Here is a 141064-nt window from a genome sequence, read left to right on the forward strand (position 1 = left end):
TTCCAACTCTTTCTATTGCTTCTCCTTCAAAGAACTTGTCTCATTCAACTTAGCAGCCATTGCAGCTTCAGCAGAAGCTGCTGTGCCTGAAATAGTCAACCACAGCCTTCACCACAGCCTGTCAAAGCAACTAAAACTAATCAGCTGTTGGGATTAGCAACCTCGATGACAAGTGTTCTTGTTTTACCTGCAAGCTCAAAGCTTGTCCCCTTTCACCTCCTCTGGGTTTGTTCACCTTTATGGTCAATGGATGACTCTTATTTCAGCAAGATACAAACTGCATCCAGGGAAAAACAGAAGCACCGAGGTGATGTGTTGTTGTGATTGGCTGCTGGTTTTACCACCAGCGAGGCAAATCAAAGGACCTTGGGACAGTAAGTTGATCTGGAAAATATTTCACAGCCTGCAGTTGTTCCTCCAGGAAAATGGAAGTCCCAAGGCATTAAAGTGACTCTGAAGCTTGAATCTGGAGGATTTTCCTCCTTTCACCATGTGCTCATAAAAGCATGCTTATTCATAAGATAGAGGAACAATCTTGGTTGTGCTTTGATTCCATGAACAGGTTGGTTTTTATAAAAACTAATCCATGCTATGACTTTTGTAAAGGCAAGTTTTTTAGGAGGATGAAATATCCATATTTATTAAGGCAACATTTTTATTACTTCACCTTTGTCTTGTCTTCCTAGAAGACTGCCATATATATGAACTCCCAGACCCTGTTAAGACTTGGGTGGTCTGAACCCACCTTTAGATATGCTACAAAGTTGGTCTTTGGCCTGGAGCACATGTTTTAGGAAAGGAGGTCAAGGGTCCTTATTTGTTGAGTTTGGCAAACAGGAATCTAAAAGGTCCCAATAGCTGCCTGCAAATATTCAAAGGTTGGCTTCAAAGACAGGCAATGGAACCAAGTTTTTGTTTGTTTGTTTGTAAAAATGAAACAGAACACTAAAACAAACGTCAATGCAACAGACTGCAGCTTTGTAGGTACAGGATGGACAGGAGGATAAAAATGGTGATTGGAAGTATAGTTTTTTGGGAATGACAAGTGATGAAATGTGAAAATGTTTCAAGACTTAGCTGAATGAAACCATGGCTGAGCTTTATGAGAGCTGACAATGCTTCTTCAATCAGGAGACTGGATTAGAGCCTTCCAAAGGTCCTTTCTGCCTAACGTTTTATGTTCCTATGATAGACACATCCTCCACACCCAAAATCCTCCCACCTATATTATGGTCAATTAGGAACGGTCAATTCCATCATCTTGAAAGCTGCAAGTAAAGTCTTCCTACACCCAAAGCCACAAAAAACACATCACATACCTCAGAGAGCCAAGGGAGGGAATGATTTCGGATCCTGGACTCTGCTAAGGAATAGATGGCATCCCAAGCAAGATCCTGTCAACTCACTTCCAGCAACAAGGAGAGACTGAGGATCTCCAGTGGTCTCTGCACCAACCCATTTTCTTCTGCTAGCTGTACAAAATCACCAGACCATGAGAATTGCTCAGCTGCTCAGGACTCCCAGGTTTGCCATCTCTGCAATAAACACAGAGCATGCTATTGCTCATTAATTATGTTGAGGGTAATTAGCAGTTATGTTGACAGGAAGGTTTCCAGCAAAGCTGTTGGCTCATTCTGTATGGAAATTAGGTTGCTAACTGTGAGTGGAAATACGTCAGACTGGACAAACTCCAGAGGAAGAGTCTCGTGACTATTTAGAAAGCTGCACCTTAGCTCAGCAGTTGGACTTTGAGCGGACCTGGCATCTTCGGACGTTTGTGAATGCAGAATGGCAGGAAAAGGCTGCAGTGGGCAACCTTGATCTTTACTTCTCCTCTGATCTGAAGACATCAGCCCTAGCAGCTCAGTGATCAGACCAGAAAAGATATGATATTGCTTACATCTCTTATAATGGAGCATAATGTGGAGCATTAGCCAACCACTTAAACTGGGTGCAGTTTAAGTCAGTGTAAAACCCTTTACATTTTGATTGTCTGTGCTATGCAATATTAATGTTTCCCAAGTGCATTTCAAGGATATGCATGTTAAATCCTGTGACTATGCCAAATAACCACACAATTTGCTCTTTACTTATTGCTACTTTAAACCTGAGTCCGGAATACAAGCTGATGACCAGTGGGAATATGGAGTCAGTGTTCACATACAAAGGCCTGGAATGGCCTTGTGATGTGTAGATGAAGAAAGTATTCAGAGCTCAAATCTTGGCCAGGAACATTTCCTCGTCATGCTATATTCCCAATGAACTGGGCCTTGAAGCCAGACGATCCTAGACAAGCAATTGCAACAATCCCCTCCAATCTCACCTGGTCTATGCGGTTCAGACTCGTATTGTTGCTTCCAGCGGTTTTCCGGAGCTCTGTTGATTAAAGGGCAGGACTCATCCTGTTGAAGAGCTAGTCTCCAGCACTCCCTTTAGAGTCAATAAAAGATGAATGTGCGTTTCCAGGGCACAGTTCATGCCAGGCAGGTGAAGTGAATTGTATCATAAAAGTTCTTATTTCTCTCCAGTGACTATAATGGATTCAAGTGTGACGAACTCTCATTTATACCTGTAAGATTACACAAGATGAGTCCCATATTATGTCGACACCTTTGTATGTGTGATGTCTATTTTGCATTACTTACCTAGTCAAAGCATGACTTAAAAATACAAGGCTATCTTATTTACAAAGCCCTTTACTCACAGACAGGCCTCTGATGACAAAGAGTCACTCCTCATTCATTCTCATTACCTTGCCATGTCAATTCATCAGGATGTTTGGGGGAACCAGGAAGTCAGTAGTTTCATAACCATCCAGTGCTTTACCTGGGTATTAGGACCATATCTTGAGAACACAACAGAAAAAAAAAAAAAAACAACTGTGTAGCAAGGAGTAGGAAGGAAAGACGCATTTCATGCAATTCAGTCTTCAAGTCCTCATCTCCATAACTGATGTGGTTGGAAAGGCTGACAGGGTGAGGGCCAGGAGATTTTTTAGTGTTTAGCGTAATGCTCTGCATATTACTGATGCTGTTAGCAGTAGAAAATCATCTAGCACATGGATGAGCTTCTGCTAAAGCTGGGCTTTAGGATGGGCTGGATGTAAATTTGAGATGCTTGAAAAGTTAACTTGGGAGCCCTCTGTGCAGATGACCTGTGCCACTCCTCTGCACCTGATCTGCAGCAAGACGTGATAGCAGCGGGAGGAAATGGGATGAATCAAGAGAATTGGTGTCTGTTTTCAGTCTGCCACTTCCCCTTGCAACAGTCACAGCTTGTAACACTCCTCATTCCATCAACTAGATGACCTCCAACGCTGAGCATTACCTGGATAAAACCACTAGAACTTCCTTTGTGGTCCAGCTTTCTGCTAGAGACGCTGCATCTCCAAACACCACTGTTGCCCACAAAAGCATGAGAAAATCCTTTTAGACTACGGATGCAGAATTCAATGCTAATTTTCAGCATACACACACCAAGAGCAAGTTTACCATAAAAATATACCTGTGTTCATAAAAAGCAAGTGGGGAAATTTGAAATGGGTATTTCCGGGCTTATGTCAACAAGATATTGTGAGTCATGGACTGTGGTAAGCTAAACTCAGCATTTCCTTTGTTTTGTGAGTTTCTGAGCCAACATGGTTTTTAAAACGTTTTATGTGAGCAGCATACCCCTTTCCAAGTAGGAGAGAGGAGTAGGAATACCAAGGACTGGCAAATCTACAGGTCTAACTCAAACTGGTGGAGAAAATGAGCTGCACTGACAGCCAAATTCTTCAGCGATGAACAAAGATTTTCTCTCAACGGAGGTAGACATGAACCCAGAAGCAAAATACAAAAACGTGCACGCAGCCATTTCAGTTGGCTTTTTGATGCCTTTCCCAAAATGAAGGAGGTTTCTTAGAATATGAAATTCCACAGCTAGGCCTCGCTGCCAGGACCCATCTTGAAGCAGAGGTATTTGCTGGGACAGAGGAGGTATCTAATGTGGGTTAGAGAGCTCTGGGTGGGAGCAGACTTGTGTCGAGGCAGGGTGGAACAGCAATCAACCTGCTGTCCACTGTGTGTGTCTAAACAGAGGTCGTTGGGCTCTTGAAAAGAGAAGGCATAAACAATGTCTGCTAACATGAGCAGGGAAATCAGAAAAGCAAAGCTTTTTTTTTTATAGGAGTTGCATCTAAATCACAGACTGGCTGATAAGAGGGAGATCTCAATGGTAATTATGTCTGGAGATTTTGTAGGTGTTTCTGCATGTTCAACCTTTCAGGCTTGGACCACATCTTGTTGCCCTCCCTGGGTCACCATGTTGCCTCAGTTGAAAAGTTCTGATTCACCAGATCGTTGTTCTAAGCCTAGATCCTCACTTCTGTGCAAAACAAGAGCAAATGCCACTAGCAGAATTTTGGGGTGGGGATCTCTATATCAAAAGTACCAACTCCATGGTGTAAGCATTAGATGCAAAGTATTGGGCTTGTTCAAACTGTCAATACTTGAAGATCCCATAAAATTCAGGCCAGAGAAGACCTTCAGCAGTCTGATTTGTCGCTGGTGTCGACGTGTTTTGAGCAGAAGTCTGTCCTCTCCAATCCAAGATTTCTTTCAAACTCAGTGTTCCTAAGATTGCTATGTGTTAGCCTTGGCTTAAGAAGACATGAAATGTAAGCTTGAGCAGGAGCCAAATTTGTTGCATCTCATGCTCTGTGGTGAATGGCCCCAGAGGAGCAATGAATAAAGAGGATAATCTAGGATGTGACACTTAGATCACCTCTTTTTTTTTTTTTTCTCTCTCACACATCTGTTTGAAAAAAAAACCAAAAGACCAAAAAAGCAAAAATAGAAGCCTTTGTTCATAAAACTGAATAAATAAATAAAAATATGGCTACAGCATCCAGACACAGACTGGGTGTGGAGTCAGTCCAGCCTCATATATCAACAGTGGACTCCTTATAAATCTATAGCTGTTACGGAAAAGATCTGGAGAGCTATTTAAAACATGACCAAGAATCAGGGCAATGCAAGTGGGCAGAGACAAAGCAATAGGAAGGCAGAAAATGCTGGGTCTAGAGTTTGGTTTCTATGGCCTGATTCGTGTTTTTAAGTTAGCCACAGACCAAGATCGCACAAGTCAGCACAAAATACATCTACTGACACTTTCGAGTTCTCTCGGTGGTAAGAAAGGTTTCTGATAAGCGCAGAGCTGTTACCATCAGCCCCAACACTGTATCCTGGGAGGTGTACTACAGGAAACACAACACTGAGAAGGTGACTCACTCCTTTTATACCACTTTTACATTTATTCCTGAATATTCTCTGTGGACACAGATGGATGCTTTGCTTGGAAAACATTGTGGGGACATTGACACGACCTTGCTTTTAAAATCTATCCAGTCATTCAATACAAACCTTTCAAAACACAATTCTTCCACATGATCAAAACAGGTAACACCCCTCTCATGTAACCTAGGGCAACTGCTCAGCCAGATTATTCCATTAGAGCTGATCTCTCCAAAAGATCACAGATGCCCTCTAGTCTAGTATTAATTGCCAGTGCTTATAACACAAAATCTTCTGTTTGCCTGAGATTCTTTCTCTGCGTGTCATGCTGTATGCTCAACTTTTATTTTTGTTCTTGGAAATCACTCAAACATTCAGAAAAGAAAACACAGGAATGACTTTTATTTGCTCTCAATCTATTCCTTCATGCTTCAAATTATTTCCATTTAGCATCCACTCAGGCAGGTCATCTAGGTAGCCTTTAAAAGGCTACATGTTGTTTAGTCTCTTCAATTCAAATAAATTGGCCTGCAGGAACAATCTGTCTCTCAAGATACATAAATAACATTTATTAATGGCAGGAAAAAAAACTCTGTTTTACCATTTCTTGAGCAGTCATGGACTGATGTTCTAGTGGAACATGGCTTTCGGTACAGTTAACATTGCAAACATTGCAATTAGTATTTTTAGACTGCATTATTGTAATTAAGAGCAGTAAGGTTAGATATCATTACTGGTTAAATGGAAAAAAAGAAAACAATAGTAAGAGGAGTCTGTACCAAGCCAGCATACATAAAGCATAACTGCTTTATTTGCCTTCTGCAAAGTGATGTTCAAGGAGAAAAAAACACACGGACACAAGGTCTTGAATATTCTGATTTTTTTTTCTCCTGACAATGTTATTTGAACAAAAGTAGTGCTCAAAGTCCTTAAAGACCCTTCCTATCTTAAAAACTATCTGCAATCTATGTCAGCAGGTATCCAAACAAGAGGTAAATGAGTTTTATTTAAAAAAAAAAAAAAAAAGGTCAACTATTTTTAATACGTGTATTTCTCTCCAAACCATCCAAAGGTGACTCTGAAGACATCATGATGGTGAAGGAAAATGCCTGTGCTCAGCACAGCTCCCCAGGGGACACGGGGGTTCCCCTGGGAGCCACGACTTTCCCCTGCTGCTTTGCAAAAAGGGAAAGCAACGCCGGGACACTTCAGTGGAGGGCCAGTCAATTTTTTAGGAGAAGCAAAGCTGCCCCGCTCGCTGCCAGCAACCCCGGCACAGGAAATGGGGTTATTTTCAGCGTGTGCTAGATAAAGTTCAGCTACCGTGTGTAGGAAGTGGTGCGACACTTCCACGTACGCAGCACTTACTGGTACCGCAGCACCTTGGTTTCAGCTAGGGATGTACACAGGTGCAAAAAGGCAGAAGTCCTGGATCCTCACCCCAAAGCAGAAAAGTTCTTTATCTTTGAAGTTATCTGCCGAAGTTATCAAGAGATGTATTGAATCTGGGTTTTGCTGGAAAAAAAAAAGAAAAAAAGAGTCCCACATTGTGAATATAGGTGAAATTCTTTACAAGAAAAGTCAGACCTGTTCCTCCTCTGACATGTTTCTGTAGTTACAGAAAGCACCGTGCTGTCTGCAGGAACCAGCTCAGGATTTCCTGCACTCTTATCTCATTTTTGAGGGTGATTTGCTGAAGGATCATTGCAAACACCTAAATCCTCTGCCTGAGCCTCCCTACCTGGGTACGGCTGACCTAAAGCTCTAGCAAGGTGGACCTGGAGCACACACTGAGCCCAACTCCTGGTCTCTAGAGAGCTTCACACAAAGCTGTATCATTCCTGGCAACCACTTGGCCCATCTGTCTATGATATCTACAGATCATAGACTCCAGTGAATGCCTGGACAGTTCATTCCTATCCTCTGTTACCTAACTGCATTGGCTGCCCTTGTTGCTGGAATTTTTTCCTACTATAAATCCAAGATATATTTTGCTACTGAAAAAGCTCTAAAACTGATTTAATGTTATGTGGATCTGTGTTTTCAAAGAAGAGATGGTCAAGCTATAATTCAAGACATCTGCACAGTTTCCTAATCAAAGAGTTCTTTCATGAGCAGACCTACAACAGAGGAAATGCACAAATTCACTTTTTGTTTTAGGTCCAAATCTGTTAAAATTCAGGAATAAACATCATTTTTGTTCATTAAAAACTTTTGTTTTGGAAGAGTTTTGAACCTCAGATTTTCTCTAATTGAGAACAGTTTAATATTTTATCTAACTGCTTTTTCAATTTCAAATAAATAACAATGTGATCACAAGTACCAAGTGTCCCAAAGGGATGGAAGAAAGTATTGTACAAGGTAGGGTAAATCACAAGGTCTTGGTTGACCTCAGTCTCAGGAGCTGGCATGCAAAGAGTAGAAACTAGGTCAGCTAGCAAGTCTAGGAAAATAAAAGGAGTTTGCTGGGACTAAATCAGAAAGGCCAAAGCATACAACAAAAGGGATCTGGAACAACAGCAAATCACATCACACATGCTCTAATTGTCAGCAGATGATGAGGAGAAATATTGATCTATTTCTTGAGCTATTGAGCAGATAGGAAGATGCTCTTAGATTGCTAAAGAGTGACAGTCAGATCTATCTTTTATATATATATATAATAGAAAGATAAAGAAGGATTGTAGAAATCATAAACCAGTAGGATGAATTTGTTAATAGAATATCTGATTGGATCAACTCTCTGCAAGCTCCTGGAAGGTAAGAGGAGACAGTGAAGACTAGGCTTTCTCAAACCAATCTGTTTTTCTTCTACGGCATAATAACTGGCCTTGAAGGTGAGGGCTTCTCCTGACTCATTTCACATAGAGCCCATAGAGCTCCATCTAAGAAGAGGAACAGATTAGTTAGAGAGAGAGGTACCATGGGGTCAGACCTAGGCAGGTTTTCAAGAGCAGAGCACAAGCCTGGTATTGTGGATACCATCACTACTCTGAAAATTTTAGTGCCTAATGCTGTTGGTATCAGACGGTGATGTGATGCTAGCTGAGATGTTGGTGAATCCTGTATTTCAGCTCTGTGCAATACGTGATGGCTTCATGACATAATATTTTGGTATGAGCTTCTTCAAAGATTCAAATGCCAACTTAGGTCACAGCGTGCCAGGCTGAGTTTTGGATGCCTGGCATCTATAAAGTGCATGTTAACAGTGATGGGACTTGAGGAGAGAAATCTCAGTTCTGGAAAATAAAACTCATGATAAGCAACTGAAAAAACATCCAACACCTACTTCATTTTTGAAAAAAAGGATGATAGGGATCTGGATAGAGGCCTTCAGATTTACACACAGCTTCTGCAAAACAGAAGGCAAAGATTTAGTTTCCAGTTGAGAATCATAGGTTAAATACAGCAAGCTTCAGTGCCGTTTTGGTTAGATTTTTGGATGGCATTTAACTGGTGCTAGGACAGACTGTCTGAGGAGGTGGTGGGTTCTCCGTCACGGCTCACCTTTCAGGTAAACTGCAAGCAAAACTGCTTCTGTTTTTCAGCTGGGAGGCAGATGGCATGACCTCTGAAGTTGGTAACATGTCTCTGTGTCTAATCTTATGACTATTTAAGCTTGTTGCACATGTACCGCGTGCCTGAGATTAAATGACTCAGTTTTGGAGATGCTCTCCTTCCACTGCAAAGCTATAAAACTGAATCTTGCTCAGTTAACCTGATAATTAGTGATTATCAAAACTATGCCCTGAAGCTCTGAAGGGCTCTGCAACTGCTGGTTTTACAACATACAGTACGCTTCTGATCAAAGTCTTTCCAAAATATTGAAAAGGGGGCAGTTAATCCCTGACAGTGGTGTTTGATTTTTTATTTTGTTTTGTTTTGTTTTCCAGCTGCATGTTTTTGTGGTTGCCGTTGTGTCCCTGTAGATCTGGTCTATAGCTGAGGGAAATGAAGACTAGTCTTCCCTGAAATCCTTTAGCTTGTCTGTATCTCTCCAATCAGCTATGATAAAGTAATTTCTTGCTGTCTCTGAGCCGTATGGAGAACACTCAGCAACAAATGTTCTGGGCAGCTCTCCTTTCTTCTTTCATTTTACCCAGTCTTGAACCTTTCTGGATCTACCAGAGATACCAGTCCTTGGTGCCACTTTCCCTTCATTTTAATTTGAACAGGAATGGATGTAAGCCATGGTAGGTGAGCAGGAAGCTCCCACTTGCAGGCAACTTCCTCCCATTAAAGTGCTTCTTTTGAATTTTCAGTGTAGTCACCATCCCAGTTCAACAAGGCCATCGAAAAAGGATGCACCTGTAGCTAGAAGCAGTAGAAATCTCAGGCATACATATTTGATAGGGAAAACAAAATAAAATATCCCTTCCGAACAGCTGTTTGTCTGTCCTGCATCTCTGCAAAAAAAACGGTCCCCCTCCAGCCCAGAGCTGGAGCAAACAGCACTTCAGGTGAGACTCAATTTCTGTAAAATCTGTGAATCTGAAATGGCTATCTTGAAAGATCAGCAGGATTTATTCTCACTTTGTTTTCCTTTGAGTCCTAACATTCAGAGGTGAAAAGTCTAAGAGACAAGCAGATCATGACTGCCCGTGTTTGTAGCTGAGCAGCATGAAGAGATTTGGGCTCCAACTTCCCTGAAGTGAATCCAGATCCAGAAAATTAAGACAAATTTGTCTGCATCTATCCCAATCAGACTGGGAGACTGCTAGGTCAGTTCTAACCCTTTTCCAAGTGCTTGCTTCAGTTCAAGTTCATTTAAACAGGGCAACAAGTAGGGCAAAGATCAAGAGTTCAGAGAGTGCAAGTATGGGAAAGTAGATGGTTGCGATTTTGGGACATTTTGTGAAGAACAAGGGAAGTGGTTGCACTTTGTCAGCATTTTGAGGAAAGAAAGCAGCAGCATGGATGGTGCAATGAAACAGGGAAGGCCTGCAGAAAGCAGGTCTGAGAGAAGGAGAGAAGGTAGATGGCAGAGCAAAACTAAGGTCCTAAAGACGCTCATTAGATATGTTTGGGCCAACACTTCTCCTGCTCAGTTGGAAGCAGCAGGCTATGGCAGTAGTGAAGGGGTAGTATAAAATGAGGGCAAATTCACAGCTTGGGTGCCAAGGCAAGAAAACAGGCATACTCTGTATTACCTGAACTGCCCATGAGTCACTTGACTAAAAGACAACAAAACAGCACAGGGCATACTGGGCAGTTTTTGAGCATGTCCATACTCACACATTCATACTAACTTTAGCATTCACTACTAAAGGGACTGCAGGAAATGCTAGTTTCTGGACAGCAGTGCTGGTGGACACCTCTAGTCCTGGCAACTCCACGCCCTTTGTGTTGCCTAAAGCTCCCTGGGGTGAGGATGAGCACATGAGGGAGTTAGTATTTGGAAGCTGAAGTTGGACTAGTTGGACTAGTTGAAGACCAGTCCCATGGAGGAGCAGGAGGGAGGAAACCCACAAAGCTCTTCAGGGGCTGGAGGGTGTGAAACAACTGTCTGTGCTGGGTGGTTTCTCACTTAGAGGATGGAGAACCGTATGGTTGCCACTCACTTGTTAGGCAGAGGTGTAAGTGAGAGGGACAAAATCTTGTGTACAGCATCCAGCTTGTGGAACATGATACCCAGTTGTGCCTGGATTTTGGGATGCTGGGTTGTCCCCATCTATGGACAAAAGAAAATGGTCCATATTTTTTTCTGGCTCCTGGAGGCCATAAAAGGGAAAGAGGACTACATTTCCCACCTTGATTCAGGAGAGAAGACCCACACCTGTCTTGTTGAGGGGAGGATGCTCTTCTCCACATGCCCCACATCTTGCCAGGGTCAAAGGAGGACAGAGTTTGGCTGTGTCAAACATCTCTGACTCAGTAATGAAGGCAGAGATGGAAGAGATGCATGGGGCAAAAAGACTCCTCTGACAGAAGACGAGTAGAACTGTCACACTGAGAAGACCTCCTGGGCTGCACAGGACCACAGTGGCATGTCCATGGGCTCAGACACAGCTGCAAGGCATGGGGAGACCTCGGATACTAGACCATATGAAAAGAGCTCCTTCCTTGAAGTAGACTATAGTGCAGTAGTGCCTACAAATCACCAATATACTGCTGCAACAGACATATCAGTGAGTGACTGACATCCTCATATCACACCTCTCTACAACTCTGCATCCAGGGGGATTTTTAAAGACATTGTGCACTGCAGAAAAGGGCATATGCTTCTGTGGAAGTATTAAGACATGACTAACATCCTATATGCCACTTTACGGAGACATGAACTTTTCAATACTTTGAAAATGCCCATGCAGCTCTGCTTGCATTGCTCTGTAAAGACAAAAGGGGCTGAGATGCTGGGGCTTACTCAGCTGGCTCAGTTAGCATGCACATGGAAAGAAGATAACATTTTATGGGCAATAACTGTCAAACACATTGTCCTTTAAGCATTGCCTTGGAAGGACTTGTACTCTGCATGCTTGAAATGTTGATGTTCAACAGCCAACCTGTTCCCAAGAGAGAAAATATCTGCCACAGATGGGAAACAGAAGGAAGTTTCCTTTTTGTGTTTTCTAAGCTAGAAAGAGTTTTAGTCTTTCTAGCTTAGAAAACAGGAAATTTGCTGACTGGGAACAGGTGAGGTCACCAGCACAGACATGATGAGAAAGTGAAAAGAAGAAGCGAAGGTCACATAACGGTGACATTATATGCCACATAGGTCACATAGCCATTTCTCCCACTAAGTCTGAAAGAGCAGCAATTTCTTCATTTAAACAGACACTCTGTGCAGACAGGAGATGAAAGCAAGGTTCGGTGCTCTGGTGAATTGCTTTGATTTGCCCAGCACTGGCACCAATAGCATGAAGTGCGCAGCCTTTGGGCATCTCTGATGCTCCAGACCAGGCAGCACCCTGCCTGGCACAGGGAAAGGGCAGGACAATGCCAGGCTGCTGCAAAATCCCTAATCCCTCTCTGGAGGAATTAGAGTGCAATTCTGGCCATTTGAGAGGATGCCATCCCTGGGAGAATAAAGCAGCACTTGACTTTATTGGCATGTGAGATGAATGAAGTCATGCAGATACTGGAGACACCTCAGGGCACCAAATTAGGAGCTCTCCCTGGGGATGGCATGACAAGTGTTGTTTTTCATTGTGCTTTTTCTGAGTCTTTGTTACATCTACAGCAACTGAATTGCCAGATCTGCTGAGAAATCCAAAAGAGTGTTGTCTCATGTGCCCACTGCTACACCCCTCCAGTCCCTGTGGCAATCACAGGAGGTACCGAGCAGCATTCGGGGTTGCTGTGGCAGGGCTGGGTCTGCTTCTGGTTGTCTACGACCACTTGTTCTCGGATGTGGCTTGTCTGTGGGAATGACTCTGGAGTTTCTGTCAGGCTATACATAAATGTTTATATCTAGAGGACCTAAGTGCCATTATCAGCACAAACAAGCAGCTCTTTGTTAGAAAAATGGCCTGTTAGAAAAATGGGGCACAATGCTCCACCACCCTTGGCGTCCAAGTGGAGATGGTTAGGACTAGGTCAACCAGCACGGTCCCACCTGAGATACCCCACTTTCCCTTCAGATCACCACTTTTCCCTTCAATTCTTATCCTTGCAAGATCCTCCTGCTGTCTGCCAAGCCCTGAAGAGCAGGAGATGAGAACAGGAACAAGATCCAGGCATCCTGACAAAGAGCGGAGAATTAAAAAGCGTTTCTGCAGTCAGCTGGTACAGCTGTCTGTAGAAAGGAATCTCATTTACATTTCATTGCTTTCATTAAAGCATGCATGCACTTTAATTCAGAGCTGCTGTTGAAGTCAGGGTCCCAGCTTCTAAATAAAACATCAAAGCTGAACACGTGAAGGCAGGACATGTAGTTCTGCTACTAAAACGAGCCCAGAAACCTAGTTAGGAAACCGCACCCCCCCCCCAAAACAAAAAACAAACAAACAAACAAACAAAAAAAAAACCCAAAACCCAAACCAAAACAAAAAAAAAACAGCCAACCAAACAAGGTGAGCAATCGTGGCAGATAAAGAAGAAAGACTTAACCTGCTTGTATTCAGATAGTTCTTTATTCCTGGGTGGGATCTCTGCAAAGGAAATGTGAAAATGGAGAGCAGTCCCTGGACACAGCTAGCACGTGAAAAGGGCATGTTAAAATCAGATATCTTATTATGTCCCTAGACTAAATCCAAGCCAACTGGATCCAAGTCAACTTGTTCATCTCATTGCTGCTGGCCCAAGACAGGACCCATAATCCTGGAAAGCACAGGTGACAGTTGACAATGGACAATGCATGGGAAGAGGACTGGTGCACCCGGCTTATGGGATCTACTGCAGGTTGTGTTAAGTTTTATAGAGAACCTCAACTAGAGCATGATGAAGCCATCTGCATCTGTTGTCATGGTTTTCATATGACATTCACTTTCCAGGAACTTGGAAATTATCTGGGCTTACACTCACTGTTCTGATCTCTCCTCATGTAGCACTTGAACCATTTCCTCCACTCACCCTGGAGAAAGCTGCTTGGAGTGGGCACAGGCAGGACTAAAGCAGGTGAAGAGGAGGTGGTTTGGTTGATTTTTTTCCTGCTTGTTGTACAAAGGTGAATCTCAGAATAGATTTGGTTATGTTTTGTTATTTGTCTTCTACAAACATCATCACCATCATCTGCATGATACAAGGACTTCAAGACGATGAGAGAACAGGAGTAAAGAAAGTCTGGGCTGGGGAAAGTGAGTTGGAGGTGCTGTGAAAAGAGAGTTGACTGTTGGAAAGAAAATACATTTTCTTCCGAATAAGGGTATCAAGGGTGGGATTCAATTTGGAGATTAGGATCCCTAAATCTATTTGTTCTTATGCAGGAGTCTCCATGTGAGCTGAGTGTAGGAATTCCCACTAGAGCCTGGGATATCCAATTGCTGGATGAGATTCATCTCACAAAATGCAGAGACATAAGCTAGTTGACTACATGCAGGTGTCCAGAGTAATCTGAGGTGTCTTGGAAGGTATGAGATGCTCACAAAAGCATCTTGCTTTTGCAGTTGCAACACAAGATCTACAGGGGCTAATGATCTCAACTGGCAGATGGAGACCAGGGGATCTAAAAGGTCACTAGAAAACTGTATGTTAGGTAGCTAAATCATACACATATGGCCTTTCCAGAATTGGTGAGACATAGAACCATCTCTTCAGCGAGTCTTTGTCTTTCCTGTTATCTGCAGCAAATCCTTCCTGCATCAAAGAAGACGAAATGGGTCATACAGTGGAGAAGAAGGTGAAGTTATTCTCCTGTTGATGTTTGTGTCCTTAAATCTTCACTGGTGGCAGTCAACAGAGCACAGGTCTTTCTAAAAGCAGTCTTGCCTGTTCTCTCAGGACACTATGGGTTACAAAGCAGTGGCTCTGATACACCAAGGATGTGATTTTGCTGGTGACTCTGGTCTGCTAGTCATGGTAATGCAGCTTTTGCAACACGTTGATATGGAAGTCCTCAGGACCCATTTGCAATTTGTTCATTCTCAAAGAGTAAAGTGCTTCAGACGCTCTTTCTGATAAAAAAAATAGCAGCTGCACTTGTTTTCGCTGCAGGAAGTTCTCACTAATGGGGAGAAAAGAAAGTTCCTTTAAAAAATAACAAGGCATTCATTAGCAGTTGTTGTTCTTTGCTTTACAGACGCCATTGGAGCTATCTCAATATCACATCCGTTTTCATGCTGGTAATCTGGCCTGCTGCTGCTCTAGAAGACAATAATACCCCTCCAAGGTTACAGGGACCTCCAGTTCTCAGAAACAAAATATGAGACTATTTTCTGGCTGTCATATTTTCATCTTTCCTCCGTCCTCTGAGTCTTCTTGTGTAACTGTCTTTCTCTCCACTCAAATTATTACTGCTGTCAATAATGTTTAGCTGTTGAGCTTCAAATATTTTTCTCTTCTTCCATATTGACATTTAACAGAACTTTTAATTGATCCATACAAAAAACCCTATTTCTTCCTTGTAACAACGTTTGATGTTTCACAAACCTGTTATCATGCTGTTGCTCTTGTCTTTGCTGGTGATATCCTGACCCCTTCAACCTCATAGCTTTTTTGTTCCCTTATATTTGTTTGCTTCAGTTACACATTTGAAAGTGTTACCCAAAAGGATCAGTCCAGGTATTTCTGATCCCAACTGAGGACATGGGCTGAAGGTACTTGGGCTCTCTTTCAGCTCTTCCCACTTGTGTCATCACTCTTTTCAGCCCAGATTGCTTCAAGGAAATAACTAATAATAGCTCTCAGCCCCCATGTTGGCTCAGATTTCTTCTTTACCCCTAATAACCAGTTGAGTGAACATTGACGGTGCAGCTCTATGAGCAAGTTAAAGATCTGCAGGTACAAAACCCCAAAACACAATGATTTGTTTAAAGGTGTGACACAATTAAGGTTTCTGTTGGTGTAATATTTAATCCAACCACGTGGACACAGCACACGGGTAGCATCTTGCCTTTGGCTCCCCAACGAGACGCCTTCAGATGCTTTCTGGGTCCACAGCTCCTGCTAGGCCCATGGTGTCGGGACCAGCTGTCCTGTGTTACAACCGTGCCAAAAGTGATTGTACTTTGTGCTGGGCCAGAGGAAACGTGCTGCTTCCGTTACCTGAGAAACACCATTTCTGATCATTTCAGTTGATATCGAATGTCATCTTCTGCATTCGACTTCCCACCAACCCTAGACATGCATCCTTCTGCCCTGTCCCCTGGAAAGGGATGGGTGCAATTTCTGATGACTGAGACCCCCTGGCGTGGTCTAGCAAACACACTGCCATGAAATTTCTCAGCAAGAATGAAAGAATTGAGGAAAATAAAGTGAATTCACCTCTCTTCTGTTAGGCTGGCAGAGAGCTATCGTTTCACAGCCAGCCAAAGCAACAAGCCCTGGCATTTCACAGCTACATGACCTGCTACAAGAGAATTACAGTGACTAGGGCTTGTGCTGACATGGGCAGAGCTGCTGTAGCAAGGTTTGTTATTGAACTAAACTTCTGGCAGCTGCTAGTAAATAGGTTGGTTTTGTGTCAAAAACCACTCTGAAGCAGGAAAAACAATTGGAGAAATTCAGAGGATTAATTTGTTTCCAAAGACAGGGAGAAATTAGCCTCATCTAAGGCTGAAAAATTAGCCTCATCTAAGGCTGAAAAATAGGATCAGCCTTCTACAGAGATGTAGATGGGCTGAAAGACAGGCTTGGTCCAAGCCAGGCCGAAGGGAGAGCTCAGTGTTTGGCTGGGCTTTTCCTCCTATATTAGGAGACTCAAGGGAATCTTTTTTCAGGAGAGAAGATCATTTTACCAAGTAAATCTAACTCTGCAAGCACAGATCACTCTGAAGGCTTCAGATAACTGAGACCCAAAGCTTTCTTTGAGATGAGTTTTGACTCCACAACAACGTGTGCCTCTTTTCCATATGTGAAACTGTGGCTCTTCACAATTCCCTATGATACGAGTGTACCACTTGTCTTTCTCTTTTGAAGAATCCATGAGAAATATTGGAATTTAGTTTATTTCCCTAAGCTATGCTGAAGAAAGACTTGTGTATTCCCTTTTATAATGCCACAAGTCTCTCATGTTGCCTGTGGAGCTTCCCTGTCTTCAAGGGCTGGGGACATGACTCTTCCATCTGTCATCTAAGATCTCTGCCTGGACCTTGCTGAACTTTCTTCTCCTTCACATCAAGAAAAAAAAATGTTTTGCATAAAAGCACTCTCGTGGTTCTTTCAACAGTTCCTTTTCCTCTTCCTCCTCTTCGAATCTACTCGAGAAAAGACCATGAAGAAACCAAGTACAAAGGGAAAGGAGGTGAATGTGTTACATCTCCAAGACTAAAAGGGGGAAAAAAGACTTTTCTGATTGCTAATCCTCACAGAAAAGAACAACACCAGAGCCAAGAGCAACTCGTTTAAAGGTTTGTCTTCTCTATGAGCTTGCACTTGTGCTGCTTCTGTCAGTCAGCAAAATCTAAAAACATGTCTTGATCTAGTGGTGCTCTTTTATTCACATTTCTCTAAAGAAGGATATAGGGAGGGGAAGGACTTTGCTGATCCCCTGAGGAGTAGAAGGAGGCTGTGGATTGTAAAGTACTAAGCGATCTTCACATCTCTTCCTTGAATTGTAGAAGAATAAAACTGAACTGAGTTGTAGAAGAATAAAACCTCAGCCACCAGCTACTCTTGGAGATCACCACGTTGAATGTCCAGCAGTGGTCCAGGAATCCTGTCTTCTTCCCATGAGGTCAAATCTCCTCTTACCTGTACACATTCCCTACATTTTTAGGAGACCACAAAGGAGCAATAACAGGGCAGCCTGATCCAGCCTCCCTTTAGTCACCCTTTCACTGGAGCCCTGCCCAGTGCAGAGCGGAGGAGGTGTCCTCTCTCTCCAGGACAGAAAGGTGACTTAGGTAGGTGGTTCTACCCATCTTCTCCAGCGCCACCATCTCCAGAGCAGGCCTGCTGCCAGCAGTGCAGGACCAGCTCCATGAACACGGTTCTGCTTCCCTCTAGTGACAACATGGCCTCACGTCAGCAGAGGTGAGTGCTGCAGGCGCAGCTTCTCCATCCATAGAAAGGACTGCTCCTCAAGGGGCAGTAAGTGTGGCCCGTGAAAACATGGCCCCCTGGACTGAAATCACAACACTCTCATGCAAGGACATGAGATGCAAGTACCTCCATTCCAACTGTTCTGGAGATTTCCTACCTGGGAAATACTCTGGGGAAATACTCCCGCAGGTCAGGGCGAGTTTTTGCTCTGCAAGACAGGCAGCGGCACACCAGGTTATCCACATGTTAGCATCCCTTAGGAAGAAGCACTGGAGAAGGGAATGTTGCATCCTTGCTTTGTCAAATGAGTATTGAAGGTTGCCATGCATAAGAGCACAGAGGCAAGTGTTTCACAGCAACACCAATGGCAAACTCCAAGGAGATGGTGGCTGGGCAGCCTTGTGCTCTGATCAAGATGGGGATGTGGCTGAGATATAGGAACCATGGAGATGAGACTGAGCAGCTTTTGCATGATGACAGAAAGAGGTAAAAGTCTCTCCAAGCAGCATCTGTGGGTTTATGCCCCTTGTCAGGGTGAGCTCTAGGACCTGATAATGTGTCCACCCCAAGGATCACAAATCAGCTCCTCCGTCACTTTATGTGACGGACATAGTAGGCTAGGACACGTCTAGTAGATGGACTAGATGGACATACAAGACTAAGACACTTTATGTTCCAGTGAGGGTAGGCAGAGGCTCATGGCTCCCCCATGCCTTGTCCTTCAGGTCAGCATGGAGCTGAGAAGAGGACATCTCCTAAGATGTGCAGAGCCCAGTGCGAAGGATCCTGGGTGCCCATGAATGATTTTAATATCTCACTTAATCAAATGCCTGCTTATGGGGTTGTCTCTCCCCCAGCACAGAGCTGCAATGTCCATGTTCCTCAGGGAAGCTGAGTCAGGAAATCTGAATCCTAAGAGGAGCTGCGTGGAGGATAGTGAGAGATATGGCTCCTTCCTCCCTTGGAGCTTCCTTGGAGCTCCTGGTCTCCATACAAAGTCCTTCAGCCATTTATGTTCACAGTCCTTACATGTTCTTCCCAAAGCTGTATCACAGCATGGTGAGAAGGAATCAGGGCTTGGAGGAAGCAAGGAGGGAGCTGGACTCAGTCTAGTGGTTGGAGAACTCAGCTGGAAGGAATAAGTTGCCCAGTTCTTTCTGTGGGCAAAACATCCCAAATCTCACCTCCAAAACATGGGCCATTGTTCTTTTGACTTTTCTAGGTAGGGTCTCTCCTCAGGTTCCAAGAGCAGCCACATCTACTATAAGGACTAGCTCCCGACCATGCTTTCTCTTTGCAGCCCAGCTTTCTTTGCCAGAAACTCCTTCCCAACATTCAAGTGTCTCTTTCCAGCACTCTCCTCCACAAAGTAGCACCCAGCTTTGGATTTGGAGGGAGCATCTCCACCTCTTCCCACATCCCTGTGGCAGCCCCTCTGGTTGGGAAGACATCTACGAGTCCTTGCTTCCAAAGGGACGGCAGGGAGCACCAGGGTTGGCTCACCACAGATCTCCCTGTGTACTTGGATCATTCGCTGCCTCAGCTCCCCTTTGATCACCCACCTCCCTGCATATTTACTCAGCATTGGACAGCTTCCATTTGCTACATAATTGATCGTTTCTGCCTCCGTTTAATTTTCTGCTTCATCATCGCCTCGTTTCGGGAAAAGGGTCTTTTCGGGGAGGTGATTCATTGCTCTGTGGATTTTCCTGCGCATTCAGTCCCTCAGCTGCTCTCTCCTCTCCGCTCTGCTGTTGCTTTCTCTGATTTACTCATTCCTCCAAGCAAATTGATTCGCTGTTGAGGTTTATTTTTGGCTTCCAGCTGTCGGGCTCTGCACAGCTGCCTTGAGCTGCCTTGTTCCTCTCCGTTTCCCCAGGGCCATGGTGCCTCTCCCCTCCTCCTGCTCTTCCTTGTGGTCCTTCTTCGTCCTCCTTTCCCCTCCATGTGATGCTTGGCTATTTTTAATGCACCAAGTCTGCTCTGCTTATGTAAAACACAGGCCTGTGGGGGACAGCCTCCCTTCCCTTAATGCTGTTGCATTTATACACGGGCCCATTTGGCCTATTTGCCATGTTCTTCCATCACACCATCTCATTTCTTTGCAGGGCTGCAGTGCCTCCATTAGCCAGACATTGTTCCTTCCCCACCTCCTGGTGGCCACCATTGAATTTTCCTCCTGGATAACACACTGTGCTCAGGTATACCCTCTGAGGTGTGTTTTGTCCATCCTTTCCTCAGTGTGTGGGCTCTCCTTTGAAACCCTGCCAATATTTCAGCATCCTTGAAGGGCAGACACCAGACTTGTGCCCCTCTAGCACCACAGCAATGTCCCCTGCACCCTTCCTCCTGCTTCTTGGCTCCTTGGTTTGCTACGGTTGTGCTTGGCTCTCATTTGGGACCACTGCTGTCCCAAACAACATGAGTTTGGGGATTTACAGCCTCACAGGTGGCAGCGTTCCAGCTTCGGAGCAAGTCCCAGAAAAGCCCTGTTTTGCAGCACTGCAAAATGCATGCAGTTTTATGCACCAAACAATCTGTGTGCACCATTCCAATGATTTCTTTCCATTGAGCCCTGTGAACTTGCTCTATTATAATATCTGTACCTTTCAGGTCAATATTAAATATCAGCCAGTAAAGAGTTGATGACAATGGGACATTGATAGAACCGGACTCACTTGCAGTTACATTTGTGTTGCCTTAAGTGACCTTTTAAGTAGACCACAGATATTTACAGTCCTTTAATTGGAGCATCATTTAGGGTTAAGTCAAGCCCCTTTCAAAAATGTGACTATGTTACAGAAACATTCTAGTCTTTATCAGATTTAGGATCACAAAAAACACACTGCCTTGGTTTGACATGATCCAGTTGCTCCCAGCTTGGGCTAAAACACATAAATCACATCATTTTCCACATCCCAGAGAATTAGCTGTGCTGCTAGTCTGCACGGCTGTTTCTTCTCCACTAGGCTGCAGTATTAACTTTTATTTTTCTTTTTTTTTCTCTTTTTAGCACCAGGATCTCTCTGCAGCCTCCCATGTCCAGGCACCTTCTCACTGCTCCCCTTGCATGTCTGCTGGCCCTTCCTCTGGGGACCTCCGGGTGTTGCTAATGACTCACTTCTTGCACTGGGGGTTGTGAGAGTCTCCCCAGCGAACTCTGCAGAAGCGAAGCTGTCCCCAGTGACTTCCAGCTTTATAAATCATTTCTCATTGTGATACTTCTCAGTTCTCATAGGTTTTAAGGTTGCACCAAATGCTGTCAAAAAGAAAAAAAAAAAGAAAGTCAAAAGCGATACTGGAGATTTTATGATATGAGCATTGTCACCATCACGGTAGATATGAACAGATGGTGAATTAATTGTGGTCTGAGGCTGCTGGGCTGCAAATGAGTAGGCAGGTAGCATCAGGGCTGGGGTCTACCTGGCTCAGAGATATCCCCATATAACTACACATGAACAAAGTAGGACGGAGGGTGGTTTCTTGCAAGAGGAACCATGTGAGTCATGTCTGCATCCCCTTCCCCGGGCATCTTCGGACAAGTGTTCGGCAATGCACCGGAGGTCTCCTGGAGGCCCTGCTCCCTATTCACAGCTGGAGGGTGGAGGACACCTTGGCTACCCAGTGTGGGCAGAGCATCACGGATGGCGGGTGACGGGGAAGGCAGGTAGTGCCAAAGCGTCTGGGTTTCGTAGCCCCAGGGCTTGTCACCTCCGCAGCTGCTGCGCTGCCGGAAGCGCAGCCCATCACCCGGGGATTTTCCCATGCCGTTGTGTCACCCGCAGGGTCCCCCCCAGGCACATCCAGCGCCCCAGGGCAGGTGCGTGAGGGCAGCGCGTCTGGCGCAGCCCCGGGGCCGCCCCCTGCGCGCTCGGGAGCCGCGGCTCCCAGGGGTGCTGGCGCGGTCGCAACAGCTCCTCGCACGCACCTGGAGACCCCGGGAGACGCTCCTTCATCGCCCGACCCGCCGCTAACCACACGGAGCTGGTGCTGATGTAACGCAGACTTCCTGCTGCGGCCAAGCGCTGCTCCCTGCACCTGGCCACGCGGCACAGCATCCCCGATCCCGGCCACGATGGGGTAGGGTTGCTCCCAACGCCCTGGGATCTCTTCTGGGTGGAGCTGGATCTACCACGATAGCCCAGCTATCTCTGCCTGCTATGTGGCAAGACAAAGGCTTTATCTGGCTTCAGTGGACTGCAATTTTCTTATCATCTACTCTATGGCCTGGTCAAAGATGCTGTTTGGGTTCTCCAGGGTCAGCAGAAAGCAGTCAGCATGGAGATGAGGATGAGTCACACGGTGGGGATGCTCATGGTGACTCACTGCATGCAGGTGTGTCTGCACCGAGTGCAGGGGAAAGCCATGCAGGGTTGCTCGTAGAGGGCTGAAGTTGGGGTGGATAATCCTATGTATTCAGAAGATTTGCATTATATCAATCCCTCTAGTCCTACAAATTGTCCCCTCAACACATCCCAGGTACTCCAGCTGCAGCCAACTGTGAGTAGCTCCCATCCTTACATGGGATGGTGCATGGCTCCAATCATAAATACATAGGATGCTCCTCGAGCTCCAGAGAGATGAAGCAAGATAACACTGCAAGGAGACAGTGCTGCTGCCTAGTTTGTCACACAGATTAGCAAGATCTGATGGGCATCGTTTCCAAGAGTTCACACAAACACCTGTCCATGGGATTGGAGAAGATGGGTCTTTTAAGCACACAGAAAGATGGGGAGTGCTGAGCTTTGCAAGGAACTGGAAGACATCCATTTCAAATGGATCTCTTGGTGGATTCTCTTGCCATTGCTTTGCTTTTGGAAGATTAGAAAGGAGCTGCTGAGTGCCTTGGAGGGAACATAGACTGTTGTATGAGACCTGAAAGACCATGCTGGGCCACAACGTTAAGCCATGTTGGCTACAAACAGCTTGAAATAGATCTGCCCGCTGCTTTGTCTCCTTGTCCTGCTTCATCTGTTTACACTGTAGTTTTCCTGTTTTAGGGGAAAATGAGGCAAGGTGCACACCTAGAGTTGCACAGAGTGTCCACGGCGGTTTCGTAGCTTTGTGCAGAGTGGTCCTGGGAAAGATGGGTGGAGATCTCCATTATTCCATCTACTTCTGCTTCCATATGGAGAGGGCATCACTTGGTCAGTGTTCAGCGATCAGCAAGGTGCCGTCTGGACATGCATATGCTGTGGGTTACAAATTTCAGTGAATAAAAAGAGCTGAAAAGCAGACTTCTCGGAGGGCTGCATGGGTTTGACTCCTTAGACTTCATCTATCCTTTCCTGGATCCTAAAACTATCCATATGAAGGCTGGAGAGCTGCTATGCGGGCTTCTGCAGATAAAAACTCTTTTCCTTCACTTCAAATAATGAGATATTGCTATTGAGTGTTGGATGACGCTTTCATCCTGTCGGGACAGCAGCACTGCTGTGGCAGACACTGTCTGGGCAGCTCTGAGTGCTCAAAGCACAGATGACGAGAGAGTATGAAGGTCAGAGAGATGGAGTCTATCCAGATGTGTTCAGAACTGTATCAGCATCGAGGAACTGAGAAGGGTCAACTTGGTGGTGAATGGGTCACGGCAGTGAATTCTGCTTCTTCCGAACAGATGCTTCCACAGCACATACACAGCCTACGGGTTGGGCTCGAGGGAGCTTGGCTTGTTTAGTCTGGAGAAGGCCAATGGGTGATCTAATAGCTGGCTACAAATACTTGAAAGGTGTTTACAGAGGCAGAGTCAAACTCCTTGCCATGGTGCCAGAGTGTAACAAAAGGCAACTGCAAGTTGCGGCATGGGTGGCCCAAGTCAGGCTGCAGGAAGGTTTGCACCAAGAGGGAGCACAGCCCTGGTAGAGGCCCAGAGAGGTGGTGGACACTCCACCTCTGCAGGTTTTTAGGCCTTAGCTAGACAAAGCCAAGGCTGACAGCCTGGCTACAATCCTGCTGTGAGTGGGAGGCTGGATTAGAGATCTCCAAAGATCCTCTTCACCCAACATTACTATGAGAGCTTGATTAAAAATAGCTGTTTTCAGCTCCTGTAAATCCTTGATCTTCTTTCATATTGTCTGCGCAGAGTAGAGTCTTCCTTCAGTATTTCTGCTTCTAAAACAATGATGTTTCCAACAGCAACAGAGACACTATGGTTGAGGTGTGAAGCAAGCAGCAAAGAAGGGTGCAGAAGTCTCCTACAGGAGTGAGAGGCCTTGACAGATGTGCAAGGTCCCATCCTCTTGCACACTGATGAAATCCTCTCTCAACCTTGCCTCATACGGCAGGTGCTTCAGACTCTTAATCATCCTAGTAGTTCTCCACTTGTCTCACTGCAGTAGCTCCAGATCTCTCTTGTATTGGGGAGGCCAGGACAATACTCCAGATGTGGCCTCACCACACTTGAGCGGAGGAGGGGGATCACCTTCCCTGATCTGCTTGCAGTGCTCTTCCTAACGCAACGAGGAATATCATCTAACTTCTTAGCCCTGGAGGTCAAGAGAATTTCAAGGCACAGGACACACAATATGAGGCTGGCTGAAGCCTGCCTGGAGAGAGATCTCAAAGAGCAAAAAGAGACAGCAGATGCACGTTCAGGAAGCCCGAACAGATCAAGTGGATGAGTACTGCAATGCATGAGAGATCTTAGCGCACAGTGTTCAGTACTGTTTGGTCCCCATAACATCTTACAAGGACTCTGGTAGCCCTACCCCAACAGTTCCCCTGGAATTCAACCAAGTCCCACAAGAACAAGCTATTCCCAGCACAACAAATACATGACTGGTACAGTTGGCACTGCTCAGCCCTACTTCTCTCTCCCCCATGGGTCCAGTCTCTCCTTCTCCATCTGCAACCCCCCATCTGCCTTTATTCCCTAGGAATACCAGGAGATATGACTAGAGTAATCCAGCCGCCTCTTCCCAGCTGCTCCCCCTGTCTAAAATAAGTATTTCCTTGCCATTTGGAATCTGTATTTACAACCACTGTCAGAGATAGGACATCTGAAGTCATGTTGTAGACTTCTGTACTCCACCTTAGCTGCTGAGCTCATGGTGTGGCTGCTTCACAGTCTTTCCTAAATGGGTACTTGAATATGACACACAGAACAGACTCAAAGGTCTGGATGAGAAGTTGTCTACTTACACAGTATGGACATCTATTAGGTAGGTAAGATTAAATGTATGCAGCCATTGCTTTTCTGATATGGTCATCACACTGGGACATATATTTCTACCACACACACCTCCAGAGCACAAGTGACCTGTAGAGTGACCTGTATGTCCTCCCAGGATCTGGAAGGCAACTTATTGAAATCAAGGACTGATAGACCCCCAGCCCCAAGCAATGAAAGTATTGTGGAGGTAAAATATATATATATACATATATATGCATATATATGTATGTTTTCCAGTCAGTGAGAGGTTCTTTGTGCTGTTCCTGCTCAGTGATGAGATTTGTTGAAATCACACAGGGTATGAGAGCTGGAAGAAATCTCCCCACTTAAATGGTAAGTTCGTGTGTTCTTTGCTTTTAGCAATGTTATTTACTCGCAGATGTGCAGCTCTTTACCTTCAGTGACCTTCACTGACTCTCTGTTCACCTTGCAGGAAAAGCGAGCACTTATTGCACAGAGTGGAGCTCTGCTGTAGATTTTCAGCAATCAAAACACTTGAAGCCTAAGAGCAGCATTTGAATTTTAAAATCATAATTAGAGTGCCCAACAGGCAGAAGTTGGAAGAGGGCAATAAACGAAGCAGGGGGTTAGAAGAAAACAAAGAATGGCATGAAAGGAATCCTTGCTTTGAACAGAAAGTCCTAAATACCTCAAACTGACTGCTTCAAATTGGGAACCCAAAATTAATAGATTCTTTGACCTGATTTTTGTCTGCATTCCACTTCCTTACTTGTAAAGCAGAAATAACAGTAAAATCTCACCATTAACCAATGCACTGTGATACTACAGAGGTGAGTGTCACAAAAATGATGGGAAAAAGGTTATAAGGCTAGTAAAGGAAAGGAAAAAGGTTATTAAGCCCTAGTGAGTATGAGAGCCCTTGTGTGCAAGGAATGGGGCACGTAATTGCAGAGTGTGTCATGGTGCATGTGCCCTATGGATACATTATGTGGGCAACCTAAAGACAGACGTCTCCTAACTTTTAAATGCTTTTTCAACCTTGTCACTTTTAACATTAGCTTGGTATTTTTTATTTTATTGCTCTCCAACATTAAGAGCATGTGTATTCCTCTTGCGGGTAAGCAGCTCTTCTAACAGAAGAAAACCTGGCACGTATTCACAAATGAAGCAGTTGGGCCATGAGCTCTAGTGCAAGAATCTTCTCATTTCAGTGCTCATATTAACGTCAGTGACCACATCGTTGCTTGCGTGGACCTCACTACTTCTGTGGTACTGGATTTGTTATATTGTGGTCTCTGCAATAGCTTGCTGTTAAGTGAGAGGAACATTAAAATCCACATTAGAGTGGCATGCCCTATTTTTGGAGCCTCAAGGCGAGGGAGGACTGGTAAATCCTTGGGCAGTTTTCCGTCTTGCTTCCACAGGGCTGGGTTCCGGGCTTAGCCTGGTGTCTGGTCCCCTCTCAAGGATGCTGTTGTAATGATTCATCCATCTGGTTTTCTGGGAAAAGAAAATCAGCCAGGGAACCATTTTCTTTCATTTCTTTTTTGGCTGTACCTCTCCTTGAATGATTCCTCAGATGAAATGCTATTGTGACTTAGCATCTGCTGGAGTTGCTGGTTGGGAAGGAGACCAAACAAGGCTGAAAAGCCCTTTCTTTAAAGCAAGACCACAAAGGTGATATTCTTAACTTTGTGCTTCCAGGAGCAAAAAGTTTATGAGAAACATCCAGCCAAAGTTTCACACTGCCTTCAGTGGGAGCATTTACACTCACAAGCTCAATGCATTGGGTCTTCTCTGCTCTTGGCTGTTGGCCTGGCTGGCACAGGATGAATTGCAGTACGAATGCCTGGAAAAAAATCCATGCGGAAAATACTGTCACTGAGGGGTCTTTAAATCAGGATTAAACATCTGCTCTCATGAGTGACTTTTACTGTAGTTGTATTGTGGTAGAAAAAAAGTCTTATGAGACTTTGCACTTCATGATGTGCGAGAAGCCACAGCCATTTCTTTATGGGTTTGCATGGAGAGCAACAAAGCAGTGTAGGTGGTGAGAGCAAGCCCTTCCAGTCTGTCAGTAACAGGAAGACTTGTCCATAAGAAGAACAGCAATTGTCCCTTTCTTCAGCCCCTGCCTTTGCCAGTAGTCCTTAAATATGCTGGTTTGACCAAGCCAGCTCCAGAGAAGATCCCTTCACTCTTCCCTGTGCTCCGGGAACTCATCTTCCACATCACAGTGTGGTTAGTGGTCAGACTGGAAAAATAGGAGTTTGGGTGGTAGCAATCATCCCTTCCTTCAGACATGTACCAATAAATTCCCACCAACTGGGTCAAAGTATCTTGTACTGCTTTTCCATAAAGAAAATTTTCTGTGAAAAATTCTTCCTGTTATATAGCATGTTACAAGAACACCACGCTCCTGTGAAAACCAGGTCTTCCTTGAACCCACCAGTGTAGGAACTGCCCTCCTTGCTAGTCCAGTATCCTTCCACTTTCTTCTTTTTTAGATTTAACACCTTCTCTGTCTCGCCAGCTCTTACTCGGATTTGCCCACTCTATGATTTCATCCTAAGTGGGGGGCGAGCTCACTCTCCCCCACGAGCAGCCTCTTCGTAGCAGCTTCTGGGATCTCTGCCAGCTTCTCTCCACCCACAGGCTCTCCTGGTGAAGCAAACCACGCAGCTCCTGCTGCTTCCTGGGCTCATGGAGGCATTTCACATCTGGGAGTCTGGCTTAGGGAGAGAAAGGGGAGCCAAGAACCGCACTGAGGACGAGTTCCCATCAATTCCCTGGTTCTAAAACATTTCCTTTGTCCTAAACCATTTCCATACGCTGGTATTGCCACCATGCTAGGGGAAATCCTGGATTTCCTCATAGGCAACACTGACAGGTTATTCAGATCTTTGAAGGCTCAATGGACAAGGAGGCCCAAATTCAGAATCTAGAAAACAGCCTTGCAGACCCAAAACCAAATGAACACTGGCCATCTTTTGAACGCTTCTTCCAACTTAATAAGACTTTCGCTTGGAAGTTAGCATTCCTGATGCTTTTTGAAATTCAATCACTTTAGACTCCGCTGATCCATGACCAATGGTCAGAAAGTAGTCATCCAGTCCCACATGCTCAGAGAATGCAGAGCTAAAAAATACAGTGAAAAGGAGGTTTGATTCAGATTTTAAAATCTTGTTAACAGAAAACACTAAACTGAAAATAAATTAGAAGAAAAATCCTTAAAACACCTTACATCAACTATTTCTGATTTGCCATTGTTTTAATATAAATCATTTAACTATTACTCCCTGTTTCTGCTCATGCAGTCAACCCAGTTCTCAGCCTGGTGGTTCATACATGCTGCTCACAGGGCAGCACACAAGTGCTTTGCTTCTTAACTTGCTCCTTCCAAATATTTTCAAAGCCTACTTCCTCCGATCTGTTTCTCTTTGGGAAATTAGAAGCTAAGCAACAACTTTATAATGAACAAGCCCATCATAAAAACTCCATGGGTGCCAGAAAACACCTCAATACAGTGACAAATGTAGCCATCCGATGGCACTGCCACTCATTTGTGGGAAGGCTGGATTATGAATTATTTATGTGTCTTAAAATTTCCAGGCTAATCTTAACCAAAAACTTTTTTCTTCACTCAGAAATTCCTCTGACTGGACTTGCATGCTGACATCTTCAAAATTATTTGCACTGAAACTTTTTTTTCTAATTAATTAAAAACTCAAGTTATGATTTCAGTTTTAACACTGAAAATGTTATGGAGATTTTGAGATGCCAGCATGAAGTTAAATGGCAGCTTATTTGAAAGTCCGGGAATCTCTGATAATTTCCATGAATTTCCTGAGCAATTTGGAAGTATTCCCAGGCTGATTTTGATCAGATACTGATCTGCGTTTTTTTTTTCCCCAGTAGGAAATACCATTTGCCAAAGGTGTTTCTTGCAGTAAGACTTGGGAAGCGATCCAGTAATTTTTTTTCCCAGTTTGTCCCATAGAAAAGACTTGCAAGACTAAAGGTTAAATAATGGCAGTTTATGACAAGTGGCCACTGTAAAACCCCTCTCTGACACAGGGAGAAATTGGTTTTATGAACATCTAGGAGTCAAATCTTAAGTGATACGCCACCATATTAACGCTCTGTAGCAGAGGAACCTTTAAAGGACACAGTGGAGATGGCAGCTCAGAGACTGTACACACACATAAACGTATACGTGATTGGTAGTGAGATGTGTGACTGAAATCTGGCTGACTCTGGGTAAAATAATACCAGGGAGTAGCATATTACCCTTAACTCTTAGTGGAGGAGAAGTTTCATGCTTGGAACCCCAAATTCCCAACCTTTCATGCAGAAGATATGTCCTTGACATCTGATGGGCATCACTGAAGAACTTAAGCCATCAGTTTGAAGAACTGTTAGGTAACATGACAGCTCTCCACGAGAAGTACGTCTGTCTTGAATGGTACACATGGAGTGAAAGCCTCCCATGTATGTAGGCAGTCACATTGGAAGCTAGGCTTGCTTGGCTTGGCTATCCACTGTGGATCTCACTTACCAGAGGAATTGCCTAGAAATGTTAACATTTTGTGCACAGCTAGAAACAAGTAGGAATTTTCTCTTCTGGCATCTTCAAATTGCTCCGTGAGCTTTAATACTCTGTTATACGGTGTAGTGAAGCTCTGCCAAAATAAGCTTTGGCTGTTCCATACTTAGCAAAAGCCTCAGTTGGACTCCGACAGCCTGCAGTAAAACCTTGCTATCCAGCTTTACTCTCCTCCTACCACTGCTGGCCATTACTGCACTGTAAACGTGTGCTAAGGACACTTCAATTCCCCCCAGAAGCAGGTTATTTTTGGCTATTGATTCACACTGGTTTGAAGAAATTGGGAAATATCCAGTAGAGTATCACAATTTCCTGGATCATTACTCATGTGTTTTGACGCCTGCGTGCCTCACCAGCTAACACAAACATTAGGCTGCTGCAAACTGTAGTTCTGATCCTCTTTCTATCTGGTAGGAATGAAGACTAAATAATCCTTTAACATCATCCCAAGTTGTTACGCAACAAACTCAAGATACTTTCTCCTCCAATCCCAATTCTTAATATAGATCTCCTTTATGAAGAAGCTGGTACTTTCAGGATCACAAAAGAGCCAGATAAATTGAGGTGACAACTGAATGTTATTATCAATGTATTAAAGTGTTTTAATGTCTCCTTATGCAAAACCGATACAAGAAAAAAACCTTTTTAAGATTTTCCCAACATACAACTTCCTCTCTCTCAGTTCAGTTTCAAGCACTAGACATTGCATTTTACAATTGCTGCTGACTATCAAACAGTCAGATTGAGCCCATCTATAAGTAAATTAGATAAGTTATGTAGCAGTGCACAGTAAGCATTTAGATAGATACAATTTTTTTTTTTAAGTATTGTTCTACATCTAACTCTGGCTAACTGCAAAGACTATTTTCAATTTACTTCATTTTCCAAAAAACCAAGAGCCTAAATGAGATTAAAAAAATATGCTTTTCTTCCTCTTACAGAATACATAATATATACCTTTTCTTACAGTGAAATATTTCTGTATTCATGCATTTTTTTTTAAATCCTTTCCATGTTTTTTCAAGAGAAAACCAAGAAGCAACTGGATGCAATGCAGTGAGCATACAAGACACATGAACGTTACTCACGCCAGGAAAACCTTCCACATGTACGTGTTCAGCAGCTCAGTTCCCTCCCACGACACAGTGCAGAGAAAAGCAACTGCAGCTTGAAAACCTCTTACCTTTCAAAAAAAGCTTTAATAATTTCCTTTACTTACTTACTACTGCGATCACTTTACTTCATAACTGATCCTCGAGATAAGCTCTTGTGCTAACAAGTTTCCTTTAACTGTAGAGGGCCTAGATATCCTACATGGACAAGCACAGTACAATAACAGAACACCAAACATCTGCTCTTCCAAGGACTTTGTACAAGAAATCATCTTAACAGAGGTCTCGCTATATATTGGAGCTACAAGCTTAATCACAGTGATTAAAGTAACGTTTCAGCAGGGAAATACTTCATTCTGCAGAAAAATATCTGCCAAAACAACAACAAAAAATGTATGTGGGGAAGGTGTCAACCCTTGGCATCGTACTGCGAAAAATAAGCTGTTGCATGTTCTTTTTTTCAATATTTTAGTAATTATTCTTTAAGGCAAGAGAAGCGTAGTGTAACAGTCCCTTGCACTAACTGCAAGGGACTGCACTACACAGGCACCGTAGTAGGCACCATCCGCATCTGAAAGTTTAAACAAAACAAACAAAAACAATAAAAAAGAGACAAATCCTTAGAGCAGATTTAACACAGGGATCAAAGTGAGATTAGAAACAGGCCACATACTTTTCACATTTTGTTTAGTTACTTCGGGTTATTGTAGTTGCTTTTGGGCAGTGGTTAATTTTATCTCTTTTTAGGGATAAACTAAATAGTCCAAGAATATATCCCTAAAATATGGATAAATAAAAGCAAAAGGGAGGATATACAGTTGGAGAGATAGAAGAGCTGGAGGAAAAAGGCAAATCTGCTGTAGCCTTAGAAAGGGCTCTCAATGCTCTGAAGTTGCTACAATTGGTGCCGGTAGCAAATTTCTTTGTAGTTTTCCCTCTACAGATCAGTGGGGAAAGAAACTACGTCCTTGGCTTCCCCAAGATATCCAGGAAAATATCCACTGCTAGGGGGATCAACTGGGGCTATAGCCCAAGCCAGATTTCAATCTCTGGCCATTTCTGCTCTTTGAAGAGCTAATTCTGAGGAATAAGTTCCTAAGATATGATAACATCCTTGTGAAGATGACTCTATTTTGTGGCTTATGGTGCTAACAGTTAAGACAGGAGAATGCAAAAAACTCTTGAGGCTGACAATGAAATCTTTCACAATCTTTCAGCCCTATGGAGCAGAGTAATTGCAGATTGGAAGGCTTACTACTGATGACTTTTTATCACCTCACGCGTTTTGGTCAGATCATTAAGCCAACAGTGTATTTTTTTTCTTTACCTTAAAGTCCATACAGATTTTTCTCATGGGGAAATAATCTCCTTCTATCTTCACCCCACATTGTATAGTTTTCCAAACCATTCTGAGTACCTTTTTTACATAAAGGACCTGAATCAAAAAGCTAGTGTTACATATTTTACATATTCTGTCTAGAACTAGAGACTATCTCGCCTAGAAAAAAAAAACTTCAGCTATATAAAGACATCTAAAATACTACAGCTTAAATGTGTAACATTTCTGCATTCAGCAATTCCGTTCACTAACATTACAATCTTCCTTTTTTTTTTTTTTCAGTTCTAGATAATACTGTAAAAAATTCTCTTTGGAGCCTCTTGTATAAAATTCACAAGGAGCAATTCCCCAATCACTATAACCGATTTCAAATGGTGCTAGAAAATATTATTGACTCTGAACACCAAAAGAAATCAGTCATCCTCTAAAGGGGTTACTGAGATCTGCAAGGATGAAGAGTAACAGCTGGACTGTATTGGATAGTGTTTTACATTGGAGGATCCCAATACTTGATAACTAGCAATTACTTCTRTGTCAATATTCACTAGACAAACGTCGCACATGTAATTGCAATAACTAAATGAAAACAAAGACTTAGAAGGTGAAGACTTTCCAAAATCAATTATTAGCTAGATATTTCTTTGAAATTGCATCTTGAAATACTCAAAAATCTCTGAATTTAAGCACTCACGGCCAGTAAGACCTACAACGAGTGGTCTGATTTGCATGGGTGCTGATGTTGGTAATTTCCATTAACTGCAGTAGTGTATTGGCCTATTAACCTACAACCCCAATATTAAAACGTAACACAGAAGAAATAAGTGTATTAAAATCTACAAAGCATGCCACAATGAAAAAGGAAACACGTAACAGAAAGGAAAACAGCATCAACATTTCCCAGTGTTTAAATCTATCTCAAATTTATCATGTTCTGTAAGATACATGTACAAGGTATTTGCAAGAGCAGTAGGAAACTAATGAGCAAAACTGTATCTATACAGGGCTGAAACAAGCCTCAAACTGAAAATAAACTGGAGTATTCCCTTCCTCATGCCTCACTTTGGGGTATATACTGCATTATTTGGTGATATAATAGTGGGTGCATTAATACTTTCTTCACAATGACCTGTAAATTCTTTTTTTTTTTTTTTTTTTTTTTTTTGCACTGCTTACATGTAATAAGCACTTTCCTGTTTCAAAGCTTTGGTTTGCAATTGGAAAACAAAAACATGCCTGGCAGTATTGCTGGAATTTCTGCCTTGGGAATTGTACGCTCCAAGTTCTCCCAAGGGTCGCCCAAGGTATAGATTTGGCCATTTCAGCCTACGGAGGTCATTCCGGTAGTGGTGGAACCTAAGATTAACATCAGAAGCAGACAGTGGAGATCTCAAGCTGTTCTTCTCTTCCATGACGTTTCTGGGGATCCGTGTGACTGAAGAAGACAGGCATTCTTCCTCCAAGAACACTGATTTCAAATGGTGCTAGACAATAAATAGTTAAATCTAAACCACCATATGAAACCAGCTTCCTGAAGGAGCTTGTTTCTAGATGAGATGGTACTCCTGTAACAATAAACTTGAAATGGCACAGATAGGTCTTGTTTTTTTATCTTTTTTTTCTGTCTCTATTAAAGAACTGATGTTTTTTTTCCCCTCACTCTTACCTTTGATATTGGTTTCAGTCACCAGGGGATATTTCTGATATCTATAATACTGTTACCAATAGAAAGATAATTGCTTAGCAGTGTCATGCTGAAGAATTTCATTAGTCAGATTCAGACAACATATTCAAGGATTTAATCTGGAAAGAATGATCTTCATCCTACTACCATTTGTGTCTTCTCGTAATATACAATATCTGCTGGTATCTGTCCTCAGCACCAATACCATGAAGACTAGCATTGCTGCAAAGTCCCTCTAATTACTGGAAAAACATGTGTGAAGCGTCTCCAGCTAGATGCTAAGATATGTTATTTTTAACAGCAGCAAATGTGTTATAGAAGTTGCCTATTAATCATCAGATGCTGAAGATTCATTAAAAAAGTCACGCAGGTAAATCCCCAAACAGCACAATGGACACTGGTAGCTAAAGCAGAAATGGTTAGAGAGTAGATGTGTGCCTACATCTAATCTAAGAAATGTGTTATTTATGGAATATTAAGATCTGGCACTTAACAGCAGCCTCCAGTACTACTCAGATGTGTCACATAGTTTATTTTCTTGAAACTCTACTACAAAACTGTTTTATAGATGAATTATTCCTTTCAAAATGATGTATTTTTTATAACCTGTCTGCAATGCCTCATCTAAGCTGGCAGGAGAAATGTATCTGAATTACATCTGCACAATAGTGTCAAACAAGCGTGAGTGCTTGCATAGACTACAAGATTTCACCACGTTCACAGGGGCATGTCCTGAGGAACACGAGGTAAGGACATCACAGCATCTTAGAAAGGCACAAATTAATCAAAGTAGCAGCACTGCATCAGAGGCAGAGTGTATTTTGATGCACAGGATGACAGAAGGGATACACAATGAGAGAGCATGCCCCAAGTGGGTGTAAAATAACATTATTTTAAGGAAAACAAAGCAAATTAATTAGGCTGGGCTCTGAAAGTGGGTAGTTGCTCCAGTTACTGGAAGCATTATGGCTATGCCAAGGCCACTGCAGCACTAGATTTATTATGCAGCTCTGTCAAGAAAGTGTCTGCTTCGAGCAGACAGAAGTCATGGAACAACTTGGTTAGAAACAGCAGGACTGAGCTATGCTCATACAGAGATCCCAGGGTTCTGCCCCTGCAGCTCAACTACTTTTTTGGGCATCTCCCACGTAGGCACAAGAAATGCTAATACTCTTAGCACTTTAAATACAGCTGTACTCCAGTGTGGCCAGAACGGAACCACTTCCTTTAGGCGCTCAAATGCCTCAAACTTTGCCTTGCTGTAGCACAGCTGAAGACAACTTACCTGTTCCCTTCTGCAACGTAATGTCTGCATGTGCTGTATGTTCTGCAAGTTCTGTGAAAAAGTGACTTCAGCCAATTACGACCATGACCCAAGACGAACTCATCTCTGGTCTCCTGAGGACAGCCAAACGTCCTTAAAATCACTCTCTTCAGTGGGCAGGAAACCATGTCAAAAACCTAATTAATTGCATCTGTTTGTAAGATTTAATCACCTCCAGAGATACTTATCTCTCTTCACTTACCACAATGACAACCAAAACAACTAACTTAGACTAGAAACCCAACTTCTAGATGGCTTAAGATAGAAGAATCTCAAACTAGTGTGGACACTTCCCAACAGGGTATCTGTCAACAGTCTAGCTAACACATTCTCATCCAAGAAAATCTTCATGAGAAATTCCAAGAAATCGGAGATCTATCAGTAGAACAAGGAAAGCCATGTAGCTTAACAACCATTACCTTTCTTTGACAGAGGTAAAGCTGTATCATGCTATGGCCTGTCTTCTTGCATACCTCCATTTGTCATGTATGGGAAATTTGAAGGTGATGTCCGCTTTATGTGGCTGCATCTTTACTGTTATTCCTGGTATGTGTTCAGGCCACAGTATCTGGAACTGAGTATTCGGAGAGTATCTTCTTCTCTTTAATATATTTGCACATTTTGGAGTATCTTTTAAAACTTGTAATAACTCTGTATGTTTCTAGTGCAGAGATAATGAAAAACATTCTCACGTTAGGGCTGCAAGCTGTCATTTCTAAATTGGAAAAAAAATAACCGTCTGCAGACAGATATGATACTTCTCCATGAGGCCTCCTCATAATTAGGTCATTTAACTCCTGGGTTCCTGTAAGTTTTGAAGTTTTCCAATCCTGGACTATTCTGTCCTTCTTAGACTTAAAGTGAAAAGCTGAAAGCACTCCTGTTTAGCTGGAAAGAAGAAGAGGAATAAAGAGGACAGACATAATGCTTTTTAATTTACATACACACTTAGTAGAAAAGCAAGAACTTGGAAAAGGGAGCACAGAAGATTCACAGACTTAGATAAAAAACCTAGAATGGAAGAGCTTCTGATTACATTTTTCTTTCTGTAGTTATAAACTAACACTGTTCTTTAATCTTTCAGARAAAATTATGGGGGTGAAATGTTAGTGATTTAAGCCCTGATCTTAAATACTTGTGCACCCACAGGATTTTATTTGACATCAGTGGGATTACTCACAGGAGTAAAGCTGTGTCTGAGTTTAAGTCACTGCCAGTTGAGAGTTCCTGACAGCTTTGTTTTACTGCTAAATAATTCCAGCAATTTACATGTGGTTAAGCTGCATTCAAAGTCCTATCATGTAACCCTCTCTCCTCCAGTGTTGAATTCCTGTGGTTAAACACTCAGAAAAATATGTGAACTATGATTCCATCCTTGAATGAAAATGACAATTGTATGCACTTCATATATGATTCCAGGATTATTCAGAGAGAATTTCTACTAGGAATGACTTGGAAAGACTTCCAAACAGACTAATGTACAGGAAATTCCTAAAAAATTAGTCTTATTACTTCCTTTCCACGCTTTGCCATAACAGGAGCCGTGGAAATGAATTTTCTTAGAGCTTTACTTATGACAGCTTTATGATCCATGCACGACAATCTGAAAGAACGAGTCAGCCTGTAATTTGGAGACAATAGCCTGTGAGTACGTTATGTCTGACAAACTGTTCAACTTATTGTAGCTTCAAAATTCCTTTTTTTTTTTTTTAATGTAAGGCCAATGAAAGATGACAGATTGACAATTTTGCAGAAATCATCTGTTCACAGAACAGCTATAGCATGGGAAGTAATTGTGTGAACTTCCTACTTAATGCCTGGTCATGTATCTCATTTAAGAGCTGCTTTAGATACTCTTTGGCATTCAGACAACTGAGGAACCCTTGTGAAATTGTCCTTCAGCTGAAAAAACAATTACTACTAACTGCAGAAACTGAGACTGTAAAGTCAGTTACAAATGTCTTTGAAAGGTTTTTTTCCCAGTCGTTTTCAACTAGAATTTAAAATATTACTATTGGGAAAAGGCTGTTTCATTTTTTATTTCCCTGCGCCATCAATCCCCAGCATCTTCACCGCCAGACTGATGAATTCCAACTATCGAGAGAGCTCATCCACTGCATAATTTGTCTTTTTGTGCTCCTTTCACAAAACATGCAGGAAAAAACTGTTTTTAATTTACAAGGTTGAATAAGTACCTACTCTGTTTGCCAAGATTTTATTGATACTCATGGTGTTCCACATAGTTGACTTCCTTCTCACAAAGATGGTTGATCTTCTCAAGAAAAAACCTGCTCAAGCAAGGAGATGTTAATCAATCTAAAACAAAACAAAACAAGAGAAAGAGCAACAGTTCAATAGAAAATACTGTGGCTACTGAAACCCTTTCATCMAGGATACAGTCCCAGAGCACATCTGCCTGGTTAAGAGCACTGGGATGCTCTCCAAGACTTGCTGCTGTCTCTACTGCTCAGTTTGTGTCACCTGAGGCTGCACTGATGCAAGTGCCTGTGGGCCAGGCTGTAAATAAGATCAAATGATTCTAGTTCAAAAGAAAAAGTTTCTTTTCCTGAGTTATTACGGCAATCTGTTTTTCCACAGAGCTGGGGAAGAGATGGTACTGCATTGTGGATGAACTGGAAACACATGGCTGGGGATACGCGGGAACTCATTAAACCACCATTACGAAAGGACATGAATTGTGGAATTACACTTTGGATAAATATATATATATTTATATACATATGTGTGTGTGTGTGTGTGTGTATACATATACATATACATATATATATATATATACTATACATGCCTTCCTTCATTGGTCATGAAGAGTAGAGATGAGCGCTTCAGCTTGCAGTGAATCAGTTCTTGAACTTAAAAGAAAATCAATACTGAGCTGCTTATTCAAAATCTTACTAGGTTCTTCCACAAAACCCAGCTTCCACTGTTGTGCTGGTGCTCAGGTTTTGGTTGCTTATTTCTCTTGCTGAACATCTTCTTATCTTAAAATAAGCAATGTGCAAGAAATAACTGAAGTCTCCCCAGCTGGAATTTTGTGTGAGTGAGAAGCTCTGTGAATCAGTTTGACGTAAGTACCTAAAGAAGAAAAAGTGTCTGGGTCATTCTGGGGTGGAAATTCATCATGGCAGACTATTATCATTGAAATTTCCTACAGTTACGACAATATTGCATGTATCTCTCTTTGCTATCCTTTGTTTACTCATAGTTAAAACAGCTATCAATAAGGGGTCAGGAACATTCTTTCATAACAAGCCATAAGCAGCCCTCTAATATAGACTAATATTTCCTACTCCTTTTCTATTTAACTTCCATATTACATAATCACAATATATTTATCTTTATAATTTCAAAAGATTCGCAAAATTTCTAACATAGAAGATCCGATGGCTAATGCTGCTAGGCATTTATCAGCYGATACTCATGCTCAATGCCTCAGTAAAAGCAATCTCCACTATGTACAACTTTCTCCAAATGTTTCTGGAAAAATTCAGTATTGACAAAAATAGTTGTCTTCAGAATCTGGAGAGAAAATATCAGAAGCACTTTGAGCTAGTCTTCTTTTTCTGCTCTTCTCCAAAAAGATAAAATAAAATGATTTTTTTTTTCCTCAAAGTATCTTATGTCGGACTAAAGTCAAGCTTTAGTCAAACTGCTGTAAGCATGAACTTAGGTGAGGTATAAACATGCATCTAGAGAAAGTTTACCAATTCTGCTTTTTGRAGAATATACCTGTAAATAGGAGGTCCCAGCAAAATCACCTGCTATTTGGAGCCATATTCTTATTGTGCAATTTATCTCAGACTTATGCTGAATAATGCTCTTGGAAAGCTCTTCAGGTTGGCTTTGTGAGATTATTAGGAAAATAGATATCCTAAAAATACAAAAGCAGGCTTATCATGCTGAGGAAGAAAAAAAGAAAGTAAGATGTTCTTGTGACAAAGGCTTTACTATATGAATTATGCATTAGCGAAAAGCTATTAATATTCTGATGGGATGAAAAAAAAAATCCACCGATACACTCTAATTCAAATACAACATGCATAAGCTGTACTGCAATTATATGCAGTTGTATAGCAATATTATCAATCAGAGTATCTCACTTTTCTTCTTGCTTAAATAGTATTTTATGGTGGGGAGAATCTGAGGCAGAAAACAGTGAAATAACCTACTAACTCCTTGAAATAAGTCAGCACCAGCATCAGAAATGGCTTCTGAAATGATAATGAAGCTCCAGCCTCACTCCTCTCTATTCGTACCCGTATTTTCATATGGTTACTCTATTTGATGGTAACTTACTTTTTGTCACAGCAGTGGAGGAGGAGTACAAGGGTTTACTTTTTTTTTCTTTCCAGAAAGCACCGTGATTTGACAGACAAAAGTGACAAATAAAATACTATAAAAGTTGTACAAGACAATAATGAATAAGGTAATTCCCTATTGATCTTTAAGATGTATTAACCAAGTAACTACTTGTAGTGATGTTTCAAAAAGTGCCACTGCTTGTCCATGCTATATACCAGTATTTCTATAATTCTCACTCCGGACTTACATATGCAGAAATATCTCATTAGGAACTGGGAGGAAACGAAAGGAAAAAAAAATCTTCAGTTTAATATATTTTCTTTGGCTTAAAGCTTTTGGTATCTAAAGCGTGATGAGCAACATTTTTAGAAACCACCCTGGCAAAGTGTCTGTTATATAAGTTTCAAAAGAAGTGCTAATCCCAATGCTGAACAGAAATGCCCCTGTCATGAAGCACTCCAAAACTACACCTACCGTTTATATTCTTGTCCTGTGCATTGTATYGTGGCCACTTATGTCTCTACAAGGCACTTAAAATCAGGCACACTTAACTTTTTTGTCCCTCTGCTTATCTTCAGTGCTCACATCATTTACATCACTATATAAACAATCATGTTAATTTGTTTGTCCGGGGATGAGAGGTGACCTGAAAAGAAGTGCTCTTGGGTATCATTTAAAATAAAAATAAGCAAAGACAAACATGTTTATTTTCCATCATTCGCTACTTCTGAAAGACTCTACGATTACTGAAGAGTTGTAAAATGAAAATTATTGCATAGAAAAGAAGATGTACAGTTAAGAGGGACAGGAATTTTCAGACTGCTACAGGCGTAATTATTTTTAATCCCAAATGAATTCTCATGGCTGATAAACAGATTGCAGAGGACCTTTTAGCTGAAGATTCAAGCATGCTTTACGCTTCTCATCAGGTATGACATTGCAAAAAAATCCAAAAGCCACACCAAAAATACCTTCAGAGCAAAACAAACTACCTTTGAACCTTTTGCCATGTTGATGAAGCAAAAAACATGGTATCTGATTTTTAAATACACTTTGCAGCCTGGTGGCAACGGCAGATACATTCATTTATTCCTTAAACAGCATGTTCTTCACTTAGCATACGTGCAGCACTGTCACAAGATCAGCACCTGGAATTTATAAATCGGTTTATTTAAATGAATGCTTGYATTTTCATGTTATTTCTCCTCATAAAATAGAAAAAATCCACATTCCTATCATACTTTTTTACCAGTTATGTTTCATCTCCTACCACCTTATTACAAAATGAAAAGACACTATTACCCACCAAAACATCCTAGTGCCACATGGAGGCCACAGCAATCGTCCTCCCTTTGTATGGGTTAAATTCCCCTATCCAAGAGTGGCGCAGACCAKCCAGGAGCTGCAAAACTTCCCAACCAGCAGGACAAATCCTCTGGCTCTGAAGCAAGAGCGATGGCAGATTTACAAACAGATTTTAGGGTTAAATCCATGCTCCTGGAGCTGTGTTGGACCAGATGAGGTAGAAGATGAAAGTGTTTTTTCTTGAGTGTTAGCAAGGCTGGAAGCACATGGTCCCTTGTCACCTCGATCAATGGATGAGTGCCCTGAAGCCCTGGATCTGACTGCATCTACCTCACCAACCACAGCTTCAAAACCTACTGATCCTTATTCCTGAAGCTCTTTTATTGCTCAGTTCATACGCTTGACTAYTGTTACAGACCATTACTTATCACCGTGATAAAAACAGGCATTGTGTTTCAATACACACACTGATGTTACCATATGTTATGGAAATTATGGAACTAATTACATGACTGTGACTTAATACTCCACATATTAAACAACACACACATAATCAAATTAATGCCCGAATCACTGAGTTCCTCTACTTCATGGAACAGAATTCATGCAGTCTGATCTGTTAAACAAGCACAACTCCATGTTACTTTGCAAGGTTTGACAAACTCATTTCAATTTATCAGACATGATGAGAACTCAAAGGCAGAAAGTAAACCCGCAGTAAGCAAAGAGGCAAAGTCTGCTTAGGTAATGCCTAACATACAGAAGGTACTAAGGAAACAGCAGGTCTACAAAGTGTTAATTTAAGATATGCTAGACAAAACAGAAAAAAAAGAATTTGACACAACACATATTGGACCTTGGCAGCTGCCAGTCTGGGATGGAGAACAGTCTGAATCTACGGCCATTTTGCTATAACTGGACTGGGTTTTGCTACTGCACTTTCCTCTGCCCAGAAYTATTTTAGATTTGCTTGTGGTTTTAATACTGTACATGTATTGCCTACAAGTCGCTAATGTAGCAACTGTGCAGGTTTAACAGGTAGCATGGCCGAAGTAATGATTTGGACAACTAAGTTTGTGCTAGATAAAGCCAGCTTCAGAAGGGGGCTTGACAAAGTAAAATTGTAAGAAAAATATATATGCCTTTAARCGTAACCCTGATGGTAATTTGACAATAGCATGCACATATACAAGCATGTGAAAGTCCAAATGTAAAGGAGATTCTAAGGGAAAAGCTGTTAATGGACCGTGGCTGAGGGCAGCACATGCAGAACTGCACACAGATCAGTTAGAAGGTGGCAGTGGCAACCACTCTGAAAATATAACCTGCTCCTCGGCATTCCTGACAATTTTAACAGTTTCCTTCAGCACAAAAGGGACGCTCAACTAGCAAAGAAGGGAAATCAGCAGAGCCATGACAAGTTTAATGGACTGTACCCTCTTTTTGAGAAAATTAAGTTTTCTATCAGGCAGCATGAAGTCAAAACCCATTTCTTTTTTTCTTGGTGGYGAATATTCAGGGCTGGAGCTTCAGCAATCAGCCTGGGAGACTGCACGTTTTCAGAACACAGACCCTCAGTTTTCCACGAGCCTCCCAGCAGATGCTCCACAAATTCTCTCTTCTCCTTATTCTCATTCCAGCGTAAGCCGAGGAAGGGTATTTAAGGAGAGGGCCTCCTGCACAGTGTCACAGACAAGCACCAAGCAGAGCGGGCAAGTGCTGGATTGTCTTTTCTTCTGCCTAATTTCTGGCAGAAAAACCCCTGGATTCCAGAGCTATAAAACCATCTGTAGCTGCCTGGGCCTCAACGTATGTGATGGCAGAGCCTGATATTGCTGCTTCTTCAAGAGCAATGAAGAAGCTTCTGCTGCCATCTGCACTGAGGCCAAAACCACCTCAAAACCTTCTTCCTCCACTCAACAAGGGACCTGAAGGCAAGGGACCCTTGGTACTATTTTCACAGTAGCTGGGGCATTAGATCACGTGTCCAGAAAGTGCTAGAGCCATATTTCATGTCTTCTTGCCATATTTTGTATCTCCTTTCCATATCTGACATCTCAGCTGTAATTTCCACATTGGGTCCTCAATCAGCCCTGTATTACAGGAGTAGCACAGGTTCAATGCTCACGGCTGAACATCGCTCAAGCATTGCTAACTTCCTAATACATGAAGTTTACCCTGAACTCCTTTCAATCTCAGTTCAAAATCCCATGCCTATTCAGAGGAAAATTAAGCTTTTCCGGGATTCAACACTTTTTCAAAGTAGCTGTAGGAAATACTTCRTAATTCTGTCCAAGGCAGGCAGTTCCACACCCAAGGGCAAAAATCCAGCCCAAAGACATAAAGTGGCATCAGTATGTTTGGAAAAAAAAATAATACAAAGGCAGATTTCAAAGGATGGTATATACTGCATATTAGCACCTCTTTGATGCAAAGCTGAAAATCCACAAACTTTGCTGTACTACCTTGTTAAACTGTTAATATCCTGGATTAAAGTTGGGGTGTGGGAGAAAAGAAATAATAATTAAAATAATCTTTAAAGTAATTTGAAGGATAATAATCCCCACAGGAGAGACAAAATTGATGCACAAATCGATGGCACTGAAATTAAGTAATGAATTACCGTTAAGTTTGAGGCATTGTAATTTAAGACAAACTGTGGCATAGCTCTTACAGTGGCCTGCTAATTCCTACCTTTGTATTGCACTTCAGACATCCCTTAACATCCCCTGAATAAACCGTATTTTTTGTGAAATAATTTCACTAATTAATGCTCCTTGAGATTAACTGTCTTGGGCGGGGGGGGGAGCGGGAATTGGTGTTAAATATATTCACTTGCATTTGGGGACTGAAATATTCCTTTGCTTACAATACTCTGTAAAACATCAAACTGAAACTGCACTCATCCCACTTTCTACGGCCATAAAATTCACATTAGGCTTCCAGTTAAGAAGAGGATAATGTGGATCCTGAATGCTTATAAAAGGGATTAAAATAACCTTAAGCATCTAACGTAAACAAGCAAACTGTGCTGTGTACACCTTATAAAATAACCACAGCAAGCAGGAGGTCAGAGGTGTGAGGTCCATGGCAATATGGATTAAGAAGTAGTGCAGATTTAGTGCAAGCTGATGCAACCACGTATTTCTCTTTCTTCAGCTTAAGCACCTCTTCCTCAGAGTTTCAGTATTCCTATTATAATGTTTCGAATGCCTTCCACGAATAAGAGAACTTTTCTTTAAATGCCAGCAATTTAGAATGGGTCTATTTTTTTCTTTTTTTTTTTTTTTTTTTGCAGATTAAGGGAAGAGAGGGGAGACTATTTGCTACCACGTCCACGTCAAATCACTCTTTCTCTGCTGAAATCCATAGTACTGCACCCTCAAAGACACATTATCCTCAAAGACACATTATGAGACACATGCTGGGAATGTCCTCAACGTCAGTTCGATCTCTTCTCTGCAACACCCTATGGAGAAGATTTCCAACACACAGAGTCCTGAGCAAGTTAGACTCTGCCCCTTCCTGTTAAGGATTTCCAAGCAATGGGTTTTATCTATTTTTTTTTTAAAGGAAATGACATTTTCCTGCCAAATTTTAAACCCAGAGGAATATTCTAGATGTGCAGTGACAGCGCATGAGTAACAGCCTCCCTCATTAAGCTTCCAGGGAGTCATAAAACAAAACAAATTGTTAAGCTCTCCAGTGTTTTTCCRATTTGCTTTCCCTTTCCAGGCCCTGTAGTGCTCACAAACATCCCAACTATTTAAGCGACGTCATTTTTASTCAGAATCCTTAAAGGAAACAACATGTCCTTAGCATGTTGCTCAATTCTCTGGTACTCTTGCAGTCGTTTAGTTCTGCTCAAAGGTGGCTTAAGGGTTTTTTTTTTTTTTTCTAATCAAAAGGTAGTTCTGCCCATGTGAAATGTCTGTTTTTGAAGTCTGCCATTTGGCACTAGAAAAGGACTAAGGTACACTTTCTGCTGCCTGGAAATCCTAGGTACGTCTGCTGTCTTTATGCCAAATGCTCTACCATACCTAGGGGCGAAAAGATGTGAACAAAAGGCAAGAATAAGCCCTGCTCTCCCACGGCACCGCTCTGTGTCTGCTGCCACGATGTCTCCACACTCACCACTTCTCCCGCGGTTGAAAAAATAGAATACTGTTCCTCGGCAGGAAAACACGACATCCTGCCCAAACGCAGACCGCAGCTTGGCCTTGCGTCCTGCTTCAGGCAGCCGTGGATAAGAAATCTCGCGGTGCCTCCTGTGAACAGATCCAGGGAGCTTTGCTCCTGCACTGCCTTTCGTGTGTTTAGGTGCAACAGGTGATCCCTTCTGAGATCTGGGGGTGAAAAATGCACAAAAGAGGGTCTAATAATTTAAGATTTTTTTTGAAAAGATACAATTTCAATGACAGTTTGTGAGAAGCAAGATCAGAAGCTTTAAATATACAGCTAAAACAGAGGAAAAAGGTATTGATTAAAGCCAATAGTRGGCTCCTTGAGACACTAACAAGAGCAAAGATTCCAGCCTGAAAAGTCTAATTACTGAAGGGATGCTGAAGAATTTAATTCCTAGCGATTTCAATGTGAATTAAGAACTCAAACACCTTTAAAAGTTCACAGCATATGCCCCTTTACAATGCTATATAATTCATAAAAGCCACTGGAGTAACTTGCCAGTTTAGCTTGTTGCATCATCCTTATAGGTAGCATGAAAATACTGACCAATTTTTTTTTCAGTAGGACTGAGATATATAGCGAACATAGTGGCAAAAACACACTGTATGAATAGAAATGGAACTGAAAAGTCTGGGGTATTTCAGGGAAGCTGATGTAAGATCAAACAAGATTACAGAATAGAAAACAAGGAATAGTAAGGAAAACAGAAAAGTACTTCTATAGGGTGAATCCCCAGATGTACCCAGATGTTAAAATGATGAGAATTATTTTGATATTTATATTATGATCACAGCTGGATAAGTGGATATTAAGCCACAGTCCTGATGTGTTATGTCCTGTTCAAATACAGAGAAAATAACCAGGAACCGTCATGGTTTAATGATCCAAAGCCAAGGGGGAATGTTCTCTGATATATGCTTAAATGCAAAGAAATTTTAAATGTCTCAGGATTACCTCAAATCTGAACTCTTAGACAGATATGGAAATCAAGTTTTTGTGTAGAAGCAAAAGCATCCCAGATTGTTAAATTGGTTAGTATGAAAAAATAAGTACCTAAGCACTCAAATCTTTAATAATTGTACTTACTCCATCACCTTTCCTCAATGTATTTGAGACCGGTTGCTGCTAGAAACATATCAAGAGATGACAGACAAAAGATATAAGTTTCTGTGCCAGTCCTGCATTTCTTTGATGTAATTCAATTATGTAGCTGAAGGTGAAAATTCTAGAAAAAATAATAAAACATACTACTGAAACAGTATTTGGAAAGTGTTCCCAATGCAATATGGCCTATCAGGTCAGCTGACAGAAGCAAGCAAATGTGCAAGCAAACCCAAAAAAGCCCCTTTTGCAGTCAGTGAATGACACCAGCATGAGGTTGACAGTTTTCAGAATGAGGTCACCCCTGTGTCYCTTCGGAAATGAAGTTAGTGAGTACAACTAATAATTAAAAACTTTCACAAAAGGACACTGTACTTTTATTATCTCTGTTGAGTCTTATCAAAAGCAGCATAAAGGGCCTATTTGTGTTTTTTTTTTTTTTTAAACCAAGACAGGGTAGAAGACAGGAAAAAACTAGTAATTAGAAACATAAGCCCAATTTTCTTAGGTGCTATAGTATTTTTGGCACAAAATATATGTTTGCTCCTTGCTTCCCTGAAAGAACAGCTTACTGCTTAGCAATGGCAAAAAAACCCCCAWATTCTAATTTATGAAAATACATGCTTAATGAGTAAATAAACCTATTCTTGACATTGAAAGTTGTAAGAAAAGTGCAAGCAACAAGCTGTAATTCCTCTCTTAAAAAAATTACTGTGTATGTGCACTCCAATTTGCTATCATATATTCAATCGTGTTCACTGTCAGCATGAATGTGAAACTATGCTACTCTTTTATTATTATGCTTTTGTTTTCACTCATTGTTTTCACTCACTGTTAGTTTTCACTGTTTGCATTCATGTTTGTTTTACCTGATGTACCAGAGGGAAAAAAAAATCAGTATTCCAATACGTAGAGATCAAGTCACACAATCATAGAATGGTTGAGGTTGGAAGGGGCCTCTAGAGATCATGTAGTCCAATCCCCTGCTCCAGCAGGGACACTCAGAGCACAGGGCACCTGGGGTCGCATCTGGGGGACCTCCAGAGGAGACTCCACAACCTCCCTGGGCAGCCTGTTCCCTGGAACATTGTCACCCGCACAACAAAGAAGTTCTGCCTCACATAGAGATGGAACTTCCTGTGTTTCAACTTACACCCATTGCCCCTTGTCCTACCACTGGCCACCACTGGGAAGAGCTTGGCCCCATTCTCTTTATATCCTGCCCCCAGGTACTTACACATACTGATCACATTCACTCTCAATCTTCTCCATATATCCATACCTAAGTTCAAACATCCAGCAGCATGTGGAGAAAAATTCCACTCACCAAATAACTGGTGTCTATGGCTGGGTGAGCAGAATCGCTCTCCAGGCTCCAGCTACTCTTGGGCTCTTCAGAAACTCAATAGGTGTTTGGATATTGAGACTAAGACATAGTGGCCTGAACACAGCACTTACGCCTGCTGTCATTTTAGGTGCTTTATAGCACCCTGCTTACTCTGCAGCAGTGCATTTCTCCCATAAAACCTGCACAGTATCTGCCAGCCCCRTGCACGTGTCCCAAACAGCCTAGGGTTTCTCAAAAACATACATGTGAAAGCAACTGAATCCCCTCCTTGTGTTCTGTAGACATGTATACATATGCATGTAGGTCAAGTTATACGGTCTTTGTATCAGAATCAAATCCCACCCAGGTAGTCTGGACCTGAAAGGCTCCAYTGGTCTTTATCAGAAGTGCTTTCCTTCACAAACATCTCTATCCATAGGCAGTTACCATTGCCAAATTGGATCTGCCAGCAGAAATTTAAGGTGGTGATCTTAGCAACTGGCTTTTACCCAGAAGTGTGAGGGCTTACATCAATTCCCAAGTGTGATTTCTTTTGGAAGACTTACTAGTGTAATCCCAAAGTATCCCTCTCACTATGCGGTTTGCTGTGTCATCGCTCACAGTGTGGACAGTTCTCCCTCACCGAGCACAGTAACGTGAAGCAGCGTGCAAAGCCTAGGCTTGATTCTCACTTGTGCAATGCAAGTGCAATCTGCACAATTAAACACTCGCACAACAAAATGAGAAATCAGAAAAAAAGAAATCAGGTCAAACGYGTGCATAGACTATTCTGAGACTGCTAAATGTGCTTGAGTGTTGCCTACAGAGAATCGAGAAGCACTTCCCAGGGCTACTGATCTGCTGTGGTAGGGCTAGTGAATGCTTGAGACCAAGCAAAGAAGCCACTCTGAAACTTTAGGAGAGAAGGGTAAGGAAATGGCAGTCTCAGAGTTAAGTGGCAAGGCCAGGGGACAGGATTTCTAAGTGATGAGACTGGCGTGATTCAGCAGAAGATGACCTGCCCTTTGGCAGTGCATCACCCATCGGTCAGGACAACAGATGGCTTTTTGGACACAGGGAAGATGAGAAGAGCARTGGAGAAGGTGGAAGGAAACGAAACCAAGGTCTTATGTGAGAGGTCAATCCCACCTGAATTCACCACCACCTAACCTAGGATTTTCTGAGGAACTGAACTCCTGCCATCCCCAGTGGTGGAAAGGCACAGTTGGAAAGGCTGAGCACCACACACAGCTGGGATTTTGTGAAAGCAGAAGACAGCTTTTTACTATGACATGTAGGGCTGAGTGCAAGCAGGGAGGTCACATGGCTTCTGCAGTGTCACACAGTGGCTTCCTCAGTGTCACGCAGGCTCCAAGCATCCTCCGTGCCACCTAATAGCATGTAAGGTGGCTTTAAAAATGGAAATCGTTAAGCAACAAATGCTCAACAGCAACACCCACGTCAATCATCCCACATTACTCAGGAATCCACTTCGGGATGCTAGTGTGCATTTTCCCCTTCCCTTCCTCATAATATATACAACTGAAATGAATCTGAACGCTGACAGAGCGAGGAGCCTGATTGCAGTATTTTATTTTTTGGACTGCGTCCCAATTTCAGTCTGATCTGGTTCTCAGATAGGGGGTTGTACATTGTCACGTAGTTTGTAAAAGCAGTTGCTACACTGATTTCACTAGATATGCAAGGATGTGCATCTGCATATCAGAAAGGCAAACTGTGCACATAGAAGATGCATCAAATTTTATCAGAACAACCACCACCTCGAATTTTACTGAAGACACTATGCAAATAATTTTGTGGGCTTYTTCCACACACACAAATATAAAAACAGGTCAAATTTGAGGGTATTTTAGTGTTAAATTCTGGGTTTAAGAGCAATTTGAGGGGAAATATTTGTAACAGCTCAGAGTACAAGCCTGGGAGGCAGCAGATCTGCATCGTCTGCTTGTACTGCCATGCCACTGACCATGCTCTGGAGATAACTTGGCCTGGAATGGGTCACCTAATGGCAAGGGACCTTTTCCAAGTGCTCAGCATCCAGAAGATGTCACCATCAGCTGGAACTGAGCACATGGGTGCTGTGTGCTGCTGAGCACTTTGAAAATGTGGTCTTTAAAAGACGGTACTGTGCTTAAAATGGAAGTGTATTCACAAGTATGGTGGTACTACTAATAATGAGGTGTATCGGGAAGACTCGAGCAGCTTACCAGACCACTTTCCTACATCCTACATACTACAGAAGAGTAAATCGTGGTGCCCCTGCCAAAGAAGTAAAATAAAGAAAATAAAGTGCAGAAAATAAAGTGTTGTGGGTTTTTTTTTTTTTTTTTTTTTGTAATTTTTGCTTATGCAGTAATAGCTTAAAAATTTTTGAGACTGAAGAGGTTAATTTCTTATTATTACATATTCCATATAGCAGTTCCACTCTTTGACTCAATTTTACTAAACCGCCTCCCTTGGTCTTGCTAATATAAATGATCGTATTGCAATTTCTTGTAGGAATCTTCTAACTGACAAACTATTAAGTGATGATTTCTGACAGAAATTTGCATTATGTGATATGGTTATGACTGTGTCTGCACATATAATTTGAGACAACAAAACTTTTCAGGTATCTCCTGAAAAAGGTGGTACCCAGGTCTCTTACTRCTTGTTAGTGTGTTAATGATTCTTCTAACAAAGGAACCATAAATGTTYTAAACAAATAAATAGTTCTCTCATAAATGGATTGGTTCTACTGGACTGAGCAAGACAGAGGAAGACTGACTTTACTTTTGGCAATAAATAATAAACTGTTCTATGAATTTTTCCAATCAGAGCTAGAATTAAAACAAGTCCATGCACTGGAATCTCTATCCATAGAATAGAAGGAGAGGAAAAAAAAAAAAAGGTTGTCATGAGTTGTCATATGAAAGTGGGCAAAGTGCTAGAGATTCCCCCAGATGGAGAGCATTATGAAAGTATTATTATACATACATATTTTTGATATTAGGCAAATGAGACACACAGCTACAGTGACAGCAATCACAACTGAAACACATGGCTGATTGTARGGAGAAATAAAAAAGATGCAGACGAAACCACAGAATCACAAGGGAAGGGTGATGTATTTTTCACTGCCCTCCTCGCCCTCCCCCATTTTCAGCATTTGAACAGTTTCAGCATGCTAAAAATATTCTTACTTCTTCTTTAAACTGTCTGGTCATTTTCCTACAGACACTGTCTCAGCATTACACAGTCAATACGCCCTAACGTTAATTACTTTCTTTTTTTCTGAAATCAGATGAGTGTTTCCCTTCACTTTCTCCTGATCACAGCTCTTYTACAAACAAAACAGTCCAGCTAATGAAAGAAGTAGGAGATGTAGCCTCCAGAAACGAAATCTATTTTAAAAGAGTAMATAAACAAAAAGGGTAATATGTGGAGTTCAGTCAGTCTATTTCAATTTTGTATTTAAAATGACAATATGGGGTTAGAAATAAAGAGGCCTAGTCTAGGCAAAATACGCCAAGCAAAAGGCACATGTTTCTGAGCAACGCACCTTGCAACCACGTTGTTCTGAACTTCCTCCTTAGCTTCTAAAATACACTGCTCCGCTGTGTGATTCCAGGCCTTGGAACATGTTCGCAAATCTCCCTTCCTGGAGTAGCTTCCCAGCAGCCACCTGCCCCTACAGGTAATAAAGGATTAGAAAGATCAGAATTGCAATGTTTATGAAGCTTTTTTCCTCCTCCTCCCGCTCAGAAATAGACTCATTTCTTACTCTTAAAATGAAAGGAGCGACTGTGTTCAATATAAAAAAAAGAAAAAAAAAAAAAAGAAAAAGAAAAAAACAACCCAGCATAATGAAAAGGAAGCACACACCCATATGGAAAAAAATGCAAAAGATGAAGCATGCTTATTACAAATGCTCTGTAACCTTGTCACCAACAAAAACAAACAATTAATTAAACAGAAGGGAAATCTGAAGGTTTGCTTTCCGATCTAGTCTCTGCCTCTGATGATTATCCGTGTTTCTTTCAAAGGTGTGTGCTGCTCCTGAAGCTGTTGTGATAAGTTTGATCATGAAGCATAACAGAAAACAAGATTCTAGTCGAGGCTGCAATTGTAAATATTTTAAGTCTCCACGCGATCTCACTGACAGTAAGTAGGAACAGTAAGACCCAGCAATCCAAATCTTGCCACTCCAAGAACACAGACAAAGCATGTGTAAATACTAACTTGGTTTGTGCTCATGCAAATAATGCAAATTTGGGGTTTTGACAGATCTAAAACCCAGCAGGCTTATATTAAACATACCCACACATTCCTCTGCATCTTACTTGTCACAGTTACTATAGCATCTGAACACCAGCAAGATCTGAGCTGCTATAATGGCAAGGAACGGCTGCCTAAGTGCAGCAAATGATTTCTGGATTTGTCCCAGATAAAACGAATAAATACCGACTACCGTACAAGTTTCCTTGGTTACAGTTAGAAACTTTACAGAATTTTCTCTAGCGTGGTGACTATATTCCAGACCAGAGAGCTTTCCCTCTCTGCTTCGAGCTACTTTCAGAAATTAGCAATTCTCCGACAAATGTTCTGGACACCTGTATAATCCCATTTTATAGACTACTGTTTGGTAATGAAAAAATGTGTACTATGCAGAGCAAGAGCTATTAAACGTGCTGAGACATTTGCTCCCAGAATCTGCAACTCCTTCCACCGATTATGGAGAACACCATGTGTGGGTCCAACTGCTACAACTGGCCCTGGAAAACCTGGATATGGGAAGACACAGCACATGGATCCTTAGCACTGCCTGTACAGCTGATAGATGTGCTGCATCTTCACCTTGCTGTTAAAAGCCACAGGTAAAGCAAGAGAGTTTTCATCAAAAATGAAGTTCGGCAAGGGAAGATTCTTACCTTTGCCTGGGTAGCTTTAAGCTGGAAACTACAAGGTTTTGTCTCTAGCCAAATTTTACAGTGCCACACTGCCTATTAGTTATTCCTTAGTAAATACACTCCTTTTTGGCAGCCAAGATAAAGGCTGTAACTTCCTGCAGCAGCCATTCGCTTCTCTTTGGGCTTCAAAAGGACTTGCGTTATTACAATAAATATTGAAAATGTACCGCGCACAACTTAATCCAACTTAACAGGATAGTAGAGCAATTACCTTAAACAATAGCTCAACTGTACGGGCTTCGGAAAAGGTCACAGCTAGGGCTGTACCTTTGCCATAGTAAATTTTAAACCATTATGGATTAGTCACGGTGAACTATGTCCAGCTTTGCAACAGTTGTAGGAAAAGGAAAGTCCAGTCAATGGTGGTTCTATCATTATTTTATATTACTTAAACTTCCCATTTCATTTGTTAAACTTAAAGGATTTTGAGGTCTGGGAGATGCCTGTAAGCTGATGTTTTGTGCATTTTTATACACTTCTGTCTTTGCACATTTGATTTCATCAGTTGACTCATTCCATCTTCAGCTCCTGAGTAATTTAAACATTAGGGAATATTCAATATAAATTGCAATGCTCCAGAAAAACTTGACCAGGAGTCTYTGCTTTGCTTTACCTGGTTTATCGTTGACCTGGTTACAGCCAATAAAACCCAGCAAACAATAATTACAATTTTACGTATTTCTGCAGGATCGCTAGCAACAAAACACAAATGCCTGACCGAGGTGGAGATTAGCCTGCTTTATTAACAGCAAAACTAAAGTTCCAGGGTTGTCTCTTGCCTAAATTAAAACAAACTAGATGCAGAATGGGGGAGAGCATGCAGGTCTAAGCGCACTACGGTCCCTCAATGGAGACAGTCAAGCTGGTCCCCGTGCGTGTGCTTCGAGGGGCTTCATTTGCCCATTCCTTCGGTCTCGTGATGGTGCTGGCCCATAAAGCTGTTTCCACTTCTTACCATACCACATACCTACCCAGCTACTCACCCACACCTACCGCCTCTCTCACTTGCCAGTCTAATTACCCGCCCACTCACATACTCTATTACTCACTCTCTAACCCACCCATTTACATGTTTTTCATTCATTTTCCCAGTCACTTACACAACCTGATCCTCAAGTGCCTTCACTTCACTCACTAATAGTACTTTTACCTCCTACAGTGGCCTAATAGGCCTGTTCTCACCTCTCCCGTCATCAACATCCCTACCCTGCATTGAGCTCCTAGGTGGCTTCACCTCTCTCATCAACAACATGCCTACCATGTGCTGAGCTCCTAGGTGGCTTCATGGAATATGCTTACTCAGCGCTGTCATCGCAGCTCTTGTGAGCCCTGGCTTGCTCTCAACTTCACTATCAGCCCCTTCTCCACACCACATGAACGCGACTTCATTCCTGGGACCTCTTTGGAATGAGTCAAATGGTTCCTTCCGCTCACAGGAGGGCCACCCACAGCCAGCCTGGACAAAGGCCACACCACTTTTGGCTTCCTCCACTGGGACTGTCCTCTCTACTCTCTCAGCAAATTTGGGGGCATTCTAGGCCTCAAGTGTCCCCATACCAAGCTGGGGATGTGCAATGTAGGCACTACAAGACTCTTCCCTGGAGACTTGCAACACAACAAACCTCTCATTTATTTGGGACACTCTGAAATGAAAACTGGCAGTAATACTTTGAAAACCATAAGAGATTCGGGCTAAAGGCTATGGAGGATGAATTTGGCCAACTGTGTGAGCATGCTGGCTCAGGCAGAGCGGCCACAAGCCAGCTCACAGCAACTAGCCTCGCTCTGAAGGGTCAATGGAAGAAACAATGTGAGTTTGTCCTCTTTATGGCTAGGGGTTATTTATTTGGGGGTCATTATCCCAGCTCTTTGTGGTCAAGACTAGTGGTAGGAAACCAAGACAAGTGGTAGAAAACTTCAGACACGCCCTTGCTTGGATGGCCYAGGCATTTAAAAGCAAACAATCAACCAGACCTAAATTCCTGCTAAAACAAGGGAAATCGTAGAAAGATTTACTTTTTGAAGTAAGGCAACTTTTAGGAAGAGAAAAGATAATGGAAAGCTGGAAAGATTGAACATGCAAATATCTACACTGCAACTTTCACAATTTGGGCCTCTAAAGGAAAACTGCAGATTTTGTAACGCTTTCTACAAAATTGCCTGCGTAGGATCGTTTCCCTACAGTTTAACAGCAAYAGAGTTAAAAATTACTCCTCTCATACTGGTGTAACTCCTCCATATAAAAACATTTCTGTTTCAGAATATAATTGGCCTTCTTAGTTAATTTTTCAGAAAGTTCTCAAGTGACAGTAGAACACACCACTCACACTAAAATAAAAAAAAAAAAMAACCTACATCTAAGAAATGATACCATCAGTAGTTCTGCTTAAAACCTATCTGCATAATTTTCCCAAATCCTAAGGAAGTGAATATGCAGTACTTAAGTGATATATCCAAGATATAAGAGTATATAATACTATTCTGCTCATTTTTATAGGCTGTTAGCATCATAGCGAGAACAGTCAATGAAAGATGAGAACATAAGACTTGATATAGTGAAAGAGAGAAACGGAAAAAATTAGCCTGAACATCAGGCAAAGAAATTTTTTGCCATCAAAATTTGTGGAAAAGACTCCGGAAGATAGAAGTGGAAGGCCAAGTTCTTAAGAGTATCTGTAGCCATAAACCACAGAGAAAAAAAAAAAAAAAAAAAAAAAAAAAACCCTAGCAGAAAACATGTACTGGCAAGAAGATGGTCTGGATGATCTAATGCACTTTCCATCTCTAACATCTATGATTCTGTAATTCCATATGAGGATTAACAGAGGGCTGGCAAACCTCTGCGGCCACTCCACCTYCTGATGATAAGGGATAATCAAAGTRTTTAGTTCAGAGGATGCCGCTGTACCAGCAYATTGTAACTATGTCGCTCTTATCCAAGAATGTGCATTGGAAAACCTGATCTGAATGGCAGGTCTGTTATAATTACAGAGCTCTGTACAGCTCTCCTAAATTTTGCTTTGCCTATTTAAGTAATTAGAGAGACAATCATCATCTTTCTTACAAAATGCCTGGGGTCAATTTTTGACAGTAGATTTGATAATGCAGAGTTCAACTCTGTCAACACTTACGCATGCAAAGAGCTTTACTCATACAGGCAAATAAACGTGTGCAGGATTGCATCCACATTGCATGACATTTCTACCTGTTTACTCTTCATTTGTGCACTTAGAAAATCCTCCCTCGGGGTGAAATACCAGATTCTTTCTCAGWTCATGTGCTTTGTTTGCTGTTCTCATATTATTAGGTAATTGTACATGCAGAAAGACGGAAACACACATAGGCATATGGCATGAGCCCCCCTCATCTTCAAAGCACATGTAGCAGAAAGATGCATTATAATGATGGGAAGTTTAAGCAGCAYGAAGATTAAGAAAATATAAGAGAAAATAAAAAAAAATGAAGGGAAGGACAAAAAAGAATATAAAATGATAATCCTTTACAGCTTGAAGAACTCTACTGGTTTATATTGATAACTAACAATTTTAGTAAGGAATGGACTCTTTCTTGACAGACAGAGAACAGTGTCCATGTTATTAGTGATCRCTCTGAAGTACTTAGGCTGCAAACACAAAATGAAGATGTTGCATTACGTACATTGATACTGAAATGTAGCCACCTAAAATGTGGAGAGGGATGGATAATAGGGAAGACTGAAAACCAATAAATGCTTCTATTTTGGTTAACTAAAAAACCAAAGTAGTTTATACCAATACCACAGTGCAGTGGCACTGTTCACTTTCATGTGACAAAGACGGCACTTGGCTCTTGCCTGCAGTCCATGATCCAGAGACCAGGAAGGCTTCTTGATGAGGTTAAACTGAACTAAATGCAGGTGCCACTCAACGATATAACCCCATCTCCTAATWCTTCTCCTGGCCACGGCTGCCTTCTACTTCCCTGTTAGCACTAGCAATCATACAGCCACACAAGGAGTTGGATCAGTTCTTTTACACAGCCAAAACCAATTTTCTGTAAAGGAAGAAGAAAAGATCTATGTTTCAAGATTAGCAAGCTGATTCTGGCACCCCTTTGCTTCAGAGTCAGCACTGCTGACCTTGGAAGAAGCCAGCCTTGAATTTGTGCATGAAATCAGAGCAGCTCAATTACTCAGATAGGCTGAAACAGTCTTGACTGTAAGACACCATGTAACAGTCACCGTCATCCAAAAACCTCTCTACAAAAGGTAGCATTGTTGGCCTTTAAACAATAACCCTGTGCAAAGAGCTCAAAGTCCTCTAGCCACCAGACTTCAAGGAGAGCTGACAGGGAGGTTCCTTTCTACCCGTTGCACTCGAGCTGTGCGGGTTCAGAAAGGAATTCAAAATTCACAGAGCCATCCAAGGAAGCGCTGAAGGGCAAATATGACTCCATGAGAAAGATTCCCAAGGGATGGGGCAGAGCCCTATCTTCTGGTCCCTTCTCCAAGCATTGCTCATGCCTACTGCACTGCAGATTAGATAAAACGCACACATAGCTCTTTTTATACTAAASCTTGAAAATACATCCTAGGAACTACATAAGGATATTTAAGAGCCTATGAGAGTTCTGTCCTGACAGGAGAACAGAACATACCTATTTGTATTCTTGGATATAATTTTTTATTTTTTGGTGAATAAAAATAAATCAAAGGGCAAAGCTGGGATCTTGGCAGTTATGACTCACCTCTGCCAACCCAATGTTTTGGCAATAAAGCAGTATATGCATTTTCCCAGAAGCTTGTATTAACAGGTCATATGGGGAGTTTTGGTAGCCGCTTAGGTCCTTAAAGTTACAACTCAGGTACCCAAATATTAATTAAAAYTACCAACTACTGACTTGACTTCCAGTCCATTGTGCCATCTAAGCCCTAGATCCATAAGCACATCCAGCTAGCGTGGCTACGGGCACGTCAATTTGCCAGCAAAAGCATGGAGAGAAGCAAGGGAAGTGAGGACGCGGACACCAGAGCTCAGCAGAAAGCAACTCTGTCCTGAAAAAGTGCTGATAAAAATGTTTTTTATTCACTCTTTTCATTGCTGGTATATATGCATTTTTCTTTGGCTCGGTGAACCTGTTTTTCTCCAGTGTTGGCATTAAAAGCCCAGCAGAACTATAAAAGAGTACGCTCTGTTCTTTTCCAGATCAAATTTTTCCGCTTGCAATTATGTATGCAAACTTCAGCTGCAAAATCTGTATTTGGATAGCTAGGGGTCAGAAAGAACTGAATACAAAAAAATTACAAGAGTATTTGAAAAAAACAAGTGATTCCTCTATTGATTATGTGCAAAATACTGGTAGGATTTCCAAGAATCCCTTGGAAATAAGCGTAAATGAAATGTAATAAAGATATTGCRTAGACCTAAAATTTCAAGTGCTGTGTTGTTTTAGTAGAAGACATTACACATCTGTGTGTCTGATTTCAGATTATGTCATTTTTTTTCCTTGCATCCACAATTTATGGCTTGTGTTTCAAAACCTATGGTTTATGGAGCATTTTTTATATATAAAATCAGTTCATGATTGCAAAATGAGACAGCTTCTGTCAGAAAGATCAAGTGCTGTAAAAGCTGTCTCCACGTGCAGGATTTTTTTATTGTTGTCAAGCTAATCACAAATGACATGGAAAAAAGTAACCTCTCCACCAGGTATCTGAGAGTCTTTCCTATCATACGAAGAACTACCATGGAAATGGAGATAGTGGAAACACAGCCACAAATTTCATTGGGTTTCAAAATATAAAATGTTATTCTCAAATAATTCTCAAATATGTCAAAGATGCATACACASTCAAACAGTGTAAGAGCCTCCTCCCTGAAACAGATGATTTAGCACAGGAGAAATGTGGCTCTTCCAAGGATTGCAGGTGGGTAAACGACAATTAACTGAACCCCAGCAAATCCATTCCCTTAAACTGGGGCCTGCTCAAAATTTCTTAGTATTTGAAACCGCTCTAGTGTAAGCCTGAGGAAATGGGATCCCCTGCTCCTTTTCAGGTTTAGCAGTTAACAATTTAGGGGCAATAAAAATCCACAACTTCCTTTCTCTCTATCTGAAATGATAAGAAAACAATGATTTTTTTTCTTTTTTTTTAAATACAGCGCCTACTGAGAACGTTTCGATAAGCCCATAGTTAGATAAARGATTTTAGGAAGATAGGCAATGAATTCACAAAAATACTTGGCAAAATGCGAATCCAAATATCTAATTCATATAACATTCCCCTTTATTTGTTTAATTCAAGTCAAATATTTTCCTCCGCCCTTTCCTTTTCTTAGGCTTTTCACACCCACATAACAACCGAGTGACTTTGCTCTGACCCGGACGCCCACTCCTTTTGGTAAAACTGCTTCACTAGAAAGTCACCGGGCTCTTAACTTCTCATCCTAAGATCTGAAGGAAGTCTCTACCAAAGAAACACGGGGCAATGCTCCATCTTCCTCTTTTTTATGCGCTGGGTTTCTGCAGGGACGCTCGTTGCACTGCCTGCTTGGTTGCTGCTTCCAAAAAAAAAGAAGGGAGGAAAAAAAAAATTTCCAGCCCGCCTTGCCACCGCGGGAGGATGGGCTGGAGCGTGTTTGGAAACGYGAAGCTTCCGTGTGTCATCCACCCAGGAGGAGAAAAACAACCACTCCTAGTGAGCTCCCAGCGTCGCTTCGGAGCCGGCCGCTCGGCCTCAGCAATTCCGAGTATGGATGGGAACGTGTCACCCAGGAGGGTGCCTGAAATCATCGCTCCGGCACTCTCCCCATCCCGTAGGCATGTGGGCACGCAAAACAATTTTCTGGAAATCAGAGAGCTGCAGTGTCAGGAAAGCACCCTCCTCTCTAGAAGGAAAACACAGTGATAACCCTGGGAGAGCGTTTAATAGGGGAAGTTAACTATTGGGATCCTCCTTTTATTCAGCTGACAACCACGAATAATAAATGATTTGCCTATGATCTCCTGTGTCACCTCCAGTCCCCCCCAAAAGAAAACAAGAGCAGAGGCAATAAGAGAATTCTAGGCTTTCAGACCTAGCTCCATGAGCCCATAAGATATTGATTGTCTTTTTTTTTTTTTTAATGGTATACTAAGCAACTTAAACTCACTTATATTTTAGGCATATTTTAGAAAAAGGATCGTTAGATTTCATTCCAGACACAGACAGGAGATTTTGATGTGAAATCCAGGAAGACGGAAGCCCTTTCAGAGAAACGTAACAGCAAATTGAAAGGAGCAACAGTGACTCATGACGGCTGATCCCAACCCTCTGCCTATCATCAAGGGCAGGTGCAAATGGGAAAGGAGAGAAGAGCAATTCAGAGTTGCTTTTGCCCAAGATGAACCTGCTCTGCAAAGTTTGCCCCCTAATTTATTAATTCCTTACTTCAGGCTCAGCAGCCAGTGCTCTCTACAAAAGCTGCACCAGTAAAAAGCCCAACACAACTTGCCCTGTTCAAAGGGCACTTAGAGCTCCTCTTCCAATTGCAGCTGGCGAAGAGGATACCACAGCAGCCCTGGAAATCAGACGTACGTAAACTCACCAATGTGTTATCAGGAGAAGGGTCCCCACTAAAGCTGAGGTATTTTTCAGAAACGCGGCACAAAACAAATCCAAAATGCAGCAGGCACTGGAGCCACCTCCAGTCATACTCGTTCGATCGCAGACGTCCTCTGAATCTGCCGTCGACAAGAGAAACCACAGCAAGACCGTTTCCCTCGCTCTTCATAACTGAGTCAGTAGGTCAACAATTCCTGCAGTTTCGGAGCCAGACCAATTCCCTTAAACACTCCCCCCCTTTTCTTTTTTTTTCCTGACAGAAAAGCCAACTGCCTCCTGCTAGGGGCAACCCATCTGCTTTCAGAACAGACCCAAACTRCTTCAAATAACCATCGTGTTCTGCAGGAGGCAGGACGCAACTCCATTTTGTCTCTGATATCTGGGAGAATTAAAAAAAAAGCCGTGAGCAAATACTTACAATTAAAACACAGTCAGGCAAACTGCTCCTTATGCACCTTGCACCCTGCTCCTGCTATCCCTCGTCCTCGTGCTGGGTGCAGAAGCGGTGCGGCAGGAAGAAGTGCCCTTCACATAAAACCCGGTCCCTTCCAAATCTGCGGCGCTCCACGCCAGCTCTGAGCACGCTGCATGTGCACCACGAGTGCTCTGCTCAGACAAAGAGCACGCTCGGGAGCTGCTATCCCTCTTCCCGATACATGACTCAAAACGTCTGGTTGAAAATGGGTTTCGTAACAAGCCTTTAGTACCACCTACTCACATCACAGAGTGTTTCTTGCAGTGAACGCACAGGAAATCACCAACCAGTGCCAATGGATCTACTATTCCAAGAACTAGCTCTTTCAGTTATTCCTCCACCACTTGGAAACTGAGATGCTTTTACTTTCCCTATTGCACAGGCTATATATTTTTTTTTAAAAGAAGAGCCTTCAGCTGTGATTCTGTAAGATACTTCATCGATAAATCACCATCTGAAAACTTGCCTACTGTAAAAAAAAGAAAAAAAAAAAAAAAAAGAATTTCACAATACTCATTCCAGAAAATAGAGCAGTTCCTTTCTGGAAATAACTCACTGGACAAAAATCAAAAGGGCAGAGGGAGTTTTCAGAGGCAGCCTGCAGCCTGAGCAGCACACAGAGATGGAGATTTAGCCACGTGCCTTTCTGACCACCAGCAGCAGACCCCTGAATCACCCAACCACAGGATGACTCGCTATGAATGATTTCCTCTCGTTTCACTCTCCCCCGGCGTGCTCTGTGCCATCGGTATATCCTGAACCTAATCCCTGCTTTGATGGAAATTCCAAAAGTCATCTCGGAGGACTCTAGCCACAGCCTAACGCCGTAGCCATCTGCTGAGTTTTGCTTTGAGTCACCTGTCAGCAATACAAAAGGAAATTAGTCAGCTGCGAGCACATGGGAGCTCACTGGTAGCGAGTAGCTGCTAAAAAAGAGTCTCCCTGATCCCTTGCAGAAAAAAATAATTTAATTCTGGAGTGATCAAACCATCTGCAAGCAATATACGATAACCCACACGGCTGCAATGCAAAAAGGTGAAATCTGTGCAAACCGCCAAGACCCATCACCAGCGAGCGCTTGGGTTCAGTTTTCAGTGCCGGCATAATTGGAGCAGCAATGGAAGGGGGGACAAAAAAAGAAGACATTTCACAAACACTAGACCTTCGCCGTGCGTGACAAGAAAAATAATTAAAACAACTGAGAGAACTAATCTGCGGCCGCTTAGGAAGTTAACTCTTCGAAGGAAATGATTAAATAGGAGAACAAAAGCGAAGCGCGGTGTTTACTCAGAGAGGCAAACTTAGCAAAGGAGCGCGGTTCCTGCGCAAGCAAAGGTGCCCTACTGTCACCAGCTTCCCACCAGGCGTAATTAAGCTCGTGGTGCTGATAATCTTATTGATTAGTGTGCAACTGTAAAGGAGTAAGTATTTTAAAAACTGGGAAGTTTTTTGTTTTTTTTTTTTTTTTTTTTTTTTTTTTGGTCAAATGGACAACTACTGCGACAAACACCATTGAAATGTCTTGCACCTCTTTGCAAGATCCCCTTTACCTAATTCCTATTCAGGACCAATTTCACGTTGTGGAAAGGCTGATTAAATGCTAAGGTATTTAAGAATTCAGTCCAGCAATGTTCATTTTTTGTTTTATTGTGGAAATGCAGCTCACAAATCCAGCCCTCTGAAACAAGAATCTGACTTCTCGGAGGTGGGGGGAACACAACCACCACTACACACTGTGCCCAAAATTTTCARGGATTTCGCAAAAAGGAATTAATACTAAAGATGTAATTGTCTAACCTGCTTCTGCATGCAGAAAGAGCCAGACCTGATGCCTCTATAGTCGAGGAGGGAGGGACTTCTTGTTCCTGTTTCGTACTTGKTTTTTTTCCTGTGCAGGAGATGATCTAATTATTCAACATGTCAGTATCTTGCTTCACCCCTTCTCATGTGTCTACTTACATTAACATATTCTAACTATTCAGCTCATTAAGAGAGGGACGAGGAACAAAATGGCAAACTGGCCTTAAAAACAGAGAGCATAAAAGCACGAGTCTTCCYATGTTTTGTCCAGTCCTTATCCTAAGCTCTACAAGAACACACACAAAAAGGACGCAGAACATAAGGCAGCAACAAAGCTTAACAAAACCCATCCTGACATGGGTGAGATCGAAGCGTACCTGCTAGAGACACACGCCTGATCACTGAGCTCTGACAAGTAGCGATTTGGGGATCTGCCTGATTAGAAAGAAAAGAAACCAGTAAATCACGGTCCTTTGTTGTTCCCGAGCGCCRACATTCAACTCCTGGCCAAAAAAGGCTGCCAGGTCCCACGGAGAATATCCAGACACGGGTGATGAAAGAGAGGGATCAATCCACGTACGGCTGTTACAGGCTGCCTTGAAACGGATCTGAAAAAACATTGAAATCCCAATATAACCTGCTAGGCTAGGCTAGGGCACCTGCATTTGCATGTGTTGGATACCAGCTGAAGTTTCCGAGCCTTTTTATCAAATGTCTTCCTTTCAGCAACAGTGAGGGGCTGGTCAACGCTCATCCCTTTTTGTACACGTGGATCTAGGACATGTTACGGTCTGGGTATTTTAAAACTTGCCTCGCGTTACTACAACAGGGTTGCTCATGACTTGGATTGAAGAGAGTGTCATTAGCATAAATTATAACCACTAGTTGTTCTTATAAAATGGGATTTTTTCAGCAAGTTTTGTACATAATAACAGTGCCTATATATAAATTTGTTTATCACTATTTCTAAAAAAGAGCCAGTTCTGAAGCAGCTCTTTTATTGTGTGCAAAACACGCTTATATAAGGGTTTCAAGGAAGTACAAACTTATTTTGTAAGAAATCAAGCCAGTATAGTAATAGGTGCGACGGAATTACCCTGTTACACATTAAGTTCTCCTAATAAAAGCCTTTTTGCGTCGCAGTCATAAAGTCACATGTTGCATCTTACTAGTACAAACATTCCACCATTTCCTGTCATAAAATTAAAATCTACTCAGCAAGTGAAAAGTCAATGGGTAAAAAGCATGCGCTTTTCTGATATAAAAAATATTTGCTTAAAAGAAGAATTCCTTGGGAGTGAGAATGGTTTATCTTTAATCCTTGCCTAAGTCTGAGGGGGATATCACATAGAATTTATTAACAAGTATGTTTTAATGTTGGTTAAAGAAAAAAAGACATTTAAAAGATAAAACATTTGCAAACTTTCTCAATGCTGTCTTTTAGGTTTTTTTTAATTACAGACACAGTAGCACTGATGGGTGCTGCTCCCTCCCAAGCTGCGACCCATGGCTATTCACACACAGAATAAACTTTGAGATTTTAGGACTAAAATCTGGTCTTAAAAGGCATCTCTTCGCACYGCCAGGTCTTAAAACACAAGCTCGTACCGCTCTAGGTACAAAAACACTGATTTGGCATCATACTCGTTTTACTTCAGGTACTTTCTGTATTGAAACAGCACAGCACAAAACAGAAAGACTTTCAAGGTTTTGAATACTGTCCTATGATGTTCTTCACATAGTCCAGAGGAGATTCAACCTAAATGCTATGGCAGTGTCAAGACACAGAATTTCCTTAAGRAAAAAAAAGAAAAATGGAGGGATTTTTATCTTATGTGGGTTGAAGACTAAGCACTGCTCCCTGGAGTAGAGGATATCGTTGGTATATAAGCAGATATAGGCACAGCTGGTGAGACAAAAATCCCATCTCAAGGACATTTAGGTGTCTCCATGCAAACAGACACATCGTTCTCCACCTCACCTCTACGGGTGCAAGCCACAGCTCTTCACTGACAAGTGCTGGGGTTTCTCTCTCGGCTGTGTCCCTTGTGCTGGCAGCTATGGTTTGTGCAAGCATAAAGCAGCTGGTTCAAGAACTAAACCAGGGGCAATTTAAAACCTAACCTTGTTTAAGGTCAAATTGCGATGGGATGGGTCTTGTATGGATTCTTTCTATAAAAGGAAGTCTGGGCTAGAAACATCCCCGGTCCATAAAGATGTGCTGTCATCCGTATCCAGCAGCCAAGCTGGGCCAAACATTTTGGTGATTATTTTGCAGGTACCACATCCAAAATTCATGAACATGGCCTGACCTTTCAGACTGTTCTCCTGCATGCTCCAAACATGCCTAAAGCACCCAGATAGTACTTAAATCCAGCACAAAGCACTACACCAAACTTKCTAGAAGACAAGCTGCTCAACACTCGTGTATTCTCCTGTCGCTAAATCACTTACGGGAAGTGGGAGACCTGCATTCCCCGCAGCCTGACAACGTGCTGTGATTACGATATTCAACATTCAGGAGTTGAGTGGSATCTCTCTTACCCTCTACCGCACTGGCAGACGTACCCAATTCAGAGAGAGGACCTTGATTAAATCCTACAAAGACTCCTCTGGGCAGCCCAAAGTCTAGCTTTCGATTTCTGTTCTTACTGCCACTGCTGCATCTTATCCAAATTGAACAAGCAGACCTTAAGTTACAACAGATAAACGTACTTCGCTTTGACATCTAACACTGGCATACTCAGTTTTATTCCCATTTAGCCTGCTGGCCATTCTTAGATATTTAACTCTATTCACTCTAGTGCTAATTCAAATTTGTATTTCCAGTGTTGGAAATCATTTTTTTTTCCCCAGATTTATTCTCATATGCTTGCATTGAAACAGCATTATACATAGAAGTCCTGAGCAGCAGGAACTGAGAGAAAAGGCTGAACKATAATACTGATATAAAAAAAAAGATTTCAGGAGTAAGCACGGAAGTAGAGAATTGCTCTCCCTACTTATTCTTGTAGCTAGAACAGCCTGATCATACAATTTAGTTCAAACAGCAAGAAAGTTTCCTGGTAATAAGAGAAAAGGACACGATGACCTCTAGGTAAAAATCCTAGGCACAGCAAGCACATATAAACTTCAACCTGAGCAATGCTAACTCTGTGCCAGAATTTGAACCAAAGATAACAGCAAAGACAAACACTCAGGGTAGATTTAATTCAGACCATAATTCACCGCATATACATGCCAAATTGTGGTATAAAGCCCATGCCTTTTAACACTCCTCCCTGTAAGGCCTATTCTTATCTCAGTGATGAATGTAGGGTTTTTTGAAAGATTTTGGAAGCCTTTCACAATTCTGTTTAGCCATTCGGAGCAGCTTTCTTGAGCGGTGGGAAAGATGAAACGGAGCAGTTTGGTTTAGTAGCCAGTGCGGAGCATGTCCTAGCATTAACCTAGGATCGTGGGGTGTAGTGCCTCTATTCTTGACTCTGCTAAGGAATTACTGCATGAGGACAAGTTAGCTGTTGGCCCACTCTCCCCTTCCCTACACAGAGCTGTTGTAATTTTAGATTTATTGCATTTTCAAGGCCCATGCAGTTCCTAAAACCAAGGAAGCAGTAGCAACATAAAATTAGTGAACTGCGTTTTCTATGTCTTGAGGTACAGGCCTCTTAAGCTAGTATATATTTTATGTAATACACTAAAAACAACAACAACAAAAAAAGGAATTCTGTGCATTCTTCCAATTAAGATTTGATCTTTCAAAGCTCAGTGCCACAGCACCCGGGGAACAGAGGGAGGCACGGGGACCGGGAGCAGCCGCTGGTGCCCGAAGCAAGGGCATGTTGTGGCGTGCTGCAGTTGTAGCACGTTGTAGTTGAAGCGCGTTGTAGTTGTAGCGCGCTGCAATTGTAGTGTATTGTAGTGTTGCAGGGAGGAGGGTTTCGGGGTTCCCCTCCTCCCCTGTATTCACCGCTAGATGGCGGGGGAGAAACTCTTGACATCCCAGAGAGGTTCCAGCGCGAGAAGGCTTCGCTTCCCACCACCATGAGCCAACCGTAAACCTGTGTGCACCTCCACGTCACACCTGCGTTTTCAGGGCTTTCAAAACACCGAAGAGCCTTCAGCTGCCTGAGAATCAGCTGCTCTTAGCACAATTTCAGATATTTACACTCTGTTTTCTTGAGCACGATGGTGTCAGTCACTGTCAGAGAGCTCCCTCAGGGCTCGAACACGAAGCCAGCTAACATCCCACCCAATATGGGCAGGGTGGCAGGGATTCGATGGGAGTGAGGGCGCTTCACGTTTATCCAGCCCTCAGCCTGGTGTTTTTCCGTTCGGGAACCAGCTATCCCGAAAGGTCACGCACATCGCTGCCTACAGAGGCCAACCTCAGCACTTCACGGAAGTGAGGAAGCCGAAAAGCGGCCGTCCGGGACCCACTGAATCATCTTCTCGGGCAAGTCGTCTCCTGCATGGGACATGTTCCCAAAGGTGCCGTGCTGGGCCCTGGCCTTGGCAGGGATGGCAGCGTTTGGCAGCGGCTTTTCCTTTAGGCTCCTCACTCTTTCTTGTTGCCAGCTCCTTAATTTAACTCAGCCCTTTTTAAAAGCACCTTAGCATGAGCCTGTCTCTGCCCCAACTCACATTCCCTCAAAAAGGAACAAGTCGGTTCAGCACCAACGTAACCATCACCGGGCACTCGGAGACAGTACTTGTCGTGGCATCTCACCCCACATTCCCTGTGCGATTTTAATAGAAGAGGATTARAAAAGTTATCACTTCACCATCTGACTGAGTCCATGGAACTGCTGCCTACCGCCAATGAGAAAACAACTGTCAGTTCAGGCTGGAGCAGGGAAGAAGTTTTACTGATATTATGCCATGGGCGATGACAAGGAGTACTTCTTGTTGGGATAGAAGAGTAATTTTGTCTTCCGCCTTCCAAGACAAAACTGCAGAACCCCATCACTGCAGCAAGAAATTTCCCTCCTGTATGTAAGATTCATGTCCAGAAGGATGCCAAGCACTAAATGGTGCCCGAGTACTGAGGTACCCTCCTAAAATCCCAAACTCTACTCAGGAACTCTACACAAAAGCCTGAAGCAACATGGTCCATCCTGCACTTTTTCTTTGGGAATTTGCCTCATTCCAGATCTGTCAGTCTAGGAGTATTTTTATACTTCCATATTCATGAACCTGTTGGGCAAATATTCCCCCAAAAGCACAGCAGTGCCCTCCTTATGGACGTCTACAGGCCCTGCCAACACAGCTGCACACAGCAGTAGCATCTTGGCGAAATCAGTCTATTTCAAATACACAAAATAAAAAACAAGGAAAGTTAACTTCAAACATCAATTTAATCTTTCCAGTCCACTTTAAGTGCAGGACATGTTACTATGAGAACGTATCAGTGCTGTGAAGCCAATAATTTGGAGGGAATATGCCAATTAYGACAGCTTTTGCATTTCAAAAATGGTCTTTTGGACTTACCGAGATCTGTGCCTGCAGGTTTGCCTGGGTAACGTTGAACTTCTTTCAAACACACATCTACAATATATTCTGACTGCTTTGAAAGGAGAACTGCAAGATTTTGACAGGCGGATTGATTTGCAGCCTAACTGTAATCCCCACTGCAAAATTTGGCAGGAAAMGAAGAATCAACAGATATTTAGAAAGTAAAATTAAAACTTGTGGAAGTCCATTCCAGATTTTCTTTGTAAGCTGCGCAGAGCTCCTAATGTTCTGCCTCCCAACTTGGGGAGAGGAGGACTTAGCAAATGGGATTCGTCTCCCTTCGACAGCACGCGCTTACAGCGTCGATATTTGCATCCAAGTTAGCCACAAGGATTTCCTTTATAGCTAGTGAAAATAAACTGGCACTTCCATTACATGATTCACCTGGTTTATTTTAGACGGTTATCTTGGGATGCTTTCCCTCATAAAAGGGAAGCTGGGATCTTAACAGTCCTGCCAGATGAATAATGATGGAAGTAATTTTCAAACACTGCTTTAAAATACTTTAAAAGATGCATAAAATGGGCAATTTTTGATAATGGTTTATTGTACATAGTTTTCTCTATCGTTTTCAGATGGAAAAATGCAGGTAAGATGGTTTTCTCTTTCAGTTTCAYTTGAGAATTCTCCTGCTCACCTTCCCATATGAAATACTGAAGCACTGGCCTAGCATAGGTAACTGAAAAAATATGCAGGTAGCATGCGAACTGAAAGTGATTAATCTATTTTTAAGCTTAAATAATTTCAAAGCAAACAAAGCAATATAAAGAGCAGAAAGTCGATTTGATTATGCAATATCCTTCTGCTTTCATAAAAGGATGTTTGTGAGGAAGGAAGAATAGTCTTATGGTTAAGGGTAACACGTTCAAAGTGCACTACCAGACTTGGACTATATTTCCTACTTGGGCTAATCAGTAAGTGTCCAACCTCAATGACAAACAGATCGCAACTGATTTACACCAGACGCCCTGGGACTTACATTTCTGGAGAGGACATTGTCATGGAAGGAGAGCATTCGGGAAGGAAGATTAAGTGCAYGCTGATGAAGAGACTTCTCCGGAGAACCTCAGGGATTAAGCTCTCCCTGTGTGCAAAGCATATGGATCCCAAGGAAAAATAGGAAGCTGTGGCTGTTAATGCATAGAATTCCAACTCCTGCCATCGCTGTGRTCTCTGCAGTGCTGCAGTATCTCCTCTGGAAACTCCCTGCTCAGCCTGCCTTCTATCTCAGTAACTACAAGAAAAAGTTAGCAAGAAGAGTTTCCTTAACCTCATCACCCAAATTGATCTCAGCAGATAACAGCATTTATATAAACAGCCTTCTAAAGAAATGTGGGCAGACCACAGGGAACCACCTCTGCAGGAGGAGCCTGAAGAACACATCTGAGTGCYGAGAGCACAGCGTGAGCCTGCCTGTGCCAGCCGAAACACCAAATCAGCCTTCAAAAACTTAAAAAGAAATCACACGACTCCTTTAGTCGCCTTTAATCATTTATCTCCCACCTACTATATATATATACACAGACCAACTCCATTTCTGCTGATACTTTTAACTAAATTTCTGTTTTATATCAAATGAGCGGCTTCCTATACAACACTGGCTGCCAGGAAAAGCCAACATCCTTGGTTAAATTGCATCTAACAATTAATGCACTTCATTTAGCTGCCACCAATGATGTCACCAAGTGCAAAGAACAACAACAAAAGTGACAGCCGGGTGGGAGGGAGCTTTGCTGAAGTATTGTTGAAGCAACAGCTACACAAACCCATCACTGTATATCTGCCTGTGGAAATGAAAACCACACAAATAGCTACCTACGTGTTGCCCTACACACACTGGAGATGCTCGGGCAAAYTTATCATTGGGGGAGAAGAGGACGTACAGCAGACTGCAAGCTCAAACATGTAGATTTGGGGGAAAAGTCCCATTAAAGCAGCAAAATTAAAGCTGAGTGCATCAGATGAAAGACTGCATTTGTAAAGTCTGAGTCTGAACATAAACTCAAGCTACTTCGAAGATAAGTCGGGTTGTTCAGACAATTATGTGAAAACGGCAGGGAAAGATAGTCTGACGAACCACGTATAAGAAAAGGAACCAGAATCTGAATCATTAATAATAATAATGAACAGTTKTATCATCTGAAGATCTCAAAGCTGCTCCACAAAATGGATATGAATCCTTGGCACCAGCCTGTGGCTTCGCTGCTGTTGATGGGTATCACTCTGCTATACCAAGGAGGCCTTTGGAAACGATGATGCTTTCTAAATAGAAATCAATAATTACAGCTTTTGTCTTTTTATCTATCTATCTATCTATCTATCTATCTATCTACCTACCTACCTACCTACCTACCTACCTACCTACCTACCTACCTACCTTCCTACCTACCTTCCTACAATTCTAACTCCAACTTTCCCACTTCTCACAGCTACTGCAGTACATAATCATGTCCTGCATAAATACAGGGATAAGAAAAGTCTTCATTCAGATTTGTGACATCTCTAGCAAATCTTTTTGGACCACACTGTGCTCAAAAAGTGTCCTTCTTTGATCTCTAACAGATATGTAGACTGTGTGGGATCACTACCACCTCCTGTACCCAAGAGCAACCTTTCAACATACTTTTTTATTTAAGGAGAGCTCAGCCAACTGCAGCTTTCCATTTCCTGCATTTCTGGCTTACATTGTGTTTTCCTCTGCCACCGTTACAGGCTGAAGCTGTTAAGATTCACTTTGTAAAACAGAGACTAACACACACAAAAAAAATAATGTGGATAAATATCAAAGTGAATGTCAAATGTAATAGCAGGATCCACATCTCCAGAGTGCTGRTTTTCTACCTGATCCACTCAATTATGTGATATCCAGTTTGAACATTTGTTTTGACATTTCAGATGATTCCAACACGCTGTTTATGGGAACAGAGAGTTTCTATAAACTGCCTGTGCCACAGCTCCCTTCCTCGTGATGGCAATAGCTGTTTCACAACAGAAAGTGAAAGCCTCAAGGAATATTTTCTTTCTAATTGCAGAACATCTTGTTGACAGTCCTGCAGCAGCCTTATCCTTCAACACTCCTGCAGCTGCATGCTTAGAAATGTCAGCAGGGGACAGGTACCTGTTTCCACACCAGCCTAACAAAATCCCCTTCAGCAAGACTGATCTTTGCTGTATCCACGTGACAAATACCAAGAAGTATCAGGTATCCATGAAGTACTGGAAGTGCTGCATGTTGAAAACACAAGCAAATGCACACCCCAGTCTTCAGGAATTGAAATTCCAGGATATCCTACATTTCCCTGAACTGGAGTTTGCCAGACAGACACAATGGTGGAAGGAAAAAAGACAAGAAACAGAAAACGTCAAACCACAGCAGCAAATTTCTGCTGGCTACAGGGGTCTTGGACCCTACAGAGACTGCTAAGTCTCTTCTGCATTATTCACCTACCACTTGCTTTTGCTGCGTATTAGAGAWCCAACTGAAACCAACACAACTCCTGAGCCTGTCTTTTAATACAGGTCTGATTCATAGACCGTTTTTGCTGGCTAATGCTGCAATTTGGCTAAGAGTAAAACCTTACTGTTCTTCAGCTGCACYTCTTTACCTTCACTTGACCTCAAAACCAGGTCACATAATCCAGAGTTGGAGATATCTCCTCTCTTCGCTGCAGCAGAATGAAATGGCAGGATACGAGAAAATCCTTCACAGGCTGAACTTGAGTAYGGAGGGACAAAATCTTGAAGAATACTGCAAAATGACTAGGTTAACACAGGAAAACGCTGACTGAACCCTTCACAAATATGAGATTCTATCTCTCAAGTCTTGTTTTGGGATTAGGGTCCTCATTTTATGTGAAACTTTATTTCTCCTCCCCTCCACCTTTTCTATAACAGAAGTTGCCCTGTAAGTCTGGGTTTGACATACTTCTCCCAATAATGTAAACATCATATAACGAAGCTGCAAAGACTTCAAATGGAAGCGACTGTTCCGGGCAAAGTTGAAGAACTTTTATTGTCACCCAAACAATTTTTTATAAACCTTTCTCTAGCAAGAATCATTTTTTTAATTGTCTTTACCAGGCTTTGTGTTCAAAGTGAAGCGAAGCTGCCTCCCCTCCACGTTAATCTTGAGAGAAAACCATTTCCTGGTCAAGCTGAGCTCCAGTGCCAAGATATTACTCGGCCAAATATTAGTGCCAAGCGGTGCCGAGAACTACAACTCACAGCAAAGGCTGATTTTCACATGCACAACTTCCTGCTTTCCAGCGGGCTGATCTATATTCCTCTACTTCAAAATTTCCAGGATATCTCTACGATTTGTCATGAAATTCTTTCCTTCAGGCCAGCGTACTCTTGTCCCTCCACAGGCCTCAGCACACTACTCTCTTCTGTCCTCCTTAGCTCCACTAGGTACATGAAAARTTCAGTCTCCTGTTTATTTACCAAGTCTACTATTTGTGTCATATTATATGTAATTTCAAATATTACTCGAGTTCAGTAATAGCGTTCCTGTTTTCCTGGGAGTGCTGAAGACTTTCTGAAGTCCATTATACTTAAGTATGGATTTAGGAAATCCAATTTTAAAAATGATACTTCGGCACAAGAAACCTGGGTAATTATTTTTTTTTTTGTGGTTCCTACAGGAATTTCAAAAATAAATGTTATTGAACAGAAAGGTCCTAACAAACAAGATTTTAACTTATATGTGTGTACTCCTGATATACCTAAAATGTTCTAGACAGGGCCTAACAAGATGTCCAATGCCTCTGGCTATTCCAGACTGCTGTAATTGCACTTGAATGTCTTGGCAGAGAAACAGATTTAAAAAAAAAAAAAAAAAGAAAAACACAACAGCAACGACAACAAAAAGTAACTTTTCCAAGGCTCTCGGTATTTCTCTTCAAGTAGGTTTGTTAGGCTCTACCATGGTATAAAACTCTACAGTGAACTTAAAGTTCTCTGTATTCACTACTGGGTCACATCGATAGGATCTAAGCCCATATTTCTGCTGAAAGGAGCCTACTTTGATGTCTCCTGCCATCCTTTACTTTTGTGACAACTCCAGGGTTYTGTTTTTGGTTGAATCAGCTCCTGCTCCATCAGACTCCATGTCTGCGCAAATCCTACAGCCAGCACAAGGTACAAGTGTACAARGTACAAGGACAAAGATATCCCTTTCAGCATCAGTGGGGACTTGATGAAGACGGTAGTGAAGATGCAATCTAAGCAATGAAAAAGGGAACAGGCCTACAAAGTGAAGGGCCAGATCTAGATGCAAAGTGATCTGCAGCCTGTCCGGAAGATGGCAGTGGCACAAAGCCAGCCTTTCGTATAGCCACCAACCCATGCTAAAATACGCTACCTTGCCTAGAGGGTGAGGGTCCTTCACATTGCCACCACGTCACAAAGGAAAACCTCCAACTAAAAATATGTAGATATACTMATTTTTCAAATAAAGTTCAATATTTGAACTCACAAACAGCTAAGCCTAAAGCACTTGTCCAAAGGGCAGCAATCCTGTATCATCAGACTCTTTTAACTCAGTGAGCAGAGGCTGGAGCTCTAACAAGAGGCTCTGAAGGTGGTCAGAATCCTTGCCTGAAACAAGTTACAATCTAATTTAAGACATAATTTTGCAATGTAATTTAAGACATAATTTTGATGAGTGATAAAAATCAATGCTGGGCTGATCAGTCAAAATAAGTTCAGTATTTGTATGTCTGTTCTTTACYTTATCCTTTTTTGCTTGTATCGCTGAGAAGACACACCTGCTTTTGAAAAGTGTTTTTTATGACAAGTGTGTCTGAACAATTTCCCTATTAACTGCCTGAYGGTGTTATTCTGAATAACCACAACTACTTTTCAAAATTTATTTACGGCAACGTGGCCAGACAAAGCCTGAACAATCTGCTCTGCTTTCAGAGCTGACCCTCTGCTGAGCAGGAGGCTGAACAAGAGGCTCCCTGAGGTCCAACCTGAAATATCCTGGCATCCCCTGGTACAAGTACAATGAGTGCAGCAAAATACCTGCAGGCTCCTTCACGGTTTTTGTGTCTTGTAAAAAAAAAAATCCTCTCTCCTGACAAAAGGTACAGAAATAGGCGGCAGTGGAAACTGTCCTAGCAATTTATGGTTACAGTGGTAATGCTTCAAACTTGTCCATACTTCTCTGAATATTTTCACCTTGGGATTTGGAAATTCCCTATGCCCCACTAGTTCAATTTTGTAATACCATTTATGCCTATATGTGTATAAGCAATTTTAAACTGGCACAGACAGTGATAATCGTATTTCCCTGGGATTTCCTCTTTTTCTGAAAGGAATAAAAAGACKGATCAGACAGATGAGTGCTACTAAGGAAACGTCACCCCAGAAGACAGTGCTTTCTTTATTCACTATCCACAGTTATGTGCTTGAATATGAGGGAAAATCTGACTGTGCACTTCCTCCCAGACACACTGCTCTTAATAAGTCATTATATTCCCCAGAGTAACAGTTCAGATTCTGGGTTAGCCTAAATTGTGTTTTCACCCAACTTCAATTTAGCCTGTAATTCAGCCTGCTCTAACCCACACACTTACATGCACAGGGATGCAAGTTCTTTGCTCAGTTAATCTCCCTCTGGCCTCCTAAAGCTGACAATTCTCTTACATATAAAGCAAACAGACTTTAAACTCTTATATTAAATTTTGCCAAATGAGTCCAGCCTTTTTATTCCAAGTACTGTTAGCACATTAGCTATCTCATCTAGCACTTCACTCCTTTGCTGGATGTCAGCTCTTCTCCACTACTGGTAAATGTTAATGTTACAGAAGATCTCCCAAATGTCAACATACAGGTATTCAAGAATGAAGATTTGGAGTTTAGGAGTGCTGCACAAGTGAAGRGTAAGATTACTTAGCAGGAAATTAAAGACCATAATGTTAGGAACAAAAGTATCACACCCTGCAAAGACAGACAGAATTTCATGCCCGAAGAACTAACTGCAAAATGCATTTTCTGTCATTTCCTTCTGTCTTAGTCTTCTCCAGACTATTCAGAAGCCTTGACAGAGGAGGATTTGACAGGTATTCTGCATGGGAAACTTCCTGTTGGATTCAGGCTGGATCTTGTGGTTTAAAATCAGACAATATGTTAAAACTCAAACAAATCCCAATAAAGTGAGAAATTCATCTGTAATCAAATATGAATTTCTTGTACTAAATACTCATTGAAGGCTTTTCACTTCAGTATTGCATTAGCCGCATGTAAATGATGTTTATGCAGAGACCTTAATGATTTTATTGCAATGTGCCATTTAACACTTGCAAAGGATCCAATTATAAAACTTTTACTTCGTTTTCCATGAGTCACCCTCTGAATAACATGTTTTGATTTACCCAACAGCAAGAACTCTTGATCATGCAACCCTATGATCACAGGAGCATCAGATGCAAATCCTCTACATAAAAAGGAAATTTTGTTCAATGAACATTAACTTGTTTTTCACTCTCACCTAGTTTGGAAGAAGTAACGTGGTGGCTTCTGTCTTGGTTGCAGCTACACTAAAAGCTTTTCTATCAAAACAATCTTGCAAAGTTTGGACCCTGAAGGACCCAAAGCTCAAAATACCTTACTTGCAAAGAAGAAATTGAACTTTTAGACCATGAAGTAGGAGTAAGAACTCTAATATAGCGCAATAGTCAACTCTCAAATAGGTCTGATAACAGGAAGCGGGGGTAACCTAGTTAATGAAAAACTATCAATAACAATACTATTCTTTGCAAAGCCCGCTCCAGGAATTGCTGGGTGGTTTTATTGGCTTGGCCACAGCACTACAGAAACACGTAGCTCCGGCCCGGGTCCCAAAGCAGAATGGTCCCGTTCCTCCAAAACGGCACGTCAGCCCTGTGGGGTCGTGCACAGACACCATAGGTACCTGTGTATTTAATGTAATGATATAGTATCTATTATCTGAGTGTTCTTACATTCAGCCCTAGTAAACAGGCACCTAAATGGTCTGTGGACATCACAGAGCTGCCTGTATATGAGATGCCTGTATATGAGATGCCTTTAGCTCAAAGTGCAGAAAACATCTGCTGGGGTTGAGGGGTTGTTCTGTTTTTGCCTTTAGTGACATGAAGCGCAGATCCTTACGAGCACAGTGGTGTCGGAGGATCACCTCTGGAAGAAACACCTCCTGCAGTAAGAAATCCAATGCAGTAGGGAGGGAATAAGCAGGGGTGGGAGAGGCAGCACGGACCAGAACTACAAGTGGTAGAGAAGAAAGAAGCCACTTTCATCTTCAGTAGAGCAGTACAGTTCAGGGACTCCAGGTGCTCGCACACAATGCCATGCAAGTACAAAGTGCACAGTTTAAGCTAGGCCAGACAAACAGCAACAGCCCTGAAACAATCAGCACAGTCACTGCCCATGATCTTGTAGCCACAATACAGGAAAAACTTTCCCCTATTTCAGTTTCTTCTACAGGTAGCTCTGCTCCCAGTGGGAACTCCTTGCACAAAACAACAGCGCTTAATGCGAACCACGCGTGGTATACGAAACAGGCTGCTAATATAGGGGCCATATACATCAGTATACTGATACTGTGAAGTACGCACACGGGTGGAAAGTCAGTAAACAAAATAAAAATAAAATGCAGATGGCGTGTCACTAAAGCAAATGGTATGGTTCACTGCATCCCAAGCAGGCCAAGAAAGGAGGGAAATTCCTTCTCAGGCTCTACGTGAACAATGAGTTTCCCTGAAAACTCCAGGAGGCCGTTCCCAGCGCCTCTGCTGGCACCGGCAATAGGAAAAGCAAATGCTGGAAAGGTTGTTTCAGTTCATTACTGACCTCAGTGAAAATCTCAGTACTGGTGAACTCCGCTGGAGATCAATGTGACCTCTTGCTTCAGAGCCGTATTGTTGTTACAGCGTGTACAGCACGCAGTGCTGCTCGTTAAAAGAAAATACAGTTGTCAATATGTCACCGTGCTCAAATCGATGTCCCAGCAGCCGCATGGGGCTGATGAAACCCAGCTCCCGGGGCTGCAGCTCAATCCGGCACTTGGGATACGAGCCAATCTCACCTCAGTTTTAACATGCAGAGAAGACCCCAGGTTTAGCCACGTAAGTGGACATAAAGGGTAAATCCCTGGAGAGCAGCGACCCACATATTATACGCGGAGATCCACAAGTGCTGCGGCCACTCCTATAAATCAGAGCTGCAAACAAAATAAATGTTTGGGAATGTGTCTGTCACCCAATTTGCTAGCGTGCTTTTGGCAGCCTGGYGGGCTGTTACAAAGCAATCATGTGCCTCTGAGATGCTTCACAAAGATATGCCAAAAAATTCCATCGAGAAACAATTAAAATCTAAAAGCGGTGATAGAGAGCACCAGAGCATCTAATAGTAATTTTCAAAAAAAATGTGGTTCCTGAGCTGCATTGTTTCTACAACATTAAAATGCCAGTAATGGTTAAAATGTGAAAAATAGGAAAGTCTCACCAATTCAAACCAAACCACAAACCACTTTGTAAGATCATGGAATCCTACAAGTTAACAAAACAAATGAACAAACATGCCCAGCAATAAAAATGCACTACAAGAAAGATGCCAGTTTCTATTTATTTTTATTCTCTGTGTGTTCTGCAGGATAGAAAGGAGGGTTAGGGGAGTTTTATATAAGCTGGAGGTAAATTTTGGAAGACTTCATTAAAGAATTCAAAATAATTTTCTCCTTCAAAATGGCTTCAATTCAAAAGAGGGCTCTCAATGGAAAAAATTACAAMAGATTTCCAGAACCTGAAAATAGGGAAGACTGGAATAAACATGAAGTCATCTATGGATAATGCTCTCCAAATATGAATTCCTAGGCTCAAACTTTTGATAATACTTTGATGTGTGCTGTGGTTAAAGAGAGAGAGTTGAAAGAAAGGACAAAAAAGAGGTAGGTTCTTTATTTGCATGTATATGCAATTCGTTATTGCAAAATGTTAGTTCACGTGCGTAACCTGTTCTCAACTAATGCAGAAACACTGGCCCACATTTTTACAGAAGTTTCCACCTAATGTTTTTATAGGGGTTTAGAATCACTGAAGAATTTTGATCCTATGAGCAATTCCAAATATTAACCTGCTTTTACTGACAACAGAAGGGAAGCACATGAAGCTTCATGTATCAGACATGATCCAGCAGGTCGGGGAGAGACACTAGGTAGAAGTCTGTCTCGACGGCCTTCTTGGGTCCATTCATTTGCCATAAAAACAGGCTAATTTTTCCTCTCTTTTTAACTATGCGGAGATTGCCAGAAAAAAAAAATATATTTGAAAAATGATTCACTCAAGTACTGCTCACAAGAACAGCTAAAATAGAACGGCAGGTGACAAGATGACCTTGTTTACCTGCAGTACCTTAAATGCCTACTTGGTCAGTGTCYGACAACCTGTAGTAAATGACAACTTTGGGTCAAGCTGAATTATTTGTTGAGTCCTGAGAAAGTCATTAAAATAAATAAATATATATATGCATAGTCAATCATTAAACAGAACTGTGATGATGGTGAATTCATCTCTGAGATTTTTCATCTTGGGCTGGACCCTTAAAGTTTCAAATTCCTACTGAGGTCAGATCAATGGGTTGCTCAATTAACTGAGTGCTTCAATTAGCATAATGACAAGAATGTACAACAGAACAAACTGCATGGCTTTAAATTAAAAAAAGAATCTACCWATTTTAATGACTATAAAGCATGTAAATCTGTAAATGTCCCTGTTCTTCAATCAGCCTAATTCTATGTTCTAGTCTAACTGGAATTCAATGGAAGGAACTGAAAGATTAGCAAGTAACTGCTACAGAAATATAGCTTAAGCACTATTTGTCACTAATCATTATTTATCAAATCTTTGGTGTCATGTGAAAGAACTTCCAGCTCATAAAAATTCTCAATTCTTACGAAGTATTTTTAAGACAACACAGAAATAATCAATGAATTAAATTTAATTAGTGTGAAGACAGTGGGTAGAACTAAGTATTATTAATCTTCATTTTCCATATGGGAACCTGCATCATAGAAGAAYGTAATGATATGCCCAAAATCACAGGCAGAGAATTTTAATTTCATAAAATATGTTATTTTTTCCACGGTCARTACTGAGGATTGACAAATGCAACTTCCACAGAGCAATATACTCTAAAAATTCACATTTTCTAAAGGGCTTGGAGGCATACTGACTGATATTTCAACCACAAAAACTAATACAAATATTGGAAACTGTGTTTACAAATATTATTCAGCTCTTAGTAACATCTTCAAAGCAATGCAGCATAACTGGAGGGTCCTTCCTTCACCACGTCTCTTTGAGACTCACCACCCTGCCCTTTCCCATGAAGGCAGGGCTTCCTGCTTCCCACTGCGGATACCCATGACATCTCCAGAGACTCCAGGTGACCCCCTAGAACCTGCCCAGATCCCACCTGGAAGCCAGAACTGGAGCATCCTGCTGGGAGAAAATGCAAGAGCCATAATGCTGATTAGTTCTGGATATGCTGAAGACTTCCTAGCATTAAGCACAGAGAGGACTGGGAATCTTTCCCATGAAAAACGGAGAAATAAATCAAATTAAAGACTCCTGAACAAGTTCCAAGTGCGGCTATCTATGGTAAACTGAGGAGATCTAAAGGATTTACGTTTGTCTTTCCTCCCTCTCCCCCGTGCAAAAACCATGCAGAGGAGAATCAAGTGAACTTTGCAATATTTAAGAGACATTCTTMAGACTCCTACTGCAGACACCAACTTTCCTCTCGGGGTTAACACACCGCTCGTCGCATAAACCATAATGACCTGCGCTTGCAGCGAGGGACTAGAAACACATTTCACGCCTTGTGAGAACTATCCCCTCAGAACCGAATGCTGCCGATCCTGCGTTTTCAGTTTGCAGTGAATTGGCAAGAGAAGTATCAGGAAGCCTTGTGCTTCTGAAATTACCTACTAAAAATATCTCCTCTCTTCGGAGAAAACAGCGAGGAGAACTTGCTCATCAGTTTACAGTAATGTACTTTCCCAAAGACACAAAGTGCTGGCGATACTGGCGGACCTAGATGAACATTTCTGTGCTGTGTGGATGATTAAAACAAAAACCCACTCTAGATTAAAACCGTGCTTACAAATACGCTTATGTGTGCTGGCAGCAGCTTTGAAACCTTCTGTGGAGAGCGCTCCAATTTCCACCTCTGTATCCTGGATAAGAATCCAAAGCCCCATTTCCCTCCACTTAATCCAGGAGGGAAAAAAAAAAAAGGAATTGCTATTTTAAAAAGGATCTCACTGTTTTACAGCTAGATAAAAACATGTCCATCAGGCTGCTTCAGAGCTGCGTAAACACATCTGAGGTAGCTGCAAGAATACACTGGGATAAAAATATGAGCAGCGTTTCTGATGGGAATAAAGCGCTGTTAAAAAGAAAGAAACACACAAAGAGTTACCTCGGTCCTTGCTGGAAGATACGTAGTCAGAACCAGACCAACTGCACGCTTCGAGCCGTTAATAAAAAGAAGAGCAAGCAAATGAATAGCTTTCAGATGAATCCAAATAGTTTTTGTTTCTCTGCTGCAGTTTCACCACTCCCACAGGGTAATTTCTATGTTCACTTTAGAACGAAAGCAAAGTACAGGTCAAAATGAAAAAGGGAGGAGACCAAGAAACTCCACTAGGTTAAGCTAGGGCTGTCATTCTGGCTGTCTTGTTTTCGAAGAGGGGAAATGGGGCTGGTGGGACTGGCGAGGGGTTAGCAGGGGGTGTTCTGCTTCTGCATATGAACCAGGAGATCAGTTCATCTGCATTTTGTGTTATCTGATCGGTAAAAGCAGGAAGCAAGAAAACCTTTCAAGTGCATGATTTATGGAAAGATTATCTCGTGACTAAAAAGCACGGCATGTAAAGCGCCAAATTCAGCTTTTGCTTATGCTGGTGCAAATCTTGGGCAACTCCATTGACTTTGGAAGATTTATTCAGTTTAAAACAAAATAATCAGTCCAAGGAAAGACACAGAGCGATTTTAAAATCATGATGCAACCTCTGCTTTATGAGCAAAGCAACTGTCTGAACAGAGGTCAGTGCAGTGCAGAATTGCCACGCTGGACAAGAACCAGAGGATCTTTGTAAAGTATTTTTAAATACAGCTCTGCCATCTCTCCTCTAATAATTCCTTCYCCAAACAATCTAGCTGCCTCTTGCCAGTCTAAATAGGCTTGACTTCTATAAATGCTTTAAAATCTGTCCTAAGTATTTACAGGCAGGACAATTTGCAAGCACCTTGGAAACTATTTCTTCTGCTTTATGAAGTTACGTCCTTTCAGAATCCAATGAAGTCAGTATTTCATAATGGAAATATTCAAAAGGGTTCTGTGCACTAAAGCATGGCTGAGCTGCRTGTGTTTGTGTATATATACGCATACAGCAGCTAAATTAAATGAGTGGGACTGTCCATCCCACCCTGTTCTGGTGTCATGAGACTTGTGATCCTGTTTGCCCCACGCACTGGCCTTGGCTCCGTTTCTAGGTTCTGCTGTTGCAATATGGGCATCAGAACCACCCTGACAGCTAAAGACCATCTGCAGGAGTACAGCAAACACAGGAAAAGAGCAAGAAATTCCAATCTCAAGCAGATTTGTATCCTACTCCAGTAGCTTTAGAAGCCTGAGTCGAGGTTATTTTGTAAGTCTACAAAATAAAAGCATATCCTCTCTTTATTAGTGGGGGAACATTAAGATCCAGCTAGTACAGACTCCCATGGAAAGCAGGCAGATGAGGTAAGACCCAGTTTCTCTTTTCCTATCCCTTATCTATGGATTTCTGTGCTAAGAGGGGTAAAAGTGTGAGAGCTGAAAGGACAACCAAAGAGGGATGTTTATCAGGACACTACTTCAGTGCTAAGGAAAAATGGAAAGTAACAGAGGAGCGAGAAACTGGGAGGAAACAGAACTGAAAAAAATGAGAAAAAAGGACAGTACAAACCAAACCGAGACAGCACCAGCCCATCAAAGGCAGCAGGTTTTTTCAGCAACAGTTTAGAGAACCAAAGTCCCTAGAAAAGCGAGCTCAGACAGCAAGGGGTTAACAGCACCAAGGAAAATCTGAATCATCTGACCTAAAAAGGAAAAGGGAAGGTTGGGGGGGGAGCGGGAAAACAAAAAGCTTTGTGGCTTACTTTTAGTACCACGACCTCCCTTAAATTGCAAAGGATTTTGACATACATTTAATGAAATACCTAAGTATCTAAGTTACACATCCAGGTACTAAAACCACAAAAGATAATTCCTTTTATTAGTTCAGAGCCATAAGCAACTTTTTTAGTTGCTTAAAAATAAAAGTATTTTTAATGTTATTTAGCAGATTAGGAATCAGATGGAGTAGTTTTATACACAGGGCTCTCATATTAGCAAGTTTTGTGCTGATKGTGATGATGATGATCCAATAACTTAATATGGATATTTAAAATGACATGCAAACTATTACACTGGCACCCAGTGAGCAAGTAAAAGAAAAAAAGTTAAAAAGCAAATTATCATAAAACTGCATGGAGAGAGCTCAGTACTAAGGCACACACATTTCCTTCACTTGCACTAATATATACAGCATATAGGTAATATACACAGCTGGAAATGTAGCTGGCAGGGATTTTAGATTTCTTTCAAGATCATCAGGCATCCTCCTGTACTTCAAAGGTGTTAGAACTGTCTCCAATATACATGACCATAACCCCCAAACCCCAAGAAAGATTCAAAACCAGGCAAAAATAATCTCAAAAGTGCCTATGATACCATGCAGAGTGGTCTACATGAGGAGACTAAAGCAACAAGGGAGGCTTATTTATAAATCTACCTTCCTCTGGCGTAATTCAGGGATCCTTAACCACGTACAGGGAAGAGGGTAGAGCATTCGGACAYGTATGAATCACTTGCTGGGAGTCTCTGCATCTGTACAACAGTGACTGGTTCACTGGTGAGTTAGCTGCTATCAGGACTTTCTATCTTACTCAACCACAAGTGCCCCAAAATTAAGAGGCTAAATTTAAATGATGCTCTTAACTGCCACAAAGAGGCAACTGCCAATAGCAAATCTTGTTCAATTCCTTCAAAATACAAATTTACAGAAACGTCGAGAAGAGAAATAGCTTTGCAGGTCAGCATAGCTATGTTTTTAACTCCTCTAGGCCAAAGCACCTTTTCTGTGCTTGGAATGTATTGCTTTCCGGAAAGAATCCTGAGTTTGAAAAATCCCAAACTCGTTGCTCTCATAGTCTTTTGCTAATTCAGTTTTTATTTGGTGGAAGACTAGGAGATGCAGAAGGACAAYGGGGTCATGTATTTGTACAAAAGAAATTCAAGTGAGGAACTTGACAGAAAAGGAGCAGGATGTGTGGCCTATGTCAACCGTGGGACATCTTGTTTGGGGAGGACACAGGCAGCAGCAGCGCTGGCACCGTGCGCAGGAGAACTGACCATCTCATTTTGGGCACAGACACCCAGAGTTGTGGTTTACTAAAAGTGCTTTTTCTCATGCAGCGCCTTTTGAGCACTTTCAAAATACGTTTCACAAAATTCTGGTAGAAATTTACAACAGGTAAAAGAAGCAACTGAAATAACTTCTGTCCGACTCCTGAAACTCAGCCTTCAACAATCATCACTTGCTATAACACAAGCACTTTTAGAAAAGGTTATGAAAGACCTGAAAAATCTCATAAAAACTGCACATTTCTAAAAATGCTATGTCCTTCATTCAGAGAGAAGATAACCTAGAGCTGTTTGATTTACGGACAAAACTAAAAGTAGCCACAGCCCTGCTAGGGATCGTGCTCGATTCAGGCAACTGCATGATGCTGATCTTTGTACCATGGATAAGTAGAGGCAAATATATTCCTCGAACTGCTACATTTTAATTCCACCGTCATTTCCTCAGGATCCCCACCAAATGCTGGGGAACAAAAAAAAAATCTGCTAGTTCATTCCAATGTAAGCCAGACAGGAGGTTAGTCACTCTTCTGAACACAATATTAGGATGTCAACTGCAGCCAGTCTGAGCCAATGTTTAAGAATGGAGGCTTCAAATTAGTTTCCTGGTCTAAATTCACAGTCTGGAGAGATGGATTTATCAAAGCTGAGGTTAAACATGGGAGCAGAGAAGGGGAGGAGAAACTAAGGCTTGGAAGGTGACTGTGCCTCGAAGTTTGTCGTTTAATTCCTTTAGAGGAAAGGGAGGGTTCCTGCATGACACAGCCAGCTAAACATGCAAGAGTCACGTCCTGCAGCTCTGACAGATCTGGTGGAAGAGGACGGTTTTATGCACTGGGTGCAATAAAGGGAAGAAAAGCAAAGTCAGAGGAGATGGATTTATTTTAAAAATGGAGCTAGAAAGATAACTGTCCTTATTGGAGAGGATGGACATTTTGTCCCCCCAGTGCTTATCTTAAAGGACAGGTAGGCCTTGTGCGTTCAGCGTAGGTAAGAATTTTGGAGGCCCTGGCAATTCCCACAGCAGCACCGAAGAAGGGAAACTCTTTCTGCATCCTCCCCAGAAGGATGGAGGCTACTGCAAAAGGGCAGCTCAGTGCTTCTGAGGACTGAAGCACAAGTAAATTGCCATTTATCCATAGTTCCCTTTTACTTCTATGAGGGGATCCATTCAATTCCCTTCCCACTCACAGACAGTACTGTAAACTAAACTGGTTTAATTCTGTAAACTAAATTAGCTTAATAAGCCATTTCTATGCATAATACTGTTTCAAATTATATATCCATTACCATGTCTTCAAATGAATCTGAAGATAGATTTGACTCACTTTGCAAAATCTGACTCACACTTCTTGGGGATGGAAAAAAAGAGTTTGCAGAGCTGACTCCTGTAGGCTGTAACTCTTGAATCTTACTAGAGTTCTGTAAGTAATGGCTGTGGTACCTGACCCCTGACCTCTAGTCCTCTGTGCATTTTGAGCCTCAGAGCAGAAATTAGGGGAAAAAAAGGAAACAAAGAGTGAGGTTAAATGGTTATATTTTGGGGGAAAAAAAAAAGAAAAAGAAAAAAAAAGAAGATGGAAGTATTTTCTGTCCAAAAAGAACACTAAATGAAAAAAAAAGGATATGAAAAGAAAAAAGAAAAAGGATATGTTTCATTTTACTAGAGATAAGCTTCATACTCCAAGCCCAATCAAACTCAGCAATCAAATCAGCATTAAAAGTTTGCTTAAACTAATTTAGCTTTTGGATACAAAGGCTAAATTCTCCTATTGTGCAAGTTTTACAAGATTATGGCTCCTTTGATTTCTGGAGAATTACTTGCTCTGCTGTGAATCTGGATGGGCTCCAGTGAAGTTACATTAGGTATACACAAGAACCAYCAAACCTGTGCAAACTAATTACATGAAGGGTAAGTTCCCTTCTTTATTCTTTTTACTCTTGGCATTTTCTAGGTTTGCTTTCTTACAGCGACACTGCAAATACTGGAGTGCCAAGAGCCACAAAAGAAGCTCTAAAGTCTTTCGCATTTTCAAATACATACTTCCCTAATGAATGAAATGACATTTAAGACTGATTCATTTGGTGGATATTGATGAGGTGTTGAATTTGGGTGTAAACATAAGATTGGCTGCCTGGATGTATTCAAAGGCCACTTCAACRTGAGCTCTCCTGAGAAGCAACGCTGCATTAAGGTTTTTCCTGAAAACAGTACCTATCAAAGTAAACACGGTGTGATTTTACGTGAAATTATTTTCATGGAGCAGCTAAGTGGTGGATCACTGTCAATTCACCACCTCAAAATGCTTCAGAAAGCAAGGAACCTTCCCAGGTCTCCTAAGCTGTCTGATCAGGTGTGGGATACACAATTCAAATGCAACTGTGGATTTGAGGGGGTTTAGATAAGTAATCCAGTAAATGCTAAAGCTGTTCAATAATAATGCTTTACATGAAGACCGCCTCAGAAGCTCAAGTGTCCTCACAGGATTTAGCTCTGAATATTTAGTTGAATGGTGAGGCCATTTCTTCACCTAAAAACTRAGAAATGTGACAAGAGTAAACAGTGTTTACAGTTCAAAGTTTTGATTCTACCACCAAATGCTGACATTACTTCACGACAGGAGCTAATTGTCGTTAGACCCAATAAATTATTAGCAGTGGCGGGAGAGGAGAACAGCAAAAAGCAGATTGCAGCAGGCTCTCCTTTTGCTCCTGGGGCACTTATCTTCTTAAGAACACAAYCCTGTATCCCATGCTAGTTATTAAAATCGGTCAACAGTCATCCGAAAGTAGCAAGCTGCAACTCCAAAAATCCCAGAATCCCAGAACTGCACCAAAGAGTCTCCAAACGGGACACTTTTACACTGCAAAACAGTGATTGCAGGGAAATGTGCTGATTCCACCAAAATGTTCTATAAAAGGCAGCAAGATTGGCTGGCAGGCCAGTCTGTCTAGCTTCCTGCCAGGCCGCCAGCCAGCCCTAGGGTGGGTAGCCCGAGCTCCCTAATGGAAAACATGAAAGTCAGATATGAAACCTCTTCTACAGGACGGGAATTCTGCTTCCTGTAGCACTCTAAAATAAATCCTATGCTGCTGTGTCCATCAGGAAGGATAGGATGGGCAAGGATGACTCCGATATCATTCGGCAAGAACAGCTTCTTAACAACGTAAAAAGGTGCAATAAACTTAWCCGCATTTCAAAATACAGATGTTACTGTTAAGAGCAGAGCAGGGATTGATCCTAAAATAAGACACACCTCAGACAAATTACAACCATAAAGAAATCCATGTAGAGTAAGGATAAAACTAAAGGCAAGGAATCCCTATCCCACATGTTCTTCAGTATGCATTAAGCTTGAAATTTAACTAAAGTAAGTAACAGTTAGTTTAAATTTTGTTTAGATACTATAAGGCTTTCAGGACTCCTATATCAAAACACAGCAGTGCTCAGAAATCACTGTCCCAGAGCTCATTCACTTTGGATCACTAGAAACAGCATCCCCAGCCTAGGAATCTCTCTGATTACCGACAGACCAGCACAGAACAAAAAGCCCAAGGACTTTGCCTTTTCTATCATCTGCTTCCTCAGTTCCCTTTGTGGGATTCTGGCCAGGATGTTGATAAATGTTAATGGAGGATTCAGAGCTACAAATCAGTGCATCAGGCTGTGTCTAAGCAAGGATGCTTCACTGGACAGTCATTTCCTCTAAGTGCAGTGATTTAACTATATTGAACCAAACTGCTTCTGCACCACTTAGCTCTGCAAGATCAATGCATTTTCCTTCTCAAACACTGCATCCACACAGCTTAATGTGTGTTTGAATTAACTCCTGATATTCTGAGCACTATTTGAATGTTGCATTTCAGTCCAAAAACTTCTCTCTGCACACATTCATGCTTCCCAAGCCATATGACACATGTGGCAACCCTACCTGCTACTTCACAGTAGCAGTTTGGTGTTGGCAATCAAGTCTTCTCTCTTCAGAAGTKATCAGTTGTCTTAGGAGGATAAACTGTGTCATGGAACTTCTTGGTGCACAGGACATTCCTGACAGCCTTCCTTTCGGAGATACAGATGTTTTTTTCCTGATCATCAGGCTACAGGTGAGAGGCATCATGTTGATGGCCATCATGTTGATCTATGCATAAGACTAGCCAATATTAATGTAAAGCAGTCCACAATTCTGCAATTCCACTCATTTTGGTAAAATGAGTAAGATAATATTTTTGCAAGAACGTATAGAATAGAATTGAAAACACTGAACAACAGTTTTTTTGATTTGAAGCTTTCAATGGCTGCTTGGACAAAAGAAGCTACGAGTTAACTACTACTTCAGCTAGCTACAGATTATCAGTCCTATGTACCATTTGGAAATGAAAAGAAGCCTATTAGTTACTGTTTTTGTGAAGACCAGAGTGAGGAGGAACAGGGATTTATGCAAGCTTATAGAAGTCCATAACAATACTAATTTTTAGCTTTTAAGATAAATGGCTCTAGTCTGTCTATAAAGTGCTTTACAGAGAGTAAATAAAACATACATTTCTCCGACTGGAGAATTGAAGCAGGGAGATGCATAGCATCTCRCACAACTTAGAACTAGAATGCAGTCCTCTAAGTCTGTATCCTATTTGCCCTTTCAAACATTTTTGAAAGACATACTTTGAATTACAAGGTTTTCTGCGAGGTTAAGTGTTAATTGTGAGTTCCATCTCTATACATCTTTATCCAACTATAATGAGATTATCTGGCCCACTACCTTCCCCTCTACAAATACACAGTAGAAAAGAGATTTATTTTTTTGAAACCAAGAAATAAAAAAGGACAATTTTAAGATTATCACTTTAATAATAAATCTATCTTTCCTACATAGCCATTCTATAACATGCGCAGACTGCACTTCGGAGCAGAGCCCTGTGGCAGGACTGCAGTATTAACACAGCCTAATACAGTAGCATTCACAGACACATAAGGTAAATGAGTTCTCTCGGGTATCAGAAGCAGCACCTGCACCTCTGCACTGTGCTTTTCTCACACTAAAATATTTGGTTTTCCAGCAACGCTAGATGGACTGGTCAGAGCACCACACTGAACAGTATCTGATATAGTTTCTAATGTCTTTCTAATGTCTAATCTCCTGAATTTCTACAGGCAAACTTTATATTGGATAGGTGTTTGCAAGCAAGGCAACTTTAAGGACAAAAAACAATCTGGGCTATCTTAACCCGTATTTAACACTGAAGTTCCAAGGACATTTCTAAATCTGCAATACAGACAGAATATTTTGGTCATTAATTTGCTTGCTAAGGTGTGAAYTCCCTTTTTACATCCCATATTTCCTTTTATTTAACTCAGAGGCTGGYTCCATATTCATGTAACAACTTAACTAAGACAAGGTCAGTTTATTCTGAATCTTGTCCCATGCAGAAAGTGTATAAGGTATCATGGACAGAAATATCAGCTCAAGAGACCTCAAGAACTACAGACATTGACAGACTTAGTGATTGTCCTGCTTAAAGGGACAGTAGTTCCCCTCCTGTGAGACCTGGATCTAGTCTTAGTTCTCCAGTGTGAGCAGTTGTCTAGTCCTTGTGTTGTTTAGTTAAGAGGAGTCATTTCTGTCATCACAATATTGCAGCCTTAATGAGGGGGAAAAAGGCAAAAAAGTTATTCTCATCTGAAAGACCAGAGAGACTCCAGTATGGCAGAACGGGTAGAGAACACTAATAAGGAGTGTGTTTCAGTAGCGTGCATCATTTCATTYCCCTGTATCTGTAACAGGCTGCTATTTCAAATTTGTTTTCACTCCTGAGTTTCTTCTTGTCCTATAAAGGATCAGAAAGTCCAAAGAAAAATGAAACCCTGTGGGATATAAATACAGAGATAATCAGACCTGCAAGGTTGAGCCASTCATTTCAGAGCTCTCAGTAAATAGGTTGCACAGCCTCAACCCTCTACAGGGTAACGTTAGGAACAGAGACTTATTTCTACCCATACTGGCTGGCTCAGAAGCACTTGCTGTCCCGAGGGAAAATGGGTTGTGATTTAACAGTTCCGAGCAGGATTTTTTTTTTTCTAGCTAAGGGCTAAAGCTTTTAAAAGTAATTGGCAGGCCGTGTGTTAACAGACATGTTAGTACTACTCAGTATTAACATGGAAAGAAAATATGATAGTGGGCTATACGAAATAGTGGTGAGTCATATACAGCCTTCAGGACACAGGTTCCCATACCCTGAGCTATAGACACTAGCTTCAGAGAGGGGAGAACACAAGCTAAATAATGTCAAATGGTGATTTGTTAGCCTCTAGATTTCATGTTAAGTGTTATCCATGCAAAAATATGAACATAATAAAGAATATACATTTCCACCCTACATCACCACAGAAAGAGGTCTAAGATGAGTACCCAGCTGCTGCCTGRCGCTTTCTGCAGCATCAAGAGGCAACTGTCACTGCAGCCTGTGCAGGTGGAAGCAACAGCACATTTAAGACCCTGTTATTCTGTGTGTGTCCATGTAAAAACATTGCCTTGAGGATTAAGAGAGACATTTAGAGTGAGGACAACTATAAGCTATGAACGGCTGCCTGTCTGCTCTCCGAATTCAAATTTTCGGCTTGCAATTCAGGTGAAAAACAGTTTCCAGGTACATTTGCAACCTTTCAGAATAAAAAAAGGTTGAGTGGTCTGAAAACAAGTGCTTTTTGATACTGCCTCGTGTATCTTTTCCCCACTTGTAGAAAGCTTTGCTGTAACAGCTGCACTACTACAGAAAAGGGGCAAAAAGAAACAAGTTTCCTGGTCCCTGGGGCTTCCTGTAGTTTAGGATACAGGGACTAAAGCAATGCAGCTCGTGTTCATGTGACAAGGGAAGCACTCCTAAAAAGCATGCATAAAAACCCCCCAGGGCCACGGGTGTGYCAGAGTTTCATGTATGAAGCCACCAGGCACAGACTGGTTAATTATATACATATGTATAATTACATGGAAATTTAATAGCTACACTTATACACATATTCTTCTCTTTGCAAAGCACACGCTAAACTTACAGATACTTTCATATCTGACAAAAATTAAAAGTGCTCTTTATTAAAAGTAAGCTGTGGTTCTATCTTTGCAAGTCATCTAGAAGACACCACTGTCAAACGAAGAGTTTCTTTCTGAATAGCACTCAGCCCGTCTTGGTGGCTACTTCATATCCATCCAATAACAMTGACCTCTTGGTGGCTTGCCTCCTTTTGCACCATGTACTCTCACTTTACAAGTAACAGAGTGAGGAACAACAATGATTAAGTTGCCTTCCCACAGGCATAGAAGTTAGAACTTCATTTGCCAGTAAAAAGCTGCCCTTCATCTGCTGAGGGGTTTTTAGTCCACCACAGCTCTTCATATGATCAGCCAACAAATGATAGGTTTTTCATAGAGGAGATTCCCGTCAATTCTAAAAATGTCCGTGCTTTTACACATATGGACAGAATAACTCTCCAAATTACTGATTCTTTCCCAAGGCATTAGCAAGAATGAATATTTTGACATGATCCAACGTATTCSCATTATGAAATGCAAAATTAGGAAATGCAAAAGATAACCTCCGATCTTGTTTTAAGTGAAGGATTGGGGCCTGAAACATCTGCCCTATGAGCAAAGGCTGAGAGAGCTGGGCCTGTTCAGCCTGGAGAAGAGAAGGCTGAGGGGGRATCTGATCACGGTATACAAATGCCTCAAGGGAGGGAGTGAGGAGGATGGGGTGGCCTCTTTTCAGCGATGGCCACTGATAGAACYAGAGGAAAAGGCCACAAACTGAAGCTCCAAAAGTTCCACAGGAACTTAGGGAAAAAATTCTTAACAGTGAAGGTGACAGAGCCCTGGAACAGGCTGCCAAGAGAGGTTGTGGAGTCTCCTCTAGAGATCTTCAAAACCCACTTGGATGCAGCCCTGTGCCACGTGCTCTAGGTGACCCTGYGTGTGCAGGGGGGTTGGACTAGATGACCTCTGAGGTCCCTTCCAACCTTAAGCATTCTATGATTCTGTGATTTCTCTTCACTTTTGAAGTGAAGGAATTATGATTAGAAGCATCTAAAAACATAGCCAAAGCTTTTGGATAATTCGGGAGCACAAGACTTGAAACCACAAGGTTTATATCATGCAAGAAAAATACATGATTAAAATGTATGGCTTAAATAGAGTTCTCTCTGCATAGCCAGCACTACCAAGGTTCCCTTTTCCACAGCAAGGGTAGCACTCAGTTGCCTACAAGAATCTACTGCAAACCCTGGCAAGGACTGTAAAGCTTTCTATTCTATCCAGAGGAGCTGAAGGAGGATCAGGGATGCAGGTGCCCAAAGCCTGAATATTTTAAGAAAGCCCAGGTCCTCCTCCATGGAGGAAGGGCGATGGAATGAAGTTAATGCCAGAGCTACCTTGCCAATGCCAGAACAAAATAACTTGTTCTTCTCAGTGCAGAACGACCTGAAACGTTAYGTGCAATATGTGATGTCCAACTTAAAACACCAAGGAAAGAAAACAGCAGTATTTAACAAAGCTAGAAATCGTTAAGTCCAACGGTCATCAAGTAATTCTGTATCTCACAGCGTGTTTTTAATCACAGTTTCTCCACTTGTGCTGAAGGTTTTGGCAAATGCACAGCTCCCTTTTCTCTGCACATACCATATTCCAGACAAGCTATCTCACAGATTGCCTTTGGTAAATCCAATATTCAGTACTCAGTATGAACTGATGATTTCCTTTCTTATGCAACTGCCATTTAAAAAAGTCTGATTTGAACAGCCAGTTGTCATAATGCCACAGGGATTATGGAAGCTTTGGCCACCTTCCAGGAATGACAGGACAGATAATGCAATTTATTTGTCCTCGCATACTTAGCAAGTTATTAAATTTTAAGCTACACCAAAGACTGTGCCATTCATTTGGGAGTTTTTCTCCATATGGTCCTGTGGTTTCGGAACAAATCTCTGATGACAATCTCAAGGAAATACAAACTGGAAACACAGAATTCTGACGACATAACTGAAGTAACTAATTGTTGATACAATTTAAAAATTGACCAACATAGGCATCCTGAGAGCCCCGGAGCTACGACTAATCCTCACTGTACAAAAGGAAGATATTAAAAGCTGTTCAAGCTCCATCTTTTTATATTAGCACAAGAAAAAGCCCACAATGCACACCATCCAAGAGCCTCACAGGAATTCCCTTAATGCTTTCAGAATCAGCTTCAAGAAAAAGTTGCTCTCTCTTAAAAAACAAAAGCAAGGAGTTGTCTTGCTCTGTGCCTAGCTTTTGTTCCTTGCCTGACTAGGCACTAGTCACCACTAGTCAATATTTTGATATGGCATTTAGAAGTATATCTAACAGGACAGAATGCTGCTTTTAAATTAAAATAATAATAAAATAATAATAATAGTAATAATATACTACTATTATTAAAAATAATAATAAAAATAAATTACTAACATAGAGATCAGAAGAGAAAGGAGCACTGGAACTGGAAAAGGAACTGGAAAACAGTTGCTTGCCAGGACAAACATTAGCCATTTATTGATAATAATTTTCAAAACAARCTCGACCAGAGCTATAAAACTTGCAGCACAGAGAAGAAAACTGAACTGTATTTCTAATTATGCATTTCTAACGATTAACTCTCAGGGAATTTTCAAAAGAGACAGTCATCACACTGAATCATTTCAGSAATTTTACAGCAAAGAAGATTTATTGCCATGAAACAGGTCTTGGAAGTAAAGAATATTTGAAGAGACTCAAAAACTATTAAGACAGTGTGGAAAACATGATGATGAAGGAATTGCATATGCCTGACACATGTTTCAACAGTTTTTCTTTTTTTTTTTTTTCTTTTTATTTTTAATAGAAATCTTCCATTAAATAAAAGTGAATCTGCAAAATTATTTACTTTTTAGAAAAAGCAACACAGGTATCAATTAAAGTTGCAAATAAAAGAAAAAGGTTAGAAAAACGAAAAAAAGTCCCACATATCAAGGCTGGTTGACAAACAGGAGTAATCAATCATTTCAAAGCCCAGGCGCTAAATACACAATCATCCCTTAGTAGGTAAAGTAAATTAAGGAGTAATTTGGAGATTTATAGGAAATTTAAAGTTGACTCAACAATACAGAGAAAACTTCACATAATCTCCTAATAAGTCCATTTGTTAGCCAATGTGAAACTAAACTCAGATTTATTTTAGGTTTTGTTATTACAATTGTGATGTAAAAGTTGCCACCCATATGAAATGGTCTGTCCGAGACACTTCCAAGCCTATGTCTTCAAAATTTGCCAAGGTCTTACATAATTGATTCCAAAWGAGATGATTAGCTTCAAAGCTTGCTATCTAAAATACTACTGAAAAATATCTCCATATTTCTTGCCCAAAACAGAAGAAACTCAACTAAGCCATAAATGTACACAGTTCTCTGAATAACTGCTCTAAATATTCTCAAAAACACTCATCAGCCATTGCAAAAATTAAAGCTTTCCTTACACCATTGATAATACTGAGAATATAAACAAAGTCTGAGCCCAAAGGCCCTTTCCAGCCCTGCTTGTGTGGCTGTAGCTGGTCTGACTCTTCAGATTTTATCAGAGGCAGCATAAGAAGAGGTAAAGCTTTGCCCTACAAACTCATCGCTTCTCACATCCTCCAACCATCAAGGCTACAGCAACATTAATAAAGCAACTACAGGACACAGTCTGGAGCAAGTTTATGCATAGACAGAATGAGGAGAAAAGCAGACAATTATCCACCTTTGACAACGCGCCCTAAACCGTGTGGCTTGAAATCAGTTAATGTAAAACAGTTCTAGACTGCATAYGCTCCCTGTGCAATCAAAAAATGGGCTATTTGATTTCATAATTATATATAAGGAGGTGGACTATGGCCTGCAGAAGAGAGAATTGAGTAGTCATCTTCGACTTACTTTTTGGAGTGTCCTGGTTCTCCTGTTCAACTCAGTCGCCATTTTTGATTCTACAATACAAAGAAAAGAAATTCTGTTAAAAAAAAAGTGTATCTGAAGTTTCTCGTGATATTGCTAATTACAGCTTGATGCTTACTGTTTGCTTTTATTCAGCACTGAAAATGGCTACAGATATAGATGCCCAAGGCAACATAATGAGTGTTTAACACGGATGGGTCAGCAACTGAGTCCTGCTCTATGCTTTGGATTCACATCTACAAATTAGGAAAGTATATCCATATCCTACTGGGTATTCATTARCATTTGTAAATCATTTTGAAAGGAAACCAAACAAATACCCTACCAACCATCCCACTACAAGTGAAGTTATGAGAATACTGTCCTTTAAAATGACGCTCCAAGGCTACATGGTCTATTTAGTCACATAATTGGTAAACCTTTAGCAGAAGCTGCAAAACGATCCCCTTGTGTCTCCCATCCTATGCCAAGTACTGACCTGGGAGAACTATTCCAAGGGCTATAAAGCACTGGTATGTTCCACATAATGGAATAACTAAATAACAGGGGATGTAGTGGAAAATGAAGTTCAGAGACCTCTCTCACTCAAGGTTGGCACTGCTCTTACTCTGCTGAAACTGCCAATGTGCAAAAATAAGAGACATGGAAGCAGAAAGACAGCAGACTTTGGACAAAAAAGAAGTCTTATTTTATTCCCTCAGTGGGGAGGGAATATCAAAAAGACAATAAGTAAATGTCAACATGCATTTGTCCAAAACCAGTCTCACCAAGCTTGCTTAATTTCCCTTTCTGACAAGTTAAAAAGCCCTGAGATATGAAGAGGGTGCAGTTATCACATACACTTCAGCAAGTTAGGTTTTTCACTGTTTTTTTGTAACACCTTCTAAACCAACAAAGCAAGCATGGTCTGCATGGAGTTACTGTAGAATCAGTGAGCACTGKCGGGAAAGATATATTCAGTCAATAAAGTTATTACAGGTTTGCAACAGCAACTGCACATCGATCTTAGCTTATGGTACCCAACCTTTGACATGAGAGAAAAGCAACATATTCAGAAGAAAACAGAATAACTCATTAGTTCATCTGGAAACTATGCCTGAAAGAGAATGCTCTTGATTCTTGCCATAATCAACATTAGTTCTAAATCTCAACTGAAGTAAACAAAGATACGTATCATTAGCGTGTACTACGTCAYGTTGTGCAGTTCATTTCAAAGGAGGATCATTAAACATCAAGCTATTTAATTAAAAGAAAAGCCATTTCTTTCCTCAAAATGCTACTGTAGGGGAAGAAGAAAAATTCAGGAAAACTCAAGGTACAATCAAATATATGAAGTAAAAAGACAAGTAAAGATTTCATCATATTCCTCCAGATTTTAAACAGACTATGACACTAAGAGATGGCTGTGATTTTGTGCTAGCTAAGGGCCCTTTAAAATTGGCAACAATACTTAATTCAGTGGCTTCTTATGCCAAATTACAAGTTCCAGTTGAAAATATATCTCCCAATGAGGCCCTACAGCTGAATATACTCTAGGGGAAAAGTATTTCCTTTAATTTAGTCTAAATTAATTTGCATGAAAGTATGTAATCAGCATATACAAAAGCTGCATTATATAAACGGAGGAAAAATTCTGTGCTAATAGTTGATGAAACTCACACTGCATGACATAAAACCAGCATAAGATGAGTAGGAAATGTTCATAAACTGTGTGGGTTTTTTTTTTTTTTTTATTTTTAATTAACAGAACTTTAAATAGTCTGGAGATTGATCGAAAACATGAAACAACACAAATATGATTTCTTGAATAGCACAAAACTTCCAAGTAGCTGAAAACAAACTACATGGACAACCAAATGTAGACTAAAAATAACTCAATGTAAAACAATTCTAAGAAAAATGCTGTAGTATAAAGACAGCTCTTCCTACCTTACTGATTAATGACAAATAAAGGAAGTACGAAAAGAAACATATACTCACTCTATAACTCCATCATCAACCCTGTTGTACTGGAAACAATTCTTCTATAAAAGAAGCAGTACTCAACTACTGAAACATCTCCCTCTACTACTTATTTTTTCACTGCAGTGCTTTCAGTGTTTAATAAACATCAAGAAACAAATGTGTGAGCATCTTCTCATAAAATGGCATATAAATTGTACCTGTCGCTCTGAAAAGAAAATATATCATTCTACTAAAGTATGCAACACTTACAGGAACATTGGGTCTTTGTGCAGCCTTTGGAAAACATTATCATTTTTCTTCTTGGTAAAAGACTGAACATTTTACTTGGGCAATATACAAATTCCTGCCGCTATCAAATTCCTACTGGAATCAACCCCTTACTGCTTTTCCAAAYACTGCATGCTTCCTCAGATCTCACACAAATCAGTTTGAGTTTCACCGTTACTAGAAACTGAAAAATATTAATATTTTTTCTTATCAGTGGGAGAAATCACCTGGCCAGTAGGAGAGCTCATCCTACCTGCAGGGCAGAAATCCTGACCTTTGCCAACAGCCTTGCTAATTGGCAAGCATGATCTGCATTGAGAAATGAGGCTTTTTCTGCAACTCCACAAAGACCACAAAACAGACTGATTCCCAAAACAACAAAAARGATGAGTCCTTCTGCTGACTCTGCTAAGAGTGAGTACGAACCAGCAAACCTTTGGAGTGAGTCTGGTCAGCCTGACTCAGGTGCTCAACTTCAGCACTAAGGGCACATCTCTCAAATCCCTGTTGCATCAGTGGAGAGAAGCAATGTGTCTGGAAACCACAACAGGGAGATTCCGATGCTATCAGTTTCAGCTTCGTCACTTCTCCTTGAGCTGGACACGTTTGCCTGATTTTTCTAGACTACAGGAAACTAATAGAGGCTTCTGTGCTCTTGGGATTCAGGCTGTCTAACAGGTACCCCATGAGCAATACTACAGCCTACCTTGTGTACAACAGCCTGTAGGCTGTAAGCAGGAAACCTCAGCTTAGGCTTTCACCACACCAATGGGACTGGCCTAGCATCCGATGGCAGTGCCCCAATCCTGGCATCGTGGAGTGCTGCTGGCCTGCGAATGCTGTCTCCTCTTGCAGGTGAGCAGCCCTGCAGCCAGGAAGGCAAAGAGTGACAAACTAACCCCAAAGCCTTAAACTAAACTGATTTTAGACTTTCTGGCTATGCATATAATTGGAAGGGACCAGAAAATAACTTCCAAAGGCAGTACTTGGCAAGGTGTTACTGCCTTACTGCTGCAAACAAGAAGACAGGACGGGGGAAGGGGGAAAAAATAAAAGATAATTAAATGAAGAACTTGCTCTCTTGTTACCAAGCTAGAGCTAACTGTACGGGAGGAGGAATCTCAGATTCCTGCCTTTGGAACAAAGGCTGTCCGGCAAACAAAATGGGCTTGTGCAGCCCAGACACTGCTCACGGTCTGCACCCATACAGTTAGCCAAGGTTTCCTCTCCCAAAACAGCATAGCCATAACCCAGCTGTCAGTCAGAAATAGTTCCTAGGCCATATGGACATCTGGATGATGCCCAAGCGCTGTCTGGGAAGAGCCCTAGTTTACACAGGCAAAAGCTGTGCCAGGGACGGAGCTACAGGATGAGTAACTGTCACCAGCTCCAGGTCCTTCTCATAACAGTTCTTTGTAAAAGGGAGGCTCAGGAAATCAACACCAAGTTCTTTTCTCTAGAAGAGAAAATTTATTTTTAGCTTTTGCATCATATATAAGTAGGTTATAGAAACAGACTTATCTGGCAAACAGCACATTTATTTCTGACTGGGACCTTTACTCCCTGCTGCACATCCCAGCTGATGCAATTTTTTTTTGTTGGATTCAGCAGTTCGTACTAAGCTCAACTAGGTTAACCACAATACAGCAAGTGGCAAAAACATCTGGATGAGAATTGCTGGTTAGCTCTGCATAAATTCACTGTAATAAACATAAGTATATACATTTCAACAACTGTAAATGCTTAGTGTTTAAGTTCTAACAATATGTCAGGTAAACCACATCTTCAATCTTCTCACAGCCTGTTCATACTATTTTTTTCAAGAAAAACAAAAAAAGACCTCTAAGCTTTATTTTTTTCTTTTTTAAAGGAAGAGTTTTCTTTTGCAATTTCATTATAGTTTCTCTATTAACTCTCAGGTCTCCATATACCCTTCTACTATAAATATTTACTGGATAAAACCATCTGAAATCTCAAGTAATTTAGCATCTCAGCCGTTTTGAGTAAACTACCAAGACTAAGAAACCTAAAATTTTCGAATTTCTATCTCTGTAATTTTGAGCTGTCGCTCCAGAATGCCATGAAAYATTTAGTAGAATCTATCGAAGAAAATGTTATAATTTCTCATCTCCTGAACTAAGGATCCAACCTCCAAGGCAACAGTTACTTCACATAACAACAGTCATTATAAGTTAAGGCATCAAAATCTACAGAATTCTGTCCTAACATGTCATAAAAGTATTTTTGAGCTTTAACCCCTATGCCACTCACAGCAAAATTAAACAGTGTTTGAAGACATTTGTGATATTTGAAAGATATTGATATTTAAAAGGTATTTTAAAAGTACATGTAAATTTAAGATTATGGATAGGTGCATGTAAATTTAAGATTATGGAAATTCTAGTGCCTTAGAATATCAGTAGTTTTATGTATTATAGCCTCAATTTTCTCCAACTATCTCCACCTATATCTTTTTTTAAGTAACGGAGATCCATTTTGTGCCAGGTCAATATTGATTTTCTGCACCTTCTAGTTCCAAACTGGTTTACTAGTCATCTTCAAAGGCTGGTGAGAATCTCCCTCTGTTCTCACACAGAAGTGTATCACAGCTCCGTCTGGAGGAAAAGCAAAAAAAGTTCTTTCTAGGTCTAGGCAAAACCTTATTAGTTTTACCTTATTCCAGGAAAAATTCAGAGTATTTGCCTTCTACCTCCACTTATTGTAGGTTATTGTACAAGACAAAATATGTATATATTTATACATATACATCCACTTTTTTTTTTCCTGATCCACGATTTTTTAAGCAGCTTTCGGTCGAGCTGAATACCTTATGAGTGAGAAATCAAGGCAGAGTGATGAAAGGGCATTTTATCATCACAAAATAGGGCAGTGACAATGATGGAAACAAACTCCACAATTCTCAGGACAGTGTGGGGCTGTAAGAAATCTATTCTACCTTCCATACAAACCAAAGAAAAAAAAAAGGCCTATAAAGATTATTTTTACTCTCAGTAAATASGTAACAAAACAATTAAAACTAAAAACTTTAAAATACTTCCTAAGGACCTGAGGCTATTTTTCATTTTACCGATTCGCTGTACTGTCCATTACCGTGCACAACTACACCAGCTTTTTCCACAGAGATGCCTTCCAGGGAAGCCAGTGGGCATTCAGCAAGGCCAGAACCACAATATAAATAGAAATCAGAAAACTGTGTTTCCACAGTAAACTGGTCAGGTTTATTGGATTAACAGGCACTTACAAGTGACTCACATTGAAACAGCCTATGGTAACCCAATCTACCTGTAATATGAATTTCAAGGGAAATCTTAAGTTTCCCTGTAAGATCCTTACAAGGGTGGTGTATTGTATGAAAGAACATTAGCTACTCCCTCTAAATGAATTAAAAGATGAAGCTTAGTAACTTTTCATTACCATGAGTGCAAGATTTTCTTAATAGTACCAGTTGTCATACTGAGCAGAATTAGAGCAAGACAAGAAAGCACTAAGTGCAAGTGCTGTGCAGAATTCAAGCACTTCCTTATGTCACSATCTGCACACACGAAGAGGAGGGGAAAGAAAAAAAAAATTAATCCCTATCAAAAAGTTTTATTTAAGAAAATTAAAATAGATTTTGTAAGAGCTATGATGGCAATCTTAATGATTTCTGATTGTAAACTGGTTTTGATTTCTTATTTGTGCATTTATGGAGGAACTCTAACTTGTCTCTTGAGGATGTTACTAAATCTTAAGACATACTGAGGTATTTTGGCACAGGCAAAGGAAGTATCAGCACTTCGCTGAAATACTGAAGGATGCATTCACAGCTATCACACTCATTTAAGAACAGGAGGATCAGCAGAGRGACTGCAACTGATTTCCATAAATACTCCTTTGCAGCAATTAAGAAGCTTACTCTTCTGATGAAAGTACTATTTGATATTACTGTTCAGAATATCAATCATTAAAGGACTTAAATGTAAGTATTTGATATAAAAAAAAAGTTGCAAGTATAAGCAAGATTGGCCAGAGCATGGAGCTATGCAGTAGATATATGGAATTCAACTGTGATCTTTACCATTAATCACGGTAAAACCTGTCAGTAAAGAATACCTCTCCATAAAAATATTTCCAAGTGATCTCCTATCTTTTTTAAATCAAACGTCCATTTAGATRTATAAATCACTGGCATGTTTAGAAAGGAAAGCTCACTGGTGAGAGCTGAGTGCATGCTGCTGTGCATGGGCAAGTTTTAACAACTTCATGTCTCAAGAATTGCTGTTAGAGACCCACTGTGCAGCTCTGCCCTCTACTACCTAAGACAGATGAAAAGTGACACTCCCCAAGTGTGTCAAAAGAGGGTCACCTGTGAGAATTCATCTCTTTATACATGGTGTCTTTCATGCAGACACTGTCATGAGACTGGTCAGGGCCAGCTGGGGCACTGCCCCCAAGCACATTCAGAATTAAGGTCAAAATTATCTAGTAGACATAATTTTGGATCCTCTTAGTTTAGATGGAACTATTATAAGGTCCTGTAACTGTCTTCTGCAGACGATCAGGCTGTAAGACGAGTAAAATGTAAGGGTGAAGTACAAAATATAGACAACAATGCAGTAAGTGCAAGGGGCAAAGTCTMAGAAATCCATTTTCTGTTGCAATGAACTGTTTGGAAGGTTGAACTCCACGCCCTCATGCATTTTTCATGTTTGCTTTTTGAGAAAGTTCAGCCTGTACCTTATAGCAAATTGCTATAGCATTTTGAAAACGATAGGTTCTGTGCTAACTTTAATTTGTAATAACCACGGCCTTGCAACCATGGTGTGAAATTTATTGAGCCAGACAGCTGGGAAGGGATGTGTGTGAACAGTGGGGGTGGTTTATTTATTAATTATTGCACTTCTGGTGTTCAACACACCCTTCAACTCTATGAAATCCATATTCGAAAGTCTATAGGGTTGAAGAAAATATTTTAACTTGCTAATACATGTTCAGTCCTGGGAGTATCTTTCAGCTGTATCCTCTGTATCTTTCAACTTCATTTAAAATGAATGAATTCTTCTCCCTTCAAATTTCCTCTGATGCCTGAAATTTTAAACAAGATGTTTTTCTGAATTTTCAACCTCTAGCCCTGACTGAAGACAAAATTGTCCTGCTTGAAGTTTTGTCTATCAAAGGGTCTGTGTCTATAGTAATTCCTACCTCTTCAAAACCCTTTAAAAGACTGAAGAATGATTAATGCCAAAACCTAAAGCCAAGAGCGTTCCCTGAACTCACAAATTATTACAATGCTAAAATCTTTCAAGTTTCTTGAAAAAATCATCAGTTCTTCAATTAAACTTGCCTTGTATTTTCAAAGCTCAATACTCTACCTACATTCAGGCAGTTACTACTACTCTTTCTATCCCAAATCAATCACAACGGCCAGATGGTTTAGTCCTCTGGATTTGAGATTCACTCAAATGCCAAACTAGAAGTCTTTCTGGGTGGTGCAACTTGGCTCGGGAGGGTAGGGGAAACTGAAATTGCAGTTTTGTCCACAGTTACCACTCAAACAGACAGTCCCAGTCCTTTTTCAGATAAAGGCAAATACATGGAGTCATGTTTTATCATTTCTTGAGCTCTAGATACATGATGGACCAACATCACAAGCTGTGCACATTTCTATAACCTCTACAGAGCCATTTTGTGAGACGAGCTCAGAAGAAAGTCAAACTTGCGCTCAAGTTCTTGCTTAGATATCAGTCAATTGTTTTAAACTTTCTATTTTTAACAGCACTTTGAAGGTCACTCTCCCATGCCCTTATCAAGGCCTGTGAAAAGCAACCCTCAGCTATTCTGGGCACGATCTCCAAAAGTAACAAGTTCAAAGCTCACCCTGCTTTCAGCCTCCATTGGATTTTCTTTAAACGGGTACAAGGTGTCTCTGTGAAAACACTACCTTGTGTTGGTCCTATTGGAAAGCTTAATCTGTTCAACACCTGATGATTCACTCACCCACATGTTAGAGTCCACATGAAAATGACTCACCCCACCCGGAAGAATAATCACCTGGGATACCCAGGGCCCCTCATCTTTTCCAAAGCTGCTAAACTGCTTTCTTATGCAAAGTGAGTGGAAGGGAGGTTTTCATATTCCTGCATGCGCAGTTCGAAGAAACAAAAGATCAAGCTGGGCCTTGGTGACTTTCATCAACAATATGAATAATAAAAACACTTCGCATTAAGCTTGCAGATGACTAAAAAAAAAAAATCAGAGGAGGATAAATGATATAGAACATCTATTAATGCTAGACGAAGCCTAGTTTGGGTTGAAAACAAATGATTTTAATCCTGACTATCAAAGTAATTGTTTTTGAAGAAGGAACGAAGGCTGCTTCTCTGTGACTGGGACACTTGCCAGTGTACAACAACCCAGAAAAGGTGCTGAGGTCCCTCCACTGAACCCCTCAACACATGTTCCAGAGCTGTGCAAAGGTGTTTTGAGGCCTAGGCCAAAGACATCGTCTTTCATTATATTTAAAATGAACAAATTGCAAGCGAGAATTCATGTGCAGCYCTGATATCCACAATTCAAAGATGCAGAAATCTTGGCGAACGTTCAAAGGAAGCCCTCGGAAACAGCTGCCATTCCAACGGGGAAGGAATTCAGGTTTCCCAATGCTGGTGCCAAGGTACAAATCCCATTGAATTTATTAAAGGGATGCATGACTTGATCTTTCAAAGGTGCTGCACACATGGATACGACGCGTTGCAGAATAAAGCACAGCAAGATACAAGGCCTGGAAGCCCAATATGATCAGTTTGGAAATAAGATGTCTTTTCATAGCAGCAGAATTACTAAAAATTTAATCTCTTTACCRTGGGAACTAAAGAGATTTGTCCCCACTTGACATATTAAGACAGGACAGCTTTCTAAAAGGCACTTCAATGCCCACTTCTGCGGTAAAAATCTAGTCTTTAGATATGTGAGGTCAGACTAGATTAACAGCTTGGCTTAGAGACATCAATCTAAAAAAATATTAAAACCTAGATATGAAGCCTGTACTAATCTGCCTGAAGACAAACTGTTCCTTTTTGATTTGAAAGAGAACTTTAAGGATGCTTTTTCCCCTAGGAAAATGAGCTTCAAAAACACAAACATGGAAAACACATGATCTGCTATTCTGCCTTTTCCTTGAGATTTTAAAAAGCTAGATGGACACTAGAGTTAAGATAGAAAAGCAAGAGAATTTAAGAACTTACTTTATAGGAAAAAGTAGATGGTGACTCAAACTATGTATTATTAGAGTAAAGATGAGAATTTATGTACAAAGAAGGCACAAGCTTAGCAGAAAAAAAATAACTAGAATATAAATTTGTTTGTTGCTATCTTGATACAGATCCCTCCTTTCAGTCCTTCTATCATCCAAATACAAAATATCATCATCCCTGAACATGAATTCCACTGTAAAAGCTTGGATATTATTTGAAGTAAATAATTTATACAGTTCAATAATATAATATCATGTGCTTGGAAAATTCTGTCATTCAGCTATGCAGCACAGTGCAATGTACAATATCCACACRGATATTTTGTTCAGTCTACACAGAAGCCACCTGTAGCATTTGACATGGAAAATACTGAAAGGAAAAGAAAAAAAAAAATAAAAAAGCACAACAAAAATAGATGAACATCACAAATGTGTCCTGAGAAATGAACAAATGTAGAAGAAATACTGTGCGAAAAGAATATTGTTTGCTGACAAAGACAGAAGAAAAACATTCTGAAGCCTCAAGGAGAGAATAAAATAAATCAAGGGGAAAAGCAAGCACTGGCTCATATTTTATCTTTGATCTATACCGAAATATTTTCCTCTCAGAAATATACAAAATGGGATGTCTGACAATAGACACCAAAAATTCAAACGCTGTTCACGACAAACTAAACATAAAATCTTGTCAGGGTTCAAATCTTTCTCCTTTGTATTATTTCATGCTGATCTTCAAAACCTGTTCTACAGAACAGGGACATGTGCAATTCTGCCTTCTGTGCTACCCAGTTCAAGAGTGCAGATCATTACACTGCTGTATCCAATTTGTCACTCTACTGCACTTGCTAAAGGCTTCTTAAATAATATCCCTGTGAAAATAAAATTTCTTCTGAACTGCACACAGCAAGTGAATTTACACTGCCTTGGACCAGACAGCATAAACTACCTGCTTCTAATTATGTTTTTCAAGAAAGCAATTATTGCCAGAATAAACGAAATAGAGCATAACTGACCAATTTTTAACTCTTGAGGCCTCCTCAATCTGTGGACTATCTCTATTTGGAAGAAATATCAAAACATGTCAGTTACTAACCACTGTGAAAAGCCCAAAATTTACATTTTCATTTTTTGTAAGCAAAACTGCAGGGTAAGCAACAGTATGTAGTAACCATTTAAATTCCATAATGGAAAAAAAAGCAATCTATAAACCATTCACTCCTCAGTATTAAAGAGTTTTGCAGATTGGGCAAGATGGGCCACATTGTGCTTCTCTGGAGATAAAAAAAACAGGGTAACTCCCTTCCTGGCTTCTCCTGTTCTAACTATAGACCTTGGCTTGGGGAAGACAAAAGTTCTCTTGACAGCAGTAGGCGATTAGGGGAACTGCCTTCACAAAGGCCTGCAGTGTGGGCTGAGCACACTGCACTAAGCAAATCCCATCCCAAACAATGTACTGAGACTGTCTAACACTTTGCACATAATGCCGGGGGGGAATTTTTACTGTCTGCTTACAAACCAATTTTATTTTATTGCAATATTCCATGAAACTGAAAAGGTCTAGTTTTATGCAATGATGGAAACATCTCGTTTATTCTGTAAGCTTGGAATTTAAATTTTTTAGGACATGATCCTAATTTCAAGTGAAATACAGACACTCCAGGAGCCCAGAATACTGATAGTCCTGATGAAATTATCATAGGAAGATCTAGTGTGGTGTTTCTAAGTCTTGTGATTTTATGAGAAAGCGTGAACTGTTCAGCACTTTTTCTTAAATCTCTGGTGCTCAAACTTGYAAGATTATGCAAGAATCTCAGAGGCCAGCACTGAAATTTTTTTCTACTCTTCTAGACAGCATGAAAATGACTGAAAATGTGTCCTATGTACTCAAAAACATCACAGGACACATAAAAATAACTAAACACGTTATATTTGTCTCATTACCCTTAATTCTCAAAGTACTAGTGGCCTAATGGTGCCTGCATACTTGTTCAGAAATGTTGATCGTTTCAAAGCATTCCTGTCAGATTTTTTGAGAAAAACCTTTTAAAATCACTTTACCATTTTTTTCAAGATGACAAATATTTAATGTTCTCACTAAAATATCTACTCCTTTCAATAAAATATGAACTCAACAAAAACATTTCTCTGTGAATTCACTGCATCAATCACTATCAGATCAGCATGCAGAATAAARTCAGCAGGTTCACTATGCATGATGGCAATACGTGGTACTCTCTGTTTATTKATTGCTTCCAAAGTCCAAATCCTACAGAACAATTAAAGCTCCRTGTTTTAAATAGTGTTACCATGAGTAAATTACTAGGGAGTGTGTTTCTTGGCTACAATTCTGATAGCTATCCTGATGAATTGGCTGTTAAATTTGCTATCCAAATTTCTTAAGCAGCTTACGGAAGTGTGCCCTAAAACTCTTTTTTGCTATATATGGAATTTGGGACAGCAAGTCACTAAATATTAGTAAATACTRGGCCCCTTCTTCAGCTCTAGGAGCAAGTGGTACTGTACAGCTTGCATCCATAGCAAATTTGGCCTCCAAAGGAGAGCGTTATCCAGACTTCCTACAAGGAACAATCCGTGCTATTCCCCAAAACTGTACGTTACCTAGGAAAACGTCAGCAGGTCAAAGCAGTGCAAATGAACAGGACACTGTTCAAAACCCATTCATCTTGTTTGTTCTACTAGGACAGACGTAGCTTGTGTTTCTATGTACAGCACCAACAACAGCAACCAACAATCTAATAAAAAGATTAAATGAYGGAAAGAGAAGGTGATTCTACCACAAAGTTCCAGACAATACAGTGAACTAAGCAGCATATGCATGAGGTTTTAAGCCTCAACGATGCATTTTCTTCACTTGCATTTTCAGGGCCCCCTCCTCCAGTTCTCTGCTAGACACCGAAATTGCAAAACAACTTCTCCTCGCTCCTTCTCCACCTCTTCCTCCCTATTTTAGACCCAAAGCCTCCAAAATGTCTTGCGTAGGCATGTGATAAGACTAGCTTCAGCAGTATTTTGTAGAGTAAGAGCTCCAGAATGTGTCCTTTTCCAGAATTAGAACCTCAAACTGCAATTCCGTTAATTTGTATGTTAATATAATTTGTAGGACTGATATTATACTGGCATATGGCAGCATGCATTTTTTATACATGAAAATCAGTATCTTTCTAAACGTTGTTTATATACAAAGGCAAAGGTTTTTCCAGTACGGTATATGTGAGTTTTCAGGGTGCTAATCCCTTCACCACTACCACTCTAAATCAAGCAAAAAAATTCCTTTCGGTTATTATCTTTAAATTGCATTTTCATGCCAACACCAAGGAACAGCAGCTATAAAAGAAGCCTAAGTGCTTGTTTTAAAACAACTGTCATAGAAAGAAGAGCAGGTCTTGCAACTTGCAGTCTAAAATTATTCCTACAATTAAGAGAGTCTGGATGAAGCTCACCTCTCTCAACTTCAGGTCTCTGAAAATCAGATATTCAGATGACAATAATCRTGACGACCTTTCCTCCTATCAATGGAAAAAAAGATAATCTGTCTCCAGCAGGTAATTCATTCCAATTAGGACAGACATGTGAGATAGAGGTTGAATCACCATCCGGAAGTGCCAGCATTATCCCACCAAGAAATAAGCCACCATCCCCTAGATGACTTCTTCAGAGGAAATGCCTGAATACAGGGGAGATTAATATGACTGGACATTTAAGATAATTCATGTGTCCATTACAGAGTGTCTACAGTGCAGATATCTGTATTTTCATCAAATCTGCAGAGAAATGTATTTACTAGCTCCAAACTGGCTCTTACTGTACGTGAGAGGTTATACTCCCTGCACTGTAGACATACTTGTACCTYCTCTATAGAAGGAAACTTAGTGTAGAGGTAGGCATCTATCTATCTTGTAAACATCTCCCGTTTGGTTAGATGGATACTACCTTTTATGATGAAAATTAAAGAGATGAAATCYCCAACCCAAAAGGAATCACAGCTCTGAGGTCTGCAGAGGTGATATTTGCGTTAGAAATCTGAAAAGGAGTTACTGTAAACAAGATGTATTTGGTGTCACTGACAAGAGCACCTCAGTTTGAAATTCTGCTTAAGAGACTAACAGAAAATACTGGAAACATCCTCCCTGAAACAACCTTAGGATCTATGGAAGGTGAAATTTCAACTTGAGGAGAACAAACTTTCTGAATAAATGGAAACCTGACTATTCATTGATTGCTGAGCAGTATTGGCTTCATCCCTAGTGTGAAGTTAACCTCTACTGTTCTGCAGGCTCCAGTAACAACAAAAAATCCTTATCATTGATTTCAGTGAGAATTAAGCCATAAYAAGGACTATAGATCCATCTCCTTGGGAATCACCATGAGAAGTACTCAAAAACTGAATTGTAAATTAGTAAAACCCTCAAAACCTGAAACATCCCCCTTCAAATTGTGTTTGGAAGCTTCTTGTCAAAACAGTTAATCAAACCCAAGTATTCTGTGCAGCTCTCATCTGTGGAGCAAACATCTCTTCATACAGCTATTCTTAGAGACCACAAAAATTCTGTGTTAATTTTTCTTAATTCTTGGCGGCATTAAATGAAAACGCCCCTCATCCTCTCTGTCCTCAGATCACTCCTGAGCATTTCTTTACAATATAGACACTTTTGATGGGAAAAAAACAATTCTGTTTTTACTAGCATCGTTCACTTCTCAAAAAAAAATGTATTTCCCCAAAGTTGCTTAAGAGSAGATCCGCAATTGTCACTATTGAAGAGAATACGTTTTTTTAAGGCCTAGCCATATCATTTGGTGGGCAGAAAAGCTATTTAAATCTCTGAGAAGCCGAGGCCAGTTACGAAACAGTCATCATACAGATGAAATAGAACAGTGTATCGTACTATATAATATGCATTTTTGTTTGAACCTATCTGCACTCTCATGAAGCACAAAACTGAGGCTGCTACAAGGAGGAAGAACTTCATGAACCTCAGTGCAAAGACCGCGTGCAAGGCTGCATTTGCACACTTACTCAACACTGTCCGTTCACCCACACAAAGCTGAGCTTCTGCAAGCTTCTCAGAACGCTGAGGGTAAAGCACCACGAAATTTCCAGCCAGTCAGATCAGGCCCTTGGATGAACAATCACTAACATCTAATACGCTAAAAAAGAGGTGCAAAAGGTATTTTTGTAGTAGTGTATGAATAAGTCCAGAATGACATAAACTCATCTTAAAAACTCTAAATTAACAGCTCAACTGCTACACTGCCGTTGACTATATGGAACAGTTAAAAAGTGGTTAATACACAAACTAAATCTGACCTTTAAGGACAGAGTCATCTCATCTAATTTTCCAAAACTCTGGGGGATTTTCATTCATTTAGACTCTTTCCACAGATAGGCACTTCCAAGAAGAACTGAGCCTACTGATCCCATCTTATTAAGGCTGTGTAAGCACAGTGAAAAAGCAGCAAGATCTGGAGATACTCGTCTACCCCTAACTTTAAAGAAAATGTCTCAGAAAAATCCAGTAAGGAAAAGACACAAAACCAATTCCAGCAAAAGGAAAAAGATTCCCACCTATCTGTAGGTGGGAATTTTACAGATTTTCCCACCTATCCCCCCTGCAGATGATACCAAGCTGGGTGGAGGGGCCAACACTCCAGAGGGCTGTGCTGCCATTCAGAGGGACCTGGACAAGCTGGAGAGTTGGGCAGAGAGGAACCTCATGAGGTTCAATAAGGACAAGTGCAGGGTCCTGCACCTGGGGAGGAATAACCTCAGGCACCAGTACAGATTAGGGGTCGACCTGCTGGAGAGCAGCTCCACGGAGARGAACCTGGGAGTCCTGGTTGACACCAAGTTAACCATGAGTSAGCAGTGTGCCCTCGTGGCCAAGAAGGCCAATGGGATCCTGGCTGCATCAGGAGCCAGCAGGTCAAGGGAGGTGATTCTGCCCCTCTATTCAGCTCTGGTGAGGCCGCACCTGCTGTACTGCGTGCAGTTCTGGGCTCCCCAGTATARGAGGGATGTGGAGGTTCTAGAGAGGGTCCAGCGGAGGGCAATCAAGATGATTAAAGGACTGGAACATCTCTTGTATGATGAGACACTGAGTGAGTTGGAYCTGTTCAGCCTGGAGAAGAGAAGGCTGAGAGGGGATATGATTAACATGTAYAAATTCATGAAGGGAGAATGCAGGGAAGAAGGGGCCAACCTCTTCTCATTGGTGACCAGTGACAGGACAAGGGGAAATGGGTGCAAGCTGCAACACAGGAAGTTCCMTCTCCATGTGAGGAAGAACATCTTTACTGTGAGGGTGACAGAGCAGTGGAACAGGCTGCCCAGGGAGGTTGTGGAGTCTCCTTCTCTGGAGGTCTTCAAAACCCGTCTGGACGCCGCCCTGTGCTGTGTGCTCTAGGTGTCCCTGCTGGAGCAGGGAGGTTGGACTAGATGATCTCTAGAGGTCCCTTCCAACCTCAACCATTCTGTGATTCTGTGATCTACTCCATGCAAAATAATGATTACTAGCCTAAAGAGGAAGGTGACATAATCATGGTCTAATGAAGGTAGATGACAGTTATCAAACATAAACACCATCTCTTTATATTAAGGTGGCTAAAGTGTAATAATTCAGAAGGATTTCTGCCAGGACTTTAGTGTAACACAAACACTGCTTTTTTACATACCATTAATTTTCACTTCTTCAAACAGCTCTGAAAATCCACAAGTAAGACTGAGTTTTGCTTCAAAAAAAAAAATCAAGACCTTGCTCAAAATATTACTGCCAAAGAGCAACTGTGCATTAGAGATTGCAATATATTCTAGTTCAGTATTCTAAACATGAGATTTTCTATTTTGAGTTATATAACTTAAGGGGGGGGGGGGGGGGGGGGGGGAAGGAAGTTTCTTAAAGGAAAATTACAAAGAACAGCCAAAAAGCTGAACTGCTTTTGGGGGCTGACAGCTTGATAAAGACCCTGTATTGTAAGAACAGAATATGTTAAAAAAAGCTACCAAGAAAATACATTTTTCAAGCTGCACAGTGAAGCAGCAACGCAAAGGAGTGCATTAGAAGCAAAAGCATCCCCTTCAAAAAGTGAATTCGTAACAAGATGCCAGGAAAAAAAAATGCAAACTCTGACAAATTAAAGGCAAAACCATTACATTTTAAGCTGGAGAAAGATTTTGAGAACTAACAAGCTGGAAGCAAATTTTAATCATACACATCAAAAAGGAGGCTTGTCACATAGCCTGTTGGGCCAATAGGTGATAAATATGAGGCAAAGGTGGGGAGGAGGAGGAAGGGAGTGAATTACTTCTTGGCCAAGCGCAAACCTGAACAAATTCGCTGCTCGATATGTAACAGTTCAGCAATGTTCCACCCTGGAGTTTTTCTTCTTAGGGCCAAGGAAGTAGGGCTGCTCCCACTGCTGTGTCAGTAGAGAACTTGTAAGAAATCAGTGTGAGATAACGAGGCCGTTAAAGAGAAGTCTAAGCAGTTACTCTTAGTTCTTTTTTCCCTCTGCAGCTAGTTATTATACAGTGTGACTGGGAGAAAAAATGGAAGATGAAATTCAAGTAGATAAATGCAAAGTCATGCATCTGAGAGGGAAAAAAAAAAGAAACTAATTACACATAGAAAATGACAGGTTCTAAATTAGTTCTTCCTGATTATGGAGACCTTGGAGTCGCTGTGGATAGTAGTATGCAAATATAGTTTTCACAGGGGTTGATAACAGTAACAGTGAAAATGCAAACTGAATTCTAGGAGTAATTAGGCGCAGAATGGAGACCAAAACAGGAAGCAGCAGTGTGACACTGTATTAATCCATGGCACATTCATATCCTGAATGCTGCATACWGTTTTGGTCCCCCTGTTCTCAGAGAGGAGGTAACACAACAGTATACAGAGCAGCAGCGAATAGTTACAGAACAGTTTCCTGATCAGGAGAGATGAAACTGAATCAGGTTCTTCATCTTGAAGAAGAAATAGCTGACGGGAAATGAGATAGGAGCAGAAATAGTAGTAATATATAACTACTATATCAGAAAGAAATAGGTGTGTGACACTAGCACTTTAAAATAAAAACTATGTGTTTTAGGCAAACACTTAACCTACAAAATTCACAGCTGTAGGCTATCAGGGAAGAGAAAATATATTTACATAGTAATTAGACAAATTTATGGAAGCAGAATCCAAGAGGGTTATTAAGCATGAAGATGTGATGCAGCTTATGGCTCAGGTTTCCCTAAACTGCAGGTTGCTGGGAAGACGCTGGCTATGCTGGAGGAAGCATGGCTACAATTCCCTTTTTCTTGCACACACTTTTCAGGTTTCAGCTACAGCTCAACATCAGAGAAATGATTTTACATTACAGGCTCTTTCAACCTGACTCATTATGGACATTCTTACTTTCCTCATCACCACAGTGTTTGATGTTGTCTGATTTAGCTGAGCAAACAAGAACAAGTAACAGTTCTGTCACTAGTGTCATTTCCTCTGCTTAAATTCATCTTAAAAATGCATGTATATGTGTATATATGTGTGTATGTGTGTGTATATATATATGTAGACATATACAGACATGTATATAGGTCTACATATATGTATATGTCTATATATGTCTATATACACACACAAATATATATACACACTATATACCAGATTTCCTAAAATTAACATGTTCGCATATAAATATAGGTAATATTTAGAGTAATAAACAGGTAGATTCCAAAGAATATAAAGTATACAGAATTAAATAACTAGGTTTTAAGTATTAAAGGTAGAAAATGGCTTTTCTAAAAAAAAAGAAAACATATACATGGCAAACCAAGTAGGTTAGACACTTTTAAACATTAAGGCAATCATCCTCAGTCATCCAAAAAGGTAAATCCACTCCCTACTGTATATTTTTTTAGAGGATGAAATTATAAATACTCAGCTGATAAGAATGGCAATGAATTATACCTTGCAAATAAAAGCAGTCATTGCTACACAAAGTTTTACAATGGTCCCACATAAAGAAAGATACCAAAAGAATTCAGTGAAATTCTTACAAAAATAAATTGTGTCCTGTGCTAAAGTGAGCACACCCACTTTTGCTCTTGGTGAGATTTGGTGCAGTTTCAGGCCTTGCTTCCAGGGGGAATTCTGCCTGGATTGGCACTGTTCACTTAATTCACAAATGACATGAAAAGGGCTGAACTGTGAGATGACAACATCTGCTGATGGTAATAAATTTTTCTCCTTAGTAAAGAGTGATTGAATAAGAACTGAAAAAGGTGCCCATGCAGGACTGGACAGTTTCATCTCTCTGACAGTTATGTATAAAATAATGTATCTGGGGAAGAGGTGGCCATAATTTCATAGATCAAAAGGCTCCTCATTTCTAACACTCCAGAGCAGGCACAGGACTAAAAAATCATGTGTCATGAAGAGAGTGGAAAGGGATTAATTATTTGCATCTCTTCCAGTTTAAGTAGACATCAAAAGGAGGTACAGGTTGTCAGGTTCAAAATTTAAAATACTACGGWTCTTCGTTCAATATGCCAGTTAAATTGTGGAGCTTTGCCGAAGGTCACACTTCCCAAAGTTTTTCATAGGTCCAAGCGATAAATTTATATAAGAAACACTATTAACATTACAAATTATAGAGCAATTACTTCATATCAGTAAATCTCTGAGCTACTCATGTCTGCAGATTTGGAGAGGGTCTAGAAATAGTGTATGTGATATACAGTCATATATACGTATGCAAGGATAACAAAGGGATGTTTATCTTTGAATGTAAATATACGCACATAAACACACTCATTTTGCTTCCACACTCCTGCAGTCCTCACCCACCTTAACCATTTCCCAGAGACACTTTTCCTAGCTCAGGCATAATGCCCCTACAAACTGTCATGTGTTAGTGCTTCTTCCTAGTCCCTAGCAAACACAAATGTGCACCATGAGTAGCAGTTTAAAGCTATATTCCACTTCTAAACCAAATACAAGCTTGTGACCCTAACGACAGGTCTCATTTCTTTAAGACACAATTATTGTGAAGAATTTAGATTAAAAAAGCAGAATTGGAAATGCATGTTAACATGAATCACTCTACTATTAAGGAATACAATTTTGTTACTTCATCAATTCTGAAGAGTGCTTAGCTTGGCCGTAGAACAACAACAAAGCATGTTGACCTCCCTAGTTTATCTTGGACTTTTAAAATCATTTTTTTCAGAGAAAGTTCTCTCAATTACACTGAAATAGCATATGCAAAAAGCACAGCACTAATGGTCAGCAGGAAGAAAACCCTCATGACCGAGCATAGGGTTTATCATTTCATGGATAGTTTTACTTGCAAAACCCTTCAAATTGCAGTGCTGACTTGATCCTTGTGAAATATTCATCCATGAAAGTACAATATCTTCACTTTAAAAACGTGTTGTGACTGTTTTTACTGTGACCAGCAGTGGCTACTTATTCAAAACACAGTGGATCACAGTGCATTTATAGAAGTTTCACATTTTCATTATAGTAATATAGGACAAAACATAGTCCCTTTACCATTTTCAGATAGCTGACCTTTAAYTCTCTTCTGATCTCTGAGTAGGCACAAACCGTCATGATCTCTAAGTTGACACAGTGTCCATCTCAATGATACTTCTCAATATTATTCATGTGTTCTGGGAAGCTGACAATCTTTTCTACATCATCCTCCTGAAATGATTATTGTGTCCACTCAGTCTCCTACACTCTGAAACTCCAAGATATAGGGATTAGCACTTCAAGATAAAGCCTATGGCAAAAGGTTGATTCCATATTTGAGTTCCCTCTTTCAAGAACTGGAGACTGACTTGCTATTAAGGTCTTTTCCTCGAGACCTTTCTATTTCTGTTCTGAACTTCCCCTGTATGAAAGAATTCCCTTCACAAAATCCCATCCARAAATATTACCTGGCTTTCCAAGACACAAAAGGAAACTAGTAGCTTTTCTAGGAAATAATTCTATTTGCATAACAAAATTAATGGATATTTTAATGAAACTTCTAGATAACTGCACTGTAACAGACACCTTTGATATGAGTTCTGGCAGTGTAGAAATAGAAGAAAAGTAGAATYATTACATCAAAATAATTACAGAATCATTGAGACTAGAAGGGACCTTGAGAGACCGTCTAGTCCACACACCTAACCTTTAAGGACATGAAGACATCACTAATTCCTTTCCTTCAAAAGAGCATCAAATCACGCCAACATACAGAAAGAAGAACACCAAGAATTTTTTTTTTCCTAACTTTTCATGAGGACATATAACATTAACTCTTAATATCCAAGATGGCAAAGTCTTTCTCCATGCTTCCATGTACTGAATCAGTAAAGAAAATTAAAGTTACTGAACAAATCAGTGTTCTTACACTCCACCTTCAGTCCTGTAAAGGATGTGCAAAGATAAAGCTACAGCAAAAGATAAGCTATATGCATAGCAACTATAAATATTTTCAACCTATTCACTGAATCTTCTTTTGCTCAGTCTAGCTGCCCAAATTTAGCATGTATATTTTTAATTCTGTTAGAAACTAGGTTGAAAACTCCATGTGGTTCTCTAATATCCTTGATAATGAACCACAGGCTGCATATGAAGTCTGGAAAATCTGCTAGGGTCAAATATTTRAACTGGCAAAAGAAGGAGGAATAACTGGGTTATACCAGTAATCAAGCTCAATACMACCTAGCACAGGAAACTTGAGCCTTGGCATGGGAGGAGAAAAAAAAGTTGGTACATGTGGGTTTCACAACTTTAATGCATCCAAATACATGCCCCCAAATCCTGAAATGTTGGATGCCTATTAYGGAAAAGGGAGAAACACCTTTTCAAGACCAAGTCACCCCTTTCAAAGGCATCTGAAATGGGCACCTTCAGAAAGCTATATATCCTACCTCTTTTTCAATGTCATCCTCAGCAGTGTTTGTAAGTCTAAGCTATAGATGGCTGGAGTGCGGATACTCTGCAGACTGCAGATTCTATGCTGGCAAATACACCAGCAATTTTCCTTTCACTATGTGAAAACAGTACTTATTCCTTAAAAACGATCTTCAGCTCTTATGTTGAAAGAGACTGAACAGTCAGAATTACTTCTTTCTTCAAAAATATGATTAATTTAGCAAATAAACTGGTGTGATGATGTGCCTAAAACTGTAAATCAAGAATTAGGGGCTTACAAGGAGCAAAACAATACAGTTTTGCTCGTTTGGTGCCTACAAATACTAGCACTGAGGATTCTGTAGCTGCTCTAAAAGGTAACAGTGGCTACTGGATAGACTGGGTTTCTATTTGTATTCCCTCAACTCACAAAGCTGCCATCAAGTAATGCATATTTCTCTTTGGACCTACCGTATCTAAAAACAATGATTCTCTTGTGCTGTGAAAAGGGTGGAATGTGAAATCCCATCCATATCCCAATAGAATCCCACAAACATTTTGGCAGCAAAAATTTATTATGTAAAGTCCAGATGGCATCCCAAATATTTCTGCTTCAAAATTTAGATTTTTTTTTTTACTTAAAATAAACTACACAAAAGCATAAGGCCTAAATTTAGTTATACAAAAGCATGAGGCTAGGTAACCAGACTTAACTGAACAGTTATTTGGATTATGAGAAGAACCTGAATGTGGCTTTCTGCATTTAACTGCATCGTCAGAAATTAGTAATATTTTCCTATTCAAAATATATTTGAATGACTGGCAGAGAAGAAACAGATAATAAGCAGATACATCCTTTAACATATTATACTATAGGAGGAGATTTTCAAGTCAACCAGATTATTAGAGCTTTCCACAAGCTTTTGCATTAGTCTGTTTCACACTTTCAGAACAAAGTTTCCCTTTGCCATCATAACTGCATTCTTCACTTTATTTATTCCCTCCACTATGCAATTTCAGCCCTGCAAACAAAGTCTTAACAGTGGTTTACTGCTTCGCCATAACGTCTAAAACTGAACATCAGCTCAGTGTCTACATCAACTTAATTACTTTAAGTTAGAGTAAAATAAGATCCCCTATTCTGTCATTTGCAGCAAGCTCATTACCACATTCCTTTTATAGTCATCATTCCACTAAATGACAGAGTCTCCATGTACTTGGTATGAAGGCTCCATTTCCCATCTTAAGCTCCCACTAACACATKCTTCATTTTAGTCTCTACCAGCTGAAAATCACCTATGAAAATAAAGATGACARAAAGTGCAGAATAGTTCATGCACGTTTTATTTTTGTGACATACTGTTCATCATAACTGATTTTCCATTGACTTTCTGCTGGCTTTTCTATTTAAATAACCAGCCTTACACTTTTCCATTTTAAAAAAGGGATTTAAAACTATGATGTTCTTTTTTAAAAAGCTGACAACACAATGAAAGACCTTCTAAGATGGAAAATCAAAACAAGTAGCTTACACACTAATCTTCTACATAAAGTCTACAGCTCCTGCTCAACACAAAATGCCTGCTAATCTTGAAAACAAACAAACAAACAAAAAACAGAAAAATCTATCATCTTCTTAGGTAAACAGTGTACATTAATACTAGCAATGTTGCTTTTACACAAATTTTCTGTTTCTCCAGAAAACAAAGCATTGCTCTTCAGTTACACTACCTTAACTTTGCTGGCAGAAATGCCTCAGTTCTCCGAGACAGAAGTACTCTCCCCAGGCAAGAATTCTCTACATCTGACATATTGATGCTTCATCTTTTCTAATTATTCCACAGGTGGTTGCCTTGGAAACTGCCAAGCAGCTCTTGGTTTTGCAGGATCCAGCACAAGAAAGCAGCAAGCCTTTAATAGCCACAGCATTTGGATCTGCGTTGGCTGCAGAAATACGACAAAATGATCCTGAAAACCTGAAAAGAAATAATAATTTAAAAAAAGGTAAATTAAGAGAGCAGAATTTTATTGCTCAATTAAAAAGTAAAATCAAATGTACTGCATGTCGATGATGGCATCACACTGGAATACAAAGTAGGCTTCAGAGGAGCACTCGTTATGTAACTGTCCTTCACAGCAGTGTATGTTACCTCTGGGAGGAAAACATCAAAGGGCTGATGCTAAAGGAGCGCAGGAGTTCAGGTTTCAGGACCAAGCAATTGGAAATTTTCCTCTGCTTTAATAGATGCTGTCCTAAGGACCCAGTCAAACTGCCTGAAATTCAGCAGTTTAGCTATTACTTTACTTTGAATAAAARCAGAATAACAATAAATGGACCTCATCGGGAATGCTGAAACACAAAGGTTTTTTTAATCATGCAGCAAAGTATTTCAAACTTCATTTGGCATTTAGGATAAGACGTTTGTTTGCTTACTACATGATTAGCAGCTTAATAAAACACTAATACTGTATGCATATACCTTCCTTTCAGATCTAATATACAGAATGTTTCTTCCTTCCAACTATGAATTATTTCAAAACCTGTTTCCACTAAAAAAAAAACACTTAGATATTTCAGTCATATTTTAATCACTAGTCRAAGTTCTGAACTTAAATATTTCAAAAGCCTTTTCTAATGACCAATATTCAATTTGTTAGTAACAAACAGATAACAGTATTGGAACATATTTTTTACTAAATCGCTAAAAAGCAAAATACAAATCATCACTCACACATCAAGAAACTTAAGGATACAGAAATGAATGACAGGAGCATATGAGATATGGAAGAGATGAAGGATCTCTTAATATTTACAAGAGAAAAGTGGTTTCTGCCCACCTCATTTGAGTGTTTGACAGGACCTCAGGAAAGCTTTGAGGTACATTTGCTCACATCTTTCCTTAATAAAGCAGCTGAAACCAACAAAAGCAATCTCCATAAAATATTTTTTACTAGAGCAAATGCATTTATTTTAGGAAGAAAAATTAAGCTGAGGTAACAGAAATTAGGAGTTTTGTGAGTACATCCCCATGATGCCCACTTTGTCCTCCCAGGGCAAGTCTTCTTTCAGATGAGCTCACAACCTGGCAACTCAAGAAAAAGGGTCTCTTCTTCCATCTGCTCCAAGACCTGGTTATGTGTCTATCCCTACCTGTCTCAGCAGCCTTCTCTGCTCCGCTCTTGCCTCCTAGCACTCTGCCCCTGACAGGAACTTCCAAAGTCACAGCAATTCTCAGAACCACCTTGAACTAATCTTTCTAACTTTTCTAGCTAACCACGAAATTCTGCTGCTTCCAGATCTCCTTCTTGCCTTCTTGACTCAGATTCTTGTTTAAATTAGAATAGAAAACAGTTCCCGTTTCTCCCTTCTAGAGTCAGACATCACTGAAAACAAAACATGTTTAACATAGCCTTAAGCAGGTAGTCTCTTCCTGGTGGGGTATCTAGTTTCTGCTTTCTTCCTTCTAAGCATCTTATTTACTCACGTAACTCATCCCTTCACGAGCAAGCTTTCTGAAAGATGAGCTGACAACAAACATGCATTTTCTTTCCCTCATTCCTGAGCAGTACCAGAAATGTGGCCTGTTTAATCCTTTTTYGGCTGCAGCACAGGATGAACAACATTTTTCTCCGCTCTCCTGTCCTACTAACCAAGGGTATATTTGCAATAACCTGCTCCCTTTTTAGTCAGGTTTTCTTTGTTCTTCATCCTTGAGGATTCCTCCTATAGAAATGACGTGCCAATTACTGCAAAGTGTCGGGAGCATTTTCTGTTCCACCTCTTCACGGATAAGGACATTTTCTGCATGTCTTGTTCCTGTAAAAGAAAAACCTCTCTCTCTCTCTCTCCTGGTTCTCAAAAGCGTCTCTGATAGAGACTGAGTCTCCCAAGCCTTAAGATTGAAACTTTTATCACAAATGGTAACATTTCCAATGAAAAAAGGTGAGTTCTTTTCCCTAGTATCAGACAACCTGACACTATTCTCAAGCACATCCCACTCTGTACTCATCAACCCATTTTGCTGCTTCTCATTGGGAAGAAGGACAAACTTGATCTACACTGGCAGCTCACARTGTTAATCTGCCTTTGTTCCAGAACAAATCTGTTACGTCATTCCTGTTTCAGCTCCTTATTTTAATTCTCTTTTTGAGATGTTAAAAAAAAAAAAACACGGTGCAACAAATGCTCAACAGGTGCTACCTCCTTCAATTTCAATTTGTCTTAAAGATAGAACAGTATGACCTTGGATTATTTCAAACTCAGGTGGCAAAACTTCTTTTACCTTGGTKTTAATGCCTCAGGTTTCTACAGACATCTCCAAATAAAATAGTTTAATAAAAGTCTTTGCCTTTGTTAGCTGATGCAGCTATTGCAACCGTTTCCTTCCCTCAGCATCTATCCCAGCAGGTAAATCTTTTGAAAGGCTGTAAGAACATAYGCTCATGTTAAATGTGGACTAATTTTAGCAAGTTTTCTCCTTCAATATCTTCTTTCTGCAAGTTACTTATCTATGCGGTCACTTATCTTTAATCATTTTCCATGTGTTCGAGCCTCTTAGTCCCATGTCACTCTCTATCAAGTGATCCTACTCGGTGCTCAGGCTCCTGGGCTGTCTTACTCATCCCTGGCGATAAAGGTAAATTGGATGAATCCTATGCCTGACTTCTACTTTTTAGGTTTTATTAAGTTCTTCTCCCTCAGTTGCTACAAGGACACTTGGATCCACAAGCAGCTCCACTAGTGAGGTGGTTTTGGCCAGCACACTGAACAGACAGACCTCACTCTCTCCATGGCTCTTTTCTAGACTTGAGTGTTTCTGTATTAATGTCTACCCTTCTTCTCAGCAAATACAAATTAAAAACCTGCAACTTGCAGGTTTCCATCCCGTGCCTAGCACCCCTGCAGTGAGTTCCTACATTACCACGTGCTTTAGGAGCTGTGCTTTTCTCCAAAGTGAACACCCGTGAGATACCAAAAGCTCCATAAACACACAAAGCTAGGTTTAATCGGAAAATACATAAAGCAGACAAGTTGAACAGCAAAACTTAAAAGACAGGAAAAATAAAAAACTTTTAAATAATTCCCCTAATCCACTGTGTCCTCACAGGAAGTTTTTCAGGCTTGTTCACAATTCCGAATTCTGCCGAATCCCCATGTATCCCTAAAGAAAAAATATTTCTATCATGTTTGGGCACTGACTGAGATTCTTCCTTTTTCTTCTCCTCAGGCTCCATTCCTAATGCAAGCTCCTTTCAGATAACCCTGTCATTCCCCTCAAAGCTGCCCCTCAAAAATACACTCAGATGTTCTCAGGAAAAGCAGAATCTCCCTCCTACCAGAGACTTCCCCSTGACTGAGAATACAGCAGCTAGGACACAGTGAACAGGGAATCTTCCTCCCATACAGTCTGTAGGCAGTAAAAGAAAACAAGCAAATGAAACACAACTCATGAGACATCCCAAAAATGAGGTTTTCAAAAAGAACTGAGGAAGTTCAGATTGCCAAAATCCCTAATTAACACAATCTGAGTTTGTAATTCCCTTTGTCTTCTCTGGAAATTCCTTTAGAGTTTACGTCAATAAGGTACTTTCAAGCTAAAACCATGCATCTAAAGCGAAGTTCTTCCTTTTGTTCTTGGTTTCACCCACAGCTGTATAGATTTGGTGACCCATCTCCCAAGAAGCACTGGAAAATTCAGTTTCTCTGCCTCTATCAAATCTTTGTCTCTTAAAAACAGTCCTTAAAATTTATTATGCACAAAAGTTATTATACATAAAATACTGCATTCCTTAGTAAACTGAAAAGCTGGTGTTTTCTTCTTGTGGACTAGACGAGTGCACGGTGCGGTGGATCGAGGGCTGGCTGGATGGCAGAGCTCAGAGGGTGGTCATAAATGGGGCCGAGTCCAGTTGGAGGCCTGTGGCCAGTGGTGTCMCCMAGGGGTCARTRCYGGRCCCRGTGCTSYTCAAYTTGTTCATCAATGACCTGGACGAGGGCACGGAGTGCACCCTGAGCAAGTTTGCAGATGACACCAAGCTGGGTGGAGTGGCCGACACTCTGGAGGGCTGTGCTGCCATCCAGAGGGACCTGCACAGGCTGGAGAGTTGGGCAGAGAGGAACCTCATGAGGTTCAATAAGGACAAGTGCAGGGTCCTGCATCTGGGGAGGAATAACCCCAGGCACCAGTACAGATTAGGGGTGGACCTGCTGGAAAGCACCTCCATGGAGAGGGACCTGGGAGTCTTGTTTGACACCAAGTTAACCATGAGTCAGCAGTGTGCCCTCGTGGCCAAGAAGGCCAATGGGATCCTGGCTGCATCAGGAGGAGTGTTGCCAGCAGGTCAAGGGAGGTGATTCTGCCCCTCTACTCAGCTCTGGTGAGGCCGCACCTGGAGTACTGTGTGCAGTTCTGGGCTCCCCGGTATAAGAGGGACGTGGAGCTTCTCGAGAGGGTCCAGAGAAGGGCAACCAGGATGATTAAGGGAATGGAACATCTCTCGTACAAAGAGAGGCTGAGTGAGCTGGGCCTGTTTTCTCTGGAGAAGAGAAGGCTCAGAGGGGATATGATTAATATGTATAAGTTCAGGAAGGCAGAATGCAGGGAGGAAGGGGACAGGCTGTTCTCACTGGTAGCCAGGGATAGGACGAGGGGTAATGGCCACAAGCTGGAGCACAGGAAGTTCCGTCTCCAGGTGAGGAGCAACTTCTTTACTGTGAGGGTGACAGAGCAGTGGAACAGGCTACCCAGGGAGGTTGTGGAGTCTCCTACTCTGGAGGTCTTCAAAACCCGCCTGGATGCCACCCTGTGCCACATGCTGTAGGTGTGCCTGCTTGAGCAGGAAGGTTGGACTAGATGATCTGTAGAGGTCCCTTCCAACCTTAAATATTCTGTGATTCTGTGATTCTTGATACTTGGACTTTTAGCATCTGAGGGAGAACCACAGGCAGCCTTTACCGAGTGCAAGATATGCATTTTATTCTCTTTGAACATTTTCAGTATTTTACGCATCGTCTCCAACATATACATACTAGACAGGGGCACTATAGTGAGACTGAACCTCCTGGGGCTCCCAGAAACACATAGGCCTCCCATAGGCGTCAACAGCTGCTGCCTAAGGCTGAAGCAACAATTCCTTTTGTTTTCCAGAAAAGGAAGCAAATAAAAAGTTGAGGCAGGTATAAGGAAAATTCAGTTACAATATTTTCATCAGTGACATTTGATTAAAGTAAGTTTTATGATATTTTAGCAAGGTGTGTCAAATTTGGATAACTTTTTAGGAATAAAGTTGGTCAATAATTTGTTATTTGTAAATATTTTAAATAGAGTAAGGAAGAAAGAAATGTAAAGTAATTTTTTGAAAATTACTGTTAACAGGCAAGAATCCCATGTTTTCACATAAATTTTGACAAAAGAAAATAAAAAAATTTACATTGTGAAATTATCTGCTCTTAGGTGTACTTCCGTACAGTGTTCTAACTGTAACTGTACTTCTTTTCCCTTAAGATTTACTTCCAAGTACATTAAATAAAAAGTCCTCTTTCTCTTACATTGTATCAAACTACAAACAACATACTTAGACTTCAAATACTTTTATTCTATTCCACCTTCACTATAGCTCATCAAAACTTAGTGATTTTACAGTGCACTGGGCTAATATACATGTGCACACTGAGTACTGAAATCAACTATGAAAAAGAAAACGTATCTTTTTGGGTGCTCAGTAAAAACCTAAAGTGAGAGTTTTAAATGAGAAATATGGAAATTTCCCCCGCAGAACCACAGGTGGCCATAAGATTTTCACTCAAAAAGCTTTTTTTTAAAAGATTCAGCAAAAATTATACAAAATATACGTTAAAAAGTGTCTTGTGTCCTGACAGTTGTCTGGGTCATGACTGCACAAGGACACAGGCCAACTAGCATGAAGGGAAATGAAAAGACAGGAAACAAAAGGCTCAGTGAAGTAGAAACAGACAACTGAGGAAATGGTGCAATAGTAGAGGATTCTTTGGACAACTGTGGCTGAGCATCTTCTCAGCAACTGTATTTAAGATAAATCAATTCAGCTGTTTGCTTGAAAAGAGCTTATAACAAAATGCAATCCACTGGCTCACAAGTGAAGTGGCTTCCTTACTTTCCACTGAAGTTTACAGGCAAGGATGAGAAAATGAAGAGTTGAATACTCTTGCAAAACAGCCTTTTGCACCTTAGTATTTCAGGCCTTGTGTGTAAAATTAGATCTGTATTTTCTCTAGGAGAACCTATGAAGCCAACTCTTGATTAAATAATACACATATTATCCTGCACTCAGCAGGAAAAATTTGGTTATTACTGGGGTTGACTTGTCTACAGGATCTCCCTCTACAGATCTCCTTTTCTTTATCAGAAAACTCTGTGATTCCACAGACTACACAGGAAGACCAGATATATAAAGCTAACTGTCCATCTCCCAGATGCTCAAAGGTTGCTGATACTCTGGTCTTATTACAAAGCATGACAGAGCATTAAGGAAGGAAGGACTGGAACTGAGATAGCCTAGCAAATGCCTACCAAATGCCTACCAAATAAGATAGACATTCACTASAGAGAAAATAACATTTTACTAGTTACCATGGAGTTTGTCTGGCTTATTATTAGTGACCAGAAATCAATAGATAGATGAGCTCAGCAACTGTGTCCTATGACATCCTGTTACCTAGTAATTCCTCATTTATATCTTCAAGTCCAAGTGTATTTTTTGAAAGACTGTTCACTAAGTACAGATCTTATCTAAACAGAACTTGCACTTTCAACATACTTGCAATCAAAACTAACCTGCTGCATTTCCAAGGTGTTTCCTTGGAGTACGAATTTTCAATTACCACAACACATATACTAGAAATTTAACAATAAAACACACTAATATGGTGCCAATATTTGCATCCAATACAGATTTTGTTATATAAGACAGCTGTATTATTATTACTGTTCCAGGATTCTCATTTTTACATATATTTTCCACTTGTGAAGAATCTTCAGTGAATTATTAACTTGCAACATTACTGTTGCTTTACAGCACAACCATAATCAAAAGGAGTTAAAGGCCTCTGAAGCCACGTCATAGTGAGTTCACGATGTTGCTAGAGATCATGGAGACAAATTTATAGATGAGACGTCACACATTTTACTTGTGCAAAAGCCATCGTTCTAATGTGATTATTTCTAACAGAAACGTCTGGGAGCCAAAAGCCTAAATTTACTGTGCAGTTTCACCATCAGGTGCTAGGACAGCCAGACAGTTTCACCCTTTTCTAATCCCTAACTGTTCACTCCTGTCCTCATCCCACCTCTTTTTTTGTACTAGCACCACTCATGCAGCTGTACCTTAAACTGATTCTGGACATTTTTTGCTGTTGTTCTTCTCAAGTAGTTTGCTGTGCAGCTGCACAAAGACCAGGCCAGCACCTAAGGCCAGAACTCTGACCACTCCAGCTGGCCTCAAAGCAGGAACAGGGGACGGGGGAAGTTCCGATCACTTCTTTCTGTGAACAGCTTTATCAGCTTATGTCAGCTGAGAATTACTGTGAAACTACGGAGAACTGGAAACTGGGCACATTCAAGTTAGAAATGGAGAGAAACAAAGAAAAAAAAATGCCTGCTGTTTATTTAACGGAACAAATTACTAAAAGAGATGGTGAATTCTCCAGTTCTTAGAATCTTCAAAAGATGTCGGGATGCCTTTTTGAAAAACAGATCTTCAAAAAATGCCTGTTTTTCAGTCAAACACAAATTACTGAGCTCAATGATTACAAGGGGTATCAGTTACACATAAAGACCTGTGACACCCTAAATGTAAGGGCAGGCCACCTCATAGTTTCTTTGGCCTTACTGCCTTTGAAATGTATGTCTCTATAATAGTTCTCCCCGGCTGTGTCAGACCACTATGCTTTTACCAGCTGGAAACAACAGGTTCAGCTTTAATCAACGACATCCCCATCTGAAGCCCCCGCAGGGGCTGAACCTACTATTTCTTCACCTAGAAACAAGAAGTTGTCACATGTGATCTAAAAGACCTATCTCAACAGAATGGAAGCTGCAGAAATCTCACTTTTTCATGTTATTGAGCCAGAAGTGAGGGACAAAGAGCCGTACTGTGCTAGAACTGGTTACTGACCTTGTCAAAACTCTCAGCTGCGAACGTGGTGAATGACAGTTTTGCTTGGCACAAGCAGGCGACACGGGCTGACGAGAATTCTTTTGCTCACATGAGAAGTAGGAGGTTGAATTACAATTCCCGGTTTTTCACTTGCAGCATCTTTTTCATGCATTGGTACTTCACGGGTGAAGATTTTTTTTTTTTTTTTACTGCCTCATTAAGCTGTTTAATATTCCATCATAAAAAACAAAAATTCCCACAACTTTACAAGATATGTGGCACTTGGCGCTATTTCATAACTTTTGAGTGTCCTGAAGCCTGGTCTAGGACATGGTCCTTTAACAGAATTTTGACAAAAACATGGTGTTTTATAGAGCTGTACCTGTCTGTTTCACAAGGCAAACAATGAATAGGATGAGGTGGTAAGGGCACACAGCCTAAACAGTATGGCCTGCTGCCCTTGCCCACATATACTTATTCTCTCTGAGTCTCCATCAAATATACACACCTTCCAGGGAAAAAAAAAAAATCTACTCAGGGCAAGTAGGAGCATTTTTCCAGTGCTGCCAACTTCTGCCAAAATTCCATTTTCGTTTCAAAATAAAGATTACGCTCATTTAACCACAAGATACTTAACTTATGCAGCAATGTCTGGCAGAAAAGTAGAACTGGAGCAAGAAGGAACAGAGCAGAGAATCAGGACTCTTTTTACATTCTCTTTTGCTGATTTCTGTGCACTTGGCACCTTTCAGCAGMATGGCGTTAACTGACGTTACTGGCTAATTTCACTTTTAAATCCAATACACAGAGACTGCACATAGGTTGAAAAAGTATGGTAGGCTAGTCAAAGGGAGTGCATCAACAGGGGATGCAAAGGAAATCCTGAGAGATGGGGGACGAAATATTATCACTGATTACATGCAGCTCCTGCCTGCACTCCTGTTCACACTACACATTACACCTTGAAAACTAACTGTAAGAATATAGATAATTAAAACACTGCACATCATACAAGAAGTGCAATAGTCTGCAGTCTTTAAAGTTGTRTTACACTTTTTACAGATTCACATCCTCTGCTTTAGGTTTGCTCTTTTAAGTGGCTCTGTTGTGGAACTTCAGACACAGAATGAACTGCATACAGCTTACAGGCAAGCTAMTATGCTACCAAAATGCAACAGAACACCTCATTTATCCTGCTGTTTGTATTAATCAATAATATTAAACAGGCTTCACAAAATGAAGTTGTTTCAGCATTTAACAGTTTGTAATAATTAAGGGCTTTTTCCTCTAACAGCAAATGAATAACTGAAATTACCAACTTCCAGTAAATATACAGAATATATTGCGACACCCGCAACCAAAGGAAAACAGAGAATAATCATCATTTTACAGCTTAGTTCTGACAGTGACTGCAAAGCAGTTTAAGGTAAGAACAAGTGCCAGCCTACTCATGTAACGTGCAATCCAGCTTGGGATGATTTGTTAGGCCAGCGAACAAGATGAATTAAACTATTCTCAGTTTGAGCCAATTTGGTCACATTACCAATACCTGAACTACAGCCAGCTTGGGAATCTTGGTGCTTGATGCAGACGCTTTGGCTGCTGCACAGCAAGCAAATCAGCAGGGGTTAGAAGCCTAAGTCAGCCTTAAATCCGTTAATGAACAATTTAGGAACTAAGCACACACTCATATATGTTTAGAGATAAATCAAGAAATTTTTAAAACAGGAAACAATTCTATTTGAAAAACAGATGTTACTCACTGTAAATAGATTTTGACTTGATCAATAATGATACTGCACTGACAGAACAAAAATTCTAAACTGAGTTAGCACCTACGCTGAAGCATTTCTGTTCCAAGTAATGCAAACATAAAGTATGAATGTACCAGAAAATAAGATGCTCACTCATATGAATTAGAGTAATATATCAACTTGTTTGGTCCTTAAGAAGTTAATCATTTGTCCCCTCAAATGAGTAGCAATACCTTAAAATATCTCAGGCTTCCCTTTGCTACACAGTAATTACAGGCTTGAACCATTTTCGACCACAACTAAAACCATTTTCAACCACAACTAAGGCATTAGTATTACAGGAGCTATTCATGGAAAAAATAAGGAATTATATTAATTAAATAYATCAATGAAATTATTATTTTCAGTAGGCACCAGGTCACTGAAGTTTACTAGTCTGAACAAAATCCATTAGTATTTTACAATATTTACAAAGAAATTCTATGCAAAACCACCTGATTTGAAAAAAATCATGTCCTAGTTCAACATAGAAATCTACATAAATAGTACCTGATTATTATGTGATTATTAAACTAACCTAACTGTTCTTAATCTAAGTTGCAGAAAGAGTTCATTTACAATTTCCAACAAAATATCTTCAAAAACTCTACCTGGTAAATAGGAGGATTCTGATGCATAAGCATGAATTTACAGGCTGTAAAGCTGTTTTTTAACTCTAAACATTTATAGATATATCTTCAATTGAAATTTAAAAAAAAAAAAAAAAAAGGAATAACCTAGAGGAATTATCCTATAGGTAGGAGAAATCTACTTGAGCAGCAAATAATTTTAAGAGAACACTACCAATAACCAAAGAAAAGTAAAAGCCTGTAGGAGAGCTGTACTATCCACCAGAGAAGCATCCGTCTCTTGGGAACAAATGAAGCAAACCCTTTGCAGAAGTCTCATCAGCCAAACCACAAAGCTTCACTGATTCTCTCATGAAAAGATGCTAGGAATCAGACTTTGCACGGTACAGCCAGGTAAATTTAATTTAACTAAAAGTTTGTTTGACAGTTTTAAGAGATTGCATAATAGACATAAAAGAATGTGACAATGAGAAACCAGATTTTATTTCTGTTTAAAAGAACATAAATAGTAACATGCAGTATGTTAAATAGAAAGACCCAAAAGGGTATAAGAAAAACACCAGTACTTAGTGACTCTAATATCTACKATGACTAGCTTGATACTCTAACTTGTTTAAAAAACTCATACAGTAATATATTTTATGTACAATATATTACATATAGTAATATATTTTTATAAATTAGGAGCTTCTCTCTAAGAACTTTAAAGCTTAATCTTGCCAATTTTAAGTCACAATAACTACCACCTTATTTTGCAAACACCCGTCAGGAATCATTCCACTTATATGCTTTTTATTAACAAAASATAGTGCAGTTTGAATTGAGAAGTTTGCTGTTTGTCCTCTTCAGAAGGTTCAGCCACAGCAAGAGAAAAATGGCAATCCAGGTAACCGGCAAGCATCCAGGCTACATAAATTTGCATCATCAATACAGAAAATCACATGCTTCTTAGGCATGTCACTTAGCAGACAAGACTTGTCTCTGGAGAACTTCAAAGAATATTTCTCTCCAGGCTTTACATATTAACCACAGATAGCTTGAGAAAGATTGCTTGAACTCACAGCTAAAATTTACATTCAGGTGTAAGCACTAATTGGAMAAAATCCAACCTAATGAATTCAGCAGGACATTTACAGTATTAATAAAAACACTTAGGCGTACACAAACTCCAATAATGTGACAGCACTGTATTTTTTTTTTTCTATAATTTAAGCAGGAGGCCTTTTTTTTTTTTTTTTTCCCCAGGGATGGCCAAGCAATTTGGGAACATCAGGTATATATCCCTATTAACTCAGCATCTCTTTAATTAGTCACGAACTATTTTAAGTCTAGCAGACAGCGACTGCAGTTTGACTTACTTGTCAAGTTTATCTTCAGCACTGTAATGGCAGAGTGACTGACGCAGTCAGCATAATGCTCTTACTTTTTATGACTTTAATATTACAGACTAATTTTATTCCAGCCAAGTTTATTCCCCTGACACTATTCAATTCATATAAACTGAGAAACATGCTACATACACATGTGCTTTTAAAGAGAATAAAAAGACAGATGCTAGCGACTTCCCGGTATGACTACAAAATCGTATTTTGGAGTATTTCAGTTTGACTCCAAAGACATAAGATCCTAGTTTCTACCATTTCCACAGGACAGAGAAAAAATGCAGAATATCTACATAAAAATCAAGACTTCTCTTGGAGAACCGTAGTAGAATCACATAAAATTGTCCTCGATTGGAATTTACCTCACCTAATTTCTACAATGTAGTGTCCACATCTAGGCTAAGCCAGCTGTCTARGTTCCCACAGGAGCCAAACCTAGTTAAAACAGTCAGCAGAGCCGAAAGTACAGTTAAATCTGGCTAAACATAGTCTCTGTATAACAAAAAAAGAAGAATCACAACTAGCTTAGTTACTAAGCTAGTTCTTCAAAGACTAAAAAGAGGAGTCTACAGAGACTTGTTCAGATTAAGTCATCTCCAATACCTAGATTTTACAAAGATCAATCTTGCCTTTTTGTTGGCAACTGCAGGCTTCTTGCAGCCAATTCCCTCACAAAAAGATGATTTGTTTTGTATTTTTGGTAATGAACAATGATACATACTGGTCTAAGATATTAAAGACCTCACAACTCTGGTCTTCAACCAAGGAAATGATGCTGAGGACATCAAAAGCTTTCTGCCCTTTTAGCCTGACCACAACCTTTTTGTTGAAAAGATGGTATTTAACCATTCCACGAGAGAAATGAACTATCRTATCTCATCTTATTTCCCGAAACTGTTGAGCCTTTTCTATCTGACAAGAGAACAACACACAAACACTAACCTTATATAGATGGTAATGAAGACCATGTAGAATAGTGCAACCTTTTATGCACAATACACAACAGTTCATCTCATTTATTCTTTAAATCCATAAAAGTCAGCTTACTTAGGCCAAGTTAAATTGCACAGATAGACGGTGGGTCAAATCAAACCTATCTGATCTCACATGCTACAGTACAGGAGTGAAGGAAGGTCAACTTAAAAGCATTCTATACAGATTCGTAATTATATTTTACAATCAAATACAAAAATTTACMATCTTCAGCTCATTTTGCATCCCTTTTGTTTTCTTGTTATAAGTGGACCATATAATCTAACGGATCTGTTTGAAAAGATTTTATTTGATGTTTGATTAAGAAAGAACCCAAACAGTGTTTCCTATTAAAATAAATAAGTCATCTCTAATGGTTCCTTAGCTAAAGAAACAAAATAATACTGAATACTTGAGACACAAAAATACAGAAAGGAACCTGTGCTCCTTTACTGCATATTTCACTGACTTCAATTTGATGTTAGGGGAGGGAGTTGACTTCTTGACTGAGCCGTCAAGTCTCAGCACTGCACTCCCTTCAGAACTTTCAAACTAGACATTTCTGTTAATGATTCAACAGTTCCTCAAGCATTCCACAGAACAGGAAAATATCTTGAACTGTACTAGGATTAACATTCTTCTTTCTCCTCACCTTTTTATGTACATTTCTGTGAATCACTTTCTTCCAAGAAATGTCTGGGTATCTTTTGAATTTCARAAAAGTAATTCCATTAAAACATAGCAATATTGTGGTTAGAAGCAAGTTGTTTGTGTAGGTGTCAGATTTAGTGGCCAATGGGTGATGTGAAGATAATAGCATGTTCAATCTTAAGAGCTCCTGTAAGTTTACATTAATGCAAATAAGTGCCAAATCTAACAACTATTCACTGAAGTAGTACTATGGATAGCACTACTTTTTAGAGATGAAAATTTGCCATTTTTTGGTCTTTTGATTAAAAGAAATGCTTCATTCTCCTATATGTTCTAGAAAAGAATGCTTCATTCTCCAATATGTTCTGGAAATAATTCTGATAATACTTTGTAGAAGCATCCTGTTTTCTTGACTATCAGCTGATAAATGCTTATGTACAATGACCATCTATTTTAGTACCTCTGAACTTTCTTAGCCTATGTCTCATTTTAATTGAGAACCCTTTTTTTGCAGTTCACATTACTATATGGCTCCAAAGTTGAAGGSTGAGGGCTGCTTCATACACAAAACAAAAAAGAACCCTGTATAATTTATTAATATTCTGTACCAACTAGTCCTGTATTTTAAAATATTTAAGTATTTCATCAAACTCGCTTCACTGTCAATATAACACTGCATTTTCACAGTACGACAAATATCCTGTGATACTATAATTACTCAGTGCATATTCTCATAGTACTAACAGTCATTCTTTAGCATAGACAGGAACTATGTAGCATTTATTCATTCTGAAAGCAGCTTGTCTCCTTTTCTTCATCCAGTGCAACTCTTAAAGCATTTGCAGCTAACTTTTGACCGAGAGACAGAGAGAGAGACAGAGAGAGAGACAGAGAGAGAGACAGAGAGAGAGACAGAGAGAGAGACAGAGAGAGAGACAGAGAGAGAGACAGAGAGAGACTCACTGTTCTGTTCAGGGGCTTTAATAGTGATTTTAACTTTCTCTATTTAATACTTTAGAAGTACACCTGGATCATTTGTAATCATCATTACAAAAATAATGCAGAACTCTACTGACATAGCAAGACAAATGTGGAGAAGTATTATACAGTGCTTCTACTCATATTTTGCCATTGTTTAAATTCCAGAGAATTGTGAAAATTAACAATTTGAAAAAGCTTAGGGGGGAGGAAGCCTTACTTTTAAATGCTGTGTAGTAAAACACTTAAAAGTACTTTGCTGCATCACATCCTACTCTAGACTTCTAAAGCATTAAGAAAATCTCTGCAGAAGTCGAAGCTTCAATGCTTTAAAAAAAAAAACAAAAACAAACAAAAAAAGAAGAGCCCTATGGCCTTGTAATTAAACTCAAATCTCAAATGATGWAGAAAAAATAAACCGTTAAGAGGACCAAACTTTGAAACGTGGGCCCTTGCTTTTCTAGCAGTACCAAGAAGACTACGTCAAAGCAGAGACAGATTCCCACAAAAATAATAAGGAAAATGTCTCAAAGTGCATTAAGTTTAAGAATCTAGAGGTCTGAATCTTTTTTTTTTTTTTTTTTTGAGATGCTGTTCAGTCTTCTCAGATTGAATCTTCTATGATTGAGATGGTTCAATCTTCCTCCCATCTATTAGATAAAACAATTACTAAGCTTTATGAATTGCTTTAGAGTGGTTGTACTCTTTTTGTAAAGCCAGAGATCACTACTTTAGGAAAAAGTAGATTATGTATTTTCACTTTTAAACAAGAGAGTAGCTCTTACAGAAAAGACAGTGAGCTTTACATATACTGAAAGCATGCAAGATTCTATTTTAACATAACTGTAATATATCATACTTATTAGCAATTTGTGTCTTAGTTTCTCTTTCTTTCCATATGGTGCTATTTCCATGCATCCTTAGCAAAATTCAAATCTGATTTTTTTACACTCATTTTAACTGAAGCATATGCTCTAAATATCCTTTTTGTCTGCATATGTGTTGTCAAAAATGATTCTCTACAGTCAGATTCTGAAATCTTTATATTAGCTTACCCCAGCAACAGGGGCAGTCTAAAAACTATTTAAATCAATTGTCTAATTTCCATATTACTCAATCTGATAAGGATACTGTATATCAAAATCTAGCTAAATACATACAGGCATCCAGAACAGAAGCTATTTGCAAACATTGTGAAAGATCACAAAGAGATTAAACATAAATCAAGATGACAGCAAATGCTGTACCATATCTCAGCCAACAATCCATGTTGTATAGTATCCATCCCAAAATAAGCTACCAAACTTTTTAGGAATAGCTAGAATACATTCTTGCAACAGAAGACTATAATATAACTGATCAAAAAGGAATCACTTTCATTTAAATGCCATCAATTATGGGTTGGCATAAGCCTTTGGGCATAAGCGTTCATCTGATTCACTGACAAAATAGTCACTGTGAGATTTCCAAATAGTATCATACTTATTTTTATTTTATTACACAGCTGTTAGGTTTTTTTCAAGTTCAAGTAAAAGAAAATACCTGAACTGACAAATTACTATATGGCAACCTCCCAACATAACATTTTCTGGATTTTGTCAACTAGCACTAGACTTGTTAACAAGAAAAAAAAAAAAGTAAACAATTAGTTCCTTAATATTGTGGTCTATGTGTCCTCCTAGTGATAACTATCTGACATTACAACTGTGCGCTGCGTCTCAACTCTTTAATACTTTGTTTATTTCATTTTACCTTTATTTAGGGAAATTGAAGTTGGCAAGCTGAATCTTGCTCATCTTTATTCATGAAAAAAACAAACAACAAAAATCAGTTCAACACTACATATGGAACTGGGGATATAATGTGCAAGTATGTGTTAGTAATCATTATCCTCTAGATATAAAGTCAATAAAGTAAAACCAACATTTCAGAAAAGCACGCAAAGGTTATATACGGCATTCTGCAAAGTACTCAGACTTTAGGCTTAGAAGCAATGTAGAAAACTAAGAAACATATCCCAGCAGAACTTTCACACACGTGTAGCTGCCTATTTTGAAAATTTTACCCAGTGTAATACTGGACAAGTTAACTATGAAAAGATAGGAGTCTCAAACCAGTAACTGCTTAAAAGCTAACTCACAAACTTCATCCCCACACACATTTCCACAGATCAGCTGTACTATGACCCTAGGTGTCCCATAGGCATTAGAATTCTTTTTGATCACAAGCTATTGCATGTCACCCTCGTATTCCTATAAAAAAAYGAACTGATTTTTTTCATCTTTCAGGTGACTACACTGTGCACTGGACAAAGCAGCAGAAAACCAATTAGGTAAAACATTCTCAGATTACCTCAGTAGGTGAACAACAATATCAAACTACAGGCAAATTCAAAACACTAAAAGTCTCTACCAAACTGAACTTAAAGGCAACTCCTTTGAGACTTGAAATGTGACAATCAGGGCAAATTTCAGCAAGGCAAGATATGCTACCCAGGCACTGAAAAGGAAGTATTTCATGCATCAGATCAGAAATCTTGGCCATTATCTTCAAAATAGCTATGTAGCTATGACCGGTAGCTATGACCAATATCTGATGTTCCAGGGAAGGTGTTAAAAGATCACAGTCTTTCGGGGAAGAAAATATGTTGTGATCCTGGAATATAATGGTTAAAGAATTGTTTAGTTTTCCMTAAGTACAATCTGAATACTTAGGTCTTAAAAGAGCTTAAATTCATATTACCATGTTGGAGGTAACTCTGGGAGTCTAAGACCTGTGAAAAAAGGGACATACACAATTGTATAGTGTAACCACATAATACACATACATAACGCAATGCCATAACGCAATGCCATAACGCAATGCCATGACAAAATTCTACACTCCACTGACAGTACAATGAACACAACTAAAGAAAGGACGAGTAAAATCTACCATCATGTAGTTGCCCCCCCCCAAAAAAAGCCACATAACACTGAGGTCTGAACCATGCTTTTATAAAATTTGCAGACCWATTCCTGTATAGGCAGAAGAGGCTTAAAGTATGTAAGAGTTATGCTGAAGAGTTATTATGAGGAGCTATGCTATTTACAGATGTCAATTGCTGATATATAATGGAAATTTACAGGAATAYTGTCAAATATATAAATACATGTTCACTTGTATTTTAACTTATCACCAAAGATAGCATGCCTTCATATAGAGATATAAAAGAAGACTTCTGGCCAATCAATTTAGTATTTCATTATTCTTATAAATCACATTAGTGTAACTGTAAATTTAAAAATTGTATGTTTAAGAATTTCCAATTGCTCTCATTTCTGTGAAATCTATCTTTCACAGTCATCAAATAAAATACCTGATTCAAACTGAGTATATAGTTAACCAGAAAATTGATATTCATCTTCAGTTTTCATATTCGAACATCGTTCTCACTCATTTTCATAGCAAAACATCCGTATCYTCCCATACTGCAGAACTTTACATATAAAACCCAGCATTCCCTTACAAAGTCGTTCTAGTTCATCTTTAATCTACTAGTCTAGGTACTAGCCCCAGTTAGTATTTTAACCAATTAATATGCCACTAAAAAAGATCTAGTGAAAAACATATGTTTTACAATTGTACTTGTCTCTGTAAATGTATGAAGTGCACGCATTCATGTATATATATGCATATTTAAAGATACATACATACACACAYGTATTTGCTATTCCCCCTCCTCCAACTGTACTGCAAACCACACATAGCTCTTGCAAATTCTATTTTTTCTTCAGATAAAGTCTGCATCTTGCCTAGCTCCCACACACACTGACCTGACACAGTTTAATTTTCATTGCTCCGTTATGCCTCTATTTCCATATTTTAAAGAAAACATTTTTTTGATCAAATAATCTCTTCTACGTGATATTTAATAATACGCTTTGAGAAGAGAAAGCATGGCTGCCTGTTTCCTTTTGCACATACAAACATATCCTTCTCTCCTTCTACTGCCAGATTCTTGAATTTTTATCTAGGCTATTGCGAAACCTGCTGGCTACTTTTTAAATCCCATTGCTTTCAGAAACCGCTGACTGAATGCAAACACCTCGCATTCAGAAAAACASTAATAATAATTTAATGACTTGTCTCTCAGATATTTGAAGCTCATCAGGCAAATTACATAACAGTCCTGTTCACGCTGGGTTTTTTTAATCTCATTTTAAGTATAAGCTGATTATTTGTTGATGTATGACTCAGTCTGCTAATGTCTGAGACTGTCGACACCTTTTCTATGTGTGTGGCTGTATGTTTAAGTTGTTTCCATGCCACCACTGAGTGCTCTTATGAACTACGTTTCTCTGCAGTGCCGCTACAAATAAAAGCTTGTGCTAACTGCAGTCTGCCTTGCACTATGAAGCATGGCTATTCAGCAGCATATATAAGCTCTGAAGTAGAAACAAAAGTAAGATGGACAGGCAGAAGCAAGATAGGAAAAAACAAAACACAGCTGAGTTTTTCTAAGAAATACATTTTTAGATTTACCATGTAAAACAAGGTTTTCAGGAAGTTGCTCATACCGGAAGCCAATGACCTCACAGTTTCTTATAAATACCGCACAATTACAGAATGAAAGAGAACAGTATTTCTCGCTACCACTTTCTTTTAAATGTTCACATGTTAACTGTTAACTCAAAGCTTACTAGTCACCAAAACAAAACCCTCGAGTAGTAAGATTTTTGAGAGATTTAAAAGGCACAAAGCAATATCTGTGTCACTGAAAAGTGAGACACCCTTAATTCTACTGCATCATAACACTTCAATGCTTAAAAAARAGTTTTAAGTCTGTTGTGAAAAGCTCCAACAGGCAGATGTCACCCTCTCTCATCTAAACCAGTCTTCAAAAAAAAACGAAGAAARAGAAGTCATATTCTATAATAGCTGCCCTCCAATTCTGTCCTTCGACATGTAGAACTATCTACCACCGTTCCTTTCTTGGTCATTTCCTCACCAGCACTGCAACTCTTCTGATAAATCGCATTTTGCTTGCGCAGCTTAAACAGTGTTTTTTCATGTGGATCCACATCAAGGGCCTTACCGAAGACCTGGGAAATACTGGTATTTGAAAAAGCAAGTCTCACTGAAGTAAATGTCAGGTTAGCCCAGCACGATTTGTTTCTGATAAGCTAATTGTATTTCATTTTCTTACCATTTACTCAGTGTCTCTTCAGAATTGCTTAGAAGTTTACTGAACTCAGRTTAAGGACTTTTTTTAAATCCTTTTTGAAGAAGCGTACTTCTTTAGGTATTTCAATAAACAGTAGTATGAAAGGTGATTAAAAAAGAGAAAAAAAATGTTTACGCAGTTCTATGATTTGTTCTTTAAAAAACTTCCAAAATTTTAAATTGTCATACCTTTTCCCCATGTCCTTTCAAAAGGATTTAAACATTTGGTTCACCAATCTCTCCATGAATGACAGCCTCATATCCTTTTCCTATTTATTAATTCAAATGACTGAAGAATCTTTTGCTTTGACATGTCTTACCTCAAACCGGCTCGCAAATTCAGTTGTCTTTTATTCTAAAGCAGACTTTTTTTTTGCAGCTTAGCCTTTCCTATTCCTTGTATTGCTTTTTTTTTTTTTAAATGTAACTATCTAAACGTTTGGACCTACAGTCCTCATTGGTTTTCCCCTGCAATTAATACAGAACACATTCTGTYCTTAGACCACTTTACTGAATTCACTAGCTCAGAATGACTTTGAACATCTTCAAGGAGACCAGAACTATAGTGGTCAGTATTATCAGCAGCTATAGGAAGCTGGACCTAAACATCTACTTCTAAATCASACACAAAAACATTCTCAAATACATTTTAAATCTTGATAATATATACAAAAATACCTACTTCTTGTAATAAATGGACTGCATTATTCTTTTCTAAAGAAATCTACATATAGCTGTATGAGATCTTCACTGATGGAAAGATTTATAAGATTAGAACTAGAAATCCAAAAGTTAAGTTTGTTAGTTTTCTTCTAATTTTTTTTTAACGTCATGCTGTCATAAAAGATAGCCATGTGTTGGTATTTGTTGATAAAATTGAGGAAACGAGAAACGGGCTGCTGTATAGAAAGAACTGGATGCCCTCAAGATCTTTGGTAGTAGAAATGGAAATTTCAACAGCACAAAATACATAGCCATATACATCTTCAGTAAAATATGTATTTCTGCCACATGGATGCCACAAAAGCCTCATCTGTTACAAGGCAACCATGTGTCACTACAGTGACACGCCGAAGATTAAAAACAAACAAACAAAAAAAGGCTACAAAGAGACTTYATTTGATGTTTTGCATACCTTATTTAAGAAGGATGTACTCAGACTTGGATATGAATAAAGAAGAGCTAMCATGAACCACAAATGGTAATACATGGCTCCCTTCCAGCTGACAGCACAGTGCCTTGCTAGCGTGAATGGGCCTGGTCCACTTTAACAGTAGACACAAAAATCAGGCAAGCAAGTCCAAAACTGCAACATGATCCTTTAGCAGAAAACCTAAGTTATAATTTCTTCTGAACAAAAACAGATTTTAAAAACAAAACAAACAGAAATTAGGTATTTAATAACATAAAAAGAAAGGAAAACAATCACTACTCATTAATGAAATATGACAATGAAAACAAGCACAAGCTGGCAGCATTTCTTCAGCGATGAAGTATTTACTCTTCAAAACTACGTGAAATCTTAAATACTGGCAACATCATATGCCACATGAGTTGTCCAATCACTATTTAAACATTCAAGTGCACACCACTACTACATTAACTAGAGCAAATCTAGCAGCTAACCCCACAACACATTATGAGCAACACTTCAGCAGCTAAAATAAGTTTAGGATTCACACACGCAATAGACAAATTTAGCCTCACTAAGTAGACTAATTCGGAAGTAATAATCAGGCTGGAAATTTTAAGGGCATATAGTCTAAGAGGTTTTATTTAGAAAATGACGATTCTGGAGGAGTTTCTCACATGGGTAGCAAGTCAATCATGAATGCACCAAACCATGATAAATCAAGGGCAGAAGGAATGCTTTAACAGAAAATAACCACAGTCACAAATGCATGGTAATGCGTCATTTAAAAAGAAAAACAAAATATTTCCAGTATGTGAGCCAGATGACTGCTGGACCACATCAGTTTATGGTAAAACACAGGAACAAATTTTGAAACACTTGAAGATAAGCTCTTCAAAAGCCAACATTATTCTGGGCCAACGCATTTATCTAGGCACCAAGGCATCTTACCATGAAACTTCAATTTCTCCTTTACTTCCAGACTAGGTTCTGCACCTGAACTTCAAGTACTGACATCTCTGAAGTTAACCCCTCCATCAATTCAACRGTTCCTTCAGTTATCCTCTTAAGAGGAATAAGAGGATATTTTAACCTAGACTGGCAGTTCAAATACCGGCATACAAAAGGAAAGGCATTAAGCAAATGAACACGTAACACAGCCAAACATGAGGATTACGGAAAATCTGAACAAAAGTAAATGTTTAAGAACACAGACTAGCATACGTGAGAGTTTATCATTATCTTCTGTTATAGCTAGACTATAGAGACTAAATGCATAGGACTCTTTTGTATGTGGATCTCCTGCTCTTCTCCCCAACCAAGTGACAGGGACTGTAATCAACAGTATGCAAAATTATAAGCCTCCTAATATAGCAACGTGTATAGTAATATGTACCAGGCACACAAATTACTAATACTCGAGATATACAGAAGTTTTGCAAAATGATAAAATTTGATTTCTGTGTATAAAGTAAAGGTTTGTGCTTCTTTTTTCATATGAGACTCTGCTCAAAGAAAACCTCACCTATGCTCATGCCCCTGAGTTAATCCTCAGTCTTCTTCAGGGTGTCAAACTTTCAATCTTACCTAGAAGAAGCTTCTGTGCTTCTACCTTTTTAGATCTCTTTCAGAGATTGCTGCCTATAGCCAACAGTGCCTGCCTCCAATTACATGCTTTTTTTTTTTTTTTTCCTTCATTTTGGCAATTGCCCCTTTCTCACACACATGCACCTACTCCAGACAGACGATGTCAGCTGTGATAGAGGAATCTCAAGACAGTCCAAATTAATCCCTTCCTTGCAGGGCTGGAGCACCCTAGCCCCCTGTACTGGGATTGTTGGAAGGCTCCTTCTAGGCATTCCCAACCTCTGTCATTTGCAATGCTTATAAAGGAGGAAGAACCTACTGTCAGAATTGCAAATATAAGAAACTTGAGTCCTGAGCTACCAGTAAAGCTTGTTAACATAATACTTAAATATGCTCTTATAAACCACAGGAGGGAATCAGATGTAGATGGTACTATTAATATAAATAATATTTAATAGGACCCTTGAGACGCACAAAATGTAAAAGCAGAAGGGTCAGCTGAGTAATTAGCTAAAAACCCAACCTTTAGAACCTCCAACCTTTTTAAGCCAGGTTAATGCTAGCAGAGAAATTATTTTCTGAAGTCAGTTCTGCAAGTAGATGCTACTATACAGCCCATTTGAAAAGCAAGTATGCTGAGGAGTTCCATCCAATTACAGCATACAGAGCAAATGCCTGGGAAAACATATTTTACAGGCAAAGGACAGAATGAAGCCATTTACTTACAGAACCTGCTCTACAGAAAAGAAGAAATGACTATCTCATTCCTCACTAAGAGATCACTAAGTTATGAAAAAAATACCTTCAACTTGTGGGAGGATTTTCTTAAAAATAACTAAGAAATAAAAACTGTTTTCACAATCATCTCCATGTTTCCAATGCCTAGTGACAGCGACGGACATGCACAAAAGAAAGTGCATGTTGCGATCAAAGGCTGAACCCCATCTCACTGGCTGAACTTTACAAAACTGTACTAACAAAACAGGGTACCACACAAGGCCCACCATTCACATCAACGAGATATATGAAGAGGTTCTACTGCCACCCCTCCTTGCAGATTTYCTACTCTAAGAAGATTCTTTATTTAAATGTCTGGAACCCAACAAGAATCACAGAATCACAGAATATTCAAGGTTGGAAGGGACCTCTAGAGATCATCTA

General features: G+C 40.4%; 1 long non-coding RNA gene across 1 annotated transcript; it reads right to left on the reverse strand.

The window, feature by feature from the left end:
- Window positions 1-50939: 50939 nt before the first annotated feature.
- LOC112958572 lies at window positions 50940-94112 on the reverse strand. The gene is made up of 2 exons (XR_003251448.1): window positions 94063-94112; window positions 50940-50972 (listed from the first exon to the last, which is right to left on the reverse strand). It is a non-coding gene; the product is annotated as an uncharacterized LOC112958572 (long non-coding RNA).
- Between the last annotated feature and the right edge of the window lie 46952 nt (window positions 94113-141064).

Source organism: Nothoprocta perdicaria, unplaced genomic scaffold (assembly GCF_003342845.1).
Source record: "Nothoprocta perdicaria isolate Ctin4 unplaced genomic scaffold, notPer1 scaffold_89, whole genome shotgun sequence".
Lineage (NCBI taxonomy): Eukaryota > Metazoa > Chordata > Aves > Tinamiformes > Tinamidae > Nothoprocta > Nothoprocta perdicaria.